The 144,179-nt window shown below is 40.2% G+C and overlaps 1 long non-coding RNA gene across 1 annotated transcript; it reads right to left on the minus strand.

The window, feature by feature from the left end:
• Nucleotides 1-20,151: 20,151 nt before the first annotated feature.
• Nucleotides 20,152-103,803, minus strand: LOC126083998 (uncharacterized). The gene is made up of 3 exons (XR_007518903.1): nucleotides 103,712-103,803; nucleotides 58,643-58,703; nucleotides 20,152-20,224 (listed from the first exon to the last, which is right to left on the minus strand). It is a non-coding gene; the product is annotated as an uncharacterized LOC126083998 (long non-coding RNA).
• Nucleotides 103,804-144,179: the final 40,376 nt, after the last annotated feature.

Genomic DNA, 144,179 nt, shown 5'->3' on the forward strand with positions numbered 1-144,179 from the left:
TAAAGCCATCCACTTGTAGTATTTCTGTTATAGCAGCACTAGATAACTAAGACAGCTCCATTGTGGTAATTGTCACCCTGGGTCACTTGTCACCACGAGGAATCAAGGGCCATCCTCCTGGGAAGCTGGAGTGCAGTCTCACCTCCAAAGAGGCCTAGCCCTGGACAGTTCAGGTGGGGATACCATGGGGACACTGACAATGGTGCCATCTAAGCTATCACACACTGCTGCTAAATGGAATGCTGAGCACAACACTGATACCTGAGAGCTTGAGGCCCTGAGTTAGGGGACTATACTCATTCCCCTCCTAGGAGGATTGCTGTCACAGTTCACCCTAAGCTACTTGAACTGAGTGAATTAAAAGGTAGCTTGCCAAACCCTCAAAATATATAGAGCTTTCCTGGAAAGGTAAACATGGATGAAATTGGGGAGAGAAGTAGGAGAGGGAAGGAGGTCTATGCAATGCTGTGGGACTATTTCCAACACCAGCTGCTATGCTTCTGTATATCATGCTACATATCCACAGGGGAGTGACCTTTACTTTGAATGTTTGTCTTGACTTGTTTTGGGGAGTTAGTTCCGGAGGGGACAGAAGAGTGAAACAGATATTAGAAATCATATTTGAAAGGGAGTTTTTGAGATTTGATTTTTACAGTCAATAAATTGAATAGAAGAAAAGGGAGGAAACCTTCATGTCAAAGTTGTGTCATGGTGGAATTGAGCAATGTTGTATTTCTGCAGTCTTAAGGGGTATAAATGAAACTGAGTCTCCCTAAGTATGGTAACAAAAGCTGCCTCTCCCCACACCTTTTTCAGTTGCCTCATAATATTCACAGACATCCCTCTTCTCCTCCATCAAACAATTGTGCAACGACCTTTTCACACTCCAGAGTCATGCTGGTCATTTTGCAATTACAAACTTCATAGATAACATCTGCATCCTGGCAGGCTTTGAGCCTTCCTGTTTGGGTGAACTTGTGGTCACAGAGCCAATCTTGTCAACTAGCAATATTCAAAGTTAGCAATTAGGCAGCTAAAATGATTTTCACCTTAATTACATTCAAAGACTGTTTTTGCTTTTTTGTTTTCTTTTTTTAAAGAATCAAGTTAAAAAAAAAAAAAAAAGGACGTTTTTTCACCCTTACCTCATTCTAAATCACTTCAGACTTTCCAGTGAGATCTGCTCTTGGGCACAGAGCAAACTTGAGAAAGTTGAGCTCAAAGGGAAAAAGAGGCTTGTGAAAGTTAGGAGGAGCAAGTAGAGGGGTGGGTTTATTTTTAATTAGGTGCTTATTTGGAATGGAAATCTGTGTGTAATCTGAACCACTGTGAGCACTTGTAGACATTAAATGAGGGAACAATGAGAATCTCTGTTGGAACTTTAACTGAACGGCAAACCTGTTTTCCATACCTCAGTTGTCCAGATAACGGTATTGTTCAGCACAGTGACTTCACCGTTAGGCAGGGAAACTGTATACAACCTCGATGACGGGGAAGCGGGGAGACAGAATGAGTCGCTGCTGCAAACTGAAATGTCTTTTGTCCCCCTGTATTAAATGTTTGTTTCCAAATCTGGAGTAAGTTCCTCAAATTCTCCTTTCTCTGCCTTCTGCCAGCATGGGTATGTGTTGTCCCTGTTCTTTCGCATAATTCCTAGTCATCTTACGGCTTCTGGGAGGTCCCAGTCGAATGGTGAGACTGAAATATTTCCTTTTCTCCCTCCACAGAAACAAGCTGCACACGGTAGCCATGTCATAACCAGTGTTAAAAACATTTTCTTTTCCTTCTTGAAAGTTCACATAACTTTCTTGACCTACTTTGTATATAGTAAGACTGGAGCCAAAAATGTACTTTGCCTCATCAGATAGGGGCTCTGCCTGCCAGGTCCTGACTCTTTTCTGTCTACCAGGATCTCTTGGCAGAGGCACTTCCATTACAAACTGCTGTCCTAAGGCCGAAGATAAAACCACCCAACACTTAGCAATGTGGGTGAGCTAGGTCTAACAGAGAAAATAACGCACTGATTCAGCGGTTTAGGTGGAGATGATGGGCGTATAGCCTTTGTAGTTGAGTTTTGTTAAGTCTAATCCTTTTGCTTACTCTTCTCTCCTTTTGAAATAAATGAGTTCTCTCTAAGTCATTTGGGATGTGGGAAGAAAGTATGATAAGACATCATTGAGAGAAATTCATCATTATGCAGATAAACCTTGAGGATTAAAAAAGTACAATTTCAGGATTGTTGTTTTAAGTTTATTAAACAGTTCTCTTCTAAGGAGCTTTGGGTAACATTTTTAAGTGAATTTGATCTAGTTCTTTATTGAAGATCTAAGAAGAAATTCAGTCTTGGGAAATAAGGGTTGCCTTTCTCTTGGGAAAGGACGTAAATAAGAAGGAAGCCTTTGATGAAGTATGAGAATGGTATCAGTGAGATGGGGAGGAGAAAGGGAGAGGGGAGGAATTTTCAAAGAGAAAAACCAAGACTCGATATGCTTTAAAAAAATTACTTACTAATGTTTTTTAAAGCACTTTTATTTTATAGCTTATTTTTGGTGGACTGGGGCCAACTAACATATGACAGGCAAAACTATGTATATAAAAAAAAGAGCTAGAGGAAAAAAAAGTGATATTTGGGAAAGAGGGGATGACTGAGAACACATTGGTACATTAATGAATTATTTCTGCTTATCAAATTAAAAAAGCTTCTCATGTTATTACTTTCTTTGCACAACTCAAACACAAGTATTGGTTCTTGTGGTATGTAGAAAGGTGAGTCGGAAAAAGGTATTACAGATGTGAAATTCAGATTGTGTTGGCAGGTAATCCACCCAAAGGCATTTATTCCCTCTGGTTTTCCAAGCCACACTTCTGGAAGAACACACCTGAGAGTAGGTAGATTCAAAGCATGAGGTAAGAGGAATAGGAAACCCCAGGCTGGTTTTTTTGGAAGAAAGAACAATTTCTTTCAGATTCCTTTTTGGGCATCTATAATGTGCATCAAAGAAGAATTCCAGAAAGATGGGAATGACAAGTGAATGCTGGGTATTTTTACATGGGAATACACTCCTAGGGTCAAAGCAGACTTATCTTGTTGGATTTGGGGTTATATACTCAAATATCAAACACAATTTCATGGAGGAATGTCTTCATTTTGATGTATTAACAAGATAATGAAACATTTTAATAGTAAAGGTTAATATTTTCACATATCGATCCATCAGTCCACAACGTTTATTTACATAGCAATGTTTGGAGGCTGGGAAGCTTATGGGTTAGGGGATTACTTTAACTTCACTTTTGAATATCATTTTTTGCTTTTTTATAATCTCATGAAGTCTTTCAAGACTTCTATAAGTGATTCTTTCACAACCTGGACACTTTATGTCCTCTGCTCCTTGTACCTATTATGATTGCTAACAGCTGTTCACTTTAATGAGACCTCGTGAGAACCTTAGAGAGAAAAAAAGAATGAAACCAAAGAAGAAATCTTTATTTGTAGGTCAAACTCAGGTCAGCACCTGGGAGTCTTGCAAGTGGCTTCCAACAAATGGAACCAAATTTGGAAGTGGAGCCTAAAGCATATTTACTATGTGGTGGGTGCTATGCTAAGTGTATTGCATATACTATCTCTTTTAATCTTCAAAGCAGCCCCATAAGATAGGAAGTGTTGTCCTTACCATTTTGCATATGGGGAAACTGAGTGAAGGGCTTTAGCAACTTGCATAATGTCACATGGGCAGGCAAGTTGCAGAGCTGGGTTTAGAACCTTGATCTGCCCCACGGTAGCATGTGAACTGAACTCCAAAGCATAAAATTACTTCTAATTTTGTCACGGCTGATGCAGAAGACACTATTTGCCCAAATATCCACTTCACATATATTCTTTAAGCTGAGGATTTAGTTATGTGCTAAGGTTCAGTAACTCAGATCACAGAGTGTTCAGTACTTACGTGGAACCCTGGTAGTGCAATGGCTAAGCACTCAGCTGCTAACTGAAAGGTCAGTGGTTCAAAGCCATCAGCAGCTCCACAGGAGAAAAGACCTGGCAATCCGCTCCCGTGAAGACTACAGCCTAGGAAAGCTTATGGGGTATTTCCACTCTGTCCTGTAGGGTTGCTATGAGTCATAACTGACTTGATGGCACACAACAATTCTTCCTTGCTCTTAAAGAAAGCCGAAAGACAAACAAGCACCAAATGGAATGTTTGTGAGCAGAATTAGCTCCAGCTGACTGCCTTCTTTTCCTCCTTTGAGACTATGTCTTGGTTTAATTTACTTCTACAGATATTAATTTTTTTAAGAGTAAGTGTAGAGTCCTGTACTATGATAAGTACTGTGGTAAGTGCTGTCAGTTAGAGCAAATTGGTAAAAACAAAATGCACCTGGAACAGTTAGGTAACTGTGTTGTTGGACGTCATAGAGTTGGCTCTAGGTACATATGGAAGACCATGTTTGTGTCAAAATAAATGATATAACTCAGTCCTCTGCTGCCCAAACAATTCTTGTGTTAAAATTGCCCCACCAAAGGAATGATTTCTGGGTGACCTAATAAAGGGGGTGCTTTTCCAAAAATCTGGCTTGATATTCCCTTTTGCCACCACTGGGCCCATAACCATAGCCCTATAACCATGAAACTAGCAGTATCATTCATTCAACCTCGTACTTAATTGGCGCTCAGTAAATATGAGCCCAGTAAAGAATATCTCATAAGTCAATTTAAGAGCATTACTAAATATCTCCACTAAATCAGATAAATTAGAAATAAATAGCTAAGGAATTTGGCGGCGTAGTGGTTAAGAGTTCAGCTGCTAACCAAAAGGCTAAGAGTTCAAATCCACCAGCCGCTCCTTGGAAACCCTATGGGGTCATTCTGCTCTGTCCTACAGGGTCACTAAGAGTCGACACCTAACAACAACAAGACAGAAAATGTAAGTAATGACAATTTACAGGGGGTATGTTTATTTGTATCTGCTGCTTATACTAAAATAAAATTTAATTGCTAAGACTTTTACGACTTAGACTCATTCTTGATTTTTTAAAAATATGGCACCGATAAACTAAGCTCTGATCTAATGAAGTGACTCTGGCAATATTTCTGGATTTTCCTTTAGGTTTATCTGCCCGCTCAAATATATAACCTCTGAAACTCTTCAACTGAGTTTTTTCAGAAATAGAATCCACATTTGGTTTTGGAATTCATGTCAGTCCATAGGGGTGTTATGAAGGAATTTGCAAAGAGCTTGCTTTGGCTTTTGTTTTTATCTCAGCTTCTGTTGTTATGAGGCCTCATTTGGACGGCCAACGCTGTATGCCAAGTAGAACTGGAATCTGAATTCTCACCTTATAGAGTAGCTCTTGGCAAGCAGGCTTGTGCGGATAGAGCTATAATAAATTCGAGGTGGGTGTAGGAACAATTGGAGTCCTGGTGGCATAGCGGTTAAGGGCTCGGCCGCTAACCAAAAAATCCGCAGTTTGAATCCACCAGCTGCTTCTTTGAAACCCTATTGGACAGTTCTACTCTGTCCTATTGGGTTGCTATAAGTTGGAATCGACTAGACAGCAACGCGTTTCGGTTTTTGGTTTTGGTAGTAACAATTATTTGAGGATGGACCTGGGTTGAAACAAGGTGACTCTTTATGTCTCGGCCATGAAAACGTTAAGGAAGGTGCATACTGAGGAGGAACGTTCAGACTTGACTTGCTAAGTGGATTTTCAGTTTTGGGCTGCTGCCTTGTCATATCCAAATCATCATGACTGAGTAAAGGGAGTCTAGAACCTTCTTTGTTTAATAAGCTGGTTTGGAATGAGGTTTCAGCACTATAAGTAACATCATCTCCTAAGTAGCCAGTGTTTTCACAGTTTTGGGTTTTTTTTTTTTAATTGAAAGTCAATGAGAGTTTGCTCTTGCCTTTTAAGGAGAGCCATTCCTCAGCTCAACCTCTGATTGTCATTTCCTGAGAAAAACCTGTCAGTTGTCGTAAACCTCCAACTGACAATAACTGGTGGCCATTGAGTCAATTCCAACCCATGGCGACCCAAAGTAAGAGCAGAACTGCGCTCTACAGGGTTTTCAGTGGCTGATTTTTCACAAGTAGATTACCAGGTCTTTCTTCCAAGGTGCTTCTAGGCAGGTCAGACCTCCAGGCTTTCGGCTAGTAGCCGTGTGCTAAACTGTTTGCACCACTCAGTGACTTCTATTAAATCTCATTGACTGATCAATAGTCCAGGGACACTCAGCTCTCTGAGGCCACTTCTACTCTCCACCCTCTGTTTCCCTTGAGTGCTTGGTCAGGCAGCTCTGCCTCTAGGAGCTAGAGAGAACCTGGGGCCACGAGTGGCTTCCCTGTGATATTTCTCGAGAGAGATACTTGGTTTAAAATGTCAGCTTGTGAAACAATAGCTTCTAGACTTAATAACTGTAATAAAAATAAAATTGCTCTAATTTATTCAGCTCTTCCTAAATTCTCTGTACTTTATATACATTTTCTTTTAATTTTATGCAATTCCTGCAAGGTAGTTGCAATGGTATTATTGCCATTTTATGCATAAGGAGGCAAAAACTTAGAAAAGTCATAACTTTCTTAAGGCCACAAAGTTAGCCTGCCTCCAAAACTCTTTCCTATTCTAAAGCCACTCATTACAAGAAAAATTCTGCTGGTTGTCGCTAATGGTCACACACACACACACACACACACACACATCCTCGCTCTCTTTCCTTCTCCCCATCTGCTAAAGGGGTTGCAATCCCTTCTCCCTCTACCCTTTCTTTTGGGTTTAACAGCTATGTTCAACTCCACATGTAACTGTGGTACTTGTCGTGGATCCCACGCTCTATGCCGAATGGTACCACCAGAATTTGGATTGAGGGGTACTGCTGTATTTGTAGCAGTGGTAGAATTCAGAAAAACCCCTGCTCGGAACAAAGAGGGGGAGCCCCCTGAATTGGAAAGGAAAAGAATGCACAGTCTTTTGTCTGCTCCTAGCTTTAAAACAGCTGATAGAGCTTATTCTGCAAAAGCAGGGAACATCAACTGGCACACTGATGGAAAACACTCTTCTTTCGTCTCTGGAATGGTTAACTCCTGAGTACACTTGGGTTGCACACGTACATCACTGTGTTGTGTGAGAGTGCATGTGAGGTGTGATCAAAATCAAGCCCCTCAAAGCCACAAAGATCCATTCCCTGCTCTGCGTAGAGGCAGTTTGGGGGAGCTGCTTTGATTCATAAGAAGAGTCATATAGGATACAAACAAACCTGCAGTTTGTCTGGGACTAGAAGGTGGGTGATGCTGGTGTTTCTTTATTTGCTCTTCATTTAGGCAGGGTTTTCTCTCTACAAATCACATCTGGCTGCAACAACTTTTTTGTAATTTCAGTAGTTCACCTTTCTAAATTTCTTAGATGACTGCATTTTTCTACTTCCAGTTGCCTCTTCACATATAGCCCAAGACTCCTTAAATTGGCTCTTCGATCAATAACTCAGTTGACATTTAGATAAATATCTTCCTCCCATGGCAAGGGCAAGAACCATCCTGGTATCTTCTAGAAGACTAGACAAGAGGATATCTGGGTGTAGATGGTAGTGAGAGACACAACAGCCAGCTGGACTTGTGCTTTCCCCATGGAAGGGCTTGAGGTTGAAGCTGCACAGTTATCAGGCATAGCCTTCAGTTCTGCCGTGCAGGGGGCTCCATGATGCCGTGGGAAATCCCAAGAGTTATTTTTGAGATGAATGAGTCAGTGGGAGTCCTGTTTCCGGTGATGAGGAATCTGACTTGGCAGGAAATCTGTCAGCGTGCAGACACATTTTGAAGCATCCGTCTATGACTGAGCCCTCATTGGGCCCTGCTCTAAGTCCTTGTCACACGAGCCAAAAATAAGCTGAGGAGCCCTGTCACAAACTATGTGAAAAATGCTCCAGAGGAAGCATTTCTAGCTTAGAAGCTCAAATGAAGTTAAGTCTTTGAAACCCAGCTGAATTCCTATGCTTTGGGGTTAGGGTATCTCTGACACGATTATTAGAGGTTATTCCAGCAGTGGAGGGTGGGGAGTCTACATTGCTTTACAATTTGTAGTCTGCCAAAGAAGAGAAAAAAATTATCTATATTTTGGGTTTAACATCTGTTCTTAGAGATCTGACATAATGTGTCAACTTATAAACTTCAAATCTGAGCATCACAAATTCATTACTAGTTTTGACTTTTCATAATGACATATTCAACTCAGTTATGTCAAAAGGGGCAAGGAGAAGAACGAAAATCCATCAAATGTGTGCGTCTTCCATATTTTGCTTGTCTTGTGAAATGTATTTTAATGATATCTGTACTTAAGGATGGTAAAGAGGAGGAGAAGGATGAGAAAAAGGAGTTATTTCCATTAATCACAACAAAAATAACCGAGAACAAACGACATAAAAATTCAAGGTTTTAATAACGGAGAACGTATTCAGTGAACCCTTTTCAAGAACTCTAACATTCAACTCGATTTTAGTATGAATGTCTCTAGTGATGCACCCTGGCTCAGAGAATATGCTCCTACATCTTCTGTTTAAGAACTTCATAGACTTTGTGTTATTAATACCCCATTGCCGTCGAGTCGATTTGAGTTCCTGGTGGTTTTGAACTGCCGGCCTTTTGGTTAGCAGCTGTAGCTCTTAACCACTACCCACCAGGGTTTCCTTTGTTATTAATAGACTGTGTTTTTTTAGTTTATTCTTTTCTGTGTACGACATTCCCGTCTCAACTTGCGGAAAACACTTACGGGAGGATTTATAGTAGTAAATATACTCCATGATTCTCACATGATGAATAAGTTAATATCCTATTGTGAATAGTTGGGATTGTGAGTTTGGCCAAGGTTTTTGGCAAAAGTTCGTCTTCCCTTCCTACCTTCTTTGACTTCAAAACAGCCATACATGTTAAATCAAGAATACAAACTTCTCAGGTTGTCAATGAGTGAGAAGTTTTGGTTCAATGTATGAGGCCAGGCTTTGTTTGTCTACATTTTATTGCTTTCGGCTATTTTATATTCCACCTTTGCTTCAGTTCTAATCTATCCTATAGGGTCGCTATGAGTCGGAATCAACTCGACGACACTGGGTACTGGGTTTGCTTCAGTTGTCTTCCAACCAATGGACTCAGGAAGAACATGTTACATTACCCAGTGGTATGTACTCCAGGAAAGAAGTTTGGTATTATTGTAGCAGATACCACAAAAGACTCTCCGAGGCAAGATTTATGGATTGGAAGTCTGATTATGAAAAATACAGTCTTAAAAAATTAGACAATTTATTGAGGATGAATGAATGAATGACTGAATGGACTTCCATTTAGGAAACTGGCCTAAGAGGGGGTCAGCTGCCTTAGGGAAATGGGTATTTCTCAGGAAGCTCTTCTGATTACTAGTCTGGTGTTCTGTGCGTTATACCACGTTGCCAAGGAATCTTTGTTTCTATATGCAAACAAAAAATCATATTCAGAATCATGAGTGATGGTGCCAGTTATAGTAGTTCATTATATTTACCTTTTTCTTTGTATTTTTCAAAGCACTTTCATATTTATAATTCCCTTTTGAGCCAGTTTGGGGATATGGAAAGAGCATTGAACTAAAAGCCAAACAATCTGTTAAAACCAGCTAGCATGTCTCTCCCTGGAGAATCTTGAGATGCCAATGAGCCAACATAAGTGATAGTCCTTGTAGTTTTTATCAAGCTAAGGACTTTGCACAGATCACTTGAACTCTCTGAGCCTGGTTATCTTCATTGATAAAATGAAGGGATTAGGTAGCAAATGAACCAACTCTACCCTTCTTACTCTAATATGCTATTGTTTTTACAAACTTTGGGAGGAATGTAGAGTCAGATGGTTTAAAATAGTCCCTTTTCACTAAAGGGGAACTGGAGCAAAGAGGTAAAGTGGGTCACCTGACTGAGGATGTGAACCTGCACACCCAGTGCTTTCCCCACCCCCTGTGTTTCCTTTGCACATGATAGAGGCTGTTGGAGCCAGTTGTGTCCCATGAGAAACTTCGTGTGGTCCTCAAACTTGGACATCCTTTCACTGAATGCTAAGGACTTTAGGATAAAGAATAGTAAATTCACACCCTGGCTACACCCCCAAAGAAGCTCTGCTCTCAAAGAAAGGCTATGGAAGATGCTTTCTGGCTGAAAGGAAATGCTGGGAGGTCTGAGCTGCTTGCATCTGCATGAACCGTGGGCAAGAAGGAACTATATTCACAGAAGGCAGGACTTGTCAGTCATCAGTAAATTGAGTATGGAGAAGTTGGAGCTTGGTAGTTTTGAATTAGCCTGATTTTCCTTTAAAACAAGTGGTTCTTGCCATCTTGAACCATGGGCTGCTTTGAGATTTGATGATGGCTAATGCAATCACTTTACATAAATGCACTCTGAACCATCACCTAGAATTTTTACAAATAATTTTAGTTGGTAAAAAAATCCCCTAAAGACTATACATACATGGATCTCTTAGGTCATTGGTTCTAGAAATAGTTTGTATAAGTCTATGGTTCTAATCTCAGAGATTGTGACTCATTAGATATTAAGGAATGGATCCTGGGATTCTGATTTTTTAGCTAGCACCCAAGGTAATTCTGATTCAAGTGAGCTGGACTAAACTCCAAGAAGCATTGTCATAGGGGTCGCTGGCTCCTAGCTTAGAGACCCTACCTCAGACTGCTTTAGAATTCCCGTGTCCCAGAACACATTCCAAAATTATCATCTTTCTCAGTTTCAATCTTAAAAGACAACCTAAGTCTCTGGTCAAATGAATTAGCTAAAAGCCAAACAAAGAGTAAAGAAGATTTTGTTCTGACCAAGCCAGTCTGGCTTCCTTCTTAGTCTGGCATCCCCAATTGAGTATTTCGTTTTCCAAGTCACTGGGCAACAGGATGCCAGGCTTCATACGCATATGGGCATTCATCGGCTGCTGTATAGTGGAAGAAATGTCACGGAAGAATGAGCTAGACTCAGTAAGACCATTCCTGGTTTGCTCTGAATCAGCATAATTAAAAAGTAATTGCAAATTAGAGCCAGAGAAATTCTATTGAGCGACAGATGTGCACATGAAGGATGCTGTGAACTGAGGTCAGCTGAGGGGCCAGGAGAATGGTGCTCAGTTGGGCGATGAGTTTTGAGTTTGATGGAGGCAAACTGTTCAAGATGGAGGCTGTGAACAAGATATGGGTGTTGGTGTTATCAGATACTGGCCAGTTCAAACACACCGAACTTGACTGGACACAAAATATCTCGAGAAATAAAACCCTAAAGAATGGTAAAATTCATTACTCCATCTGACTTCAAATGACCACTTTTCGACTACGAATTTACACAAAAGTAATTGTTAAACTCTTCTTTGTAGTTTTCATTAGTAACCCTCTTTATTAAGATATCGTTTAAATCAGGAGTCAGCAAGCTAAAGTGCCAAATAGTAGGTATTTAAGGCTTTGTGAGCTACAACACTATCTCTGTTGTATATCCATTATTTTTTTTATGATTCTTCAATAATAAAAAAAACTGTTTCTAGCTCACTATAGAAACAAGGCACAGACTGGATTTGGCCCTCTGGCTCTAGTTAGATGATCTCTGGTAGAGATTATCTCAACAGTAATAGTAAAACTATTATGTTTACATTGGATTTGATATTTTCTGGTAGAAAATATAATTCAGTAGAGAAGAAAAATCACAGTTATTTAGGTTTCCCATTGATGAGCTATTCTTCCCTTATGCCCTAATTTAAACACAACAATGACAACACAAAAACTCATTCTTATAGTGTCAATTCTGACTCATGGTGACCCTATATGTTACAGGAGAACTGCTCCATGGGGTTTTATTGGCTGTAACCTTTAGAAAGCTATTCACCGGGCTTTTCTTCTGTGGTGCTGCTGGGTGGGTTTGAACTGCTAACCTTTAGGTTAGCAACAAATCATAAACCACTTGCACCACCCAGGGGCCTTTATGCCTTAATAACACCGCCCCCCCCCCAAAAAAAAAGACCTGTTGCTATTGAGTCAATTTTGATTCATAGTGACTCGATAGGACAGAGTAGAACTGTCCCATAGTTTCCAAGGAGCGCTTGGTGAATTCGAAACGCTGACCTTTTGATTAGCAGACATAGCTTTTAACTCTATGCCACCAGGGTTTCCAGCGACCCTATAGGAGGGTCTAAAGTCATGAGAGGAGGCCTGGTGGTGTAATGATTAAGTACTCAGCTGTTAACTGAAATGTTGGTGGCTCAAATCTACCCAGTGGCTCTTCAGGAGAAAGACGTGGTGATCTGTTTCCATGACGATTACAGCCTAGCTAAGCCTGTGGGGGCAGCTCTATTCTGTCCCATGAGGCTGCTGTGAGATGGAATGGATGACAGCACCTAACAGCCACAATGTAAGTGCTGAGTGTGAGCAGCAGTGTTTTCCGAACTTGAATGCCCCGCAACCACCTATTATTAAAACTTGAAAGAGTTGAATTTCAGCTTGGTTTCATTTGACATAAAAATTCAGCTGTGATGACATTTAAGCTGCAGTTTCTTCTCCACCAGGTGATGGACATGTTGAGAGAGCTCAGTGGAATCCCATTTTATGCCCTCAGAGCTGTAGATAAAGTTACAATCCCTTGAAGGCAGTTTAAGAGCAGGAGGGTATTTATGGTGCTTGAGAGCTCAGTTGCTAACCAAAAGGTCGACAGTTTGAATCCACCAGCTGCTCCTTGGGAACCCATATGGGAACCCTCTGTCCCACAGGGTCTCTATGAGTCAAGATTGACTTAATGGCAACAGGTTTGGGTTTTTTGTATACTTTTCAAAATGAGTTGGTGATTGACATGTGCCCCCCAGAGATATGCTGAAATTCTAAAGCCTGGTACCAGTGAAAGTTACCGTGTTTGTAAATAGGGCCTTTGTAGATGTAATCAAATTAAGATTAAGATAAAAAATCAAACCTGTTGCTGTAGAGTCAATTCCAACTCATAGCAACCCTACAGAACTGCCCCATACAGTTTTCAAGGAGTGCCTGGTGGACTTGAACTGCTGACCATTTTTTTGTTTGTTTGTTTTGGTTAATAGCCATAGCTCTTAACCACTATGCCACCAGGGTTTTCATCAAATTAAGATTAAAACCAAAAAAACCAAACCCAGTGCCATCGAGTAGATTCCGACTCATAGCAACCCTATAGGACAGAGTAGAACTGCCCCATAGAGTTTCCAAGGAGCGCCTGGTGGATTCAAGCTGCTGACCCGTGGTTAGCAACTGTAGCACTTAACCACTACGCCACCAGGGTTTCCAAATTAAGATTAAAAAAAAAAGGTCATACTAAATTAGGGTGGGCCTTAATCCAATATGACTAGTGTTTCTATAAGAAGAGGTACACAGACACAGGGAAAGGGTCATGTGAAGACGGAGGCAGAGATTGGGGTGACCCATTTACAAGCCAAGGAATGCCAAGGATTGCCAGTAACCACAAGAAGCCAGGAAGAGACAAAGGAGAACTCTCTGCTAGAGCCTTCAGAGAGAGCATGGCCCTGTCAACATTTTGATTTAGGACTTCTAGCCTCCAGAACTGTAATAGAATAAATTGCTGTTATTTTATGTCATCCAGTTTGTGGTACTCTGTTAGAGCATCCTTAGGAAACTAATACAAGGTGATTCTACAGGTGATAAGAAAGCACACCTTATGCGTTTCCGATGAATAAAGCACTTTCGCCTGTACTAGCATTTCTCAAACTTGGGTCTATAGTCCCCTGGCTTCTTCAGATATATTCTCAGTAGTCCATGAATTTCTATGAAATTCTATGAAAGCATTTAAATTTGTGTTTTTTGTTCTACTGCTATTTACAAATAATAATCACATTTCTGATTACCCAAATAATAATTATTTCCTGAGTACTACCATGACATTTGTTTAAGTCCAAGCGGGCATTTTAACGGATGATCTTTTTGATTCCCAGATAATAAGACAGGTCTTTTTCTTTGGGGGAGGGGGGTGTTATTAAGGCATAAAGTCCCCTGGGTGGTGCAAGTGGTTTATGATTTGTTGCTAACCTGAAGGTTAGCAGTTCAAACCCACCCAGCAGCACCACAGAAGAAAAGCCTGGCAAATAGCTTTCTAAAGATTAAAGAAAATACAGCCAATAAAACCCTATGGAGCAATTCTACTGTAACATATAGGGTCACCATGAGTCAGAATTGACACTATAAGAATGAGTTTTTGTGTTGTCATTGTTGTGTTTAAATTAGGGCATAAGGGAAGAATAGCTCATCAATGGGAAACCTAAATAACTGTGATTTTTCTTCTCCACTGAATTATCTGTTGCCAGATAATAAGACTAAAACAAAGGTAAATTTAAAAAAGGGCAAGTGATGTCACAATTTGAAGTACTTTAACAGATAGAAAAATGGTTGGACTATGGAATCATCACATAACACAAGACAGGCATGATACCAAACTTGAAAGATCCAGCAGCATAGATGTCAGCCCCCACCCTTTAGTAGAGCAGGGATGTTTCGGTCTCAGCAAAACAACATTTTGTCACATTCAGCTAATGTGTTTAATTTGAATTTTGATGATACCGTATTTAATGTGTAAATTTGCATATAATTTGCCCTGTTATGAATATATGTGTATGTGTACATATATACATGAAGGAAGCTTTGGAGCATATTTATAACCCAGGACACCATAGTAATGGGAGGCATTGAAGAGTGTGCTTTCTTAGCACGACTGGGTTAGTGTGGACCAGAGGAAAAGTAGAAATTTTCTAGAATTCCTAAAGTCTCTGGAGGAACACAAATTCAAAGAAGGACATATTAAAAAAAATTGAGGGTGGCAGCCGGCTTCTACCTACCAACTGTAAGCAATTTGGCAAAAGAAGGGTATGATTCTAATGACTAAACAAATCTTTTGAATGAGCTGCATGTGAAATTTCCTCATGGCACCTAGTTTGCGAGAGGAATGGAGCAAACCCCACGTAGGCTTAAAACATGGAGACTCTGGGTGATGCAAAGAGTTAACATGCTCCACTGCTAATCAAAAAGTTGGGGGTTCGAATCCACCAAAGTACACTTTGGAAGAAAGACTTGGTGATCTACTTTTAAAAAACCAGCCTCTGGAAACCCTGTGGAGCACAGTTTTACTCTGACACACACAGGGTCAGCATGAGTAGGAATCGACTCGAGAGCAACCGGTTAGCTTAAATTACATTCATTTTAAAACATTTTCTGATTTATTGAATCCTTCAGAAGGACCACTACAATTAGTAGTAACTTTTGAAAAGCTGTGGTGTAGTCAAGAAAACAAAAGCTCAGAAAATGTTAAAGAGGGAAACAATGGCAACAATGGAAATGGACAGAACACCCACTACAAAGTAGAAACATGAAACTTGACCATTTCCTCTCTTCTCTCTCTCTCTCTCTCTCCTTGTGTGTGTGTGTGTGTGTGTGTGTTTATTTGGGGGTGTCATAGGCATGAATCCACAGTGCCCTCTAATGCCTCACAGTGGGTCTGTGGCAACAGGGCAGCCTTGTCTATTGTCACCCAAATGGAGCACCTCCTTTAATGCAACTTCTTTCTGGGTGGACTTGGAGCTGTGGCTCTGGGGAGCAAGAGTCATGATCGAGTGAAAGTGCAAAGCAGTACTTCAGAAGGCTCAGAGAATTGTGGGAGACCAAATAGGCTTTCAGTCAAGTTCCCCTTCTATTCATTTCTCAACAGAAGCAGATACAGATATTTACTTTGTGATCACTAAGTGCTGGATACTTGTACCTTGCAGAGTTGAGATGGAATGAAAAGCAATAGTCCTCATTCTTTGAAAGCTTGTGCCTGACTGGGGAGGCAGAACACACATACAGCATGCTGAGAACGTGGAAAGATGTGAATACAGGCAATTTAGTTTATCACAAAGCAGACCGGTACACATGCACACGTGTGTGTGTGTGTGTGTGTATTCTATAGATATTGACTTGTAAAGACATCTTAAAAAAACAAAAACAAACTGGTTGTCGTCAAATCTATTCGGACTCATGGTAATCCCGCGTGTGTCAGAACAGAACTGCGCTTCTTAGGGTTTTCAATGGCTGATTTTTTTTTTTTTCCAGAAGTAAAACGCTAAGCCTGTCCTCTGAGGCACCTCTGGGTGGACCCCAACCTCCAACCTCTCATTTAGCAGCTGAGCATGTTAACAGGTTGCACAACCCAAGGACTCCAAAGGGGCCTTAGAGTAGAATAAATTAGGTCCATATTTTTGCATATAGAGAGGAAAGGAAAGGAAATTCTGAGGTAAGAATGAGCAAGTGGAATTCAAACTAGCAAGAAGAAAAGTTAGCAATATTACCCACCTGGCAAAATGCCACTTTTCTTTTACTGAATGTGTCTATACCAGGGGTCCTGAAGCACCAAAGGTGAGGAGGTGTACTGCCTCATGGGGTGTGGGGTTCTTAGTGTTAATTCAGGCTTTTGCTTGAAGCCTAATTACTCTAATACCCACTGCCACTCATAGCGACCCTATAGGACAGAGTAGAACTTCCCCACAGAGTTTCCAAGGAGTGCCTGGTGGATTTGAACTGCCAACCTCTTGGTTAGCAGCCGTAGCACTTAACCACTACGCCACCAGGGTTTCCATAATTACTCTAATACTTGGTCTAATTTTTCTTCTGTTGGGTCCATAGGCTTAGACAAAGCCGAGCAGCTGGTGTGTATTTTTGTCCTCCAGTGAAACTGAGTGTTTTAGCTATTATCCTTTGAAGCCCGAAAACACATGGCTCTCAATCAATGTCCTGGAGCTCTAAATCAAAGTAATGTTTTGTGTGATTGTATTATTAAGAGAGAGCTCTGGTGGCGCAGAGGATAAGAGCTATGGCTGCTAACCAAAATGATGGCAGTTTGAATCCACTAGCTGCTCCTTGGAAACACTGTGGGGCAGTTCTACTCTGTCCTGTAGGGTCGCTATGAGTCAGAATCAACTCATCGGTTTTTTTTTTTTAAATTATGAAGAGATTTGAGGATAGTTTGCATGGTGTCCTTTCCCTATAATCACAGATATTAAATGTAGTCCTAGAACAAGGTATAAAACATCCCTGGAGACAGTTCAGTGATGAAATGCCAGGCCTTTCTGACATTAGTAGGCTTGAGCACAATTAGCTTAGTAATAGTTATATAATGTGTGATTTGTGGCAATGAAGATGCTAAAAGGGCTAATTATTGCATCATAATGGACACACCTTTAACATAATGATGTGCTTGTCCCTTTGTGGTGTTCATAGGTATTTAAATGAAGGGTACTAGTCATCACTGAACTGGCAAGACTGGCTGTCAGGGATCAGGTTGCAGCTCAGCTTAGTCACTAAGGACACAGAGTAGCATTGTTTGAGTGAGCGTGTGGGACATGGGATCAGGCTGCCTGTTTTCATCTTGGCTTCACCACTTGCTGTAGAACTTTGGGCAACTGACTTAACTATCCTCTGAGCCTCTGTTTCTTCATCTATAAAAAGGGGGTAATACTAGTATGTATCTGTTATGATAGAAATTAATGGAGATAATATGTGTAAGCTGTGTGCAACAGCGCTAAGCATAAAGTAAGGGCTTAACGAACATTAGTTTCATTATCGTTGTTGGACTTGTTACCCTCTAGCATTCCTTTTACCTGGAAATTAAAATAGAGATAATGCTTCCCAGGAATATTTTAAGACTTGTAGAGCTGAGTTCTTCCTGGAAGACAAAGTAAAAGGACACTGTTACAGAAGAGTTGATGTGTCTTGGTCAGGAACCCAGTACCTAAACTGGCCACTGCCTGTCTCTATTTCTGCTGTCCAGTACATTCCCAGGTGTGTCCAAGTTTTCTTGCTCCACCCCCAGCAATAGGTACATTGAGGGGCCCTTGGATTGAACTGCCTTCACCTTCTTGCCAGGCCACCACCCTAACCCCAAACTCACTAGTTCCAAGGGCCTCAAATTATTCCAGTAGGAGAGAATCTGAGAGGTTTCTTCTGTGGGGTCCAGGTGGGGACAGGAACATGTGTCTAAGGCCTCCTGTACTGAATGCAGGCCAAATATAAAAAATATATATATATATAAGGTACTTGTTAATGCAGGCCAGGCTGTCTCAAGTGAGGATTATTCTGAATAATCCAGGCCATAGGATCATATCCCACGTCCTTGACCTTTGGAACTCAGCATGCCTCTGCATCTATCTATCTGGGCAGAGTTTCATTCACACTGTATGAGGGCCACCTCTTCTGCCTACCCATGAGCTGACTTTGACCCCTCCCTTGCTGGTTCTGAACGTTTGAGAAGCTAAACATTAGCCTTTTGCAGCCTGTTTGTGCTGGGCATCCCCTCCTACTTTCTCAATCTCTCCTCTTTTGACTCCCCAGCATCCAAACCTTCTCTAGATCATTCCTTCACACCAAAGAAACCAATGGTATCTTTGACCCCAAACAGGTCAGACTGGCCAGTGTGTTCGGTTGAGGGTTTCAGTAACTGGGAACCCTGATGCTCTGCTTTCCTCTGGGTCCCCAGCCTTGAACATGTAAGTCTTCCACTATGCCATCTTCAGCTGCCACTCACAGATCTGGTTATCGCCGGAGATTTCAAGGCCATTAAAATCAACTCTTACCTTCAAATCTTTAAGGATCCCCAGAGATTGATCAGGTACATTAATTTCATTCTCCCTTTAATTCTTGTAAAAACTTCTGTTGGAGTAACTTGTGTCTTTTTTTTTTTTTTTTTTTTTCGGTAAATGAAGAACCTAAGATTCAGGATACAAAAACTGTCAAGATTCACGTAGATAGAAAATGGCAGAAATGCAGCTTGAACCCAGGTTTTCTGATACCAATTCCCATTATCTCTTCTAGTAGATATTTACATTTTGGTTTGACTTTAAATCATGGGTTTCCTTTTCCTGGGAGCTCACATTTCAAGACTGAAAAATTATAGAAATAAGATAATTTGTTCCACTTTTATGAACTCAAATATCAGGAGGAATCAGGTGGGTAACATCCCCATCCTTTCTGAGAATGAAGCTAAATCTAAACATGACCACCTCCAACACTCAGCCCTTCTGAGTGGCTCTGACTATTTTGTGGAAAGTGGAATGGGACAAGGAAGATGTGAGCAGAGAGAGGCCTCAGGAATCTTCAAGTGAACTACTCCCCTGAACACAGTTAGCTGGCCTCCCCTGAAGACATCTGAGAAGGTCGAAATGTATTGACCATGTACTGACCATGTATTGACCACGGCCACTCAATGTTGAAGGCAATGCCCATAAAAAAATTATTTATTTATTTATTTATTTATTTATTTTTAAATGCCCATAGGCAGCTGGTAATTGTGGGACTAATGAGCTCAAAGATTCTTGAAGAAACAAGACCTATGTATATTGTCTGATTTTATTTTTGTTTTGCTGTAAGCAATCACTTGTATGCAAACTGTATCAAGGTCACCTCAGTATCTACAGACTCTGTTTAGCTTAAGATGATCCCAAGTATCTTTACTTGAGTGAGAATATGTGCACAAATTAAAGTACTAGAATTCATGCACTAGTATCAATTGGTTCTTTTGCAGCTCAATGATTAATGCTGTGACAATAAAAAAAAAAAAATAGAGCCTTCAAATAAGAATGTGCCTGTGGCTTTGGTATAGTGCGAATAGGACTTCTATAATAGGGTAATGAAGATCTTCATCTGTTTATAGGCCCAGATGGTTAGGTAGACTGAGAAATGCTGTAGAGATTAGTTACTTAAGGATAAGACAAGGATGAGAGGGAGACCGATTTGACCGATTCATTGCTCTCCATTGCTTTTGTTCAGTATACCAAAAACTAAACCTGTTGCCATCAACCCAATTCCGACTCATAGGGACCCCATAGGACCAAGGAGAACTGCCCCATAGGGTTTCCAAGGAGCTACTGGTGGATTCAAACTGCCAAACTTTTGGTTAGCAGCCAAGCTTTTTACCACAGCACCACCAGGGCTTCAACAGAGAGATTTCTAATTATTTTTTTTCCTCATTGAAAAAAAGCTACAGCAATGTCAAAGAAGTGTTATGGTGCAAAACTGCTGGAGAAAACAACCTGAAGGTAATTGAAACATACATGAGTATGGCATTCTTCTCACAGATATTGAATTCACACTTACCTACCAGATCAGATGTCTTCTTTCTGCATTTCCTTTGCTTTTCTCCAAGCCACAAAAAGACAGCTGTCATCACCAACTTCATCAAGACCTGAACAAAGACACACTAAAATATTTGGCACCATGGACATAAATGATAACTTTTAGGACATTCAAGACTCAAAAGAGTCTCTTAAACTCTCTAAACACTTAGTTTTATTTTGGGACATAATGGAATTCTAGAACTAAAAAGGCTAACAAATGAAGAGTTTATTAAAAACCAAGCTTAATTAAAACAACTCAAGTCACAGACCATTTCTAAGTTTTACAGGGCTGTTTTGAACTGTTTAGAAGTAGAAACTTATGCTGAGTTAAAATGCCCCGTCCATGCAGAGCCCTCCCTACAAGTGTCCAAGGCCACCACAAAAATGCTGAAGAGAGTCCACATCCTTGAATTCAGAGCATCTATGACTGTGCCCACTGTTTGTGAATGTGGTTTGGAAACTAGCGCTTAAGACTCAAAGGAATGAAACCTGCCTAATAAAGAAAGTACCGCAAGTATCTTCTGGAATGGTGGTGACCCAAATGAGTTCTGAAGGATTGAAAAGTTCACAGATATAAAGTATAAAGTTCAAGAATCAAGGATTAAGTAGCTTATTTGTTAGTGCTTGATGTGTTCTTGTAAGGTGGGTGGGGTGGGATATAAAGGCATCAGTTGAAGTGGAGCCAGGAATTCTTCCACGATCCTGCCATTAAGTAGCTGCACATGGTCTTGGCTCTCTGTGAATCTCTCAGTGGTAAAATGTGGGGAGAGTGATTGTTGCTGCCTCTCTGAGGATTAATGAGGCGGTATTCACAAAAAGCATTGTACTTTTAGGAAGGAATGCTTTGTGGCAAGACATTATAGGGCAATAACATTAAGCATGTTTAAAACATGTGCCTGTTGTTACCAAATGGACGCTATGGCTGAATGGTCTTGTATCTCAAATATAAACCAGTCCATATGGAACTGCTTCAGGGTAACAGATGACGGGATGAATACACGAGGTAGTTGATTATTATACAGAAGGTAATTCATGCTTAAAAAGTGCTTTATGCCTGCCATTTCATCCTCAATACACTGAAGACATACTTGAGCAAACCCATTTAGATAATCACTGGCCATTGATGGCAGAAATTAGAAACGGAGAAAAGGAATGGGTCATTGAGTCTGTTTCCCAGGAGATGACATGGAAGAAGCTATTGAAGCAGCAGTGCCTGGACACTCCTGCTGTGCGTTAACGCAGCGTCACCAGCTTACTTCTGTAACTGTGGCTGTGCTAAACGCCAGACCGAGCTCAGGATCGACTACCTCTGGACTCAGTTTTCGTAGTTGTCTAGAAACTTTGGACTAAGAATTACAACTAAACCTGCAGGATCCAGGCGTGACTCGCAAGGCTCTGCATTCAGAGCAGCACCTGTGAACGTCCCACTTTGCTTCTTTAAGCTATACAGATGTGATATTTCCGTTCATCAGGCAGAAAATATGCCAGCTGCTTCCTAAGGAGTATTTTTTCCTGTGTTTGGGGATTCCAGAATTTATTTCTTGATCCACTTGCAGATAACTTCACTCCCTTAACTAAAATCCTCCAAGGATTTCCATTTCTGTTAGGAAAAACATCCCATCTTTTTACCGTAGTCTACGAGGCCCAAGAGCCCTGGTGGTGCAGTGGTTAAGTGGTTGGCAGCTCGGACTCACCAGCCACTTTATGAAAGAAAGATGTGGCAATCTTCTGTAAAGATTACAGTCTTGGAAACCCTACGGGGCAGTTCTACTCTGTCCTATAGGGTCGTTATGGGTTGGCAATGGGTTCGGTTTTGGGGATTATAAGGCCCTACCTGGCTGGCGTCTGACCTTCTCTAGGATCTAAGCTCCCCTTGTTCACCCTGTACTGGGTGTACCGTCAGGTTCATTCCCACCCTATACCTCTGCCCTTGTGGTTCCTTCTGGTTAAAGTGCTCTGTCCAGGTCTCCTCAACATGCTTAAATCCAGCTCAAATGCCACCTTCTCAAAGAGGCCTTCCCTGATCTCCTGAGGGAAAGTCCTGTACTAACCCCTGGCATGCTTTTTATCTTATCACCTCATTTTCTTGTTTTTAAAGTGCTTACACTACACTAACTGTAATTGTCTTGTTTATTTGTTTCCGTCACGATGGTCTAGAATGTAGACCTCATGCAAGTGGACAGCTTGACAGTCTTCATCACTCCTGTAGCCCTTGTGCCCAGAAAAGCACTTTGGACATAGTATGTTCTCACTAAATATTACTACAGTGGATGAATTAATAAACAACATTTGCATGGATTTCCAAATTCTTATTGGATTTTTAATAGTAGTTAAAAAAAAAAAAAAAAAAGAGTTGCCATTGAGTCAGTTCTGATTTGTGATGACCCTGTGTGTGTAAGAGGAGAACTGTGCTCTGTAGGGTTTTCAGTGGCTGATTTTTCAAAATCAGATCACCAGGACTTTTTCTGAGGCACCTCTGGGTAAACTCAATCCATCACCCTTTTGGTCAGCAGCAGAGCGGATTAACTGTCTGCACCACCCAGGTATTCCTTTATACCAGCAGCTCTGATTAATTCCACCTGGTGGGATGTTTTCTTTGAGGAAGTCCTTTGTCCGATATGTAGTTAGCGTAGTCTAGGAATCATTCTTTTCAATATAGTTCAGCTTTAAAGGCAAGAGATAATGTGTGGAGAATGAGATGTAGAAAGACAACTATTTTTGGAGCCACTAAATATGAAAAGTTTTAGTTTTCTAGGTAGAGAGTGGCACAAGAGACCAGAGCTCAAACCTCAGTTCTCACCCTTATCAGCAGAATGTTGAAAAGCAACTCCATCTCTCTGACTCTATCTTCTCATATATTGTCTGCCTAATCAATATCTGGAGCCCTGGTGGTGCAGTGGTTAAGGGCTACGGCTGCTAACCAAAAGGTTGGCAGTTCGAATCCACCAGCTGCTCCTTGGAAACTCTATGGGGCAGGTCTACTCTGTCCTATAGCGTTGCTATGAGTCGGAATTGACTCCATGGCAATGGGTTTGGTATGGGTTTGGAATCTATATCTAAAGAATGTTATGAGGATCAAGGAGAAAAATGTGGCCAAAAACCCTCCGAAACCTTTAGGATGCTATTTGGTTGTAGGATACCGCAGTTTACATATGAACACCTTGAGTGATGTACCTGTTTACTCCTCTGACTTTCTCACTAGATAACACTTTTTACTTTCTTCTGTATCCATAGTGCTCAGGGTGGTAGGTATTAAATATACTGTTGAATAAATGAATGAGTAAATGCTATTACTATTCTTACCTTTTCTTTGCCAACTCCTTATCTCCTTCTTGTAAGTATTGTTGATTTTGTATTTATTTTTTCCCCTCTCTCTTTGGTAAATTATTGGCCATTCAATGGAAATTTTGTGGGGACAACTCTCGTTTAATTGAATTGCAGGATGATTTTCTGTTATTATTGTCATGGCATATGTTTGGACATAGACTTGCAGCATCCCAGGTCACCATAAGGGACACAGGGGTCTATCCAATAAAGACAGTGAAGGACATGAATCATGCTGGCCCTGGCAGATGTCCTGGGACATGGGTCTAGAACATTTGAGACTTTTTTTCAAATCCTAACCCCAGCCCACCCTCATCTACGTGTTGTGATTGTTGATGAAATTCTGAAGTCAAAACCTTAGTGAATCATGTCCTAGTCTGTTGGGCAATTCCTTTATTTTGGGATTTGGGTTATTTGTAGATTACCCTTTTTTGGTATAAATGAGCAGCAATGTTTATTTCCATTTTGCAATAAAAAGCTACTGCTATTTAGCCAGAAAGCAAATATTTTCGCTCTGAATTGCTTTCTGGACATTTTTCCAGCAGAGTTTGATTTGAAACTGCAAAACACATTATTCCCCTTCCCTCCTCCCAGTCCCCCCAGTCATTTCCTTTTAGGTGGATCAAAACCAATGCTTCAAAAAATAAAGCCAGTAGTCTTTGATTGCTTCTTTACCATATGAAAGGATCAGAGAGGCTGAAATAAATGCCTGTTGGGCCCCAAAATGCTGCCATCAAGGAAAGTCTGCCAGCCAACCAGGTGTTCCTGAATATCTTGCCTTAGGGCCGGCCTGCCCAAGGACTGGCATTGAAATATGTCTGGGCTTTGGTATTCTCTGTGTTGCTTAAAATGGTATCTTTGGGCACATTTATTGGTCTACATAAGAAATATTGTATAATTTCCTTAGTGATGAAGTTATGATGTATGTCTTAGAAAGTTCCCAAGCCATAGAATATTCCTTTTATAGACCTCTGGATACCGTAGGTTGTTTTTAAATTTAATTTTCTGCTTTTCCATCTAAATGTACTATATACTCTCCATTTATTTTGCTAACAATTTCCAGCTTGTTTCTTTATCCATTGAAAACCTTACCTCTTTGCCTATGCCCTTTACACAATAACACACACACCCAAGAATAAAAAAGCAAAAACTTCAAGACTTTGATTTCATTTCAAGCTGTAATTTACTATCAGTAGCCTGGCTGTCCTTTATTTTAGTCATTTCCAGGCCTGCCTGGTTAAACTCAGGGCTCTCAATTCCTGATTGACTCATAGTCTAGGTATTTAGTAGGAGATTTGTATCTTTCCTTTTCGTTTTGGTGACCTTGCTTAGGTATGCCCTACCATTCTTGACACAGCTGATAATGGGAAACTGTCAAAAAACTTGTTTTTCTTACTTTTTAATAACAGCAAGTGACGGCAGTTCAATAAAAAGAACAAAAGGAAAAGAAAAAAATAATTCCAAAAAGAGTCAGCTTGAAGAAAACAGCAATGAATTGCAAATTTTCAGAAATAACTTGGATGTAAGTACTTCAAATTCCTCAAAAGCAAGTGAAATATTTTCTTCTTATTTTCCATAGTGCCCTTTAAGTAGGAGAAGAGAAAGGATGCATTGCAGAGGTGGCTAAAATGCATAGCCTCATATTTAAGAGAGGACTGGCTCAAAACTTCCAGATGTTTTCAGTGGTAGGGAAAAAAAACTAAACACAAAACAATTCTATTTTATTAGTTTTAAAAATATTTTCTGAACTCCATGAAAGACCCAACTGGACTAAACCTGCTTTTTCACTCCTGAACTCATAGTCTACCCACCGACCCATAGTGCATACTGGAAATTTAGAGGCTTTGAGACGTTCCGTATGAAGGAACCCTGTTTAACTTGGTATTCCCCCCATTTATTAGACCAGGAGATTCTCTTTTCCCAGAATAAGAAATAAGATGTCATAGAAAATGTCCACAGAACACAGTTTAAGAAGGGTTCTGATCAATCTAAAAGCAGAGGTCTGCATTCCTGGGACATAATCTCCACAGGGTGACGGGCAGGAGGAGACAGCAGTAGAGCAGAGCTCCATGAACCTGGGGACAGAAGCACAAGATGTGCTCTCGAGCCCTTGGCCCCTACCCATGGAAAGGGTAAGACAGACGAAGAGAAAAGGAGCCGAATGTACTGTGTGACCCTGAGTAAGCATGCAGTAAGACTCATCTTTCTGTTAAGCCAGACTTTTCCAACTTAGTTGGATATTTATATCCAATAACTGTTCTCTCCTGCCTTGAAGACAATTGACTGAGTTTCTATTTCCCAATATGTATGGATAATATCAATGCCCATGGAAGCAGCAGTCAGGAAGTCAAGTGACATATTGCATTGGGCCAATCTGCTGCAAAAGATCTCCTTAAAGTGTTAAAAAAGTCACCTTGAGGGCTAAGGTGCTCCTGACCCAAGCCATGAATTATATTTTCCATTGCCTCATATGCATGCCAAAGCTGGACAATGAATAAGGAAGACTGAAGTAGAATTGATGCCTTTGAATTATAGTGTTGGTGAGGAATATTGAATATACCATGGACTGCCAGAAGAGCAAACAAGTCTGTCTTGGAAGAAATACAGCCAGAGTGCTCCTTGGAAGTGAGGATGGTGAGACTTTGTCTCACATACTTTGGACATGTTATCAGGAGGGATCAGTCCCTGGAGAAGGTCATCATGCTTGGTAAAATAGAGAGTTGGTGAAAAAGAGAAAGAACCTTGGTGAGATGGATTGACACACTGGCTGCAACAATGGGCTCAAACATGACAATTGTGAGGATGGCACAGGACTGGGCAGTGCTTCGTTCTGTTGTACATAGGGTCACTATGAGTAGGAACCAATTCTATGTCACCTAACAACAGCAACAATATATATGGAGAAAAACAAGATTCCTGATGCATTAATTCAGTATTACTCAGCGTACTGTTTTGAACAGATTCAAATTATTTGTCATTGTTTTCAACTTAAGCTACATCGATTAGATTTCCTACAAATCACACACGTATGCACTCACCCCACTCACACCCACATATCTGTTTCTCAGTGGTAACAAGTAATGAAAGGTTATGGTGAACCTGTGTACCTAAGACAACTGGCCTGCAGATGTTCCAGAATTATATAAAATGCTATACACATTGATGTTGGTTTACAGTAACCTGAAGTTCTCACCCCCAGCTCCAAGCACTGTAACTCCCCATTCCCGTTGAATTTATTTTCAAACTGAATGATTAAGGGACAATATGGAAACCACATGTAAACCATTCAGTGAGTTTTTTTTCTTTTCTTCCTCCCTCCCTCCCTCCCTCCCTCCCTCCCTCCCTCCCTCCCTCCCTCCCTCCCTCCCTCCCTCCCTCCCTTCCTTCCTTCCTTCCTTCCTTCCTTCCTTCCTTCCTTCCTTCCTTCCTTCCTTCCTTCCTTCCTTCCTTCCTTCCTTCCTTCCTTCCTTCCTTCCTTCCTTCCTTCCTTCCTTCCTTCCTTCCTTCCTTCCCTTCTTCCTTCTTTCCCTCCTTCCTCCCTTCCTTCCCTCCTCCCTCCCTCCTTCCCTCCTTCCTTGCTTCGTTTCTCTCCCTCCCTCCCTTCCTTTCCTTTTCTTTCTCTCTTTTTCCTATAAATAAAAACAGTGGGAGAAAGCTGGTGTAGAGATACTGGGGCCAGCAGTGGTTTATTCTGAGGCTTAACAGGGACTCTAGGGAAATTTGCCAGTACGTGAAGCAAACTTGGAAGAGTCAGATCAAAGATAGAAATGTAGAGTGTCAGAGCCTGGCACTTCCCAAGCCTGGATGTTCAACCTGTAGTGTCTAAAGCAATTTTCATTCCTTGTCCATGCGTTTTGTGTCACTGTATTCTCTTCCAAAAAGTCCTTGAAACTGCAAGACATATGCACTACGTGAATTAAGATTTAAACTATTATCACATTTAAAAAATGGAAGCTTCAAGTAGTTTTGGATTTAAATACAATTTGGAGATTCATTAATATCTGGAAAGATTTAAATCCCTGGATCCCTGACAGGAAATATTTAATGGGCTTCACCCTTTTTAAGGCTATCCTCTAATTTCATTTCATTTTAAATTAAAAATTTCCATGGTTCCCAAGGAATAATTGTCTGTAACTCTACCCTTGTTGGGGGCAATGGGGGAAAAGTCAAAAGGGACTCACTGGTGGGTCTGGGTATGAAAAAATGGACTAATACACAAGTGGCCTAGACTTTGTAGCCGCTAAGGTTGCACTCTTCTCAGAGTGATACAGGGATCTGTGGAAAGCCTGTGATTGTCTCAAGTTCCAAATGCAGGCAGGAAATACTCTTGATGGCAACATTTCATGGAGGTATGATTGAACTTGTGCTCCGAACTCCACATTTAGCAAGGAATTTGAGACTGATTGGACAGTCTGTGTCTTGATCATCTATGAATTTCTGATCTTTGCTCAGACCCAGATCCAAGATTTTGCCTTCCACTGCCATATCTTCCTCTATTTCTACTTTCCAATGATTCAGATTATTGGGTAAAGCTTCTGAGTCTTTTAAAAAGAGTAGATGGTACATGTACGCTTCTGTCTTTGATTCTCATAGTAATACTCCTCAGGTTTCCCAATAGGCCAGCACCTTGAAATAGTATGTCAATTGGCTTAGTGTTTGTTTTTTGATTATTTTAAATGGTGGAGGCAGCTTTGCTTGGTTGTGTTTGTGCATTTAACATTCAGTTTGAAAACAATGCCGTGATCCTTTTCCACTTCATTTTCTAGAGGAAGATTTAGTATTAGGCAGCCATGTCTGTGGAGCTGGAGTGGCTTTCAAAAAAGAAACATATAGCCAAGGTTTTATTTCAACTTCAGGGCAAAGCTCCGGCCTCACACAAATGAGTTGTGACAAGTCCATTTCTGGATCTGTATTTGGATCCCAGAATATTATTTCCCCTTGTATTTCATGATTTTGCCACTTTACTGTTGGAGTCACTCATTCTATCACCATCTTAGATTTCAGTTTCCATAAAGGACTCATCTGAATTCCAGCATTAATTTTCTTTTCCCTGGGAAGAAAACACAAAACCATTTTTTTGACTGCTTGAGTTGAGAGTTGGTCAATAAACCAGTCTCTGTGCTTTGGGACACTTGGACAAATTGTTTTGCCACTGACCACAGAGTTGGATGGAGTGATCCCTTTCTGCTGAGCGCACAGGTGATGATTCAAGCCAGGACATATGGGGAATGGTTTCTCTCGCCATCTGTATTTTTGCATAGGATCATGTAACCACCAGACCAGCAGGCTCTCTCATTCATCCTGTCAGCCACAAATAGAGCAGATTTCAGAAAAAAAAAAAGTAGTGAAATCTAAACAAAGCAAATGCTGTATGTTTTCTTTTGTCTTCATATCCTTGGATCTTAGGCATTGAATTTTTTCTTTACTTTTTTTTTTTTTTTGGTCAACTCCCCTCCCCTCCACTAAGATCTTTTCACTTTGTGATTAACAGAAAGTTAAAGATAAGTCTGGGGCCAATGTACATCCATCCTTCACTGGATTATAAGCAGGATTTGTGCTTTGCTATTCCTGAATCCTGCAGGGTGCTTCACAATGAAATAACAGTAATACTGGTAGTATCAGCATCTAACATTTACTGAGTGTTCACTATAAATTAAGAAATATACTAAGCACTTTATATATTACCTTATTTAATCTTGATTATTATTATTATTAATTTCCTCACCCACTGCTGTTAAGTCGATTCCAATTCATAGCGACCCTAAAGGACAGAGTAGAACTGTCCCGTAGGGTTCCCAAGGAGCGCCTGGTAGATTTAACTGCTGACACTTTGGTTAGCAGCCGTAGCTCTTAACTATTATGCCACCAGGGTTTCCATTTTCAATTTAGGGGTAAGAAAATTGAGGATTAAAGGTTATATAGCTTGTCCAATGTCACATTGCTGGCATAATGGGTTGAATAAAAAACCAAACTAGTCGCCACTGAGTCAGTTCTGACTCATGGCAACCCAATGTGTTGCAGAATAGAACTGTCCTCCATAGGCTGTGACTTCGTAGAAGCAGACCACCAGGCCTTTATTCTGAGGTGCCTCTGGGTAGGTTCAAACCAACTTTTGATTAGTAGCCCAACACTTAATCTTTTGTACCATCCATGTTGTTGTTGGTAGGTGCCGTCAGGTCGATTTTTGACTCATAGCCATCCCATGTGACATAGTAGAACTAAACCATAGGGTTTCCTAAGCTGTAATCTTTACAGGAGCAGTTCACCACCCATAGTGGCCTCAAAAGATATGTCTAAGCCCTAATTCCTGGTACCTATGAATGTAACCCTATTTGGAAATAGGCTCTTTGCAGATGTAATTAAATTAAGAATCTCAAGATGAGATCATCATGGATATAGGGTGGACCTTAAGTCTAATGACTGGTCTGTTTATAATAGAAAAGAGAGGGATATTGAGACACATAGAGAAGAAGACCATGTAAAGACGGAGGTAGAGATTGGGGTGATGTGTCTACAAGCCAAGAAACACCAAGGATTTATGATTATTGCCCGAAGCCAGGAGAGAGGCATGGAACAGATTCTCCCTTAGAGCCTGCAGAGGGAACCAGTCTTGCCAACACCTTGATTTCAGACTTCTGGTTTCCAGAACTATAAGAGAACAAATTTCCTTTGTCTTATGCCACCGATTTTGGTAATTTGTTACAATAACCCTAGGAAAGTAATATAGCTGGCAAGTGATGGAACAAGAATTCAAACATAGGCAATGTGATACCAAAGCCCATGTTTTGAGCACTATTCCTTTTATGCTTCCAGTATGGACGAAGCCAATGCTGTGTGCATGGTAAATATTTAACAAATATTATTGGATTTAAATTTATTTGAAAGAAGACAAGCGGATGAATTTTGATTCTTCTCAGTTCTTTGGAAGAATGTTATTGAAAGAATGCCTATGGAATACGACTGACTGTAGTTTTTGGTGATGGCCATCTGGAACAACTGTGGGCACGTTCCCATAAAATTCTTCCTTAGTTCACATAAATACAAAAAATTTATAGACAGTTATAATCCCGAAGTCTTACTGTCTTAGAGTCATTCATCAGACATTTACATAAATCTCTTAGAGTGATAAAGTCATGCATTTGATGAATGTATCTTGAAGTCTCCTATCCTCAGTTAGCCAACTGGTTCAGCCCAAGGACCAAGAAGTTCCCCAAACATCTCCTCTAGTGGCATCCCTCCACATTTTGGCAGACATGATCGTCTTGGCTTAAAAGCCCCTCATTCTACCTGGGCCTGCAGTTTGCTGAGAAGTGAAAGGACGGAGTAAGTTAACAGTGAAGTGAGCATGGAGAGGAAAGAGGGCAGGATCTCCGGCATCACCCACAACTAGAGGGCACATGGGGGAGGAGACGGAATTGCCAGGAAAATGACTGAAGAAGAAATACTACATTTGCTTGAGGTGCATATTTGAATAAAATAGCTGACTTGAACTTTTTCTGTCATCAATCATTACTCTGAAAGTGTGGATTTTTTAAAAATGACATTTTAACTGTTATTCTTTCTTAAGAACGAGTATTGAAAGGACTTGAGAGAGCAGAGGCATGGATCACCTGCCTCCTCAATTTACATTAGATTTTGGTTTTGGTACGATGCATTCTTTTCCTGTGCCCTTTATCAACACCATCCAGTGACACCGGCTGCAAATGTCAAGCAGGAAGGCCACCCCAAAACTCTCTAACCCTTGGAGGGTGCTGATGTCACCTCATCGGAATGAAGACTCTGAAATCTAATCCTGCTTAAAAAAAAAAAAAAAAAAAAGGCTTTTTCAGACTTACATTATTGAAATGTTGGGACATTTTTTCTCCCCTTAAAGCCATTTTGTGTTATTTTCATAAAATTAATTCCTCATGGTAACTCTGTAAGGCTGGCATTGTTATCCCTAATTTTTTGGATGAGGAATGAGACATGGTGAAATTTAGTGGCCTGCCTCATGTCACATATCTCTCAAAGATCACCAGGATCTCTGGGGATATTTCCTGATCCTTCTCTAACTGCACAAGTGGTTGAGACTGGAGAGCCCCTACTTCACCATCCATAGGCCATTCCAGGCTAATCTAAGGCTGATGCCATTGCTGACAACTGGCTGTAGAAATGTTTTAAGGGTCAGATGCTACAGTAGACTAAAAGCACTGTGAAGGAAAATGGATTAAATATTCATTTCATTCCAGGAGAGTTATATGTGTCTAGTTATAGAAAATGCCCTGAAGCTGCCAAGGGTTTGGTTTTTATTTCTCATCTCCTCAGGGGAGGATAAACTCAAGATTTTTTTTTTTTAAATGCTGTTGACATTGTTAAATTCTAAACCTCCCTCTGCTCATACCAGCAACTTTCCAATAGCTAAATATGAGCAATTTAGGCATAGATTCATAAGAAAAAGTGGATCCAATAATATACAGTTGTCCATTTTCCCAGCTGTTAAAGTGCAGATTTCCAGGAACTAAATTAAAATTGAAGATCGCCAGCAGCTATTTTCAACCAACTGTGTCTTGGTGCTTGGACTTAAGGAGGATGTGGTTAAAGAACTGTAAGAATTTTCTTATCCTTGCAGAGAAATGCCTCTTTAGGGACATAGATAAAATACTTCATCTCTGTGTCTTTACTGTTTCAATAACATCTTCTTCAAATTAAAAAAAAAAATCATCATGAATCTATGCAAAAGTCTGGTTTTTATAAACACATAGAAGTCTAAAGAAGAAAATAAAAATTGCTCAATCCCACCATTTGAATAGCATTTTTTAGGTATATTCTTGTAGTTGTGGTGTGTGTGGGGGTGTGTGTGTGTGTGTGTATGTGCGCGTATGTGTGGTTTTATAAAATCAAGGCCTTAATATTTAATATATACTTTTTTTTACCCAGCCATATATCATGAACATTTTTTTCCACATCATTTTTATTCTATGGCATCATTTTAAGTGACTTTATAATATTTACTTAATCCTTACTATTGTCTTTTATTTTTGAAATAGAAATAGCGTGTGATTATCATCTACATAGCTACATTTTAAGAAAATATCTCTGATTAAATTTTGGAGGTTTTTATAATTGAAAGAGTATGCACATTTTTAAAGCTTTGAATATATATTGTCATTCTACCCTTCTAGAGATAGGGAGCATTTTCACTTTTTACCAGTAGTTGATAAAAGCCGCATTTCCCTACACTCCAACTAGCAACCTTTGTGTTACTCCAATAGTTAAAAATGAGCAATTTAGGCATATTTGCCAGTTTGGTAGATAAAATACAGCATTTCATTATCTACATTTATATTCTTTATGTCCAGTAAGGGTAAGATTTTATCTTTTATTCAGTTATTTCTTTTGGGAATTGTCTGCTTATTATGTTGAACATATTTTTAGGGTCTTGCCCAATAAAGGGGATGTTCAGAACATCACTTGCGTGCCCTCTACTGCCCCTAAGTCATTCAGTCCTGATGGTTTTGTGAGATAATAGGCATGCCTCTTATTTTATACCTGTCTTTTTAAAGAGGAGAGGACCTTTATACTTCTGTCAACTGCAAATACTTCTAATAAAACAAACAGGTTACAAAAAGTAAAATATAATTTTTACCTACTCTCTAGGTCTTCAGAAACAAACACAGAAATTTAGTATAGTTTATAAGTGTCTTAGTCATCTAGTGCTGCTATAACAGAAATACCACGAGTGGATGGGTTTAACAAAGAGAAATTTATTCTCTCATGGTCTAGTAGGCTACAGGTCCAAACTCAGGGTGTCAATTCCAGGTGAGGGTCTTCTCTCTCTGTCGGCTCTGAAGGAAGGCCCTTGTCATCAATCTTCCCTTGGTCTGGGAGCATGTCAGAGCAGGAACCTCAGGACCAAAGGATGTGCTCTACTCCTGGCACTACTTTCTTGGTGGTATGAGGTCCCCGTCTCTGTTCACTCCTCTCTTCTCTCTTTAATGTCTCAAAAGAGTTTGGCTTAACACACTACCAAATCTTGTAGATATCATCAATATAACTGCCACTAATCGTTTTTTTTTTTTTACTCGGTGCTATTACATCATAAACCCCAAAAAAACCCAGTGCTGTCGACTCAATTCCGCCTCACAGTGACCCTAGAGGACAGGGTACAACTGCCCCATAGAGTTTCCAATAGAGATAGGATTAACAACACATAGGGAAATCACATCCGATGATAAAATGGTAGGCAATCATATACTCACACAAGGGAATCATGACCTAGCCAAGTTGACAAATATTTTGGGGGGACACAGTTCAATCCATGACCATAAGATAATAGATTTCTCCTTGAATAAGAAGCTGTTGAAAGCAGTACTACATTCTCATTTCTCCCTAGCAATCTCTTGACAGATGATTAAGACTATAAAGGAGGGAGACAATGGAAGGGAAGCAATGCAAAGGAAAGCAATCTTTGTAATTTATATTCCCTGTTCCCCAATCACCTTTAACAGTGATACAACTGTCTCCACGATAGCTGGATACTTAAAGAAGCTTTGTCTAGTGAGTGTTGGACCTGGACAGAGTAGGACCAGCGCTAACTGGCTACATGCCTTGTCCTGCTCAGAAGACAGCCTGGGCTGGCAGATAACAAAGTATCCTCTGCTTCTTGTGCCTTTTCCATGGGTCCTTGCCTAGGATTACCTGCTACAGGTACTTGAGTAATTCTACGCAATGTATGATACCAAGCTCTTCCCTGAATTGTCTTAAGAGTTGACTCATTCTTTCCTTTTCTCTCTTTGATCACCCTAGAAAATTGGTATGAGTGGGAATTGGAAAATAAAGGCCTGGTTTTTCTACCTAGAATAAGTAATAAAATGGCCTTAAAAAAAAAAGTTACCATCAATTCTGACTCATGGCAACCCCATGTGTGTCAGAGTAAAACTGTGCTCCATGGGGTTTACTTTTTTTTTCTCTTTGTTTTTTAAACTTTTTTTTTTCTTTTTATTGTGCTTTAAGTAAAAGTTTACAAATCAAGTCAGTCTCTCATACAAAAATTTATATACACTTTGCTGTATACTCCTAATTTCTCTCCTCCTAATGAGACAGCACACTCCTTCCCTTCACTCTCTCTTTTAGCGTCCATTCGGCCAGCTTCTGACCCCCTCTGCCCTCTCAACTCCTCTCCAGAGAGGAGATGCCAACATAGTCTCATGTGTCTACTTGATCCAAGAAGCTCATTCTTCACCAGTATCATTTTCTATCCCATTGTCCAGTCCAATCCCTGTCTGAAGAGTTGCCTTTTGGAATGGTTCCTGTCTTGGGCTAACAGAAGGTCTGGGGACCATGGCCACCGGGGTGCTTCTAGTTTCAGTCAGGCCATTAAATCTAGTCTTTTTATGAGAATTTGGGGTCTGTACCCCATTACTCTCCTGCTCCCTCAGGGGGTTCTCTGTTGTGTTCCCTGTCAGGGCAGCCATCAGTTGTAGACAGGCACCATCTGGTTCTTCTGCTCTCAGGCTGATGTAGCCTCTGATTTATGTGGACCTTTCTGTCTCTTGGGCTCATAATTACCTTGTGTCCTTGGTGTTCTTCATTCTCCTTTGCTCCAGGTGGGTTAAGCCCAATTGATGCATCTTAGATGGCCGCTTGCTAGCGTTTAAGACCCCAGATGCCACTCTCCAAAGTGGGATGCAGAGTGTTTTCTTAATAGATTTTATTATGCCAGTTGACTTAGATATCCCCTGAAACCATGGTCCCCAAATCCCTGCCTCTGCTACACTGGCCTTTGAAGCGTTCAGTTTATTATTTTTTTTCTTTGCTCTTGGTTTAGTCCAGTTGTGCTGACCTCTCCTGTGCTGTGTGTTGTCTTTCCCTTCACCTAAAATAGTTCTTATCGACATATAATTGGTGAATACCCCTCTCCCTCCCTCCCTTCCTCCCCCCCCCATAACCATCAAAGAATATTTTCTTCTCTGTTTAAACTATTTCTTGAGTTCTTATAATAGTGGTCTTATACAATATTTGTCCTTTTGCATCTGACTAATTTCACTCAGCATAATGCCATCCAGATTCCTCCATGTTATGAAATGTTTCACGGATTCATCACTGTTCTTTATGGATGTGTAGTATTCCATTGTGTGAATATACCATAATTTATTTATCCATTCATCCATTGATGGGCACCTTGGTTGCTTCCATCTTCTTGCTATTGTAAACAGTGCTGCAATGAACATGGGTGTGCATATATCTGTTCATGTAAAGGCTCTTATTTCTCTAGGATATATTCCAAGCAGTGGGATTGCTGGATCTTATGGTAGTTCTATTTCTAGCTTTTTAAGGAAGCACCAAATCAATTTCCAAAGTGGCTGTACCATTTTACATTCCCACCAGCAGTGTATAAGTGTTGCGGTCTCTCCACAACCTCTCCAACATTTATTATTTTGTGTTTTTTGGATTAATGCCAGCCTTGCTGGAGTGAGATGTTGGAGTGAGTTTTGATTTGCATTTCTTTAATGGCGAATGATTATGAACATTTCCTCATGTATCTGTTAGCTACCTGAAAGTCTTTAGTGAAGTGTCTGTTCATATCTTTTGCTCATGTTTTAATTGGGTTATTTGTCATTTTATAGTTGAGTTTTTGCAGTATCATGTAGGTTTTAGAGATCAGGCACTGATCGGAAATGTCATAGCTGAAAACTTTTTCCTGATCCGTAGGTAATCTTTTTACTCTTTTGGTGTAGTCTTTGGATGAGACTAGGTGTTTGATTTGTAGGAGCTCCCAGTTATCTAGTTCTAAAATCAGGTAGAGTGAGGCCTCCCGTTTTGTTCTCTTTCAGCAATGCTTTGCTTCTCCAGGTCCTCTTTCTCTTCCATATGAAGTTGGTGCCTGAGGGTTTCTTTTGTTGCTCTCTGTTTGTTTGAGTTGTAGGAATAATTCTTTGATTTTGGCCCTTTCTTCTTTTTGGATGTGTGCATTTATTGATATAAATTGACCTCTTCGCACTGCTTTTTCCATGCCCCAAAGGTTCTGATAGGAAGTGTTCTCATTCGCACTGGATTCTATGAATTTCTTTATTCCATCCTTAATGTCTTCAATAACCCAGCCTCTTTTTAAGCAGGGTATTGTTCAGTTCCTAAGCACTTGATTTCTTTTCCCTGCTTTTTCTGTTATTGATTTCTACTTTTATGGCCTTATGGTCAGAGAAGACGCTTTGTAATATTTCAATGTTTTGGAGGCTGCTAAGGCTTCCTTTATGACCTAATATGTGGTCTATTCTAGAGAATGTTCCATGTGCACTAGAAAAGAAAGTATACTTGGCTGCTGTTGGGTAGAGTGTTCTGTATATGTCTATGAGGTCAAGTTGGTTATTTGTAGCATTTAGATCTTCCGTGTCTTTACTGAGCTTCTTTCTGGATGTCCTGTCCTTCACGGAAAGTGGCGTGTTGAAGTCTCCTAGTATAGTTGTGGAGCTGTCTATCACATGTTTCAATGGTGTTAGAGTTTGTTTTATGTATCTTGCAGCCCTGTCATTGGGTGTGTAACTATTTAATATGGTTATATCTTCTTGGTATAAAAAAAAAATTTTTTTTTTAAATTTTTTATTGTCAGTTTAATCAATATACAGTGTCTTTCCTTATCCTTTGTGGTAGGTTTAACTTAAAATCTGTTATGTCAGAAATTAATATTACCACTATTGCTCTTTTTTGATTGGTGTTTCCTAGATATATTTTTTTCCGTCCTTTGAATTTTAGTTTGTTTTGTGTCTCTAAGTCTAAGGTGCATCTCTTGCAGGCAGCACATAGTTGGATTTTTTTTTTTTTTAATCTATTCTGCCACTCTCTGTCTCTTTACTAGTGGATTTGGTCTATTTACATTCAGCGTAATTATGGATAGGTATGAATTTAGTGCCATCATTTCGATGTCTTTTTTTGTGTTGCTGACAGTTTCTTTTTTGCAGTTAATTTTTCATGCTGAGTAGTTTATCTTTACATATTCTTTTCCTTTCCTTTGTTGTTGTTGATTTTGTTTCTGCTGAGTCTCTATTTTTTTCTTGTATTTTGTTTTGATGTGTAGAATAGTTTGTCTCCTTTGTGGTTACCTTAATATTTACCCCTACATTTCTAAATTTAAACCTAACTTTTGTTTCTTAATATCTATTGTCTTGTCTTCCTCTCCATGTGAAAAATCTATGACTATGTTTCTTAGTCCCTCTTTATTGTTTTACTGCTGCCTTCTTTTACATAATAACATCATTCTTTCCCTGTTTCGAGTGTTTTTTTAAATCTTGATTTATTTTTGTGAATTCCCTATTTGGGTTGATATCTGATTGCTCTGTCCACTGTTCTAGTCTTGGGTTGATACCTGATATTATTGATTTTCTAATCAAAGAACGCCCTTTAGTGTTTCTTGTAGGTTTGGTTTGGTTTTTACGAATTCCCTGAACTTCTGTTTATCTGGCAGTATCCTAATTTGACCCTTATATTTAAGAGACAGTTTTGCTGGATATATGATTCTTGGCTGGTAATTTTTTCCTTCAGTTTTTTTTAAACAAGTCATCCCATTGCCTTCTTGCCTGCATGGTTTTTGCTGAGTAGTCCGAGTTTATTCTTATTGACTCTCCTTTTTAGGTGACTTTTTGTTTATCCCTAGCTGCTCTTAAAATTCTCTCTTTATCTTTGGTTTTGGCAAGTTCGATTATAATATGTCTTGGTGGCTTTCTTTTTAAAATATACCTTATGTGGAGTTCAATGAGCATCTTGAATAGATACCCTCTCATCTTTCATGATATCAGGAAAGTTTTCTGCCAACAAATCTTCAACAATTCTCTCTTTATTTTCTGTTATTCCTCCTGTTCTGGTACTGCAATCACTCGTAGGTTATTTCCTTTGGTAGAGTCCCACATGATCCTTAAGGTTTCTTCATTTTTTACAAATTCTTTTATCCATTTTTTCTTCAGATATATTGGTGCCAAGTGCTTTATCTTCAAGCTCAGAAATTCTGGCTTCTACTTGCTCAATTCTGCTCCTCTGACTTTCTGTTGAATTGTCTAATTCTGTAATTTTATTGTTAATCTTCTGAATTTCTGATTGCTGTCTGTCTATGGATTTTTCCAGCTTATTAAATTTTTCATTATGTTCCTGAATAACCTTTTTAAATTTCTTCAGCTGCTTTATCTGTGTGTTCCTTGGCTTGTTCTGCATGTTGCCTCATTTCCTTTCTGATGTCTTGAAGGGTTCTGTATATTAATCTTTTGTATTCTGCATCCGGTACTTCCAGGAATGCACTTTCATCGAGAAAATCCCTTGATTCTTGGTTTTGAGAGCTCGCTGAGGCAATCATGGTCTGTTTCTTTCTGTGATTTGATATTGACTGTTGTCTTCAAGCCATCTATAAGTTATTGTATTAGTTTATTTTATGTTTGCTTACTGTATCCTAGCTTCTTGCTTTGTTTTGTTTTGATATACCCAAATGGGTTTCTTGAGAGAGCTACCTTGATTGTTTTCACCTTTGAAGGCCTGACATCCCATCACCAGATGGCTAGAGCTGTTATCAGGTATATCAGTCTAAGAGTGCATTCACTTTTTTTGTATGGATTCAGCTCAGGTGTCCATGTAGCTGCACATCAAGTGTGTGGTACAGGCTCTGTCCTACAGTCTTAGAGGGGCAGGGGTGATTGGTGTAGGTACCAGTGTCTGGTTGCAGCAGGGGGTCACATTCAGAACAAGACAGGGGGCTGAGAATCTTCCCCCAAGTGTCTCTGAGAAGAGCGCATCCCTCTCTCCTAAAGTTTGCAGTCAGGTGGGTTCTGCAGCCAGACCACGGGCACCTAAAGTTTTTGGTTGTAAGGACTGGGAGGTACCAGTTATCCTTGGACCCCTGTTGTGGGTGGCTGGGTGACCTGAGTGGAGCCACCAGCCCTTAGGTCCCTGGTGTGGGTAGGTGAGGACCCTGTTTAATAGGCAAAGTGGTGTCAAACATCATACACCCACCTTTCCACCGCACAGCTGAAACAGTTGTAGTCTGCCAACAAGGGCCTATTTTCCTGAAATAGAACCACACAGGCCCATGCAGGGGGGAAAGGTACTCAAGGTCTGTGGGCTGTTTATGCCTGGACAGGAGCTGCTTCTGTCCTGAGCTCCCCCATTAGTGGAGCTGGCAAATTATCTTTCCCCCTAACTGTGAATTTATTCCTTCTCCAAGGCAGAAAGGATGGCTCTAGGCACTCAACATGGCCTGTCTCAGGCCCAGGGAAATCAACACCCTCTGAAGCCAGCACGGTGGCAGGGGGCATGGTAAAATACACACAAGTACTTAGCTTTTGCCAAAAGTGCTGTTCTTCTCTGGTTCCGGAGATGTGAGTAGGCTATGTGGCTGGCTGCTTCTCCCTGAGGAAACTGTGGCTGAACTTTAGTACCAGCCTGCTGCAGCCACTCCTGGGAATGGTGCCTGAGGGCTCCTGGTGATTCAGGTATGGTAGCTCTTCTCCACTCCTGAACCATCTCTTCCTCCCCCTGCTGCTCAGTTCATTTTCTAACTTTGCCTCTGATGTTCAGGGCTCCTAGCTTGTCATAAATATATTCTTTTCACTTGTTTTTTAGGGTCTTTGTTGTAAGAGGGCTCACCAGAAGCGTCTGTCTATTCTGCCATCTTGGCTCTGCCTCCTCCACAGGGTTTTCAATGACTGATTCTTTGGAAGTAGATCCTCAGGGCTTTCTTCCCAGGCACCTCTGGGCAGACTCAAGCTTCCAACCTTTTGGTTAGCAGCTGAGCATGTAAATAGCTTTTACCCCCCAGGAACTCCAAATTTTTTATTGCTACTGAATTGGCCATATGGTCACTTTTACCTTGAAGACATGATCATTGAAATTTAAGAGTTGACCAAAAACTGTGTAAAGGTTGTTGATTTTTCTTTCCATGTTGCTAAAAATATTTTAAGAAAAACAATGCATTTGGTCTCTAGGGAAATTCAAGTGAATGTCTGCACCTCAGATTTGGTATTCTCCCCTGGTATTATATACTAGGCTTACCTCCACCCTTAGTAAGAGAATTCTAGGGCCAGCAACCACAGATAAGAAGAATTTATCTTCTGTTTATTTGTGGAAAGCTCCAGAAAAAGCAAATAATTATCAGGACATGAGTGGAGAGTGAGGTAGTGACAGGTTGGTCTTTTGATCTTGTTCCACTCTTGGTTTTGCATATTTTTTATATTTTTTGATGGTCATGATAGGACATATCAATCAAATATTGTCCACTGTGTGCTTTTCCTCTGGGTGTTGTTTATGCTAATTGGATATGAATCTGCTTTTGTGGAGAGTTGCTTTTTGGGCAGGATTCTATAGGGTGAGCTTGTAGGGTGAGCTCATTGTGAGGGATGTAGGGTTTAGGATAGTTCTTTCTGTCACAGCCACGGGATTTGAATAAAACAATTATCCCTATATTGCTCTCTTTCTAGGTTAGTGTCTTGCCTTTGACTTTTTGAGGTGTATAGAGTGATTCCTGTTTGAGTTCCTGAGCTACTCTCAAAAATAGGGCTTTATATTTTTGGTCTCTGACATGCCCCATTACAGCATGAGAACAAAATAAGGTCAGGATACATGAAAACAATTGCTTCCCTGGAACATTCTGAATGTGAAGTCAGGAGACAAGTGCTAGACCTGAAGTTTTCTATGCTTCTTTACAAAATAAAACTGCGCTATCAAAGCCAAAGTAATATTGTTCAAACCAAGTCCTATTTATCTGGAAAACTCAGAAGCAATTATGAATTTCTCCTGGAGAAAAGGACACAGCATGAAATTAACTAACTTAAAAAAAAAGAAGGGCAGATAGCTGGGAAATAGAGGGACAAATAATATGTTGTAGTGTGTGACGAAGCAAGAGCAATTGATTATAATTGTAAGTGCTTGGCTGCTAACCCAAAGGTTGGTGGTTCGAACCCACCCAGTGGCTTCACAGGGGAAAAGACCTGGCAATCTTCTCCCATAAAGATTAAACTCTTTGCCGTTTAAAAAAGCTGTAATCTTTATGGAAGTAGACTGCCACATCTTTCTCCCGTTCATTAAGATTACACTGTAGGAAACCCTATGGGGCAGTTCTACTCTGCCCTGTAGGATCCCTATGAGTTGAAATGGACTGTGTGTCACGCAACAACTAGAGAGGAGGTGCTATGTCAGCTGAGGTTTAAACTTTTCCAATAGGTTGAGAATTGGGGGAGTGAGAGTATTTCAAACTGAGGTAATGGCTTAGGCACCAGCATAGAAGCATGAAAAGGCTTGCTGCTTCAGAATGCTTATTTCCCCTAAGAAGTTAAATAGAAGTGGAATAACCCCAAAAGCCCTCATCAGACCTCACTGAACAGCAAAATATGCTGATTTGCATCAAGTCAGCTTCTTGAGTACAAAATCAGATGCCGATCCCTGTGTCAGGGTGACACCTCGGTGTCCAATGACATCACATGCCATAGGCACTGACCACAAGTGAGCAGAATCCTGGGAGGGAAGAAAAGCTCCAGTCAGTCTTTATGCCAGTCTAGAAAAGGATTTTTCCAGGTTGCTTGGAGTCTTAGGAGCATTATTTTCTTTTTATTCTAAGAATAAAATGAAAACGAATCTGAGAATAATTCACCAGGCTTGAAATTCAAAGAAATAAAATGTCTTCAAATCCAGCCCATATGGAAAGAAGTACCCTTTTGTGATGAATAGTGAGTGCGATTTATCACTACTCTGAGTTTTCAGCACTGGGAATCCCAAACGTCTGTGCTTGTTAACATTCTGCTTAAAATGCAGGTGAAGCATAGACATAGACCAGATAGAGTTGCTCTGGAGTATGGGTAGGATTTAACAGCAGTCTTCGCTTCCTGCTTCTGTAAAGGAGATACTGGGAGACATTTTACCAGCAAGTGAGAAGTCTGCTTAATGGCATCCAGATGTCATTCTTGTTTTATTGGATCCGTGTGACTAGGACACTTGCCTGGTTTTAGCATATTCATCATCTGGCTGTTATCTCTGTGAAGGCACAATCTTCTGCTTAAAAATCTCCCCCAAATAGCAAATGAATCAAGGAAAAAGGAGGAGAATTGAGAAGATTTCTGGATTAACCACCTAACTATGTCAACACGTGTACTTCAGGCGGGATTTGGGAGAAATATTGACTGCAGAAGCAAAGAAACGTGATGGAAGAATATGGGGAGTATATGGCCATAGATCTGTGAATGCAAAGTAGTGACTACTACCTGCCACAGGTGACGGTCAAAATCTGAGGGGAAAAGTCCAGCTGAAGGGAAAATGAAAATAGGCATCTGTCTACCTGTTTGGGTTCTTTTCTTCTTGGATCAGAGGCTGCAGTAAAATTCTAGCTATCTCTTATAGTAAGGAATGGGATCTTTGGGTTAACTGAAGCTCCTGTATCCACTGATGACTGGTTCTGAAAGAGCTGAAATAAACAAAGTACACTTGTCACAGAAACAAAGCTATGTACCTAATTAATCTTTCCTCACTGAGCCAAAAGCAGTTTAAAAAACCAAACAAAACTTGTTGTCGTCAAGGTGATTCTGACTTACAGCGACCCTATAGGACAGGGTAAAACTGCGCCATAGGGTTTCCAAGGCTGTAAATCCTTATGGAAGTGGACTGCCACATCTCTCGCCCATGGAGTGGCTGGTAGGTTCCAACCACTGACCTTCCAGTAAGCAGCTGAGTGGTTAACCACTGCACTACCAGGGCTCCTGCTTTATAGCTATAATAATAGCTATAAAAAAAAAAAATAGCTATACAAACCCCAAAACCAAATACGTTGCCATCAGGTTGATTCCGATTCACAATGACTCCATAGGACACAGTAGAACTGCCACATAGGGTTTCCAAGGAGCAGCTGGTGGATTCCAACTGCTGACCTTTTGGTTAGCAGCCGAGCTCTCAACCGCTGTGCCACCAGGGCTCCAAAAGCAGTTTAGGCAGATGATAATAGTATCTTGAATAGTCATCATTAAAATAGGAACATTAAAATGGTTATACTTTTAAAAACAGATATGTGCTAAGTTTGATAGAGGTTTCCAAGGGAAGTTTAGTTTTACTGACAAAAGATTTAAGGACAGCTTGAATTTGGTTAATGCCTGATTTTTTTTTTTCCTTTAATTTGAAGTTTACCAGCTCTTTCTCAATCTGCTTAAGTGAACGCCCATCACTGCTTAGTGCCTAAGGGAGAAAATGCTATCTCACCAACTCAGAAATTCAAAATATTTTTCCATGTGGTAGGCCACAAAGCTAAGAAGGAAGAGAGAAGTATCTGAGTCCCTTACTTATTGATGCAGAGAACTAACCACAAAACAATCCCCCTAGCTTTAACAAAATCTGGTATTAAACTCATGTAGCACCTGTAGCTTAAACAACACTGTCATTCGTATTAATTTACTGATTTTTATGTTAACTCTCTGCACTCCATTTCCTAGATAAGGAAACCACAGCTTGAGATTAATGATGGAACCAACACTAAACAGCTATTAAGTGGCCTTGATGTGACCTGAGCAAAATATTCTGACTCCAGACATTATACTTTTTCTGGTAAACCAGACACTTTAACTTGGAGTCTTTAATTTCTTGAAATTTTTTCAGTAGAGTATTTGCCAATTTTCAGAAGTTTTCCAATAGAAAAGATCTTGGGGGAATTTCATGGACTCCTAAGGCAACCATCCTCTATTTCCATGTTTGGCTGTGGTTTTGGTTGTAAACCTTCTTCATCTCTGCCTCCTCTTCTTCCTCTTCCACTTCTGTCATCATCATCATCATATCATTATCATCATCTTATCATCAAACTCAGCTTGCACATTGGGCAAATGTTGTGGTGACAAGGACATAATCATTTTATGTCAACCCCCTCTTTCTTCGTTTATCTAGTTATTATTGACAAAAGAGGGAACATACAACTCTTTTTTTCCTTTTTTTTGTGTTTCTTTCTTTCTCTCTCTTGGAATAATCCTAATCCTCTTTTTTTTTTTTTCTTTCCTTTATCCTTTATCTTTTCTCTACTTTATCAGCTTTCCCCCAAATATCTAACAACAGAAATTCCAAAGAGACTGTTTTCTGGAACAAAACAACCATCTGCCTCCTTCCTTGGGCACCACCCTCACACACCAAAGATGGACAGGCTGTTCTGAGCAATCTTTGCATCACAATCCAGTTGACCACCTTCATAGGCTTTGTTCCATAGGTCACACATTGGTCTATGGCCTCAGTAATTCATAGTGAGCAGTGTCTTAGTTATCTAGTGCTGCTATAAGAGAAATACCACAAGCAGATAGCCGTAACAAACAGAAATTTATTCTTCCACAGTCTGGGAGGCTAGAAGTCCAAATTCAGGGTGCCAGCTCCAGGAGAACTCTTTCTTTCTCTTTCTGCTTGGGGAAAGGTCCTCATCATCAATCTTCCCCTGGTCTAGGGGCTTCTCAGAGTGGGGACTCCAGGTCCAAAGAACACATTCTGCTCCAGGCTCTGCTTTCTTGGTAGCAGGAGGTCCCCTCACCCCTATGCTCACTTCTCTCTTTCATAGCTCAAAAGAGCTTGAGTCAAGATACAACCTAATTTTATAGATTGAGTCCTGTCTCATTAACATAACTGCCTATAATCCTGCCTCATTAACATCATAGAGTTAGAATTTACAACACAAAGCAAAATCACATCAGATGACAAAATGGTAGGCAGTTACACAATACTGGGAATCATGACCTAGCCAAGTTGACACACATTTTGGGGGGACACAATTCAATCCATAGCAAGCAGAAACCAGTATATTTTGTGCATGATGACAGTAAATCCAACCTCAGCTGTATCAACAAACAGAGCTTTAATTTAAAATCCAAGCTCTGAGATCATAGTTTCTCAACATCAGGAAGTCTTCTCCTAGACCAGGCAATTTCGAGCCAGAAGGAGCAGCATGAGGATTCTCTCTGGATATGGAAATGACTTGCACCTCAGATATGCGATTGCCCTCTTGCTCCATTCTAAATAGCACCAAGACTCCATATAAAAAGATAGACATAGTTTAGTTCGTTGTGCACCATCGAGTTGATTTTTGACTCATACTGATCCCATATGACAGAGTAGAACTGCCTCACGGCATTTTCTCAGCTGTAATCTTTATGGGAGCAGATCATCATGTCTTTCTCTTGCAGAGCACTGGGTAGGTTTGTGCTGCCAACCTTTCAGTTATCAGCCAAGCATTTAACTATTATGTCACCAGGCCCCCGTTTAGGGAGTGGAAAAAGAAAATTAAATTTAAAGAGAGTCACAGTTGAGTTAAAAACAGCCACAAGAACAGCAACAAAAGATGTTTTTGTTTAATCTTGGTGTTTATGTAAATTGACAACTGTGCCAATATAGTCAATTTATAATCATCAGCCTTGGGGATACAGAATCTCTGAGTCTGTGGAGGGATGGTATGGTGCCCTACTTAGATCTCCCTTCAGAACTAAGGTGCTCATTCCTCCAGCTGCTGCAAGTGTGGCAGCTGACAGTTCTTAGTTGATTCTTCTCCAAGAATTGCCTCAGCCATTAGTGCTGCCTCGCCTATTCTCTGGCTGGTCCATGTGGGGTATAAATGTCTGGTCCCTTTGTTTCAAGTCAGGACAATCGTGGAGTGCCATCCCAACCTCACAGCCCCCTGGAGCAGAACTTTGTTGTGCCTGCACTGCAGTCCAAGTTCTGTCTTGGCCCAGTCCTCCCAGTGGTGACCCTGAAAACAATGCCCAAGAAAGCTCCTGCACACAGTCTGAGTTGTTCTCTGGAGAAGCTGATATACCACAGATTCTTCCAAAACAGTTAAAATATTTCAAGACTTGCTGGAGTAAAAATTCCCTGGCCATCTGCCATAGCTATTCTCCCATATTCCACAGAATAAAACAAAACCTTCTTATCAAGAATCCTTAGAATACCCCTTGCTGTAAAAGAAACTAACTTTACCTCCAGTCCACTCAAAGAGTCCCGCCACGTACACTAGAAGTATGTGTCATTTCTCTGTGGTCACCATCAGTTCCTTTAAATGGGGATATTTTAGCTCAACGGGATTTTTTTTAAGGGGTCAGTGAATATGCCCTTATTAAAATCTATAGAATAGTGATTCTCAAATATAAAAAGGATATGTTTAGTTTTACAGTATAGACTGGGAACCATTAAGCTAGATGTTTGACTATTGTATAAACACAATATATAAAGCACAATCAGTTAAGAAAATTCTTAGAGAGAAAAACTGAACATTGATATAGTTTTAGCACTAACTTATTCTTTTTTGTTCCTGAGAATCAGAAAAGGATGTTATAATAACAGCTACCATTAACTGAAAAGTTATAATCTGCAAGTAGCTATGCATATATAAACTTACATATATAATCAGATTTAATGTTTGCAAGATCCTTGTGACATTGTTATTGCCATTTCCATTTTGAAAACCAGGGAATGAAAGCACAGAGACTGCTACTAAAAAATAGAGCAAAACTGTAAAGATAAAACCTCAACAGAGGGTATATAACAGAAAGCTAGTAATACATATATTTGACAAAGGATGTCTATGCAGACTCTACAAACACCACCTAAAATTAAGTCATTTTTAAAAAGACAGTTAACCCAATAAAATGGGCAAAAGACTTGGACAGACGTTCCACACACACACAAAAATGTAAAGATGCTCAACATCATTAGTCATCAGGGAAATACAAATTAAAACCATGATCTGGGGTCTTAAAAGCTCTCAAGTGGCTATCTGAGATACAACTATTTGTTTCTATGCATCTGGAACAAAAGAGAGAGAAGGAAACCAAAGACTCAAAGAAGAAACTAATCTACAGGACTAATAGTCTACACAAACCATGACCTCACCTACCTTGAAATCAGAAAAACTAAGTGGTGCCTGGCTACCACTACCAACCGTTCCGATCAGAATCATAACAGGCGATGCCAGATAATACAGGAGAAAAATGTAGAACAAAACTGAAATTCCTAAAAAAAGGCCAGACTTCCTGAATCAGTAGAGACTAGAGGAACCCCTGAGACTATTGCCCTGAAATACCCTTTAAACTTGGAACTCAAACCACTCCCAGTGGTCACCCATCGGCCAAAAAACAGAATAGCTTATAAAACAAATAATATCACCCATGAGTACTGTGCTTCTCTAAACAATCATCTAAATGAGAGACCTAAGGGTCAATATTTACCCCAGACCAAAGAAGAGAAGGTGAGGGGGAACAAGGAAGCTAGATTAATGGAAACAGAGCAGTCAGAATGGAAATAATGAGAATGCTGACAGGTCATGAAAAATGTAACCAATGTCACTGAATAATATGTATAGAAATTGTTAAACGAGAGCAAATTTACTATGTAAATTTCCTTCAAAAACACAATAAAATATTAAAAAAAAATTAAAACCACAATGAGATACCACTGTATACCCATTAGAATGGTTAAAATTAAAAAGCCCAAGTTACTTCTTACCCTGCAATTTCTCTTCTTGTTCACAGAAAAGAAATGAAAACATATGTCCGCAAAGTAGCTTGTATAAGAATTTCCATTGCAGCTTTATTCATAATAGCTAAAAACTGAAAACAGCCTGATGTCCATGAGCAGGAAAATGGATAAACAAAGTGTGGTATATTTACACAATGGAATATGACTAAACAATACAAAGGCATGAACTACTGATGCATGAAGGAACAGGGATGAGCCTCATACAGAAAGTTAGGACATAAAAAAGTACATATGATCTGATACTATTTATTTAGAACAGGTAACCAGTAAAAGCTAATCTATGGAAATACCGAGGTTGATTTTTTTTTTTTAGGGATGGGGGATAAACTGGGAAGAGGCATGGGGAATTTTCTAGGGTGATGGAAATGTTCTATACCTTAATTCAGATGTATAAACTTGACAAAATTTAAGATGTATGCGTGTTGCTGTAATTTATATTTTTTGTCATTGTTAGGTGCCCTTCGGTCGGTTCCAACTCATAGCAACCCCATGTGCAACAGAACAAAACACTGCCTGGTCCTGAGCCACCCTCGTGACAGTTGTTATGCTTGAGCCCACTGTCGCAGCCTCTGTGTCAATCTATCTTACTGAGGGCCTTCCTCTTTTTCTCTGACCTTCTACTTTACCAAGCATGCTGTCCTTCTCCAGGGACTGGTCCCTTCTGGTAACAAATCCAAAGTGTGTGGGACAAAGTCTTGCCATCCTTGTTTCCAAGGAGCATTCTGGCTGTACTTTTTCCAAAACAGATTTGTTCATTCTTCTGACAGTCCATGGTGTATTCAATATTCTTCACCAACACCAGAATTCAAAGGTATCAATTCTTCTTCAGTCTTCCTTATTCATTGCCTAGCTTTCCAATGCTTATGAGGCGATTGAAAATATCATGGCTTGGGTCAAGCGCACCTTAGTCATCAAAGTGACATAAGGTCTTTTGCAGCAGATTCGCCCGATGCAGTGCATCGCTTAATTTCTTGACTGCTGCATGCGTGGGCTTTGACTGTGGATCCAAGTAAAGTGAAATCCTTGGCAACCTCAATATTTTCTCTGTTTATCATGATGCTGCTTATTGGCCCAGTTGTGAGGATTTTTGTTTCCTTTATGTTGAGGTACAATCCATAGTGAAGGCCGCAGTATTTGAACTTCATCAGTAAGTACTTCAAATCCTCTTTGCTTTCAGCGAAGCAAGGTTATGTCATCTGCATATTGCAGGTTGTTAATGAGTCTTCCTCCAATTCTGTTGCCCCATTCTGCTTCATATAGTCCAGCTTCTCGAATTATTTGCTCAGCATACAGATTGGGTTGGTATGCCAAAAGGATACAAGCCTGATGCACACCTTTCCTGACTTTAAGCCACGTGGTATCCCCTTGTTCTGTTCGAGTGACTGTCTCTTGTCTATGTACAGCTTCCACATGAGCACAATTAAGTGTTTTGGAATTCCCATTCTTTGAAATTCTATCCGTAATTTCTTATGATCCACAGAGTCAAATGCTTTTGCATAGTCAATAAAACACAGGTAAACATCTTTCTGTTATTCTCTGCTTTCAGCTAACATTCATCTAACATCGGCAATGATATCCTTCATTCCATGTCCTCTTCTAAATCCAGCTTGAATGTCTGGCAGTTCCCTGTCAACATGCTGCTGCAACTGCAATTTGTATTTAAGTGATGTAATTACATACAGCTCAATAAAAATACAAAAAATACATTTTTTATTTTTCTTTGCTTTTCTGTGTGAATTCCCTTCAAAGCCACAGAAGAAGGAAAGGTACAGATATAGTACAAGTTCTGCTCTGGTCCCACTCCTGGACATGCTTTTCAGCTCTAGATCATGGCAACCTCTAAAGTCCCCAAATAAGAGGACTTTCCAACTAGAAAGTAATGACTGAATTATTATGATTAGTCTACCGTAAATTATTATATTGGCAAATGTCTATCTGGAACTAAAGGACAAAATAAGCATCAATATTCTGCTAATCTACCTGCTTATTTGATAACCTGATGACCTTAGTATATGACATAGTACTTTGAATCCATGAGTCTAAACCCCTCAAATTGCAAATGAATATATCGACCACTTATCTGAGGGATAAGAACCATGTTTATAAGTAGAACCCACAGAGTTTGGGAGATGAGGTTTTGCCAACCAAGTTTCATTTATATGAAAATGCTTTTCCTTCATCCTCGTTTTGAAGGATATTATTACTGGATTTATAGGATCTAGGTTGACTATCTGTTTACCTGTCTATCTATCCATCTTTCTATCAATTTATTTATTGAGGCAGTTTAAATATGCTGTTTCATTTTTTCCTGCTTTGCATTGGTTTGCTTGAAAAGTCAGCTGTCATTTTTATTGTTGCACTCCCATATGTTGTTCTTCTAGCTACTTTTAGGATTTTCTTTTTATCTTTGTTTTTCAGGATTTGTTATTATACATCCATAACGTTTGTCAATTATTTCTTCAAGTATTTCCTTCTGCCCCATTCTCTCCCTTTTCTCCTTCCGAGACTCTGAATACATGGATACTTGACTGCTTGATATTACCCATCAGTGTTTTATTTTTTTCTTTTGCTTCATTTTCAACATTTTTTTTTTTTTTTATAAATATCAGGCCCCACTCTGAGACAGTTTCTGTTGACTTTCATTTTTCCTAAATATGATTCATACTTTCTTATTTCTTTTTATGTCTCATAATTTTTGTTAAAAACTGGTCATTTTGGGTAATATATTGTAGTGACTTTGAATTCTATTTTTTTTTTTCCCCCTGAGGGAGGTCATTGTTGTATTCATTTTGTTGTTATTGTTGCTGCTGTTGTTGTTTTAGTAACTTGCCCAGACTTAATCTGCAAAATACGTCTTCCCATGATATGCAGCCTTTGATGGCTCAGGTCAGGTTTTATTTATTTTATTTCTTATTTTTATTTTATTAGCCTGGCTTCCTAGGGCTTGCCCCTGTGTCTGCATGGTCTAGTGGTCAATCAGAGATGATGTCACAATCAGAGATTGTGTCACAAACTTCAAGCCAGGAAGGCTTCCACCCTGCATCTATTGATCTGTGCATTGAGGAGCACATTCAAATTTCAGGCTATTTTTAAGTCTTCCCTGGATTTTAGTTCCCACAGTAAAAGCTGTTTTCCCCCTTGATTCTTGATTCTCTCATCATTCTCCCCTGTGTGGGTATGCAGTCTTCCAGTAAGCTGCTCTACAGCTCTCTCATTTCCAAGATTTTCCTATCAAATTTCTCCCAGTGTTCTGCTCATCCTGACTATGGCTGCACCCTTAGGTTTCCTCATTTACTTCCTACCAAGTCTGTACTTTTATTGACAGGTCCATAGGGCATGAGTGAGCCCCACTAGCTGCTGTTGCTTTTCATGGCCAGCCCTTCTCTAACAGACCTATCAAGTCACCAGAGCTGGAGGAATGATGGAAGCAGTGCTAGGCAAGAATGCCACATATTCCTACTGTTCTTACCTGAAGTTTATCAGTTTATTAACGAGTATTGTGTTTTATGCAAATAATGCACATATTATATGTTTTTTGTAAACTGCACTATACATACCATGTGTTATTTTCATAAGCTTCAGTTTGTTCCTCATCTTCTGGGCTCCTGTAGTGTTTTCTTTCTTTTTTTTTAGCTTCAAGGATTATACTAATCAAGCCATACCTTCTTTATTGTTATTTGTGTATTTTGTCTTTACCACCAGATTTTGGGGGTGCTGAGGTAGGGTGGGGTGATGATAGCATTTCTTCTTCAGCTATTTGTTCTTCTACACCCCCGCTTGTCCATTTCTCCACATTTCTCTGCCAGCTTCTAACACCTAGCACAAGTTCATCAGGTCAATTTGAACTGTGTTCCAAAGAAAATACAAAATAGTCTGGTAATTCTCTAATGTAGTGGTTCTCAATCTTAGCTGTTCTTTAGGATCACTGAGGAAGTTTAAAAATTATGATACCGAAGCTGTACTCTAGATTAATGAAATTAGATTTTCTCATGGTAGGACCCAGGTGGCCAGTGTTGAAAAACAATACTGTAATGTGGAGCAATACCTTTATGAAGCACATTAATATTTGTCTTTACTTTTTTTATCTTAAGCCAACATTTACTACGTCCTTGAAGGAGACGTTGGAATATTGATTGGCAATGCAGAAATTGAATTATACGATGGCCTACACTGCAGTATGTAAATACTTCTGAAGTTATGTTGGCTGAATGCTCCTCAGTGCCCTTGAACTCAGAAGCCTCTTTGGTGGCTGGCAGCCTAAGAGAGACTTGTCTCATGACAGTAAATAAGAAAATAAAAGGAAATAAAACAGAACACTCTAGTATGAAAGTTGTCTGATTTCAAAGACTGCTAGCCTATTACATAAAATGAAATGACACATTAGTATCAATATTGACCTTCACCGCTTTTTCCTCTGGAGTCTTTGTTCTCATTGAAACAGTGATTGGCCACTGGCTTATTTTCAAAGGGAAAGGAAGGAGGCAAATCTTTCACTACCTTTTTAATAAAAACCTTTTTTTTTTTTTGTGAGACTAAGATTTCCTATTCTTGCTTTTGGAGATGACACCACTGCCTCCATTTCAAGCTCCTGGTTCATTCCTCCAACCTTAAAGACAGGTGCAGCTTCCTTTAGGCCATGCATAGAAAGTTGGTGAAAAGTCAGTAACCCTACATAGACCAACTTCTGGGTTTTCTCTTCATAATAAGAAGAGAGAGGAGGAAGAGTGGAGGAGTGAGAGTGAGTTTTAAGGACCTAGAAGAATGTTCTTAAAACTGTGACCTCTGGTGCCAGCAAGATGCTGGCAGAAGGTATAAATTGCATGGATGCTTGTTGAGCTTGACGGAGACCACTATTTTTTATTGAGGATGGTATGGGGGGCTGGTGATCTGAAAGTACATTCTGGTTTGGGGGGATGAGAGGAGAGAATGTGTCATTCAGTGCAACCTCAGCAATTCATTCTTAGGATTTCTGCGCCCCCATCTCCCTTCCCCGCCCCCCGCCCCCCGCTTGTTTGTGTTTTAAAGAAAAGCCTCAACGTCATTTCAGGATGTGTGAAATCCTATTCTTCTCAAGACAAGAATTTAATAACTCCTGAGGGTCCCTATCAGGCCTGTGATTCTACAAGGTAGAAAATATTCAGTTTTCTTTATTTCAAATTGTGCAAATTTGTCAGGCATGTTTCCATACTCATTAGAAACAGTAAATGACACTTTGTGGTAGAAGACTCAGGGCCATCTCGTACTCCATACAGATTGTGTGTTACACAATGCAATGGACTCCATTCCCGAGGCTTCAGTGTGAATAGAATTCCCTGGAAGTGTGAACTTCAGTGGTCTTGTGAAAGACACTGGACCTTCTTCATGACAGTGACAGAAGTGCAGAATCACAGTTGGTACTCTCCGCCCCTGCCTACAATTTTCAGTTGACTATATATTTAAAGGAGCCCTTGTGGTGCATGGATTAAGAACTATGGCAGCTAACCAAGAGGTTGGCAGTTCAGATCCACCAACCGCTCTTTGGAAACCCTATGGGGAAAATTCTACTCTGTCCTATAGGGTTGCTATGAGTTGAAATCAACTCAATGGCAATGGACTTTTTTAGTATTTTTTATTTAAGGTTATTCAGTGATTTTATTTTTAAATCTGGTCTGTATTTTGCCAAACCACCTGTCTGTCAGTCTTGTTGAACTGCGGTGGCTTGTGTGCTGTTATGATGCTGGAAGCAATGCCACTGGTATTTCCAATACCAGCAGGGTCACCCATGGTGGACAGTTTTCAGTGGAGCTTCCAAACTAGGAAAGACTAGAAAGAAGGGCCTAGCAATTCACTTAAAAAAAATCAGCCAATGAAAACCTTATGCATTGAAACAGAATATTGTTCCATATAGTGCTGGGAGATGAGACCCTTAGGTTAGAAGGCACCCGAAAGGCACAGTGGCCACAACAATGGACTCAGACCTACCAAAGATCATGAAGATGGCACAGGACAAGGTAATATTTCATTCTTTTCTACTTAAGGTCACAATGTGTTGCAGCTGACTTGATGGCAACTAACAACAATAACAACATATATAGCTAATTTAGCCTACCTTTGGGTATATAACATAGGTGTAGAAGGGAAATCCACTGACCTAGATAAAACACTGCTCTGATGGCATAGATATCATTTCTCTAGAGACTGATGTCATTCCTAGGAGGAAAGGTCAGTCTATGCATTCAGTCATATTCTCAAATGGTCCTCTCCCAGTGGATAGCACTACAGCCAGGCTGACTATGAAGTATAGTTATTTCCAGTCAAGCTCAGAGCTATGATTTGTGTTACAGACCAATCTCAGCTCAAGATTATTATCATTAATGTTATTTTCTTCCAGTTCTTTCTGTTATGTCCATTCGGAAATAACAGCTCAGTGTTCCTCAGAAGTCACAGAAAAATGAGGGAATTGCTTGGCCTGGTCCTCTGGAGTGAATATCAGTTGGCATTCTGAGACTGAGGGTCCTCCCTTAGCCCAATCACCTGGACTCCACATGGTTCTAAGATCAGGGTGCCCCTTGTACTCTCTCCAAAGTACTTCTAGAGGGAAGATATGGTCCATCTGGTCCACAGCCAAGCTGGGATAGTGTAGGTATGAAAGGTGCTAGGATTTTAGGAAGTGAAAGGAAGATCTCCAGGCTAATGGACTAGTACTGCTGAGTCCCATCTAAATGGGTATTTGCTGGATGGTTACACCAGTTCAAACTGAGAATTTGAGGACTTTTATTCATGTTTAATGATTTATATGTATCTACAATATTCAGGGAAGGAGTTAGGTACAGATCATAATGTCTCCATGAAATTGTTAAACAGCAGTGTATTGGAGGATCTTCCCACTGTGGTTTGGAGTGATCAGAGAGATGCTGTGGAGGAAGCAGGACCTGAGTTGGGCCTGGAAACTTGCACATAGTATCCCTAGGTGGTGGGGAGGGAAGAACAGGAAGAACATACTCTGGGTAGTAGCGGACTGCACTAACTTGGACCAAACGTGAGGTTCACAATTCTGCACTAGGAAACTAGAACTCTTATAATTACTGCCACCCCCTTGAGAAGAGATACATTTGCCCAGGAAGTTAGCTGCTGTTTGTGGTCTGAGGTCTAGCAAGCTCTTGGACTTTCACTAGAACATGTCCCTGACACAGGTAGATGCCTTCCAGCGTATTAGACCAGCAATGTGTTGAAGGCAGGATGCTCTGGAACATAAGTGGTAACAGACAGAATGACAGCAGGACCTGAGGAGCTGTTTTCCCAACCATTACTAACAGCATCCTATTTCCATTTGGCCTGGCCTAATTTCTTCCAGGAGGCCCTGGGTGGTGCAAATGATTAATGCTTTGGCTGCTAACTAAGAGTTTGGAGGTTTGAGTCCACCCAGAGGCACTGCACAAAGTCCTGGCATCTACTGCCAAAAAATTAGCCAGTGAAAACCCTATGGGGCCCAGTTCTACTCTGACACAAACGGGGTCGCCATGAGTCTCAGTCGACTCAAAGGCAACTGGCTTAATTTCTTTCAAGTTATGTGCTTATCTGTGGTTTAGAGATAATTTGTGCTGTCGCTGCTTGGTTGACCTTCTCCTCATCCTGAGAAAGAAATCATAATTTAAAACTCAAGACAGCTTTGACTAGAGCTACAGATAATTCTGCAGCTTTAGCTCAGAGACTGGGCTGTTTCAGCAAGGAAGATAACCAACAAGATCCTCTTTAGAGCAGAGTTTCTCAGTCTCTAATGCACATATGACTCACCTGGCTGTCTTGTTAAAACAGCTCTGATCCAGTAAGTCTGAGATGGGTCCAATGTTCTGCATTTTTAACAAGCCCTCAGGTGATGCTGATGTTGCTGGTCTGAGAACCACACATAGTAGCAAGACTCAGGGCACAGTATGGATGCTTATGGTAACAAGGCAGCCAAGGAGGTTGAGTGTGGGAAGGAGGAGGATGGAATGGAAATACTTTTCATATGAGATTATAGTCGCCCAGGATCCTACATAGGCTTGACTTGACAATGAGTCATGGTGTTCTCCACCCAGACCCTTGCTTCCCATTACAAGGTGCTCCCTCAGGACATGCCCACGCTGAAGCCTCGGGAATACCATGCCTTTCCCATCAGAAGCCCATTGCAGAGGCTTACGCATTTCCAGCAACAAAAGAGCCAGTGGCGAGCTGAAGGCTTGGTTGGTTTTTGCCTTTTCTCTTCATCAACCAGATGGCAAATGTGAATCTTTGGGGTTCATTCCACACTATTAGCAGGTGTTTATTGCAAGTCTACTCTGGGCCTATCACTGTGCTAAGCATGTAGATCTCTGGTGAAGGGTAAAAAGAGGTAACCTGCTGTCCAGGGACTTACTGTATTATTGGGAAGAAAAAAATCCAAACACTTGCATGCAGTGAAAGAAAAACATGAGAGCAGGGATAAAATTATGTGCTAAATTGAACATAATCAAGTGCCAAACCTATGACACACTCAGTAAATGCTTTGAATAGTCAGGGGGGGTTTGTATGTTGGCTTAGCTTCCTGAATAGTTTCTAAATTGAGGGCTCCACTGCTGGACTTGGGTTGGGATTTTGGAGATTTCGTGGATACAGAATTTGGAGCTATTGGGTGGGAAAAGGAAAGGGAGAGCACAGCACAGCACAGAAGCACAATTCACTCATTTCAGCAGCTGAGAGCTCTTCAACGAATGCAGATCATACTCCCCTCCCCAGGCCTTCCCATCCCTCCTGTGAATGAAGCATTTCTTTAAATGAAACCACCTCTAGATAATGAGATCATTGCTACGCTGTGCTGAGTCTGACTGGACACTCCCACAGCTTGTAGGGGATTCAGACCTAAAGTGAGTTCTTTCCACAGAAGATGAACAATAATGGGGTTTAATTGGCGAGACCATCTTGGGATCTCAGGGCAGATACATTATAGTTTGTAGACAGGGCAGGCAAAGGCAGAAGGGGGTGGGAAAGGCCCTTGAAGGCAGAGATGGAGACCATATCTTTTATCTTGTCTGTGAAAGCTCTGTGGAAGAACAATACCATTCAGTACTTATACAGCACTGGTAAAGACACATGACATCCCTGGAGAGCAAATGCAGTAGGAGGAGAAGTAGGTCTCCTCCTACTTCTGAGAGTGGATTATGGGCACGGAGCCTCTACGTGCCAGCAGAAAGCACTCATGCATGGAATAGCCAGGCAAACTGGGAGCACAGACCAGGTCCATTGTGGTCAGGTCTACCAGATGGCTTGGCTTTCTCATGCATAAAGCAAGCCTCAGATCACTATACTTCTCTTTGTGATGAAATATATCAAGCTTTCTGAGTTGTCCTATGGAAGACCCCCCTCCTAACTAGGACTGAGGGTAAAAAGGTAGCATCTTCCCTCCTCTCTGCATATGGGGTTAGGGGAATCACTTCCAGCTCTCTTCAGAAAGATCCTCTTCAGATGTTCTTTCTCTTCTGCCCATTTTTATATCCTTTTCTGTTTAAGTAGCTCAAGAGTTACATGGCCTTCTTGTTGAACATTTCCTGTGTGAATTCTCCATATGAGGTCTGTTTCATGTTCACTTTGGATGGATCAGAGAAATATCACAGTGGTGCCTTAGGCTAAACTGAGGCAGGGAGAGGGTTCACATAAACTTTGGAGCACACCAGCAGCTGTTCTCCATCTATGGAAAAAGGTTGACAGGGAACTGCCAAAATTTACCTACAGGCTAAACTTGAAAGAATCCCCTTTCATTTGCTGGTCTTATCTTCTCGATCAAGAGCCTTTGGAGCCCCAAGAGTTTCCAGTTGGTGGCCCACAGGCCATATCTGGCCCACAGATGCATCTCCTTTGGCTAGTATTGCGGTTTGTACAAATCTGAACTACTTTCCAACACTTTTAAATGAGCATATTTCTACATACAAATTTGGAATTCTCGCTTCTATTGATAAACTGGGAGGCTCTGGAAATCCTGAGCTCACGCTCCTGATGGGAAGCACTGATCTTAAGCTGAGGAGCAGCCCATCCAGACCCTGTGTGCTCTCTGCTTTGTCGCTGCCTCCTAGAGCCCACTGTACTCATTTCCTTTACTGGCCTAGCCTCTGTATTTGAGAGTTTGGCCTTCATGAGTCAAAAATACAGTCTGCATTTACTTCATCGTGGTTCTATAGGTGGTGTGTCTAAGGTCGGAAATACTCGTGGCAGAGTGGTTAAATCTTACAGCGGCTAACCAAGGGCTCGGCAGTTGGAATCTACCAAGCGCTCCTTGGAAACTCTATGGGGCAGTTCTACTCTGTCCCGTAGGGTCGCTACGTGTCAAAATCCATTGCAACGGTTTTGGTTTTCTGGTTTATGCCTAAGGTGGAGCCCTGGTGGCACAGTGGTTAAGAGTTCGGCCTATGGTAGGGAGCCAGAGGTAGTTCAGTGGTAGGATCGTCACCTTCCATATAGAAAACTCGAGTTCAATTCCCAGCCAATGAGCCTCATGCACAGACACCATCCGTCTGTCAGTGGAGGCTTGTGTGTTGCTATGATGGCGAACAGCTTTCAGCACAGTTTCCAGACTAAGACGGACTAGGAAGAAAAGCCTGGATATCTACTACAGGAAATCAGCCAATGATTTTCTGTAGAAAGCCCTATTGATCACAATAGTTTGATATTATTGTGCAGGGGGTGCTCACCAAGAGTCAGGGGTGGGGGCTGTTCCGACAGCAGCTGACAACAACGACAACCACGACATCCCTAAGGAAAGACAAGAAAGAGGTCAAGAAGGTAGGGTTGGATAGGGGTAGTCCAGGAAACACTGAAATTTATTTTGGAATACCTTAGAAATGGTCCAAACTAGAGGCAGAGAAATAATCTACACCAATACTTCTCAGACCATCTGTGGAGGACCAGATTCTTTTTTAATTTCCAATCCATTGCAGACCTGCACTTTTGTAAAATACTATATACATGTATTTCTAGGAAGATAAAAGCAATATAAAAAAAACTATACAAAACACAAGGACAAATTTTATTACTAGATTCTACAGACATAAAATTAATTTTGATAAAGATAACATAGGAAAAAAGATAATTAAAAAACTCATGTATATTTTTTATGGATCCATGCACCAAGGCTAAAACAACTGAGAATCACTGTTACAGCTTTTTGTTTCTCTGCAATTATAAACTAATTAAAAGCTATGAGTGAAATAGTAATCTTTCATTTTAAGTGCCTGTGTGCACACTTTCAATGAACACCATATACAGTAGAAAACAAAGCTCTAATGCAATAAATGTGTTGCTTGCTTATTAATTTATTTAATTTTGTTGGATTGACAACTACACTACTCATGGTGAAATGTGTATTTGACTTGTTTCTGTATTTTGTTTTTAGAGAGCGCTAGTGGCACAATGGTTGTTCACTGGAAACTTGGCAGTTAGGACCTACCCAGCGGCTCTGCAGGACAAAGACCTGGCAGTCTGCTCCTGTAAAGATTACAGCCTAGAGAACCATATGGGGCAGTTCTACTCTGTCACCTGGGGTGGCTATGAGTTAGAATCTGCTTCACAGCACCTAACAAGGAATCTAGTCTCGCAGAAACATCTTGACAAGAACGGGATAACAAATTTTAAATAACATCAGCAAACTTAAGGTATTGATTTTTAACTTTTCTCCCAAGTGAAGCAAGTGATACAAATTTTCAAGATTCACCTCTACTCCTTCATTAGTAGCAAATTTCAACAATGTTATCTCATAGAGTTAAAATTAAAATTAAAATTAAATTGTCTTTCATAAGAAATGGATTCTGGATCCATGAATTTTCTATTTGTAAATCTTTGGGTGAAAAATAAAATGGAAAGTGTTTTTACAAAATTTCTAAGTAATGGTTTGCAATTGTGTTATTTCAAGATTATCATCTACTTCATTTTGAATTATTTTCAATTATTAGACATATGAAAACACTCTGTAGAAACTCTGTTCACCTAAGCTTCTAACTTTTTTTGGCCTTTAATCTTATCTAACACTGAAAACCTTATGAATAGCAGCGGAACATTGTCTGATATAGTGCTGGAAGAAAAGCCACCCCCCCAGGTTGGAAGGCACTCAAAAGACGACTGGAGAAGAGCTGCCTCCCCAAAGTAGAGTCAACTTTAATGATGTGGATGGAGTAAAGCTTTCAGGACCTTCATTTGCTGATGTGGCACAACTCAAAAGGAGAAGAAACAGCTGCAAACATTCATTAATAATCAGAACCTGAAAAATATGAAGTACGAATCTAGGAACATTAGAAATCCTCAAAAATGAAATGGAATGCATAAACATTGATACCCTAGGCATCAGTGAGCTGAAATAGACTAGTATTGGCCATTTTGAATCAGATAATTATAAAGTCTACTATGCTGGGAATGACAACTTGAAGAGGAATGGTGTTGCATTCATCATCAAAAAGAACGTTTCAAGATCTATGGTGAAGTACAGTGCTGTCAGTGATAGGATAATATCCATAAGCCTACAAGGAAGACCGGTTAACACTATTATTCAAATTTACTCACGAACCACTAAGTCCAAAGATGAAGAAATAGAAGATTTTTATCAGCTGCTGCAGTCTGAAATTGATTGAACATGCAATCAGGATGCACTGATAATTACTGGTGATTGGAATGTGTAAGTTGGAAACAAAGAAGAAAGATTGGTAGTTAGAAAATATAGCCTTGGTGATAGAAACAATGCCAGAGATCAAATGGTAGAATTTTGCAAGACCAACGACTTCTTCATTGCAAATACCTTCTTTCACCAACATAAACGGCGACTACACACATGGACCTCACCAGATAGAGCACAAAGGAATCAAATTGACTACATCTGTGGAAAGAGACAATGGAAAAGCTCAATAGTACCAGTCAGAACAAGGGCAGGGGCCGACTGTGGAACAGACCATCAATTGCTCATATGCAAGTTCAAGCTAAAACTGAAGAAAATCAGAGCAAGTCTATGAGAGCCAAAATATGACACCTGAATTTAGAGACCATCTCAAGAATAGATTTGATGCATTGAACACCAGAGACAGAGGACCAGATGAGTTGTGGAAGGATATCATCCATGAAGAAAGCAAGAGGTCATTGAAAAGACAGGAAAGGAAGAAAAGGCAAGGATGGATGTCAGGGGAGACGCTGAAGCTTGCTCATGAACATTGAGCAGCTAAAGCAAAAGGAAGAAATGATGAAGTAAGAGAACTGAAGATTTCAAAAGGTGGCTCAAGAAGACAAAGTAAAGTATTATAATATCATGTGCAAAGAGCTGGAGATAGAAAACCAAAAGGGAGGAACATGCTCAATGTTTCTCAAGCTGAAAGAACTGAAGAAAAAAATTAAGCCTCGAGTTGCAGTACTGAAGGATTCTATGGGGAAAATATTAAACGACACAGGAAGCATCAAAAGAAGATGGAAGGAATACACAGAGTCATTATACCAAAAGGAATTAGTTGATGTTCAACCATTTCAAGAGGTAGCATATGATCAGGAACCGATGGTACTGAAGGAAGAAGTCTGAGCTGCTCTGAAGGCACTGGTGAAAAACAAGGCTCCAGGAATTTACGGAATATCAGTTGAGATGTTTCCACAAACAGATGCAGCGCTGGAGGTGCTCACTCATCTAAGCCAAGCAATATGGAAGACAGCTTCCTGGCCAACTGCCTGGAAGAGATCCATATTTATGCCTATTCCCAAGAAAGGTGATCCAATTGAATGCGGAAATTATAGAATGAATCACATGCAAGCAAAATTTTGCTGAAGATCATTCAAAAACGGCTGCAGCAGTATATTGACAGGGAACTGCCAGAAATTCAGGCTGGTTTCAGAAGAAGATGTGGAACCAGGGATATCATTGCTGCTGTCAGATGGATCCTGGCTGAAAGCAGAGAATACCTGAAGGATGTTTACATGTGTTTTATTGACTATGCAAAGGCATTTGACAATGTGGATCATAGCAAATTATGGATAACATTACGAAGAATGAGAATTCCAGAACACTTAATTGTGCTCATGAGGAACCTCTACATAGATCAAGAGGCAGTCATTTAGACAGAACAAGGGGATACTGATTGGTTTAAAGTCAGGAAAAGTGTGCACCAGGATTGTATCATTTCACCATAACTATTCAGTCTATATGCTGAGGAAATAATCCAAGAAGCTGGACTATATGAAGAAGAACAGGGCATCAGGATTGGAGGAAGACTCATGAACAACCTGCGCTATACAGATGACACAACTGTGCTTGCTGAAAGGGAAGAGGACTTGAAGCACTTACTAATGAAGATCAAAGACCACAGCCTTCAGTATGGATTGCACCTTAACATAAAGAAAACAAAAATCCTCACAACCGGACCAATGAGCAACATCATGATAAACAGAGAAAAGATTGAAGGTGTCAAGGATTTCATTTTACTTGGATCCACAATCAACAACCGTGGAAGCAGCAATCAAGAAATCAAAAGACACATTGCATTGGGTAAATCTGCTGCAAAGGACCTCTTTAAGGTGTTGAAGAGCAAAGATGTCACCTTGAAAACTAAGGTGCACCTGACCCAAGCTATAGTATTTTCAATCGTATCATACGCATGTGAAAGCTGGACAATGAATAAGGAAGACTGAAGAAGAGTTGACACCTCTGAATTGTGATATTGGTGAAGAATATTGAATATACTGTGGACTGGCAAAAGAACAAACAAATCTGTCTTGGAAGAAGTACAACCAGAATGCTCCTTAAAAGCAAGGATGGCGAGACTGTGTCTTACATACTTCGGACATGTTGTCAGGAGGGATCAATCCCTGGAGAAGGACATCATGGTTCGCAAAATACAGGGCCAGCGGAAAAGAGGAAGACCCTAAACGAGGTGGATTGACACAGTGGTTGCAACAATGAGCTCAAGCATGACAACGATTGTAAGGGTGGCGCAGGACCGGGCAGTGTTTCGTTCTGTTGTGCATAGGGTCACTATGAGTCGGAACTGACTCGACGGCACCTAACAACAACAACATTAAACTCTTTAAATATATCAAAGATACTAAACAAATAAGCATAACTAGCTGTTAAATTCACTATTTAAAATGATGGGGCCTGTTCTTATCTTGCAGAAACACAATAGGTTTGTTTAGTAGTTCAAATATTCACAATAGAAATTTTCTTTTCAATAAGCATCATCTGACCAGCTGTGTATAATCAGCTTCCATATTGTTACAAACAAAAAAGAATAATCTCAAATTTAGTGCATTAACTGTTATGTAATTTGTAATTTATGGCAAGTACAGTATTAGCTCAGTTAACGTTTTTGTTTTGTTTTGTAACAACACTTTCTTGATGAAGGAAGCACTGCACTGATCTACATCCTGGTGCAACTATTCCAGAAGCTTTCCTGTTACTGTAGCTATGCCATCACGACATACTCCTAAAATCTAGATTCCAAATCACATTTTTTTTAATTACTCCATCATGGTTTTACATAGTTTAGAGAAGCCTGTGTTGTTGAAAATGAAATTCAGCAAACAAATTCTTCCTTCATGCCACCATCATGTTTAAATTGCACATGCACTAAAGGAATTATTATTTTAGCAATGTTTATGCATTTTTTCCAGTTGCAATGAAACTTGTGGTACTAACTTTGTTTTATGAGTCCATCTGACATAACATTGAACTACAGTGTCATTGGAAAATAGCACATGAGCTACCTTGTTTGATGAGATTTTCTCAACATTTTCCAAGCAAATATTTTTAATGCAGTCTTTCTTACTTATCTAGTGCTACTGTAACAGAAATACCACAAGTAGCTGGCTTTAACACACAGAAACTTATTTTCTCACAGTTTAAGAGGCTAGAAGTCTGAATTCAGTGTGCCTACTCAAAAAAAATTTTTTTTTTTTTTTTTTTTTTACTCTAGGGGGGAAGGTTTTCTCCCTGTAGGCTTTGGAAGAAATTCCTTTTCTCTTCTGAGCTTCTGCTCCTGGGTGACCTTCATGTGGCTTGGCATCCCTCTTTCCCCATCTCTGCTTGCTAGGTTGTGTTTAATCTCTTTTAGATCTCAGAAGAGATTGACTCAAGATATATATTATTGTTATAAAAATATAACAAGATACACCCTACACTAATCCTGTCTCATTAATTTAACAAAGACAGCCCATTCCCAGATGGGATTATAAGCACAGGCATAGAGATTAGGGTTTACAACACATGTTTTTGGGAACACAATTCATTCCATAACACAGTCTCTTATTAATATTTCAGCAAATGTATGTGGCTCTTTAGACTTAGGAACTCAAAGTGTTGTTTATAACAAGTTCACAAAACACATTTGTTTCTTATGACTTCTGAATTCAGTACATTTTTAAAATAACTATTTTGGTGTTGAATTTACTTTTTCTGATTAGGATGTGAATGCTGCTTATATTTGTTGATTCATTAGCCAAGACATCTCTGCAAACACACTGCTATTTTAGCACTTAAAAACTGTTGTTATTGAGCCGATTCCGACACGTAGCAACCCTATAGGACAGAATAGAACTGCCCCATAGGGTTTCCAAGCAGTGACTGGTGGATTCAAACTGCTAACCTTTTGGTTAGTAGCCAACCTTCTAACCACTGCACCACCAGGCCCCATTTTAGCACTTATGTATCAGTTATGGCTACAAAACCGAACTCAACATTTGAGGTATCAGACCTCTAAGGAAAACTAGTATTATTCTTTTTTGCCTTCATTTTTTTGGAATCACACCCATTGTCATCCTTCGGTTAACCCTACAGTTGCAACCGGGAAAGGTGGGTATTTTCCTGACAAAAGTGTTCAGTGAAGTTTATTTCCCTCTGGAAATTGGAGTTAAAAATTATTTAAATTTCAGTTTACTAATATAGCTAATTTAACAATGTTCAAAATAGACTTAAAACGAGCTTGATTAAAAGTTAAAACTATTGTAAAATAAAATCTGATAAATGTAAATAAATGCTTATGCTTCTCAGATTTTAAAAACTTTTGGGTGACAGTTGACAAAGTAATCATAAAAGTCACATGTCCTGAAGGCCTGTTGTACAGTTATAGGTACCTTGTACAACACACAGCTCGCCAGAAAAGGGCCACAAGACCCAAGCTGGTTCGACAAGATGAGTTGTAGCAATGTCAAATTGCTATAAAAGTTTCCAAATGCTTACTCTCAATTTCTGTAATTATCTTGTTTCTAACCCGTAACAAATGGCTTTTGGATTGTCACTGGCCTGTGGATTACATTTTGAGTAACACTGAAATAGATGCCTCCCCAAAGACTTTTTCAGTCCTGTGAATGATAACAAATTTTCTAATATTTGTGGAGATATGCTGGACTGATAAACTACTCAGCCAGAGGATAAGATTAGGGATTATATTTGGCTATGAGTAAGAAAATAATGCGAATTACACAAGATAGTAGATAATTACTCATATCAAAGGAGTCGGGGGTAGGGAAGGGGAGAGTGTAGTCAGTAATCCTTTATGTAAGGGATCTAGGCTTCTTCTTATCGTTTCACTGGACATGCTTTCTTTTCTAGAGTCACCTCATCGTCCAAGATGGGTACTAAAAAACCAAGAAACCAAACCTGTTGCCATCCAGTTGATTCCAACTCATAGCTACCCTATAGGACAGAGTAGAACTGACCCATAGAGTTTCTAAGGAGCACCTGGTGGATTCCAGCTGCTGTCCTTTTGATTAGAAGCAGTAGCTCTTAACCACTACGCCACCAGGGTTTCCAAGACAGGTACTAGACACCAGTCATTACATCCATGTTCAACCAGCTGAAAGGAGGGGAAGATAAGAAGAGTAGTTCCTTTTTAAAGACACTTATAGCTAAGTAAATGATTATGATACAATGGTACCATAGCACATTAGTACTTCCTTAGTAAAGAAGTAGATGCAAAGTGCTTTGGAAGCCTTGGACAGAAAGAGATCATTAACTTCATTAGAACTCTGAGCATGTGACACAGCCTTTGGCTCAATTCATGTCTAGTGCATAAATAAAAGTATAAATGACTGAGTGAATCAAGGGTACTGCATTAAACACCCAGTCATGCCTCTTAAAGTCGTCCTTGAGACACTACTATGCCTGTGTGAGGTACAGAAGATAAAACGGAGGTAGAAACTTACCAAGACTTTTGAAAGAAAAGTAGGAGACATAAAATAAAGTAAAAAATAATATAGAATCGAATGTGATTTGTGTGGGGAAAAAATAATATGACTGGAGAAAGTAATGTAAGATTAGAGAAATCAAAGGGGTCACAGGCTAAAAAGGTGTCTCGAAGGACTTAGGAACTGAAATAAGCTTGGAAGGATACTGTTGATCCTTGAAAGCAAAATAAAAGACTTCAGATTGGAGTCAAAATGGGTCCTATCTTGCGAAAATAGTATGTCGCTGCAGTTCAGTTTAGTGAACAACATGTTTGAGGACAGCTCTGCCATTTGATGTGTTAACACAGAAATGCCAGTTTGTTTCCTCCAAATGCAGCTCATCAAGTCGAGATGTAAAAATCAAACTCATTGCTGTCAAGTCAATTCCCACTCAATGGCAACACTATTAAAACAAACAAACAACTAACCCATTGTGGTTGAGTAGATTCCAACTCATGGTCACCCTATAGGACAGAGTAAAACTGCCCCGAAGAGCAGCTGGTGGTTCAGACTGCTGATCTTTTGGTTAGCAGCCAAGGTCAAGTCGAGACAGGCACACCCCTTATTGGAGAGGTCTCGGGTCCTAGAAGTCCTAGAAAGGAGCCTCCCTATACTACAACAGTGTCAACAAGAGCTGATCTCTTTCTACATAATGGAAAATGAACTATGAAAAGGAATTAAAAAAAATCAGAAGTTATTCACACCCACCCACACACACACAAGGTTGGCATTTGTCATTTTGAATTCACAGAGTGGCCTGTAAGTTTGCTTTTATAATCAGAGAAATTGCCCTAATTTCAAACCTTTGATAGACAGGAGACATCAAAGAGCATAGATATGCTTTCCAGAAGCCTATTCTTTTAGACGATATGTATCATCCTAGTTTACTATTTCCTTTTTCATGTATTTTATTATTTCCTTCTTCATGTATTTTTTGAAGCTTGATTCTATAACTCTTTGCTCAGTTGTTTGTCACTGGAGTAGTGACCATAGCACTTGTCCCAACAGGGAAGGAGAAGGGGATATTTTAACCAACATTCATTCATTTATTCATTCATTTGCACAGTTCTGGGAGCTGGGAGTACAAGAGTGAAAAGACACTATGTTCCCCCTTTTGAGTTTACAGTCTAGTGGTGGAGGAGGCAGGTGATATAAAAAATACACGTGAACAAATCAGAGCTTCCAATTGGTTCCTTCCGGTTGGAACTCCTGCTAAGAATTTGCATTTCTAACAAGTTCCCTGGAAGTTATGCGTAAAAATCACCTGGGAATCTTGTTAAAATGTAGGTTCTGATTCAGTAAATCTGGGGTGGAAATGCAAAGTCTCAGCAGGGAACTTGTTGGAAATGCAAATTCTCAGCAGGGGTTTGAACTGGAGCAAACCAGTTTGAAGCCCTGGAACAAACAAATAAACACGATAGTTTCTAAATTGTGAGAAATTCTGCAGAAACTCTAAGACCAATAGCCTACCCTGCCCCGATACACAGAAACAGGCAGGAGCGACCATGGTAGGAATTGTGAATCCTGTTGGGACTCAATAGTCTAATGAGCTACCCTTGAGTTCTTGTTTGTGGCTGACACATAATATTTCAATTTTAACATTTTGTACTTTGGTTAAAATACATATCTCATTTGATTAAGTGACAGGTGTCTGGGATGCCACTTTCAAAAAGCACATAGAGGTGAAAAGATTTAGAAGAGAGATCTTAAATAAGTCCTACTTTGTTGAGAAAGGAGGTATGTGCTTTTGAACAAAAACTTTCCTGGGCATCTAGATAGATACAATTACACACATGATTCTCACTTTAAGAGATTATTTAAAAATCATATTTGCTATATCTGTGAAAGGTGAGATTCTAGGGTCATGTGGGTATAAAAAAAACCAAAACCAAACCCACTGCCGTCAAGTTGATTCCGACTCCTAGTGACCCTCTAGGACAGAGTAGAACTACCCCACAGAGTTTCCAAGGAGCACCTGGTGGATTCGAACAGCCGACCTGTTGGTTAGCAGCAGTAGCACTTAACCACTACGCCACCAGCTTTTCCCATATGAACAGCTAATTCACCAGCAGAATGTAAGTATAGCCTATAATTGGAAACAAAATTTTAAGATAGTATTTTTGCATGTTAAGGTATATATTCCTCCCTCTCTTTGTTGTTCTTTCTGAAACATGGTAAAAATTTAAACTGCTTTTGGTAGACTGTGTCTCTCTGAATGCAATTCCATGCTGAAATTGAATTACATGGAGTCTACCTTTTATTAGGGTTATACGACCATGCGTTACTTTGTCAAAAGGGGCCTGGAGATTTGTGAGCATTTTTAATTCACAGTTTGTGGAAAGTTATATTCGTATGCATGATGATTAAAAGACAAAGGTCTCTGAATTTTCTAATTATCCACGGATTACTTATATATCAAAAATGCAAGCTATACGCCTTAAACTTTTCTAGTACTGTTCCCTGGATTCATGAAAAAATTAGATCTTAAGAATTCTTGGTAGAAGGCATGGGGCGATAGGTTTAGGACTTAATCTTTAAGACTGTGAATCTAGTAGTTAGGTCTGAACTCCAAGAATATGTTAATTGACACCATATTTCTTTACCTTCCAGGTCTCAGCCTATTTATCTTCATTCAGAGAGAATAATGTCCATTATTGTGTCCTGATTCTCTTACTCAGGAACCATGCAAGGGGTAAAAGATTCAAGGATCGTAAAGGTTTAAGAAACGTTCCGGGCACTTGGTAATTTCCCTTACTTTTTGTTTTAGTTATCTAGTGCTGCTGTAACAGACATTCCACAAGTGGATGGCTTTAACAAACAGAAATTTACTTTCTCACAGTTTAGGAGGCTAGAAGTCTGAATTCAGGGTGCCAGCTCTAGGGGAAGGCTTTCTTTCTCTGCAACTCTGGAGGAAGGTCTTTGTCTTTTCTGAGCTTCTGCTCCTGGGTGATCTTCATGTGGCTTGGCATCTCTCTTCCCCTATCCCTGCTTTGCTTACTCGTTTAATCTCTTTTATATCTCAAAAGAGATTGACTCAAGATACACCCTACACTAATCCTGCCTCATTAATATAACAAAGATAACCCATTCCCAAATGGGATTATAACCAGAGGCACAGAAGTTAGGATTTACAACACAAATTTTTGTGGGACATAATTCAACCCATAACACTTACCTAATTCCTGTCATACATACATTCAAGCACCCTAGAAACAACCAAGTAGTACCCTGTTTTTTTGTTTTTTTTTTTTTACCTGAATTGAATTATCTCAGCAGTTACCTGATATCTCTATTTGCTTCGCCCCACAAAAAAGGTAACTTAATAAGAAACTGCTGTGTGATGTTTCTGGGAAAACCACATAAGGGAAGTAAGCATACCTGTTATGGAAACATCTGTGGCTATTCCCAAGAAAAGGTTTGAGCGGGATTAGCACTAATGTGTCAGTAACAGATGTTGCTCCATCCCCTAGCCATATGCCCATTTGTCCAGTATAGGGCTATTGAACCCTCTGAATTCACTCACTCTTTTTTTTTTTTTTTTATTCCTTGATCCTGTAGGCCATGGCATTTCCATGAAAAAAGTGTACTGCACACCACAGTGGTTGGAGCTATGTACTGGGATTTAGCAAGTAAATCCCTGGAATAACCAGCTTTACTCACCATATGTCCAAATGACCTCTTTTAATCTCAAATGTTGTTCTGGTAAAACGGTCCTGCTTTCCTGGAGGGATATGTAGATTGTATGGCATGTGAGGATTAAATGACATCAAGGTCAAAGGTGAATGCCTATTCAAAAAAAATTGTTTCTAAGTTTTATCAGCAAAATGGAGACATTGATAACTACTTTTTAATGTGTCTATGGAGTTTAAATGACTCATTATACTTGCTTAACACAGTCTTACACATAGTAAGATGCTATAGATGTATCTCTTTTCCCTCCCCTCACCCTTACCTTTCCTATTCTAATGAAGATATGCTACAAATTGATCATTTGTGAATTTCAATTTGTAGATTCCCTTTGTGGCTTTTGCTGATGGTAATAAACCAGGAAGTACTAAGCCATTGCACGTACAGTGTTACCAAGCATAAGAACATGGGAAGTCCAATTTCAATAATCCTCAAATTTTCCCCCTTTAGTTGAAGATGAGCTGAAGTATTACATTTGGGCAAGAAGTAGTAAATTAACCCTGATTACAACAGTAGACAGCTATTAAGAGATTAATGGAACACTGGATAAAAGTTTCTAGGGGCTCTGCCTCAAGGTTTTGTCTTCAGCCTTGTCTTATTTAACATTCATATCCAAGACCTGGATTAAGGAAGAAATTGCTGAGTTTTGCGTTCAACCAAGAGAGACAGGGCTGTGCTAGCTAGAGATTGAGCAATGGATGGAATTCAACAAGATGCAAGTTCTGAAGTTGGCCCATTAGAAGCAACACATGTGAAGAAGACTTGGGGACTACACGCTGTGTTATTAAGAATGTATATGCTTATTCCCCCATCCTTCATGACTAAGCTCAGCCAAGATTTCCTCTGCAAGTTCTTGTATGAACTCACTGTTTGAGTGGTCCAGTAATTCTAACATGTACCCAAACCCAAACCCAGACTGTTGCCATCGAGTCGATTCCAACTCATAGCGACCCTCTAGGACAGAATAGAACTGCCCCATAGGGTTTCCAAGGAGTGGCTGGTGGATTTGTACTGTTTAACTTTTGATTAGCAGCTAAACTCTTAAACACTGAGTCACGTATAATAAAATTTTTCATATGTTGAAGGAGCCCTGGTGGGGCAACAGCCAAGTACTTGGCTGCTAATCGAAATAGTAGCCATTTAAAACCCACTCAGCCACTCTAAGGAAAGAAAGATCTGGCACTCTGCCTCCATAAAGATTACAGCCAAGAAAACCCTATAGAGCAGTTCTACTCTGTCACACGGGGTTGTTATGAATCCGAATTGACTCGACGGCACACAATAATAACAACAACATGATGTTGAAGATTCCTTGAAGGCAGGGATAGTGCCTTGTTGATTTCTGTACTCCCAATGCCTGGAGCATTTTTCAATATATTCTAGGCTGTTTCTATGATGAAATAAAATCAGAAGTTGGATTAGTGATTTGATTTTTTTAAATTGAATTAGTAATTTGATTTTTTTTGTCCATATGCCTGCTCACATGGACAATAAAAACAATAACAGCAATAATATCCTACAGATACTGATCCAACTGAATGTGGAAATTATCAAATGATATCATTAATATCATCTGCAAGTAAAATTTTGCTGAAGCTCATTCAAAAGGGGTTGCAGCAGTATGTCGACAGGGAACCGCCAGAAACTCAAGCCGAATTCAGAGGATTTGGTCTACGTTCAACCATTTCAGGAGGTACTGTATGAGAAGGAACCAACGGTACTGAAGGAAGAACTCCAAGCTGCACTGAAGGCGTTGGCGAAAAAAAAAAGGCTCCAGGAATTAACGGAATGCCAACTGAGATGTTTCAACAAATGGATGCAGCACTGGAAGTACTTACTTGTCTATGCCAAGAAATTTGGGAGACATCTACCTGGCCAACAGACTGGAAGAGATCTATATTTATGCCTATTCCTAAGAAAGATGATCCCACCGAAAGCAGAAATTATTGAACAATATCATTAATATCACACACAAGTAAAATTTTGCTGAAGGGCATTCAAAAGTGGCTGCAGCAGTATATCGACAGGGACCTGCCAAAAATTCAAGATGGATTCAGAAGAGGATGCAGAACCAGGGATATCATTGCTGATGTCAGATGGATCCTGGCTGAAAGCAAAGAATGCCAGAAAGTTATTTACCTGTGTTTTACTGACTATGCAAAAACCTGTGGATCATAACAAATTATGGATAACATTGCAAATATTGGGAATTCCAGAATACTTAATCATGCTCATTGGGAACCTGTACGTAGGCCAAGAGGCAGTCGTTCGAACAGAACAAGGGGATACTGCGTGGCTTAAAGTCAGGAAAGGTGTGCGTCAGGGTTGTATCCTTTTACCATAACGATCCAATCTGTATGTTGAGCAAATAATTCGAGAAGCTGGACTATATGAAGAAGAATGGGGCATCAGGATTGGAGGAAGACTCATTAACAACCTACGGTATGAAGATGACACAACCTTGCTTGCTGAAAGTGAAGAGGTCTTGAAGAAGTTACTGATGAAGATCAAAGACCACAGCCTTCAGTATGGACTACACTTCAACATAACAAAAACAAAAATCCTCACAAATGGACCAATAAGTAACATCATGATAAACGGGGAAAAGATTGAAGTTGTCACGGATTTCATTTTACTTGGATCCGCAATCAACACCCATGGAAGCAGTAGTCAAGAAATCAAAAGACACGTGGCATTAGGCAAATCTGCCATGAAAGACCTCCTTAAAGTGTTGAAAAGCAAAGATGTCACCTTGAAGACTAAGGTGCGCCTGACCAAGCCATAGTGTTTCGAATCACCTCCTATGCATGTGAAAGCTGGATGATGAATAAAGAAGACTGAAGAAGAATTGGTGCCTTTGAATTGTGGTTCTGGAGAAGAATATTGAATATACCATGGACTGCCAAAAGAATGAACAAATCTGTCTTGAAAGAAGTACAATCAAAATGCTCCTTAGAAGCAAGGATGACGAGACTATACCTCACATACTTTGGACACGTTGTCGGGAGGGATCAGTCCCTGGAGAAGGATAGCATGCTTGGTAGAGGGTCATCAAAAAAAAGGAAAACCCTCAGTGAGATGGATTGATACAGTGGCTGCAACAATGGGCTTAAGCATAACAGCTATTGTGAGAATGCCAAAGGACCAGGCAGTGTTTCGTTCTGTTCCAAATGGGGTTGCTATGAGTTGGAACTGACTCGATGGCACCTAACAGCAACAAAAATGCTGAGGAAATAATCCTAGAAGTTGGACTATATGAAGAAGAACATAGAATCAGGACTGGGAGAAGACTCGTTAACAACCTGTGTTATGCAGATGACACAACCCTGCTTGCTGAAAGTGAAGAGGACTTGAAGCACTTACTGATGAAGAAGCAAGACTACAGCCTTCAGTATGGATTACACCACAACATAAAAAAAAATCCTCACAACTGGACCAATAAGCAGTATCATGATAAATGGAGAAAAGATTGAAGTTGTCAAGGATTTCATTTTACTTGGATCCAAAATCAATACCCATGAAAGCAGCAGTCAAGAAATCAAAGAATGCATTACACTGGGCAAATTTGCTGCAAAAGACCTCTTTAAAGTGTGAAAAACCAAAGATGTCATTTTAAAGGGCTTAGGTGCATCTGACCCAAGCCATGGTGTTTTCAATTGTCTCATATGCAGGTGAAAGCTGGGCAATGAATAAGGAAGCCCAAAGAAGAATTGAGGCCTTTGAATTACAGCATTGGCAAAGAATATTGACTATACCATGGACCGCCTAAAGAATGAACAAACTATCTTGAAAGGAGTACAGCCAGAACGCTTCTTAGAAGCAAGGATGGTGAGAATTTGTCTCACATACTTTGGACATGTTATCAGGAAGAATCAGATCCTGGAGAAGAACATCATGCTTGGTAAAGTAGAGGATCAGTGAAAAAGAGGAATACCCTCAATGAGACGGACTGACACAGTGGCTGCAATAATGGGCTCAAGCGTAACGAGGATCATGAGGATGGTGGAGGACCAGGCAGTGTTTTGTTCTGTTGTACGTAGGGTCACTGAGTCAGAAGTGACTCCATGGCACCTAACAACACCACTACCAATAACTTGGACATTTTACATGGTACCATTTTTTTTATTGAGTGCCTTATAAATATTATCGTAGTGAGCATATTAGGTTCATCCCCATGTGTTTATTTTTATATTCTAATGTAAGCCAAAAAAGCTAAATTTATTAATTCACTTCATCCTATTGTAGCTCTTTCATATTCAGAACCATTAGAGGGAAGCACGTCAAATAATTCAACTATAACTTCCTCGTTTCCATCTTTATGTATCTCCTGGGTTTTGTTTTGTTCACCCAATCACCTGCAAAACTCATTCAACATTCAAATTAATCGTCTGTGACTCGGGAACCCTGGACCTGTTAGTGGCCTGGAATGAGCACAGCTCTTATTTAACACTTGGAGCCCGGTTGGATATTAGTTTTCCTGCGGTACAATTCTCTGATCCCAGGGAAGAGGGAAATCAGAAACAGAGGCCAGTAACAATTCTGGCCCACCCCCGCTCCAATATACAATGAGAGTTACTCACAGACATGGGGCTAAATGCTAGGTTTCGCTTTCCTAAAGCCTTTTACCCCAGCTCTGAAATTTGTTGCTTCTTGGAGCTATGAAATTGAAGAACACTTCATTGAGATAATGAAGAGTTTGGACTCCCAAATGTTCTCTTGAGTCTCCTGTCAGGCAGAGTGAGCCACAAATGGGCCAAGAGTCAGTTTGCTTACACTCACATTCTGTACAACCCACGACACACCCAAGAGACTGAGTGTTCTGTGAAAAGAGCTATGCAAAGCCATTGAATATCCTTGGGTTGCATGTTTCCTCGTTTATGACTTCTCCATATTGTTGGTTCTGCTCCAACTCATTTGAAAGGGACAGCTGTGGGATGACTTGATGTGATGTGCATGTCCCCTGAAAGTCTGCTCTGACAGGTCGATGTAAAGGAGCCTGGGAGGGAGAGCTCAGCCACATGCTGAGTGGCTCCTAAGTACAGGAACAGATTTGAAGGATTAGCCAGGACAATGACTTCAAGATCAAACTAGGCCAGGGACTTTAGCCACGAGGCTCAGCAAATTCTTTGCAGCGCAGTCCTCTGGGGTCTCCTGTCACCATTCTGGCCAATAATAAATTTCACTCCCCTGTGGGATCTTTCAGGTCTTCTTGACACACTCTGAAGCCATATGTGTTCCAGTCGATTCAGACATCAGTCTGCTCTTTAACTTGAAGAATGATCTCAATAAGTCAGTGAGGTCTGCCATGGCATCAAACTTCTAAACCTACATCTCCTGAATAATAACTGTGACTCTGAATAGCTGACACATAACTATTTCCTGCTAAAGAACAATGGGGGTAGTCTGAGGGAATTAAATCCACATGAATAATTCCCAAACTTTATTTCATTCCATTTTGGAATACTCTCTAATTACAAATGTTTCTACCAGATTGGTAACACAGAACAAAATCAGCTAATATGATTCTTTAGTATGGTACTAACTGTACAGAATGCACCAAAAGTACGTGGAAAGAGAAAAAATCAAAGATCTAAACCCACTTTTGTTGATTCTGCTAAGCCTGTTTTGAGGCTAGAAGCACTGTTTCTCAGAAAGACGAAGCCCAACTCAGTCAGAGGTAAAGTTGGAAGTGTCAGTAATTGTATGATACACTATAAGCCCATGTGAGTAGATGGTGAAGTTATAAACAGTTGGCCATGAATGTCTTCTTTAAAATGGCCCTACAGCTCTTTGCATAATTCCAAGAGCCATTCCCCTGGAAAGCCTGTGTAGAAGCAACCCCATGGCTTAAGAGTGAGATGGTGACTTGTATAGTATAGTTTTATTCTCTAATATTATGGAAGAATGTAAAAATATTATGTGACCCGGCGCTTTCTGAAGTATAAAGGAAGCCAGAGATGGTGTTTCTTCCCAAGAAGAGCGGTACCGCAGCCTTCCTGAGCATTGAGAGCTCCCTAAGTACATGCCTGCCAAACAACCCAAATGACATCATATGAATGGTTAGATTCTGGGGCGGGGCGGGGGGAGTCAATTTTGGAATATGGTTTACCACTAGCACTATTTTCATTTATTAAGCATCTGCTCAGCTCCAGAATCTCTATTAGATACTTTTCAGATAATCTTTCATTTAGTTCTCACCAGAAAACTCTAAAAGATTTTCCACATTGTACAGATGAGAAAAATGAAACAGAGGTTAAGCAAGTAGCCCAAACTAATCCATTTAGTTGAGTTCAGGTCTGAATGTAAGGTCCCTGAACCAAGGGGAAAAAAAAAAAAACACTGCTGTCGAATCAATTCTGACTCATGGGGACCCCACGTATTACAGAGTTGAACTGTTCCATAGGGTTTTCTTGGCTGTAACTTTTTATGGAAGTAGATCACCAGGCCTTTCTCCCAAGGCAGCTTTGGGTGGGTTCAAACGGCCAATCTTTCAGTTAGTAGACAAGGACAAACACCTGGAGCCAAAGTTCCCGGAGGCCAGAACTTTGTCTCTGTTTTGTTTACTGAAGTATCCTCTAGTGCCTAGGAGAGTGACTGGCAAATTGTGGATAACGAATGATGCCAGGGCACAAAAGCACTCTTAACTATCAGTCTGGACTGCCTCACCTCCTTCCCATCACCCCAGTCTTTCTCCCACCCTTTTTCAGACGGAAGTAGAAGCCAGGGCTGCAGCAGCCTGCTCTGGTAAGTTAGGTCTCTGTGCACATACTGATGAAGGAATCAATTGTCAGGGAGTTGTCTCTGTGGGTCTGATTCCCTCCCACCCTTCTTTCCTGCCTCTCTCCCTCCCACAAAAGATTTTTGGAGTCTTTGCTATGTGTGCTGAGCTCTGAAGATTCACTAGTGAAGGCCGCAGACATAGACCCTACCCTCATGCAAATTATTAATGAAATTATACATATGATGAGTGTCTTAACAGAAAAGTACAAAGAGTGTTATAAAAGCTATAGCAAGAAGGCCCCATCTATTTTTCTGAAGTCAGGAAAGATCTCCTTGTAAATTGAACTTTAAGATGAGACATAAAGAATGAATACCAAAAACCAAACAAAACCCATGGCCGTTGAGTCGATTCCAACTCATAGCAACCCTACAGGACAGAGTAGAACTGCCCTATAGAGTTTCCAAGGAGTGCCTGGTGGATTCAAACTGCCAACATTTTGGTTAGCAACTGTAGCTCTTAACCACTACACCACCAGGGTTTCCAAAGAATGAATAGGAGTGCTCAAAGTGTAGTTGGGGATCCCTGATGTTCCTGCCTGAGACGCTTTTGGGGAGTTCAGAGGTCAGCACTATTTTCCTAATAATACTGAGAAGTTATTGACCTTCTTCATTCTTGTTCTCTCAAAAGTACACAGTAGAGCTTTCTAGAGGCTACATGACATGATATCACAATAGATTGAATGCAGAATGCACGCAAGAACTCATCTGGCTTCTATTAAGCTAGATATTAAAGAAATTTGCAAAAATGCAGAACAATGCCACTCTTCTCGTTTCAAAAAATGTAGTTTTTTTTTTTTTTACAAAGTATGTTATGTTAAAGTATCATCAGTTATTTTTTAAAAATTTTTTTAAAAATTAGGTTTAATATTAAAAACCCGTTGCCATCAAGTCCATCCCAACTCATAGCCACCCTATAGGACAGAGTAGAACTACCCCATAAGGTTTCCAAGGAGCGCCTGGTGGATTCAAACTATCGACCTTTAGGGTTAGCAGTCGTAGATCTTAAACACTATGCCACCAGGGTTTCCAGTTTTAATATATAATAGATGTAATCCACATAAGGAAAAGCTCTTTGGGGTCCTCAGTAAGTTTTAAGAGTGTAAAGGGGTGCTGAGACTGAAGCACTCGGGAATCACTGGACTAAGCAAAGAGGAGGATGCCAGTTCCAGTCTGAGGAAGCAGGGTGTAGAAAAGCCCTGACCTGGGATATGAATTTGTAGTTGGGAGGAAATTAAAGAAGTCCGATGTGGTTGGAGCATAGATAGTGATGGGGAGAGGGTGTGAGATGAAGGTCAAGGGGTAAGCAGTGCCAGATTTGGGGGCAAGGAATTCATCTTAGTTTGGCAGGAAGTTGTTGAAGGGTTTTCAGCAGGCTAGAGATGTTCAGATTTATGGTAAATAGAAGAAGGAAATCACTTGGGAGGAAAGTCAGGGCACAGACCTTAAAATGAGCGTAAACAAAAACTGGTAGTCCTTCTGGAATCTCATGGGACTGTGGCCTGAGCTACCCCCGGTTGTTTCTAGTATCTGTTGAAAGGCCATTCTCAAATGCATTCCTGTGAGAGCTCAGGGTGGTATTCCACTGGGTCTGAAGGGAACGGAGACACTGAGCTAGAGGGTCAGAGGACCATGACAAGGCTTTGCATTCTGTCAGGTGCCCCTTATAACAGAAACAGAGAGCCCGGGAGGTGAACAGAGGAGGGCATGGACCTGGCAACCTGCCCAAGGACAACGAGCTTTGTCTGCAAACAGGTTCCCAGCTCACAGACCGTCCGCATTGAATAGAGCCCATTGTTTACCACTTGGGCGGAAAACGGAGGAAACTTGTTTTAAAGGAGTTTTTCTAAGGATTTCAGAGAAATCTAAGCAAAAACAGGAGTTTAAGGGAAGGTGAAGGAAAGGGCGAGTTGATTCTAATGATGCTCTTAGGTTTTCCTGAGAAAGACCTAAGGCTGTGGATCCCAACTGATAGGGAAGCCAATTCTGGGAAAAGGTTTCCACTCTGGGGCAGAATTCTGACTAAGATCTAATCTGAAGTAATTTGTGGTTTTTAATCTTCCTCCTTTCTCTGTTTAGATTCCCTGGGTGGAGAAAATGGTTAAGTGCATGGCTACTAATCGAAAGGTTGGCAGTTCAAACCCACCTGAAGGCACCCCGGAAGAAAGGCCTGGTGATCCGCTTCTGAAAGGTCACAGCCATGGAAACTCTATGGAGCAGTTCCACTCTGCAACATACAGAGCCACCATGAGTTGAAATCTATGGCAACTGTTTTTTTTTTTTTTTTTTCTTCCTCTCTATTTAAAGGATATTTACTGAAAGGGCCTTCCTCTTCATAGAGGCTGATGACCAGAGAGAGGGGATTACAGTGCGTATAATATTTTGAAGATCAGCAAATGACATAAGACTCGCATACTGGCCCTGTTCCATGACCTGATTTCCTGATTTGCGGATGCCCCAAATGGCATTCCACTTTCCTATAGCTCAGTGTTTGGTACAGGAATGGTTCTTTCCATTGTGTCATCTCAGCTGGGAAAAATGCTCCGCAGTACAATGAATGCCACTGAAAGCAAGGAAATGACGTGGTGTCTCTGGCAAAAACCCAGCTGTGTGCTACTGAAAGCCCCAGGTTGCAATTCAGACTTGATTCATTTTCTTTATTTTCAGTAACACGTGTTTATTCAAATTTGGTCACAAAGGAACACAATTCAAAAAACAAAGAAAAATTTCGTGGAAGAAAATAAAAACAACCTGTAATCTGATGCCCAGAGATAACCAACATAGCATCCCAACATAGTATTTGTATTTCTTTTTCTTAACATAGTATTTTTTTACCTGATTTTTTTATTATTAAAATATTTATATGTATAACTAAGGGACTTTTGTGTATACTGCTCAGTAACCTACATTTTTATTTACAAATTGCATCACATTTTAACATCACTTTACACTATATTTTTCCTCAACATAATTTTAAGGGCCTCATGACCTTCTTAAATAGTTCTCTATTTTTGAACATTAAGCTTAATCTCAATTTTTCACTAGTAAAATGCTTTTTAATTAACTTTCTAATAAACACTCGTTCACTCGTTATCCAACAAATGTTTTTTGTGCACCTGCCATGATCAAGTCACAGAAGTAGGCATTGAATCAGGCATTGCTTGTAGAAGACAAAAAGATAAATTAAGAAACAAATAGTCTCTCCATTCAAGGGACTTACCGAAAAAGGACTTAAAAAGCAAAAACAAAAGCCAGAGAAACAACCAAACCAGTTGCCACTGAATTGATTCTGGCTTATGGTGGCCTCAGGTGTGTCAGGGCAGAACTGTACTACATAAGGTTTTCAGTGGCTGGCTTTTCGGAAGTAGACTGCCAGGCCTTTCTTCTGAGGTACCTCTCGGTGGATTTGAACCTCCAACCTTTGCATTAGTGTCTGAGGTCAACTGCAAGCAGTTAAGGAACTTGGCCTCTAATGCAAAGGTTGGAGGTTCAAGTCTAGCTGGGGACTCCTGAAAAGGGATCAATCTGTCCCAAATGGTAGTAACTTTTTAAGAAGTGCTTTTTTTCTTTTTCTTCTATAGATTTCATGTCCCCTTGTATTCTCTATTAGTCCATTTCCTAAAAGCAATTCTTGGGGCTGATTTGAAGTCCTGGTGGTGCAGTGGTTACGAGCTTGGCTTCTAACCAAAATGTCGACAGTTCAAATCCACCAGCCTCTCCTTGGAAAGCATATGGGGCAGTCCTTCTATGTGCTATAGGGTTGCTAGGAGTCAGAATCAACTTGACAGCACCGGGTTTGGTTTTTTTGGTTGGGGCTGATTTAGTCCTTCTTCTTTCTTCCGGACAGAATGGCGCAAGAGCCCAATAACATATGGGGTTGATTTGTTGGAGATTTTTCCTTCTTCTTAACTCATAGACTAAATATTTAAGCTAGAAAACATAATAATGTTGTTACAATGATTATGGTTGGTATAGTTTTGTAACAATAAATAGAATGCTGTACAGATAAATAGCTGAAATTTAACTCCATTATAATAATCAGGGAAGCAGCTTAGTCATATTTAGCTCAGAAACTCTAGGTTGCCCAGTGTAACAGAAATTGCGGCTTCACAGCAGGATAGCGAATCTCCCACTTTAGTGGTGGCCACAATCTTGCTTTTGTGGGGTCAGCGAACTATTTTAATGGAATCATTGGCATTTCATTCTGTCTCTGAAATCAAGGCTGCCTTTATTAATACTTTCCCGGAGTGGATAACACACACTTCTTCAGAAATCAAGACCATGTGATTAATTCCATTTTTGAGTCAGTTATTCTCTGACTGCTTCAGGATTGCAGTCTGCATTTCACAATTCTAAACATCCCTCATAGAAGATCATATCTTTGTTAAAGACAAAAAGATGAAAAAAATGTGGTTACATTTTATTAAAAGTATCACACTCATGGTTGTGGTAGGCAGAGTTTATGATGGCTCCTATGACTTCTACCCCTTGGTGTTACTCCCATAATTATGTTACTTTATATGGTAAAAGGGATATTGTCTAGTTGGGCCTAGCTAATCTCATGAGCACTTTAACAGCAAAGAGTTTTCTTTGGCTGGGAGAAGAGGAAGTCAGAGATTTGAAGCATGAGACGAGCTTGACCCACCATTGCCGGCTTGAATATGGAAGGGGCCATATGGAAAGCATAAAAATGAAATAAATTCTTCCAACAACCAGTGAGCTTGGAAGAGGACCTTGAGCCCCACCCAGACAATAATCGCAGCTGGCTAATACCTTGCGTGTGAGACCCTGAGCAGAAAGCTGAGCTGAACGGAGCCCACTTGGACCTCTGACGTATAGTACTGTGAAATAATAAATGGATGTCGTTTCAAGCTTCTAAGTTTGTTACTCAGGAATAGAAAACTATTTTGGTGGTCATGACAGCTCAAATTTTATGCCTTCCTGGTAGCAGGTTAAGGACACCTTTATCACCAACCAGGTGTACAACATTAAAAAAGAAAAAAAATCTAAATAAGGTAAGGATAAATTTTATTAAACTCTTTTAGGCTGTTGAAACTAAACCCCCAAGTAATAGAAGAACATGGCATCATCAAAGGAATGAAGCCCATAGTACACGTATTTTTTCTTTACATTAATGAAAAACTTTTTTATATTTTAAGACAAACTAATATAAAAAAATTTTTTTTTTTTTTTTTAATATACGAGAGTTCAAAATGATTTAATAGTAGTATATTCAGGCTGGTGTTAGGGTACAGAGGAGAATTGAGTAACTCTACTGTAGGAAGTTCATCCTAGAGGACGGATGTGGTGATCATCATGAGAATGCAAGAAATAACTTACTTTACATTTATGGGCTAAGGGAAAATCAATCTTCCTGGTGCTGTGCATGAAAACTATCTTAGGAGGTATAAGATAATTGCTATGAGTCAGGGGGAACAGAATGGTAGACAGAGAAAGCAGCATGGTTTTTCATTTCCTCTCCCACTCCAAGCCATTCCTAACCTCACAGAGGAATGCTATTGGCTATTGTCAAAACCTTCTTCTGAAAGCTTCTCCTGGCGAGTGGAAGGACCCTCAATCATAAGGCTGGGTTCCCTGGAGAAACAAAACCAGTAGAGCATATATATAAATGTGTGTGTGTGTGTGTACACGGAGAGAGAGAGAGATTTATTTCAAGGAAATAGCTCAGGTAGTTATAGAGACTGGCAAGACCTAAGACCATGGGTCAGGTGTTAGGATGGAGGCTTCTCTTGATTCATGTAGCTGCAGGGGCTGATGAACCCAAGATAAGCAGGTAAGACGGCAGGATGCTGGCCTAAGTCGCAAGAACTGGAGGTCAGATGATGAGCCGGGTACAGGATCCAGAGTGAACAAAAGCCAGCAAACTTTTCCAGAATATCCATATATATTGGATGCAGGCCACAGCCCTGAGGAAACTCCCCTTACAACTGACTGGCTGATCTCATCAGATCACATCATGGAGGTGATTGCATTATATCACAAAAGGGAGGATAACTACAGCATTATATAACTGCCAGACTACATCATTACATAACTGCCAAATCACAGAGAAACATGGTCCAACAACCTTAACCATCACAGGTAGCTTTTTATTACCAGTCTTAAGTCTGAAAGGCTTTTGATGTGAGCTAAGCTTAATGGAAGGTACCTCTAACTCAGAGAGTCTAAAGCATAGGCATCTGAGGAAATCTTAGGTTAGGGTGAATGCAAATAATTACTGTACCCAGAATTCACAACCCGGAAAGGGCTAAAAGTTGCTATAGTCATTAGCACTGCTGTTTCTTGAATTCCTTGTTTATAAAATTAGGACAGTAGTCATTCCAGTCCATCTTACTAAACCAATATGGTAACAAACAAAAAGTTCTAAGTTTTATTATCATCACCTCTGCTTTCCTTGAACTGTGTTCACCAAATATGTCCTAATATGGTTTCTCATATCAGTTGAAAATTAATAAGGAGGCATATAACAAAGCTGTCCTACCTTGTTCGGACACAAGAAGAGCGATCAAGGTCACCAGATGAATTGGTTCACCTCAGTAGCTCACATGGGAGAGAAAACATAGTTCTTCAGAACTTTGACACTTTATGCCAATATGGCCATAGAAAATTGCTAGAGTTTAGCAAGTTTCTTAGAGGTTGGGAATACTCAGTTGAGTTAATGGGTGAAATGATCAAAATAAATATCAGCATACATTTATAATTCTTTGTAACCCTTGTGTACTTTGAGGAAAAAAGGTATCCAGTAATTTTCTAAGGGAACATTGTATGAAAATACAGAAGTTGAATAATTTCTTCTTAAGGTGTCTGTGGCCTGGGAAATGCTACAGAACTGTCTACATCCTTAGTCTTTTGTGCTTGCAGTAAACACATTTGTTGGAACATGAGGTATTGAAGGTGATTGTGAAGAAAGCTAAGGCACTTTTTGGAGAGGGCCAACTTAATTGACTCACGATTGACTCCCAGGAGTTATGGTGGAAAAAGAGGATTTGGACTAATGCCAAACAACAATAAAAATCTATGGATCTTGGTAGGAACAAAGAGAGACAGAGCATGCTAAAATATAACTGAGCTCCATATCACGTACTCTCATCATATCATTCTACTGTCCTTTCCATCAGGAATTATATTAATGGCTAGTGCCAACCCAAATGTTTGTCTTTATCTTATGCCATTATTGACTATTTTGCTGAAATAAGGATGTGTTTCTCCAGTCTGAGATATCCTGTTGAGCAGGTTTCAGTATGATCAAGGAAATACCCTTACCCTCACTCTCACTGTTCCAGATGCCTTGGCAACACTCCTGGTACATGCTGAGTGAGGTCATATATTTAGTAGGGTGATGTCTTACCTAAGAGAACTGAGACAAATAGAGGCATTTCCACATCTGCCACTCAGAAACAAAAGCTACCCGGAAAAGGTATTAAGAGGGATTTAGAAGGAGACAGACCTGGGCTTACTGACTATATGATCTTAAAAAAGTTACTTCTCCTCTCTGAATTGTTATCTACTCTGATTTACGTGAATTGTCATCTCCTCTGATTGCTTGGGATAATGCATGAAAACCACCCAGCCAAGGTGCCTGTCACTGAGTATCAGCTCATAAATGTCAATGCTTTTCCCTTCCTCCTTGACCAGTATGGTACAATGGATCACTTTTATATGGCCTTTCTCATCATGGTCTTGTAACTCCCACCAAATGATTGGGTGGGACTATGCAAATACAGTGTTTCTGGCCCACCAGAGAGATTGGACAGCTTGCTAATAATACAAATAAGGTGTATGGCACCCTTGTGGTTGTGGTGCCATGCAAATAAGGTGTCTGGAACCCTAACGAGGGAATTGGTTAGTTTTGCCATCCCAGTAGGCTTAAAATGAGCCATCCCAGAAGCAGAAAGGGGGGACCTAACTTCCACCAAGAAGAAGAGATGAAAGCAGAGCACATCCTTCGGACCCAGGGTACCTGTGCTGAGAACCTCCGAGACCCAGAAGACAGAGAGAGCTGTTAACACCAGAGAAGGAGCAAGATGGAGAGAAATGATGGTACAGAAATGGTGGCAGCAGAATCATGAGACAGTGTGTAGTGGGCAGGGGGCTTCCCAGCCAGTGGAGCAATATGGTTACTGTGGGTGTGCCAACCTACAGAGTGAAAGAGCTGAGTGTCTTCTGGCAGAAGGCTTCCTGGTGGAATGGGGTGCCTCTGGGCACTTGTTGGGGAAGTAGGCTTGATGTCCCACAGAGCAAGACAGCTGAGCACTTTTAGGCAGAGGCTTACTGGTGGAGTGGGGTACCTCTGGGCACTTATTGGCAGAGCTGAAGAGCTTTTTAACACTTTCCCGAGCAGGGCAAAGGCCAGGTGGAGGGACCGAGGGGCTAAGGGCCAGAGAGAGGCCTCCCTGTAGGCACAGCAGAGAAGAGGCTATCCTGATTGAAGAATGGTGTCTTGAATTGTAACCTCTCACTTCCCTAATAAACCCATAACTGTAAGTATGGTTCGTGAGTTCTGTGTGGCCACTGCAATGAATTATTGAATCCAGCAGAGAAGTAGAGAATGCCACGGGAGGGATGGCTGGTGTCAGAATTGGTAAAAACGTTGGAGGGTGGAGGTATGTCTGACCTCTGCCTCATAGGAATCAGCCTCCAGCTGTTGCTGCTGCTGATTCCCCCCTCCCTACCCACTGAGAAGTCAGAGGAAGTCAGACACAGCCTTCCCGTCAATTTTACAACCAGTCCATTTAGGGGAAATTTGATATGTGGTATATAGGAGCTCAGACGAATCCCAAATGCCTGTGTCCAGTGGAGCAAGAAACATTGGGCAATTATTTTACCCTTACTTACCCTATTTTCTTACCCTTCCTGTCCAAGGCAGGCAATCACAGGAATGCCAGCTGGCAAAGGAAAGTAAGCCCAAGGTACTTAAGTGGATAGATTGAAAAGCACATCACAATGGACACTTCAGATTATTCATTTGGTAAATCTGTACATTGTCTGAAACTAAGTGACAATTGTTTAAATCATTTTTGGAATTCTTTACTTGAATAGATCTACACGAACATTTAGAAAGCTCTTTTGTGGGCAGGAAAGATATCTGTGATACACCCTCAAACCTCTCTCTGATAAGTCCATCAAGACATTCAGATAAATATAGCTACAATTTCAAATAGTACTTCATCTCACTGCTTGCTGCAAAAGGCTGTAGGAAAGGCTATTAGTTTTCAGAATCCAAGTACAAATCAAGTTGACTCATCTAGATTTATTTTCAAGAAGAAAAACCCATGTCTATGTGTGTGAAAGCTTCGGCTGAGCTTTGGAGTATTTTCCCTCAGGAAGGCTTATAAACATGTTCTCTGTCTCCTCTGTTTCATATGGTTTCTATGACGGAGCCAAGAGAGTCCCTCTTTGGTTGCTTGAAACAATGTGATATGGACTGACTTTGGTCCCTTTGGACTTGAAGATCACAAGGAAGACTGGAGAACATCATGGTGTTCTCCCTATTAGTCTTTTCTGCCCAGTACAAAATTTTTTCAGAGAAAGAGAAGGGCCTTTTCTAAGTCAAATCTCAATCCTGGCCGTGTCCAGATAGGTGTTTCAGGTACTTGGAATTACCAACTGGGTTGTGGCTGGAGAAAGAGAGTTCTTATAATGAATGTACTCAATCACATCATGATTCAAAGATTGAGGCAGATACACACAATCTGCTTTATTCTTGCCCAGTTTTTCCTTTTCTATACCTGACTCTACCCAGGAACACGAAAATATGCATTTTACCTCTTTAGTTTTTTCAGGCAGTTTATTTCTTAAAAACTTACAAGTGTATAATGGAAGCTTTATGAGACTAACTTTGTTCATGCTCCTAACAGTCTTACCATTTTGGGAAATTTTTAGATTCAAAGGTCTATCTATTTATGTTGTGCTGAAAATGCACAGCTTGACTTTAAAAAGTTATTAATCTTTTATTTAAGTTTTTAAATGTATAAAGGCCTATTCAGATTATCTATTTCTCTTTGGATGAGTTTTGGTAGATTATGTCTTAAAAGTAATTTGTCATTTTCATCTAAGTTAACAAATTCATGAGCATAGAGTTGTTCATTAAAAAAACACAAACCTGTTGCCATCGAGTGGATTCTGACTCATAGCAACCCTATAGGACAGAGTAGAACTGCCCCATAGGGTTTCCAAGGAGTGGCTGGTGGATTCGAACGGCTGACTTTCTGGTTAGCAGTCAAACGCTTAACCACTGAACCACCAGAGCCCTAGAGTTGTCCATAGTATTCCTTTGTTATTCTTTGAATGTCCATGGGATCACTTGTGACGTCCCCTTTTTCATTCTAATATTAGTAATATGTGTTTTCTCTTTTTTCTTTCTTGTTAAGCCTCTTCGGAGTTTTATCAGTTTTACTGATTTTTTCCCAAAGAACCGGCTTTTGGTTTCACCGATTTTCTCATTTGTTTTGTTTTCAATTTTATTGATTTCTGCTCTAATTTTTATTATTTCTTGTCTTCTGCTTACTTTGGATTTAATTTTTTTTTTTTACAAGTTCCCTTGGGTGGAAACTTAGATTATTAATTTTAGGTCTTCCTTATATTTTAATATGCACTCAATGCCATAAATTTTTTCTTTGAACACTGCTTTTGCTGCATTTCACAAATTTTGTTAAGTTGTATTTTCGTTTTCATTTAGTTCAAAATATTTTTTAATTTCTTTTGTGACTACTTTTTTGACCTATGTGTTATTTAGGAGTGTGTTCTTTAACCTTGAAATGTTTTGGTATTTTCTAGATATCTTTCTGTTAGTGATTTCTAGTTTAATTCCTTTATGGTCTGAGAGCATACTTCATATAATTTCTTATTTTCTTCTACATTTTGTTAAGGTGTGTTCCATGTGGGCTTGGGAAGACTGGATTCTGGTGTTGTTGGATGAAATATTCTATATGTGCCAATTAGATCCAGTTGCTTGATGTTTTTATTGGCCTACAATTCACTTCCTATCATCTCACTTCCCTCCCTTTTACCTGGGTATCTGACAGTTTACACATGGTTAATGGAAAACAGAATGGTCTGAATTGCTTTCTCTACCAGAGATTTTAGCAATTCTACTTTTTTTTTTTTAATGTTTCCATTCCTTATCTATAAAATATTCAATTAAAGGGAATTCTTGAACTGGGACAAGAGTGAAATTGAAATGTATTGAATTTATCAGTAGCCTAATTTTTTGCCAAGGCCCTAAAATAAGCCAAGGGTTCTATTATGCTGTGGTTCTCCCACCAGATCACAGCAAACATTTTCCTAAATTAACAGGGAAATTTGGAACACAGGGCCGCTGTACATATTCTGCTTCTAGTTGGTATAATTAAAAAAAAAAAAAACTGTAATAAATTATGCACACTTTTTCAATTCTACTTTTAATATGTACTTATTCATTTTGAGAGGGAGAGATGAATTTGGAAAATTTAATATTCAGAAGTAGCTAATGTTATGTATATACTTAGATAAAATATTTAGTTCTTTGGAAGACTGAAAATAGTTACAATGTCATTTTGCTCGGCCAGCGATTGCAATCTGCATTTGTATGAATGTGCTTTACCTAGAGACATGTGAAAAAATTGTCCCAGGTGATTTCAGCTCATCAGAACTTGCATCTATAGTGGCTTCATTAACCATGAAAAACTGATGACTAATGTATGAGTTGGAATGGACTGGATGGCAACGGGCTTAATGTAATCATAGTAGATGTGGCTTTGTAAGGAATGTAAATTAATTGAAAAAAGTGGATTTCCCACGTGTATACAACAAATAAGTAGATAACCACATGAAACCTGTTGTAAAGATGTCAGTAAGGGTAAGTATCTAGGGTTAAAAAAATTAGATTAGATTAAAAGTAAAAATAAAAAAGACAAAGAGCCAACTGTAGAAGACTGGCAATTTGCATCATGATGACTACTCCACCCAGATACCTCTTGGCATAGGAATGGGTCTGTTAGGTTCTCAACTCTGCTTTGATTGAGACATCTTCAACCACTCCAACAATATATCTAGAGGTATGGCTTTTTCTTTCACAACTTCCGCAAAGACCTGCATCCTAGTTCCATTTATCAGAGTTATTTTCTGCTCTAAGCCTGGACAGGATGACCTTCACTCCATGTTGAATTTAATACAGTTAGCAAACAATCCAACCACCATCAAAATACAATATTTTATCATTTGAAAAAAAAAATGCTAAACACCAGAAAAAGGTCTCTTACTCTAGAATCCCTAATAGGCTCAGCTTAATGGTGTGAAGTCCATTGACTGGGATGCAAGCTTCCTCTAATGAGAGAGCATTCACATCCTGATCTAACTGAACACTGACTTTACTCCACCATCGTACCTGGGGGGTTTATGATCTAAATCCTTCAAGGTTGGCTGTCATTGTTCATTGCTCATCTTGGGCATCAGCGGTAGAGCTCATGTAGACATCATCTTCAGCTTTTGTTTGATTCACATGGGGTATATTCTCCCCAAGAAATTGTCTTCTTAATTGCATTTCCATCAGCTAAATAGTAAAATGGTACTCATTCTCTCACTATACCCTTTGAGGGTATGACTCAGTCCACAGAATCAGCTGAGTGAAAAATAACACTTGTATTCTAAAAATCAATTTAATTTTAAATCTGAATCTTTTCATCTGGCCAGGTTGGGAGAATAATTCAATTCACCTCAATCATTCTTGGGATTCTTGTCGTAAGACCCATTTGTGGCTTACATAGTTTGTTGTCTCAGTATCCATTAATTCCTCCTAGTTGCACTTCCACCCAGTTTCTGACATGGTTGCTCTTATTTTATCACGTAGCCTCTCAACAGTTGTGGTCTCTACCTGGCTCTCCTGGCCATGGCCCATATGGTTTCCTGTGATGAAGGCTTCTCCCTCTCCCTGTGCCAATACACTAGAAACTTTAAAATTGACCAGTAAGACTTCAGCACATGAGACCCCAAGGCCCCACCCTACTTGCCATACATAAGCCCTCTACTACAATTCCAGCTTGAAACCCCGTGTGGCCCTGCAATGAGGGGTTCTGTCATCATCAAGGCATGCTATGCTTTCCTCTCTAGGACCTGTGAGTACTAAATTCTATTTTTTTTCTTGCTGTTCTGCATGAGTCTCACTTCCTCAAGATGCACCTGACAGATCATTCAAGACACTCACAGACCTCCTTTGTGTCAAAATTAATGCAGTCCTATAGTGGATTGAATTATGTTCCCAGAAAGATGTGATAAAGTCCTATCCCCTGGTACCCATGAATCTGATCTATTTGGAATTAGATCTTTGAGATGTAATCAAGTTAAGACATAGTCGTGCTGGCTTAGGGTGGGTCATACATCAAATGACTGGCATCCTTCTAAGAAAAGGAAGATTTGGAGACATAGAGACAGACAGACACACACGAAAAAGGCCATGTGAAGACAGAAGCAGAGACTGAAGTGATGTATCTATAAGCCATGATATACCAAGGATTGCTGGTAACCACCACAAGTTAGGAGACAGGCATGGAACAGTCCTCCCTCGGAGCCTCCAGAAGGAGCCAACCCTGCTAACACCTTGACTTCAGACTTCCAGATTCCCGAATTGTGAGAGTGAGAGAATAAAGTTCTGTTTTTGAAGGCATTCAGTTTGTAATATTTTGTTATGAAGCCCTAGGAAATGAATATAGGTTCCACTGGGGTGTTATCAATGTTCCAGAATTATCAATGCCAAAGATGAGGCATCAAGGCATCGGGGTCTTGGGAGGGTTCACCTGTACTCGTTGTTTTACTGCTGATTTGTTTATTGTCCCTACCAACATGACCCCTGAGGCCCAGAGCCTTGTTGTTGCTTCATGCCACTCTCAGCACATAGGAATGTTCTTCAAGGCAGGAAATCCCATTGGCCATTTGACTCATCCATCCCCCTATAGACAATTGGAAGTCATTTCTGGAATGTTTCCATGAAGTAGATCCTGAGTTCTGTAGACTTGCCCTGGCAGGGGAATTTCTCTCTCTCCCACCTGCTTTTGTCAAGACCCTTTGCTTTTTTCCTTCAAATTCTGTTCCTCCTCAGTAAGCTTGGGCTTTTGAAGGTATAATTCAGGAAGTTTGTCTGCTTTTAGTTCTGTCAGTCACGTATCTCCCCTGAGGCATTAAAACACTCAGCCTACCCCTGGACTGAATAGGGGAAAGGGGAAAATTCAGAAAGAGAAAAACAAGGATTAGTATCTCAGAATATTTTCCAGTCGCACACATCATTTGGCATGGAGAAGATGAATCTAGGTTTACAAGTTCACCCGTTGGACATGATAAAGTGCAAGAGGGATGCAGTTTTGTTGACAATTCATTTAAGTGGAAGTAATGGAACCCACACTGGACTGGGTCAGAAAATTGGTATTCTGATTTCTCTCTTGCCCAATGTCACCTGACAGCCAGCTCCTCATTTGTGAAACAAGGAGGTTGATAGATGGATGGATGAAAAATATCTTCTGGCAATCATATTTTTAACTTACAATAACAAGTAATCTTTATGTTACTAGATATATAAATAGCATGTAAATTATCTGGCCCATTAGCACCTGAACAATGCTGCTCACTGATTTTTATATATCTAGAGAGGAATCTATTGATACCCAAACATATGGTCACTTCAATCAATTCAGAAATATTCAGTGAGATGAGTCACTAATGCCAAAGATTACCCACCTCTGATTGAATTTTTAGTTTTTACTGCATAGTAAAAATATCCTATTCTATAAATTGGGCATCACCTTGCCTTTGGCAAAATCATGGACATTTGCCCTCTTAGCTGCCTACTTTCTCCTGGAACCACTTTCCAGGATGACAATAATTTTCCTCCTTTTGAAAGTCTGATTTTTTTAAAAAGAAGATAGAACCACAATGTCTGTTAATACAATTACCCAGTTTTTCTTTCAAAAACTAGGTCTGTCTGAACAGCTGGAAAAAATTACAATCAATAGAGTGTCCATTTTAAAAGGAAATATATTGATGCCCATTTGGTAGGTGAAATGACTGAGGCAAGAAGATGGGCTTTGAAACACCTACCTGAATACATGCCTAAATGTTTCCCCTCACTACGGTTCCTTCCTTCCTTCATCTTATGTAAAACAGATTTCATTCCTTTTAGGTTTTTTTCCCCTTACCCTCTTGGCACTTGGTTGTACAGCTTTTCTGAAACTATTTATAACGTGGAAGACCAATGTTTTTCGTGGGTGGATTCTTGCTTTTCTGCCCCCTGAGTTGCAGATGAATATTTGCTTCTGATATAATGTGTTATAAGCAAATGGCTGTCTGAGTCTTGTGCTGACGTCTTTGCCTTCCTCACCCCCCCGGCTTGCTCACCAATGCAGAAATGTGTGTTTTTTGAAGTATGTCTTACCCAAGGCCAGATGCACTTTGGCCGAACTTCAGGACACATCCTGATTCTGTTTACAGGTAAGGAAGGATCAAAGTCTAGTGCCCAGAGAGAATGGGGGGCGTGAGAGTTAATCATCATAGACACATGGCAGACTAAAGTAAGCAAGCAATTAGTCGGCTTCCTCTGGAGTTCTGTGTCTTAATCAGACTTGTTGTTTCCTGGTTTTGGCAGACACTGAAGCCAGGACGACTCTAGATTATGTTTATTTACATCCTCTGAATTACAATTACCTCTTGTGAAAAAACGAAACAAAACAATGAATACTCAAGAGCTCGAAAGTGTTCCTGGCCATAAGTCCTTTGTAGTCTCTGCATTCTAAATTGCAAACACCCATTGTTCTCAAAGGCAACATACAAGCCTCCACTGACAGACAAGTGATGGCTGCTCTTGAGGGACACTGGCTGGGAATTGGACCCAGGTCTCCCCATGGAAGGCAAGAATTCTACCACTGAGCTACCACTATCCTCTCACCAGCATATTAATAGCCCCAAACTTTAGAAGTCAAATGGGATTGAGAAATCAGCCAGCTAATAGGTAGCATGCACAGAAAAACAAACAAAGTACCCTCTAGGAGAAATAACAAGCCTTTTTGGAAGGTTAAAAATGCTGTCTCAATAAGTAGACTAAGATAACGCTGAATCAAACCCCCAGTGTTTGGCAGGGCCCAGCTGGATCTCCCTTGCTAAGGACACACTTCCTTAGAGACTCCATCTAGTTTCTAGAAGCTAAGCCACAGAGGCAAGGGGAGGTTATTTGAGACAGAGCCATTGTGATGTACCTGAAAAGATCCTCTCTTCTCTAGCAGATAGCCTATCTCCCAGGCAGTGTCAGGACTGCTGAGTCACCTGCTGGGGGATCCGCTCAAAGACAGGCTTGTATTGATACAGCTGCTCAGGATAAAGCCATTCTAGTGCCTCAAGGATTTAAGATACTTGTGAGCTGCATTCTTTACATTCAGCTCATAAACTAGGCCTGTGCCAGTCTCCTTGCTGCACTTAACACTTCAGATTTCTGGTCAAGGACACACACTACCTTCTGTATTCTTTCCCCTTGAGTAGCTCCTTTTACCTGGGGGGAGTTTAAGCATGTCCTAGTCTAGTTCGTAGCATTACCTGTATGCAGCCAAAAGTCTTGTTCTTCATATTTACAAAGTGGTACTATTTCATCTTGAACAGTTGGCCTTTTCTTTCAGTGGTGGGACTTCCCAGAGCAAAGGAAGAAGAGGCCGAAAGGAAAAGGACTTCATGGAATCCATGTTGTGTATTGGACCTTCTTTTGTTCATCTCTATCCCTCATCTCGTAGGTTGGTTGTCCTTTTGAACCAAAATGTCACCATGGTATAGAATGTTTCAGCCAGACACTTCTTGCCTAAGGACAGTTCTAGATACCGATGCTGGCTTAAGTCTTATTTCAAAGCTGAGTGGGTCAGGCTCATCTCACTTATCTCTAGAAGTCATTCTCTCATATTCCATTAATGAATATTCTGGATGGAAAGCAAAATTCAGTATCTAGAACAAAGTGTAATATAGAGTGGGCACCAATTAAGTACTGATTCATTTGAGTTTAGATTTAATTAGGTTATCAGCTCTGAAAGGAACCCTGATGGCTCAGTGGTTAAGTGCTCGGCTGCCAACCAAAAGGTCCCTGGTTGGAACCCACCAGCCGCTTGGTGGGAGAAAGATGTGGCAGTCAGCCTCTGTAAAGATCTACAGCCTTGGAGGCCTTATGGAGCAGTTCTACTCTGTCCTATAGGGTTGCTATGAGTCGGAATCGACTTGATGGCAACGGGTTTGGTTTTATTTAATCAGTTCTGAAGGAGCCGTGGTAGTGCTTGGTTGCTAATGGAAAGGTTGGTGGTGAAACCCATCAGTGGCTCCTCAGGAGGAAATACCTGGTGACCCTTCAAGATTATAGACTAGGAAACCCTATGGGACAGTTCTAATGTGTCATATAGGGTCACTGTAAGTAAAAATAAACTCAACAGTACCCAACACCACAAATTCTGACATAAAATTTTTCACTAATATGGAAAGTACTGTTATTTATAAGTTCTTTTCACTGTAACATCTATTTCTAGCCCCACAGGGCTTAGAGAACCTTGAATACAGTTGGCATTTACTAAGTACCTATTATAAATGAATGAATGGGTGAATGAATGATGATTGTGAGTTCTTACACTTGGATCTGAATAAAAAACCAAAAAAAACCAAACCCAGTGCCATTGAGTCAATTCCGACTCATAGCGACCCTACAGGACAGAGTAGAACTGCCCCACAGAGCTTCCAAGGAGCGCCTGGCGGATTTGAACTGCTGACCCTTTGATTAGCAGCCATAGCATTTAACCACTACGCCACCAGGGTTTCTTGGATCTGAATATGCTTATCAAAAAAAAAAAAAAAGTTGCACTGGAGTCAATTCCAACTCATAGCAGCCCTATAGGATTGAGTAGAACTGCCCCCATAGTGTTTCCAAGACTGTAACTCTAGGGAAGCAGACTGACACATCTTTCTCCAGCAGAGCAGCGCTGACTAGCAACTGAGAGCTTTAACCACTGCACCATCAAACCAAACCAAATTTCATTGCTGTTGAGTCCCTTCTGACTCATAGCAACCCTAGGGCCCCTTGAATAAGCTTATAGACATAGGATAAATAAGAAATGTCTTGATAGTGGAATTCATTAAAATACAGATGGATTGGAGCCCTGGTAGCGTATTAGGTCACCAAAAATCTTTAGTGCATTCTTAAAATACATAAAACATTATAATAAGTATTGTGGGGTCTCAAACATGAATCAGACACTGAAATTAACTATAAAGGAACTTAGCTACAAATAACAGATTAAAAGGAAGGTGGTAAGTACTTTATGGGATCTGCAAAGCCATCACCTGCAAGAATTGGACATTTCCTCTGAACTTCCAAAGCTTTTGGAATTCTTGTCCCCATCACAGGCAATAGCATCAGGGTAGTTTATTATTCTTCCCTCCACTCACAGAAGCCTATATTGTTACATGGGCTATTATTCTTCTCAAAAACATTGTTCCTACTATGAGCCTGAAAGAACTCTGGCCTCTAACACACTGCCTTGCCATCTTTCTGAAGAATCGCTCTTATTATTTCATTAAATGATACCCCTTTTTCTGAGTAAAGTTATTTTTCTCCTCAAGTGATAGATTCCAGCTTCTTTAGGCTCTTAGTCTAAGATAATAGATTTATTTTGTACTTTCAGTTTCAATTCAAACGTAAGCAAATTAATTAGTCCCTGGGTGGTGCAAGTGGTTAAGAGCTTGGCTGCTAAACACAAGGTTGGTGGTTTGAGGCCACCCAGAAGCACCTTGGAAGAAAGGACTGAAGACCTACTTCTGAAAAAATCAGCCACTGAAAACCCTATAGAGCACAGCTCTACTCTGACACACATGGGGTTGCCATGCGTTGGAATTGACTTGATGGCAACTGATCTTATATGTCCCACAAGATAATGCTGTATAAAGCAGAGCTTTTTTAATGCCTTCTCTTCTTACCACATCCCATGCTTTCTAGCTCACAATTGATGTTTTTGAGAACCCACACCAGATTAGTGTGAATACAGGTGTTTCTTTTGAGGTGATGCCAATGGATTGATGGCTAAACATTGTTAAATATCCCTAGGAAAACATTACCTCATATGAGGAACAAAGTTATAGCCACTGACATTTAACACATGAATTCCTTAAGAGGCCAATCCTTGTTCTTCCTGATAAATTTCAACTAATTTCATCTTAAACAAATGCTGTGTATCAATGTAGGGTTACCACTTTGGTTCACCGCCTTCAGGATACTGGACATATTCTGAACATGTATTCAGAAAAACAGATTGTGTATATTCATACTATCTACTCTCTCTGGACCGGGCTTCTACAGATTTGGTATCATCGAGACTAAAACATCATGGATTGTAGACCTGGTTGCTCAGTGGAGCATGGATAAGCACATATATTAACTGTTCCTGGCACAATTATTAATGGAGTATATAATTTTATACTCTGGAAAATGGTATATATCACTTGATCCCTGAAATTTTTTTTTTTAATGACAAGAAGAACAAAGAACAAGAATATAAATACACTGGCTTTTTGCTTGCTAGAACAGCTTTCATTGTTATAGAGAGCTTCCATCCAAAGTCTGTTCTGCTTTTTTATTCCCTTTCTATGATCCCTCTCCCTCTTTCTAATTTGGGTTTCTGATATCAGAAATTTTTAGCAACGAAGTACATCAGAATTTTTTTTAGATTTCTTATGACCCTTGGGCTATGTTTTGAAAAATACATGATTATTTTTTAATCTCAAATATATCAAAGGTTTTTCATGTATTTGAAGAGATCTTTCAACTTTCTGTCAGTTTTTTTTTTCACTTTCAGCTTTTCTCTTCTATTGCTATCATATTAAGAAATGAAAGGATCAAATAATTCCCTCTGTAAGAAGTTATTCACATAGTTTTCAAATTTTATGCGGTTTTTCAGTTTACATAGTTTTCCATTGCTTGGGAGTGGGAAGAGTAGACCCTAAAACCTATTTCTTTGGTTTAAAATGACCATAGAAGAAGGGCCAATGATTTGTGGTGTGGGCTTGTGTGTGGAGTGGTGATAAGACTGGAGATGGGATAAGAGAAGTTGAAGTATCATACGCGGGAATTGAAAGACTAGAAAAATGAGAGGTGCTGGAGGGGGAGTGGTGAACTTCATTTTTATAATTGGGTGGAACTGTCGTGTGCTGAATGAAATAATGCTGCTACAACTCAGGATTAGCGTTCACTGAGAAACTTTTAAGAAAATGGAGGGTCCTCCATCATCAACTGAACCGCAGAATTCTAGATCAAGGAGCATAAATGGTAGCCCAAGGTCTACTCAAGTGAACATTAGCACTCAACACAAAGAGCATTTTTAGAGTTATAGCTCTGTCTCAGAGTGTAATTCTGACCTTTACAACTTTTAACTTTTTAAAAAAGCGTATAAGAAATATTTGAGTACAGGGACAAGTAGCCAGGGGGGTTTTCTCATCAACACTTTCTTAAAAGGCTCAACAAATTATTAAACCCTTAAATATGACTAAGTTGCCACAATTATAGGAGAAATACTATAACCATGACTCGGTGACTTGAGATCTGTGGACAGCAAAGTACTTTGTGTGATTGAGATTCATATCTTTGTTGTGATAAGTCACTGAGATTTGATGGCTTATTGTTGATGAAGCATTATCTAGCCTATTGGACTAATTCAGTAAGTATTCGATAACTTGAATAAGAGAATAAGTGACATCATTACCTGCAACATTAGAACTGGCCTCACTATGATAATGAACATGGTACCCGTTTCTGCTCCATGTCCAATTGGTTAGAGTTGGGTGGCCTTACAAAAACAAGCATGGTCAAGCCCTAGAGCAATAAGCACAGTGTCTAGGAGTATGATGGTTTTCTTGTTCAGTCCTCTGCCCTGCGTAATTGCAAAACATGCAAATTATTTCATTTCCCTGTTAAATTATAAGAAGGATAAAAAGCAAACAAAACAAAAACTCTTGGGAGTATTGTATGAGTTACACATTAATACTGGCATACTAGTTGCAAAGAGTTGGAACAAAAAAAAAAAAAAAAAAAAAACTGCCTATAAGTTGAGCCAGTCTGCAAAATGGATGTTTGGCACAGTCACACGTTGGTTTGTGCCAACCCTCAACAGCAGAAAGACAGTCATTTGTTCAACAAATATTTAGTGAGCACCTACTTAGGACTATTAAGACAGTCCCAGCAAGAAAGAATATTTGGAATATTTGTTCATTCTCAGATCTATTTTCCTTGGAGTCATACAAAAACTAAACCCATTGCCATCGTGTTGATTCCGACTCCTAGCGACTGTTATGGATTAAACTGTGTTCCCCCAAAACGTGTGTCAACTTGGCAAGGCCATGATTCCCGGTATTGTATGATTGTCCATAATTTTGTCATCTGATGTGATTTCCTCTATGATGTTAATGAGGCACGATTAGAGGCAGTTATGTTAATGAGGCAGGACTCAATCTACAAGATTAGATTGTGTCTTAAGTCCATCTCTTTTGAGATATAAAAGAGACTCAAGCAGAGAGACGTGGGGACTCATACCACCAAGAAACAAGAGCCAGAAGAATAGCTTGTCTTTTAGACCCCAGGTCCCTGTACTGAATAGCTCCTCGACTGGGGAATATTGATGACAAGGACCTTCCCCCAGAGCTGACAGAAAGAGAAAGGCTTCTCCTGGAGCTGACACCCTGATTTGGACTTCTAGCCTCCTACATTGTGAGACAATAAAATTCTGATTGTTGAAGCCATACACTTGTGGTATTTCTGTTATAGCAGCATTAGGTAACTAAGCCATTGACCCTATAGGACAGAATAGAACTGCCTCGTAGGGTTTCTAAGGAGCAGCTGGTGAATTCAAACTGCCAACCTTTTGGGTAGCAGCCATACCTCTTAACCACAATTTTAATTCAAAGAAACACACCTTACGGAGCTTACAATTTATACGCAAGGGATAACTGTTATTGCAGACTTCACGTAATTGTGATGTTTCTCTTTCTTCTGTTTATATTAATGGCTGTGGTTTGAAGGTGGCTTGGAATCTTAGTTTTCTTATCAGAGATCTGATTTGTTTGGGCAATTGGACGTCAGTTTTTATAAAAGGCTCAATGGCATAGCTTGTTTTTCAGGCATTAAGCAGAATCACCCTGGGGTCCTCCCATCAACCCTCTGTGTAGATGAAGTATGTTGTTTGGTGCATAATTCATTCTGATGGAATAAATTAGTTGCAACTTGTCTGATGCTTTTTCTTAAGCAATAATGGATTTAAGTACTCCGTCAGTGTTTTTTGATGGGGTCTTCATGTTTCTTGGCTGTAACTACTGCTATTTACAAACAAGCTCATAAAGTGTGGAGAGGAACACTTGTCTGTTTCTGCCATTTCCACTTGAGTTTAGCATGTTGGGACCTGGTGCTCCTGACAGAATCATAGCACATGATCCAGTGGAGACTGCTGCTTGGGACCAGAAGCTGTGGCAGGAGCCAATGTCTATGCTCAGAGATTCCTATTAAAGAGCCTTGGCAGTTAGGAAAACAAGGAAGAGGTACATTGCCTGTGTTTGGTAATCAGATGCCTTGGGGTGAAGTGAGCAAGTGCCAGACAACCTTTCTGTAAGTTCTTTTGGATGAGAGCTGGCAGTATCTAGAACCGGCAGCTTTCCATCATGGAATATCCATTAACCTTGTTTATCTCTGGAAAAACACTGCCCAGTTTCCACAGTCTGCTGCTTGTCAAAGAATGGTGCAAGAGATCATCTTTGAGTTCAAGGGGAGGGTGACCTTTTCAGCTAATACCTTATTGTGAAAATACCGCCTTGGGGTGCTGATCCTTCCTTTTTGTCCTGAGATGGTCAGTGACCTGAAACAGAATATGATCAGAATACAGATAACTGATTCAGAGAGGTCCCCCTTCCAAAAACCAAACCCAGTGCCGTCGAGTTAATTCCGACTCATAGCGACCCTGTAGGACAGAGAAGAACTGCCCTATAGAGTTTCCAAGGAGCTCCTGGCGGATTCGAACTGCCGACCCTTTGGTTAGCAGCCATAGCACTTAACCACTACGCCACCAAAATCTTTTATGATGAGCGCCTCTCCTCCCCCATTCCCCAGCTCCTTCTGGAGTTTATAGGTGATATTTACATCTTGGGATCCCTGGGTGTCACTCAGCTGCTAACTAAAAAGTTGGTGGTTCAAGTCTATCCAGAGAAACCTCAGAAGAAAGGCCTGGTGATCTACTTCCAAAAAATCAGCCACTGTCAACTCTATGGGCCACCTTTCTACCGTGACACACACAAGGTTGCCATGAGTTGAAATCTACTTGAGGGCAACTGGTTTGGTTTTTATTCAGACCTCAGATGCTAAGATTAAACATAAGATTCAAATTCTTACCTTTATTCCCAGTTTTCCCTTGAGACCATGTCCCAGTACAAATGTTATTGGCTTGTGCTACTACTCTAGTTCTTTCTCTGTTATTGTCTTGGTTATCCAGTGCTGCTATAACATAAATACCACAAGTGGATGGCCTTAAGAAAGAGAAATTTTATTCTCTCGCAGTCTAGGAGGCTAAAAGTCCGGATTCAGGGTGTCAGCTCCAAGGGAAGACTTTCTCTCTCTCGGCTCTGGGGGAAGGTCCTCATCATTAACTTTCCCTGATCAAGAAGCTTCTCAGTGCAGGGACCCCAGGTCCAAAAGATGCACTATTCTCCTGGCTCTTGTTTCTTGGAGTATGTGGTCCCCATGTCTCTGTGCTCGCTTGTCTCTTTTATATCTCAAAAGAGGTTAACTTAAAACACATTAACAAAAGTACTCATAATCCCACTTCATTAACATCATAGAGGAAGGATTTATGACACATAGGAAAATCACATCAGATGACAGAATGGTGGACAATCCCACAATACTGGAAATCATAGCCTACCCAAATGACACACATTTTTGGGGGGAGGATACAATTCAATCCATAACAGTTATCCACGTGTGGCATTTCAACGTGTTCAAAGCTACAAGGAACTTTCATTTTCTGTCTTCAGAATGAACAAATACGTGTTTCATTTAATTATTTATTAATGAAACAATCTATATTAGAGTCTGAATGTCCCTGAGTGGTGCTAACGGTTAATGTGTTTGGTTGTTAACCAAAAGGTTGGAGGTTTAAGTCCATTTAGAGGCACCTGGGAAGAAAGGCCTGGCAATTTCTTCCAAAAAAGCAGCCATTGAAAATCCTGTAGAGCACAGTTCTACTCTGACATACACGAGGTCTCCATGAGTGCTTGATTAGACTTGTGAAACATGTTATTCACAGTCACAGTTATTAAACATGAAAGCAGGCTACACTATGAGGTTTTACAGTCACCATATGTAGAAATCTTCAAGTATGATAGAAAATCGCTTTCTTGGATGATTTAACTGCTATCTTATCTCGAGACAATTGTGGAGGCGGGTGGATGCTGAGGATGTTGCAGGCTGTTCTACCTGATGTCGAAATTCTTAATTCTCAACTTAAAATGTAATTCATTCCTAAATATGTCCTTTTGGAAATTAACATTAAAAATTGGAGCTTAATTTTAAAATATTTTTAAATGAATCACAGACTATGACAAGTATTCATTGAATAAACAATGGGCTAGTTATTTAGTTTGCCCCCAAGTCACTAATTATCACTGACTGAGTCATCTTTAAATAGTAATTGTTCAGAAACAAAATATTCAAGGAAGAAGATGCCACAGAGCTCTGTGGTATACTGTTTAACAATCACGATATGGAGACATTCTTCCTCATACCTAAACTCAAACTTAATATTCTGTATTATAAATAACATTTTTCTCCATTAAATACAGTCAGAAAAGTATATTTACATGTAATTTCATTAAGCACAGCACAAATATTGAGTTATGTGTATAGCCATAGACTCGACTGCATTAAAACGCATTATTAGCAGAATATCATTTATCACAGTAATATGGTTTGCTTGTTTGATCACATTTGATGAACAAATGATATTAAGATCTTAAAAATAAGCTTAGGCTCTTATGCTACTGACTGCCCTGTTAAATGCCCATGGAAGGCAAATTTAAGAATATACAAATCTAGCCTTGAATATTTATGCAACAGTTCCAATGGATCAATCATTTTGCTGGTTGGTTTCACATGTTATGTCATTAATTCCTATAACAACCCTGCAATATAGGAATTGCCAAACCCATTTTTCAGATATATCCCATTCAGAGCTAGACGTCCACAGTAAAGTTAGCTGAAGGATATTATACCTAGAAACAAAAACATCAAAGCAAAAAGTCTTGGATTGATCAAACTCTTGTGTGACTTCGCCTGACAATTCTGTGTACAGATTGATTCATTTAAACACAAAACATCCAAATAAACAAAAAATTCTTCGTATATGAGAGAGCACCGGATTGGAAACAGAGTCAGAGGATACAATAGCCCTGAAATTGTCCCCAACTCTGTGACCTTAGGCACAGTTGTATTGAAGCCCCAGTTTTTTCCTGATCTGTAAATTCAACACAACGGTCAAAATTAACTTTTTAAGCCTTTGATCATGATTTCATAGTAAGAAATACATTTTACATTGCAATTCAAACATAGGTACACACACACATACACACACACACTAAAAGTTTCACCAAACACCACTTATCTTACTATGTGCAGTACATTTTGACCTTTTCTACTTTTTTCTATTTCATTTTTAAAAAAGAGTGTTTGTGACCCACTAAAATGATTTCACAACCCACTGATGGATCTCAACCTGTAGTTTGGAAAACACTTTCTGCTTTTAAAAACAAATTGTGATATATTAATGTTATATCTTACCGCCACTCAAAAAACACGTCCCCCCCATGCCAATCTCACATAAAAACAATTGCTCTATCTCTACATATTTTTTAAAAATCAAGATAAAATTTTACTCATGTTTTTTATGTTGGGAAAATGAGCCATTTATTTCAGGAAAAATAGCGAAGTCATGAGCTATTGTATAACATGAAGGAAACAAAGGTTACCATGATTCACTGAGAAAATATGCACATTAAAGCAACTGGAACATCATAACAGGAGGTAGCTACGAAGACCCAGTCTGGAACAATTCCCAAAATAGAGGACTTACGTTTGTCTCCATTAAAGGAGACAAGGTAATTGATACACACTTTCACTCTTTTCTTTCCTAAGTAAAAAAAATAAGGTAATTGTTCATTTCCTGTGTACTTATGCAGCATTTACACAGAAAAACCTTTATGTTTTCTAAAAATAAGGAAATAGATGTTCCAAGGATGAAAACCAATTTCATCAAGAATGGGCTCCTGTTGCCCAAATAACTTTAATCTCTTTAATATATATTTGCTTCACTGGGAAACCTGAATTTATCATTGAATACTGGTTTATTTATCTATTGCACAAATATTTGTTGAGCTCCTTCTATATGCCCCAAATTGGGGATCCAAAAATAAATAAGGCAGATGCAGTTTCTGCTCTTCCAGAGCCACATTTCTATAAAACCGCGGTGGGTCTTCACATCTTTTTAATTAGACGACGTGCTATGACATTTTCACACACATGTAGACCAAACAATATAAAACAAAACAAAACAAAATGTAAAATTGAACGCATAGTGCATAATAAGCCTCAGGACTTGGCACCTCGCTTTAGATGAAGGAATTGCATGTGTGCAAATCTGAATATTTTGGGTGCTAGTTTTTAAGATTTATGAAGGGAACATGTTGCCATAGACAGAAGCACCACGCCCTTTCCCTCCACAGCAAAGACCTGAAAAACTAAGTAAAATAGAGACAAATGTCATTCCTAGAACCTGAAGTGCCAGATGAAGAGATAGAGAACTCAGCCAAGCACTGAACAGAATAAGAAACCGACAGAGGATGGAGAGTGATGAGAGAGTCGCGTGGAGGGCCCCACCGGCTAATGCAGCACGGAGCCGCCATGTTGGCCTCCAGCCGGGGATTGGCAGACAGGAGCACGGGGAGGCAGCTTCATGGACTCCCGGCAGGAGACGGAGCACCTGGTAACCAGCGATACACGCTTTCCCACCCCCATTCTCTCCCTGTTGCTCTACCTCTGAGCTTCCTGGCTGACTGCGGTGGCTCGGCTGGTCAGGAGGTGCAGCGTCTGTGCCACTTGGATTCGCCACACCCACATCGGAGATTGGCGGCCTGGGAGTACAGGAAGGCAGCTTCGTGAAGTTCCCAGCAGGAGACAGAGCACTGGGTAACAAGTGATATATGCTTTCCTAGCACCCCCGTCCCCCCACATTCTCCTCCCCATCGGCCTCCTCTGCTTCCCGCCAGCCACAGTTTCGTGGTTGGGAGGCAACTGCTTTGGCCTCAGGCTGCGTGGATTTGCCCTGCCCACACTGATCTGGCCCCTGAGCTGGTGTTGGTTCTTTCCCTCTCTTTTGGTTTCTTCTGTGCCTCCTGCAACCTCCCCCTCCTTTCTCTGGAAAACCAGGTTCTGTGTGCCATCTTCGCTTCTTCTTGAAAGGCTGTGAAGCCACGCTCAACTGGGGAACCACTTCCCCAGCCTGTGACACCAGGCTGGTGGGATCCCTGGGGCTTTTTTTTTTTTTTCTCCCCCTTGTTTTGCTTTGTTCTGTTTTTTTTGTTTGTTTTCTTTTTCTTTTCACAGCTTGGGAGCCCCTTCTGGGCAGGTTGCACTGCATGGCTTAGGATCCACTCTCCCAATCTGCACAGCTGCATAGGTGGGATCTCTGGGGCATTTTTTTTTTTTCTTTTTCTCTTCTCTCTCCCTTTTTCCCTTTCCTCATTTCTCAGTTCTCATCTCTTTATACTTATGTTCTTTTCCTGTTTCTTGAATACCTGGTGCTGTGTGACATCTATACCCCCTCTAGCCAGACTGTGCTACGCAGCCTGGGAGCCACTTCCCAGTCTTGGCGGCCCCACTGGTGGGACTCCAGGACTCCTGGAGGTGTTTCTTTTCCAAATTTTTATATTTTTTCTTTCTTTTTCTCTTTTCCTTTTTTACTTTTCTCTATTTCTTGGTTTCTCATCTCTCCACTCTAACGACAAGCTCCCTTAGCACTCTTTTTTTTTTCTCTTTCTTTGTTTGCTTGTTTGTTGTAGGCTCCTGTTTTTCTCTCCCTTTTCCCATACCCCTATCAGCTCCACACATCACAACCTCTCCCCTCCGTCCTGTCTGCCTGCACCCTGCACTGAACATCACACCCCCCACCCCGAGCAGCACAGGCATGGCCTACTAGAACCTGCCCAGCACTGATTACTGGCCCGCTCTGTCAGCCCTGGTACGTGCCACAAACAACCCATCCCAGCCCCTACCCTTCAGCTGGACCTGTCCTGCTGCACTGTAGCGAATGACTGGCCCTGCCCATTGGTAAAACAGGTGAAAATATCGTGAATACAGATGAGCAAACAACAAAGAGCACACAGCCTGCCTGTTCAGACATAACCAAATAAAACAAAAAAGCAGGATGAAACAAACAAATCTACAATCAAGAAATGAAGAAAGTAGCTACTGAATGTCCTGAAGATAGCAGACAATATCAAAACATATAAAAAAACAGGACAGGATGGGTCCAGTGGGTGTCAAAAACAAAACACCAGATGACTTTCCAATAGAAGAAAAGGCACTAGAACTACCTGACAGGGAATTCAAATCTCTAATATTCAGAACAATCCAAGAATTGAAGCAAAAAGCAGGTAAAAATGAGGAAAAAATAGAAAATTTATGGAAGAGGCGGACAAATTCATGGAAAATACAGACAAAAAATGGGACAATTCAGGAAAGTAATATGGGAAGAAAATGTGAAAAGAAGTTCACAACTAGAAATCATACAAAAACAATTAGAAATCCAAAATATAAACAACAAGATTTCAGAAATGGACAGTGTCGTGGAAGGGCTGAGGAGTAGGTTTGAAACGATGGAAGACAGAATCAGCGAAATTGAAGACAAACACTTGGATACAACTTCATTTGAGGAAAAATCAGAAAAAAGTGAAGAAACCCTGAGAATTATGTGGGATAAAATAAAAAGCAAAAATTTGCGAGTGATCGGAGTTCCAGAACAGGGAGAGAAGACGGAAAAAGCAGAGAGGATCGTTGAAGAATTGCTGACAGAAAACTTCCCCAATATCATGAATGATAAAAAGCTGATCATCCAAGCAGCTCAATGAACCCCATATAGGATAGACCCCAAAAGAAAAACGCCAAGTCATATCATAATCATACTTGCTAAAACCAAAGACAAAGAAAAAATCCTGCAAGCAGCTCGAGGAAAACAAAGTCACATACAGAGGAGAAACAATAAGATTAAGCTCTGATTATTCAGCAGAAACCATACAGGCAAGGAGGCAATGGGATGACATACATAAAACCTTGAAAGAAAAAAATTGCCAACCAAGAGTAATATATCCTGCAAAACTTTCTTTCAAATATAATGGTGAAATTAGGACATTTCAAGATAAACAGAAATTAAGGGAATATGTAAAAACCAAACCAAACTTATAAGAATTATTAAAGGGAGTTCTTCAGTCTGAGAACAATCAACATCAGACCACAGCCTAAATCTAGGACACAAGATTGTACCAGCCAGATACTAACCTAGGAAATGAACTCTCAAGGACTATCCAAAACCAAAACAATGCAACAGGAACCGGAGAGGTTAACCTATAAATGACAACAATAAAAGAGGGAATAAATAGTGTAGGTATAGAACTTTCTAATGGAGAGGTAGGCAAGGCGATACCAAGTAATGACAGACTGATTCAAACCTAGGAAGATAAGGGTAAATTTCAAGGTAACCACAAAGAAAGTTAACAGACCTACTCATCAAAATAAAGAAGAAAAACATAAAGTCTCAATAAAAACAAGATCTACAAAAACGAAATGAAAAAGAAATCCACAAACAAAAGGAACTCAGCACAGGAGAGTAAGAGGAACAAAGAAAACGTTAGCCATGAGTGCATCTGGAGGACATTATGCTGAGTGAGATAAGTCAATCACAAAAGGACAAATATTGTATGAGACCTCTATTGTAAAAACTCAGGAAAAGGTTTACATACAAAAAGAAACAATATTTGATAGTTATGAGGGAGGGGAGGGGTGGGGATGGAAAATCACTTAATAGACAATAGATGAGTCGTAACTTTGGTGAAGGGTTAAGACAGTACACGATACTGGGAAGGCTAGCACAACCTGTACAAGGCAAGGCCATGGTAGCTCCATAGACACATCCAAACTCCCTGAGGGACTGAATTGCTGGGCTGAGGGCTGTGGGGACCATGGTCTCAGGGAACATCTAGCTCAACTGGCATAACAGAGTTTATAAAGAAAATGTTCTACATTCTACTTTGGTCAGTAATACCTGCGGTCTTAAAGCCTGTGAGTGGCCATCTAGAATACTCCACTGGTCTCACCCCTTCAGGAGCAAGTAAAAATGAAAACTAAAGACACAAGGGAAAGATTAGTCCAAAGGACTAATGGACCACATCTACTACGGGCTGCACCAGCCTGAGCCCAGTATAACTAGATGGTGCCTGGCTATCACCACTGACTGCTCTGACAGGGATCACAATAGAGGGTCCCAGACAGAGCTGGAGAAAAATGTAGAGCAAAATTCTAACTCAAAAAGAGAGACCAGACTTGCTGGCCTGACAGAGACCGGAGAAACTCTGAGAGTATTGCCCCCGGATACCCTTTTAGCTCAGTAATAAAGTCACTCCTGAGGTTCACCCTTCAGCCAAAAATTGAACAGGCTCATGGAACGAAACAAGACTAAAGGGGTGCACCAGCCCTGGGGGAGGGACTGGAAGGCAGGAGGGAACAGGAAACCTGGGAATAAGGAACCCAGGGTTGAGAAGGGAGAGTGTTGAGATGTCGTGGGGTTGTTAACCAGTATCATAGAACAATGTGTGTACTGTTTGATGAGAAACTAGCTTGTTCTGTAAACCTTCATCTAAAATTCAATTAAAAAAAAAGATTTATGAAGACTTGCTTTGGATAAAAGTGGATCTAGATTGAGGAGTGATGCAGGATGGAACTAGTGAAGTGTGAAGGACTAGGGCAAGATCTGATAGAAGGCCTTAAAGGGAAAGTAGAATAACTTGGATTTTTATATGGCAGATAAGTAATAGGTAGCCACTCTAAGCCAGAGGTTTATAATTTGGTTTTCCATGTAGACAGTCCATGAACTCTGGAAAGGAAAAAATCATGTATTTATTGTCTTAGTTATCTAGTGATGCTATAACAGAAATACTACAAGTAGATGGCTTTAACAAAGAGAAGTTTATTTCCTCACAGTAAAGTAGGCTGAAAGTCCAAATTCAGGGCATCAGCTCCAGGGGAAGCCTTTCTCTCTCTGTCGCCTTCTCATCAATCTTACCCTGGACCAGGAGCTTCTCTGCACAAGGACCCCGGGTCCAAAGGATTCGCTGTGCTTCCCATACTGCTTTCTTGGTGGTATGAGGTCCCCAACTCTCTGCTTGTTTCCCTTTCCTTTTATCTCTTGTAAGATAACAGGTGGTGCAGGCCACACCCCAGGGAAACTCCCTTTACATTGGATCAGGGCTGTGACCTTAGGAAGAGTGTGACAATCCCACCCAAACCTCCTTAACATAAAATTACAATTACAAAATGGAGGACAACCACACAATACTGATATACATGTTTTTGGGGGGACATTTGTCTTCACTCACCTCTAAGAGAAACTTGGTATTTTCTTCCTTTATAAATGTGTGCAACACATCAGAGCAGTATTATCAGTACCTATGTCTTTGCCATGAGACATCGGTGGTTCAGTGGTAGAATCCTTGCCTTCCATGCAGGGGACCTGGGTTTGAGTACTAGACAAAGTCCCTCGTGCAGCCACCACTCGTATGTCAGTGGAAGCTTGTGTGCTGCTGTGATGCTTAACGGGTTTCAGTAACCTTCCAGACAAAGACACACTAGGAAGAAAGTCCTGGCAATCTACTTCCAAAAATCAGCCAATGAAAAGCTGATGGATCACAATGGTCCAGTCCACAACTGATTGTGGGGATGATACAGGACCAGGCAGTGTTTTGTTCTGTTGAGCATGGGATCACCAGGAATTGGGGGCTGACCTGACAGCAGCAAACAACAACATGACTTCACCATCAATAGACATCATAGCTATTTCCATATTCTGTTACAGTGGAGGAAACCCTGGTGGCGTACTGGTTAAGTGCTACAGCTGCTAACCAAAAGGTCGGCAGTTCGAATCCACCAGGTGCTCCATGGAAACTCTATGGGGCCGTTCCTCTCTGTTCTGTAGGGTTGCTGTGAGTCAGAATCGACTCTATGGCAACAAGCATTACAGTGGACATATCTTAAAATATTGTTTGTGCTTATCAATACATTAAAAGTATGTACTTATTAGACCCATTACTAGAGGTCATTATTTAATATACTGATAAAAATTAACATACGTTATAATAGCTCAAATGTGCTTTTCAGTATTTTTCAGAACTGTGTTTCATTAGGCTTGGTTTACTCTGTAATCCAGTGTATTTTGTTTTTTGCACTTGAAGACGTTATTCTGAGAGGGATCCATAGGTTTCCAGACTTACCAAAGGGGTCTGGGGCACAAAAACACTTCAGAGCACCTGCTCTTAGCAAAGTATTACAAACTAAAATGCCTGCAGAACAGACAGGTAGCATCAAGGATTGACGGGAAGAGATCGGTTAGGAGACCTGTTTTCCACTCAAATTTGGATCCAATTGAAAAACAAGACCAAGGAATAGGTCGGATGGAACCCAAAGCATAACCTTCTTAACTGACAAACCTGGCTTAAGACATTACCTCTATGTCATGGCTGTTACCAACAAAACAAAACAAAACCTGTTCCTATTGTGTCGATTTTGACTTATAGAGACCCTACAGGACAGGGTAGAACCGCCCTATAGGGTTTCCAAGGAGCGCCTGGCAGATTTGAGCTGCCAACTTTTTTGATTAGCAGACATAGCTCTTGACCACTACACCACTAGGGTTTCCTGGCTGTTACAACTCTCCCCCTGCAACACACACTTAGTGACAGGACCTTTCAGAAGCAGATTGCCAGGCTTTTCTTCCAAGTCCAAGGTGTCTCTGGGTGGGTTGGGACCACCAACCTTCAATTAGTTGCTGTAGTGTAGATTCCAATTTATAGCATTCCCATGTCTGCAGAGTAGCACTTAATCGTTTGTACCACCAAAACCAATACAAACCTGTTGCTAGTGAGTCGATTCCAACTCACAGTGACCTTGTAGCACAGAGTAGAACTGTCCCATAGGGTTTCCCAGGAGTGGCTGGTGGATTTAAACTGCTGACCTTTTGATCAGCAGCTGAGCTCTTAATGACTGTGTCACCGGGGCTACCCATTTGAGTGGACTGTGAAGTGAAGAAGTCCCCTAGAGTCCTGGCGCATATGACCTGCACAACAATAGCATGCTGCAGAGCCTGCTTTTCCTCCAGGAGGAAGTGGGTCACCTGGTACTGAACCCTGCATTTAAACCAGTATACCCAGCAGGGCAGGTCTGGGCAGGCTCCTCCTGCAGGGAGGAGATTTTGCCCCTAGTGGTGGTAAAATGGGTCAGAACAATGCAGTATTCAAATTAACTCCAAAGCCAAAAATTTTTCACCCAATTCTCTTTTGCTTCCTAAATTCTGTCTTTCTACAATTGTCCAAATGTCCTATCAGGGATTCTGCGATAAAAGTAAATGAAAATGCAGACAGAAATTCCATTAATAAAATGCTAAAAATGTGAATAAAAAAACAAACTCATTGCTGTCAAGTCGATTTCTACTCATAGCGACCCTATAGGACAAAGTAGACCTGCCTCATAGGGTTTCCAAGGAGTCCCTGGTGGATTCCAACTGCCAACTTTTGAGTTAGCAGCTATAGCTCTTAACCTCTAAGCCACCAGGGTTTCCAAACCAAACCCATTGCTGTTCAGTGGATTCCGACTCATTCAAATATAATTCCTTCCATTTTGAAATTCCCTCAAGTTTAAAATTCAAACACTAATCCCTTTACAAGTCTAAAGACAAAAAAACCGAAAGGAATTGTGAATTAAAAGCCCAAAGTACTTGAAGTCCTCCCAAGTTCATACTGTTGGGTTGAGAAGCTTGCACAGCCGTGATAGAGTGAGAGGTTCTGATACTTGAAGCTGAGGCTGTCTACAATTGTCCAAGTCCTGTGAAAGACAGGGACTGGTGTGGTTCCTGCCGGGCCTCAGAAAAGATATTGCTCAATTACAGTTTTCATATGAACTTCACTCTTTAAAAAATTGCAGCAAGTTAGTATGTTCACTGATTGGCTACACCATGTAGAAACAAAGTCAAGTTTCACCCCCTAAAGCAATTATCCCAGGAAAAAATCCCATTCTCAGAATGCGAGGCTTAATGTGTTGTCAAAGACCATAGCTCAAAATGCTATGTCCAAGTGAAGGGCAGGCTGTATATGTGCTGGTATGGTAGAAAAAACAGTGCCCCCCAAAGGTGTCCACGTCAAAATGTCTGGAACCTGTGAATGTTACCTTACATGGCAAAAGGGATTTTGCAGATGTTACTAAGTAAAGAATTTTATGATGGGTAGATTATCCTGGATTATCAAGGTGGGCCAACTGTAATCACAAGCGTCTTTACAAGAGCCAGGCAGGAAGGTCAGAGAGAGATTTGAAGAGAAGCTGGAAAAGGCAAGGAAACAGATTCTCCCCTAAAGCCTCCAAAATGAATGCAGCCCTTCCCATGCCTTGATTTTAGCAAAGGAGAGCCCATGGTTAAAGTTGCAAAGAATGGGAGTTCTAGAACACTTAATCGTGCTCATGCAGAACATGTACATAAATCAAGAGGCAGTTGTTTGAACAAAACAAGGGGGTACTACGTGGCTTAAAATTAGAAAATGTTATGGAACCCTAGAAGGTGGGTCCTTGTCTGGCATGCTCAGACTTGCCAATTATCTGGACGTTGGTCTTTGAGAAAGAGAAAGTAACTTTATTGCAATATGCAGAGCAAGGAGCCGGGAGGAAGTTCCTCAGATTTGACCCCCTGAGCTAAGGGGAAGCAGGGCTTATATGGTGGCCACAAAGCTGTTCTGGGAAGGGAAAACTCTATAAGGCAGCCAAGAAACAGGAGGGGACATGGTTCTTGTAGGACCTTTCGCTTCGGAATAGGGTCTCAGTGATGATTTTCTTTCTGATTTGTTCTCCTGTTGCTGCATCCTCTGTTAAGGTCAATTAGCGCTCACAACTGACCCTTCTGTGCATGGCGGGGGTGGTGGGGGGGGGGGATAAATCTGGCTTGGGCTAATTTAAGGACTAATGGAAATTTACTGGCATTCATACGGTCAGTTTACAAAAAGATGTGTGGCAGGGTTGTATTCTTTTACCTTACTTATTCAATCTATATGTTGAACAAATAATCCAAGAATCTGGGCTATATGAAGATGAATACGACAACACTGTTGGCGGAAGACTCATTAACAACCTGAGATACACAGATAACACAACCTTGCTTGCCAAAAGTGAAGATGACTTGAAGCACTTACTGATGAAGATAAAAGACTACAGCTTTCAGTATGAATTACATCTGAACGTAGAGAAAATGAAAATCCTTACAACTGGATTAATAAATAACATAATGATAAATGGCAAAGAAATTGAATTTGTCAAGGATTTCATTCTTCTTGGATCAACAATCCATGCCCATGGAAGTAGGAATCAAGACATCAAATGAAATAGTGCCTTGGGCAAATCCATGTCAACATATCTCTTCAAGGTGTTAAAAAGCAAAGCTGTTACTCTGATAACTAAGGTGTGCCTGACCCCAGCCGTGGTCTTTTCCATCACCTCATGTGCATGTAAAAGCTGGACAATTAAAAAAGAAGAATTGATGCATTTGAATTGTGGTGTTAGCAAAGAATATTGAATATACATACCATGGACTGCCAGAAGAACGAACAAAAGTGTCATGAAGAAGTACAGCCAGAGTGCTCCTTATAAGCAAGGATGGGGAGGCTTTGTCTTGCTTGCTTTGTACATGTCATCAGGAACAACCAGTCCTTGGAGAATGACATCATACTTGGCAAAGTAGAGGGTCAGCAGAAAAGAGGGAGACCCACAATGAGATGGAGTGACACAGTGGCTGCAACAATAGGCCCAAACATAGCAACAGTTGTGAGGACGGCACAGAACTGGGCAGCATTTTGTTCTGTTATACATAAGGTTGCTATAAATTGGAGCTGCCTCAAAGGCAACCAACAATGACAGGACACATTTAAGGATACTAGGTGGCACAAATGGTTTGTACTTGACTGACCTAAAGGTTGGTGGTTCCAATACAACCTGTGGAATAAAGGGCTTGGCGACTTGATTCTATTAAGATAACAGCCAAAAAAAAAAAAAACCTATGGAGCAGTTCTACTCTGTAACACAAGGGGTTGCTTTGAGTCAGAGTCGACAGCAAATACCAACAACAAACAACAACAACAACAACAGGACCTATTTTGGACTTCTGACCTCCAAAACTGTAAGATAATAAATTTTTGTTGTCTTCAAACCAAACCAAACCTGTGGCCATCGAGTCAATTCTGACTCATAGTGACCCTGTAGGATAGAGCAGAGCTGCCCCATAGGGTTCCCAAGGAGTGACTGACTGGTGGATTTGAACTGCTGACCTTTTGGTTAACCACTATTAATCACTAACCAGCTCTTAACCACTATGCCACCAGGTTTGTTGTCTTAGGCTACTTAAAAAAAAAAAAAATCAAACCCATTGCTGTCCAGTCAATTCCAACTCATAGTGACTTTATTTGTGATAATTTACTACAGTGGCAATAGGAGATCAAAACAGGTGGCTAAGAGCTCAGACATTGGAGCAAAATCAGTCTGCCTTCAGATCCCAGCTCAGCCACTTACTAAACGTATGACTTTGCAACCTACTAGCATATGCTGAAGTCCCAGAGGCATCCAGTCCGTGTGTGCTAAGACCAGTCCTTGTATTATTTAAGGCCAAGACTTAATGAGATTGTGTGCAACCACTAAAGCCCAGGACTTGACCAGCCCCATGTAGTTGAAACATGCTGAGGCCATTCCCACAGCATGTGCATTGGCTGATGCCTAGGTTTTCTGAGGCCTTCAGCCACTACTCTGTTGAGGCTCAATTGTCCCATATTTTACCTAAGACTTGTGCCTTTACTGAGGGCCACACAGCTTTGCTTTAGGCTGAAGCAGACTATATAAGAAATAAACAAGAAGAGCCACACATATAAAAAGCACCGTGTATAAGCAATCACCGGACAAGATGCAGTCGTCTGCCACAGTAAAATATCATGTAGCAAGCTTAAGGCCCTTTTTCCAAACTACAGATTTAAAAGCGAAGTGCAGAATTATAAAAAGCAGCCTCATGAGCCAACAAAAGCCTCTACAACCCACTAAGGTCAAATATCTCCCCCATATAAAAAAACTCAAACCCATTGTGTTGGCAACTCTTGTCTGGAGGGGGGATGGGAGGATAGAGAGAGAGGGAAGCCGGCAAAATTGTCAAGAAAGGAGAGACTGAAAGGGCTGACTCAAGACGGGGAGAGTAAGTGGGAGTAGGGAGTGAGATGTATGTAAACTTATATGTGACAGACTGATTGGATTTGTAAACGTTCACTTGAAGCTTAATAAAAGTTATTATAAAAAAAAAAAAAAAAAAACTCAAACCCTACAAAATTTTTAACTTGTCTATTTTACTCCCCCAAATTCCACCCTACTGTTTTGTTTCTCAGTGCTCCCAACCAATACACCAAATATTGGGGAAAACCCTTTCTTCCTGCCCCAACTCAAAAGTAGTTGAGAAATAAAACAAAGGAGTAAGGAAAATGTAGGCCAAAACGTCATCTTTATTACTGGCAATGCTAATACTGAAGGGGTCATTTACAAGGTAAGAGTGAGTGGAGAATGGAGAAAGGACAAAAATGCTATAATAATTAATGTTCTTCCATACAGAGCAACAGTTGCTAACCAAAAGATCGGCATTTTGAATCCAGCAGGCACTCCTTGGAAACCATATGGGCCAGTTCTACTCTATCCTATAGGGTCACTGTGAGTTGGAATTCACTCAATGGCAGTGGGTTTTCCACATAGAAGGAAACAGTAGCAGCTACAAGAGCCTCCCCCAAGACCTGGGTAAAGGCTTAAATTGATATGTTAAAGAAGATTCAATTCAGGGTGGATACAGATGGTAGGTAAATACAAGATAGATGGTAGTTACAAGATGAATAGTGGAAATAAGATGGAGGGTGGAGACAGGATGGAAGGTGGATACAAGAGGAAGGGTGTAAGCAAGATGGAGGGTGGAGACAAGATGTAGGATGAGGGGGGATACAAGATGGTGGATGGGCACAAGATGGAGGAAGGAGACAAGATGGAGGACAGATACAACATGGAGAATGAAGAGGGGATACAAGATGGAGGTTGGATACAAGATGGAGGGTGCATACAAGACAAAGGGTGCATATAAGATGGAAGGTGTAGGCAAGATAAAGGTGGACAAAAGATGAGAATGGAGTGTGGGTATTAGATGATGGGTGGAGACAAGATGGAGGATGGAGAGTGGATAGAAAATGGAGGGGGAGACAAGTTAGAGAGTAAATACAAGATGGTCAGTAAAGACAAGATGGAAGATGGGTATAAAGTGGAGGATGGGTGTAGATTTAGGGTGAGTACAATATGGAGGATAGAGGGTAATACAAGATGGTAGATGGACACAAGATTGTGGGTTGAGACAAGATGGAGGATGGAGGGTAGATACTAGATGATGGGTGGACACAACATGGAGGATGTACATAGAGTGGAGGGTGGACAAGATGGAAGTTGGAGACAAGGTGGAGGACAGATACAACATGGAGAATGAAGGGTGGATACAAGATGGAGGTTTATACAAGACGGAGGTGGAGACAAGATGGAGGGAGGAGACAAGATGGTGGTGGACAAAAGATGGACAATGGAGAGTGGATACAAGATGGTGAGTGGAGATAAGATGGAGGATGGAGGATGGATACAAGATGGTGGGTAGAGACAAGATGGAGGGTGGAGACAAGATAGAGGGTGGAGACAAGATAGTGGATGAGGACAAGATGGAGGGTGGGTACAAGATGGTGGGTGGATATACAATGGTGAATGGACACAGTAGGTGGAGACAAGATGGAGGGTGAAGACAAAGAAGAGGGGGGATGTAAGAGGGAAGGTGGATACACGAAGGAGGGTGCATATAAGATGCAGGGTGGAGACAAGGTGGAGGGTGGAGACAAGTTGGTGGATGGAGCCAAGATGGAGAATGGAGGGTGGATACAAGATGGAGAGTGGAGTCAAGATGGGTACAGGATGGAGAGTGGGCACAGGATGGTGCATGGTTTCAGTATGGAGGATGGATGGTGTAACATATAATAAACAATGTACAATGTCATGTATATAAAAAAAATACACTCAGCTCAGGCAATAAGCTGCATGTACTGTTTGGTTTAACTGGGTATAATGGCTATGATAACACAGGCCACTTCAAATGGCACAGGCCAACTCTGCAGACTTGTAGTTCCTCTGACCCACTTGTTATCTCAAATCAAAAATTTTTCAGTGTGGTGAAAAGACAGCTTTGTGATCCCGGTCAAATAATGGTTATTTTTACTATGATGTGAATAAACTATTCCTGCAAGAAGCAGAAATTTAGGTGTTGTTACATAATGAACACCAAAAATAGGGACAAAATGACAACGAACTACAAGAACTTGTTAGAGGTTGCAATAGGTTCCTAGGGCTGCCATAACTAAGCACTAATGTAGGTGGCTTTAAAGAACAGAAATTTTATTTTCTTATAGTTCCAGAGGGTAAAAGTCCAAAATCAGGGTATCGGTTTTGTCGATTCCTTCTGAGGTTCAGAGAGAGGAACTGTTCCAGACTTCTCTCCTAGCTTTTAGTGTCTGCTAGCCATTCTTGGTGTTCTTTTGCTGCTTGTGGTTGTATCTTTACATGGCACTTTCCCCCTGTGTGACACGGTTGCCTTATCTCTCCTTCTCTTTCATAAGAAGTCACTCAGAAAGGATTAGAATTAGGACTCACCCCACTCCAGTGTGACTTTCTTAACTGATAACACCTATGAAGAAAAATCCCATTTCCCCAAACAAGGTCACATTCCTAGGTGCAGGGGTTAGGACTTAGAACCTATCTTTTTGGAGGACAAGAGTCAATCCATAACAGAGGTGATAATGAATCAAACAGAGCCTTTGTATAATCCTCATAAACCATAAAGATAAAATAGAGTAAAACGCCCTCCAGAAACTTATTTATAAGACCAACTTTTGTTTTTTGTTCTTAGTGTATCATGTGAACATAATCAGGGTGAGGCTGGCCTATTTTTATACAGAATTTAATTTCCTAGCCTACGTTCATTGAATTATGCACTGACGGCATTATTCGCTGAAACAGGGAGATCAATGTTTGTGGAGCTGCCTTGGCTCAGAAATTTGTAGCAAGTGATGCAGGTGATGGCTTCCCCAATTCCCAAACAGTCCCGGACGGGTTAAAATGGAGCTGCGGAGAGAAGGTGTTTACAGTCGACCTGCTTCCTTTGGTAAATCTGCATCTTGCCCACTACAAAGCACCAGGGCTCTACTTTATTCCTTGTGCATCTCAAGACTTCCGGCGTTTATTTTCATTGTCAGCTACAACTTGAAGGTTTACTCATGATTGCGGATTCGCTGCCCTGGCCCATTTGCAGTCTCTGGTGATATCCGGGAGTGATTTATGTTGTTTTGGTTAGTTAATCTCTTACTCTTTGGTGCGCATGAGCTCTGCTCTGGTCGGAGTACAGAAGGAACTAAAACTCCAGAAAGCTGTTTTCTCATCAACATAAATCAAGGATGTTGATGTGAAAAGGTTTGCAGAGAAATCCATCACCACCGCTAAAAAAGCTACACGACATATGCGTTCCACTGATGTTCAGCTGGGGGGTTTATCTCTCGATCCAGGAGAATTAAAAAAGGAGGAATTGTCCTATTTAAAAATTATATTTTAAAAATGTGCATACACTGTTTAGATTTGTAGAACTTCTTAAATGGTTGTAATATTTTAGGCTTTATCTCTGTATTCTTCAAAATGGTTGCAATATTTTATGTCTTATCTCTGTGTTCGCTTCCATGTCCCACTGCCCCCCCCCTCCCTTTCAGGCAGAATTTATGGCAATGCAGATTCTCTGTGAAAATTATCTTAGATTTTACTGTGCTAGAGAATGCTGAGTTTTGGTGATCATTTCCCATGCCTGAGGCAATTTTTGTTTCTTGTGAATCTTCCATGCAGAGTAGCCTCAGAACCTGATAGAACTAGCATCTTAAATAAAATAGCAATGCAAACTCATTTTTTAAAAAAAGGATCAGAAACCAGTAAGGTTGAAATTCTAGAGCCTTCAAGCCCCATCACTGATGCCTTGATTTTATGGCAAAGTGGTCATGGTTCTTGCAGTAACATACCACTCTCAGCCCTGGTTTGGTGTTCCGTGACCTGCAACTGCTTCCATCAAGTCCCTGTCTCTGCCACCCCATCTAGGTGTAGTTTCGTGTACTGAAAACCTGCACTCCTCTCTTGAATGTGTAGATGTCTGCGGACTGAATCATCTCTACCAGAGACTTTCCATCTGCTGCTTTGTCTGGCTGGGACAAGGCCAAGAGACTGATAAAGTTATCTGAGAAACTGTTTTCTCTGCCTTGGCTAGGAGGCATGGGTGTGTGTGTACACTGTGCCTGGGGGCAGGCTGACATCCTTGTAGGGCATGTGGCTGCCCCTTCTGGGGAAATAGTTACGGGTTTGACCTCCACATGCAGGGCTGGGGGATGGCTAGTCATACAACACTTTTGAAATAATTACTAAAGAGAACAGACAATACTGTAGCCCCGATACTTTTGGTGGCTTGTAAGCAATTACCATTCTTATTCTAGAATGGTGTTCTGGACTGAATCATTGCGGTTCTAAAGCTTAAGTTGTCTGCATTGTGCGGTGTCACCATCTGCATAGTGCTCAGTGTTGCTCCATTTAGAAATGATCCTCTTAAAGCATCCTGGGGAAGCCAGCTCCGTCTCAAGTCATTCTGGAACCTCGGTGACATGGATTTAGAGGGGAAAGAGCCAGCTCCATCTCAAGTCATTCTGGAGCCTCAGTGACATGGATCTGGGAGGAAAAGAAGTAAGACTTACATTGAGTTGCATGGCCCAGTTGCAGGGATGGCCCCTGAGAAGGGCAGCCAGCAGTCCAGAATTTAACATCCAAAGGGACTGTGAACCAGGCTGACTTCACTGTTCCTGGCGATGATCTGGTAACCGATAATAGGTAGTAGGGGCTCTCATAGCAGAAATACTAAAAAATAAATTGATGATGATTTTGTAAGCTGTGTGAATAGGGCCTTAATTGGAGATCCAGGTGAGGGGCCTTAAAGAAGTCAGGCTGTGAGACCAGACTCACGCAGACAGGGTCAGGCAAATTCCAGACCCAGCAGGGAAGAACCCACCTGAGCCTGAGCAGAAGCATGGGACAGAAATCAAACTGACAGGGGGAACACAATTGGGGGCTAAGAGGATGCTTGACCCAATGGGCATGTGGATTCCCATGGCTCACCCCAGGACTAGGCCTACGACAGAGTTTCTGAACATTCTCACTATTGATTTTTGGGCAGGATAATTCTTTGTTGTGGGGGATTGCCCTGTTCATTGTAGGATATTTAGCAGTATACCACCACCCCTGCCCACTAGATGACAGTAGTATACCCCTAGTTGTGACAACCATAAATGTCTTCAGACATTAAAAAATATCCCTTGGTGGGAAAAATCATCCCTGATTGAGAACCACCCAAACCAAACCATCAAGTCATAGCGACCCTGTAGGCTTTCCAAGGCTGTAAATCTCTACAGAAGCAGACTGGAACATCTTTCTCCTATAAGAACCACCAGTCAACAGCAAAAGGCTAAATCCTGCCTCCACTGGCCTCCATTGTCTTGCTCAAAATTGGTTCAGGAATGGGGCACAACTGAATGTGCCAACTGGGCCTTCAGATGAGTAGGGTTAGGACTTGATAATACCTATCCAGAAGTCTCCAGTACAAAATTTTTCATAACGAGACCACGGAGTGCTACAGGTGGAAAAGCTGAAGGTTGAAATTAAGTCTAAAAGTCTCAGCCAAGTTGAGAGTATATAAATTAGAGACTATGCCAGCTCGTGTAGGCATGTCTGGAGCTAGACATGTTTTGAACCCCCAGGCCTTGTTATCTTGTGCACTTCGGGATTAAAATCCTACATTTTAATTTAGTGTTGCAAAGGCTCAAACTGAAAAACCAAACCCATTGCTGTCAAGTCAATTCCGACTCATAGTGACCCTATGGGACAGAGTGGGACTGCCCCATAGAGTTTCCAAGAAGCAGCTGGTGGATTCAAACTGCTGACTTTTTGGTTAGGAGCTGAGCTCTTAACCACTACGCCACCAGGGCTCCACAAAGGCTCAAGTGGACATTTAAAGATGAAGTCCATGCTTATCACTCTACACTGACGACTCACTGGTTTCTTTGTGAGCAGCATTGCAGGGTGCTCACTTCAGTCTACACATAACTTTCCAGCAATAGAAGCACTTAGAAGGATCCTGTGAACTCCACTTAGAGAAGAACATCAACAGCCAGGATGCTTTTCATGCTGAATCTTGTCTAAGTTTCCCTTTTCTTGGAAGAGATGTTATTAGTCAACTCTGGAGCTGAGTTTTGAGTTGAGGCCAGTGAGATCTGTCTTTCAGCTTAATTCCCTTTAATGATGGTTGACAATGGCTTTATTCATGCCTTTTTATCTGCTGTGAGTTCTCACAGATGGTCTCCTGCAGGCTGCCTCAATAGAGCTTCCAACACCGGGAATTTGGTCATTTTTAAATTCAGGACTCTTGCTGCTTCATGTGGTCATTTTGGTTGTCCACACACTCCTTTCAGAGAAGAAGTTAAATGTCACATAGTCTGAGCAAAAAAAGCCACGTCCAGAGCGGTAAGCAGCCCTGATTGAGGAAAAGAAATAGGTGCTTTCCAGGGATGCAACAAAAGGGCAAGCAAGTGGTATGAATGGAGAGATTTTTGCTTTTTTATTGGTGTAAACTCAATAGAAACAAAGTAGTGAGAGATTTGTTGTCTATTGAGAGAATGATGGCAATCTTTTGGTGGAGGGGAGAAAAAAACATTTTATTGTTGCTATGCTTGTTTGCTTGTTTTGGTTTATGATCTAGAGATACTTTATTGTTGCTAAGACCAAAAAATAGCATAGAAAATGTAAGTAAACCCCCCAAAATCCAAAAACGTAAGTGGTGACAACTATTTTAAGAAGGAGTTAGGTGGTGGTGTGGACTGAATGGTGGCTCCCAAAAGGATATGTCTAGGTCCTAATCCCTAGAATCTGTGAATGTGGCCTTACATAGAAAAGGGTCTTTGCAGATAATAATTAAGTTAAAACTCTTGGAATGAGGAGATCATCCTTGATTGTTCAGGTGGGCCTACAACAGTATCTGGTGCACAGTAGATGCTCAATTAATATGCGTTGACTGGATGAATCCTTAAAGACTTTCTGAGGTTACATTCTATTGCCATTTTACAGGTGAAGAAAAGGAGGCTTAAGAAAACTAATTTGCCCAAGCTTACAGTTGGTAGAACAATAACATGTTACAATAAGAAATTCTGTGGCCTTCAACTCTGGAAAAAAAAAAAAAAATTTTTTTTTTTCCAACTCTTGTGCTAAATTATATAACATCATTAAAGACTTTGGATTCTTAAATTTAATTGTCCTTGAAGAACATGACAACCTTGATGCTTTCCTTCCTGTTCCTTCTCCGTAAGAATGCACCAATCATCTTGGCTGTTGTCACCGTCTTCTCATTTAACTTTCTTAGTCGTATTTCCCTCCAGCTACTTTCCAAAGAACTTGCCCTTTGTATCATGATTTTCTCTCTTCCTGTGCTGGGATTTTCTGTGCAGTGGAGTTGGTTCCTGGGGAACACTCCATCCTGCCTAGACTAGGTGGCGTGATGAGTAGAGAGAGGTTTAGGCCAAAGGCTCTCCAGGGTCACTCATCATGATGCTGCCAGGCAACAGCTGCTCATGTGTCCCCATGACATCAAAAATGCAGGCAGGCACATGGGCAACAGCACATGCATGATCACCCTTCACATGTCCTTAGGGATAGTCATGGTTGGGGCTGGGAGGCAATATAGTCTCTGACTTAAGTGCCCAGCATCAAATGATTCAGAGGCTTAAAAATGAGCCTTTTCATCCCCTTATATTTCTGACCAAGATTTATTTTTTATAGCTGTGCTGATAAGGGAATCCCTGGTGGCACGGTGGTTAAGTGTTACAGCTGCTAACCAAAAGGTCAGTAGTTCGAATCCACCAGGTGCTCCTTGGAAACTCTATGGGGCAGTTCTACTCAGTTCTGTAGGGTCGCTGTGAGTCGAAATTGACTTGATGGCAATGGGTTTGTTTGTTTTTTTGTGCTGATAAGACTCAGAAAGGTAAACCTATTTGGGGCTGTTGTTGATAACTATTGGCATTTAAACAAGACCCACAGCCACTAAGGAAATAAGTCATCCAGATTCTTTCATTTGTAGAAAAAATAAAAGTCCAGGACTTGGTAATGTGTTTTAGTAGCAGAGTGGTCTCATATCAGGACAGATTATATAGCAAGCTGGCTCTTTATAAAAAAAAAAAAAACCTCACTTGCCATTGAGTCAATTCCAAACTGTATACCATAGAGTTTGCAATGGCTGTGACCTTTTGTAAATAGATCACCAGGACTGTCTTCCCAGATACCTCTTGGTAGCTGCAAATTGCCAACCTTTCAGTTAGTAGCCCAGTGTTTTAACCATTTCCCCTGGTGGCACAGTGGTTAAGAACTCAGCTGCTAACAAAAAGGTCAGCAGTTTGCATCCACTCCTTGGAAACCCCATGGAGCAGTTCTGCTTTGTCCGATAGGGTTGCTATGAGTCAGATTCGACTCAATGGCAAATGATTTTGGTTTTTGGGACTCTAAACTATTTATCAGGAGGCTTAAAAACCCTAATCGTGGAGCTTTGCTTTGAGAGAAGAAAATGGGCATGTACCATGGATAGCCATACTGGAATTTGCAGTTATGGAGGCTGGCATAGAGGGCCTGCCCAGGTACTACCTAGTAAGTAGTCTGGACCATATACTTCTATAAACATACACGGGCAGTTCCTAGAGCTCAGGCAAAGGCTGCTCTCTCAGAGTGTGCTGGACGCTCCAGTGAAGACCAATGTGAAGTCCTGAATTCAGCGGACAGAGCTGCTCCTCCTGCTGCCCTCTCAGTGACAGTGAGTGTAGTGTCTGAGCACAGGGCTTGGGACATAGCAGGAGCTCAATATGTTATTTCATTGTTAAATGAAAATAAAATAATGTTCTTTATAAAACTTCAGGACATTGGGAACTTTAAAACCAAAAACCAAACGCAGTGCCGTCGAGTCGATTCGGACTCATAGCGACCCTATAGGACAGAGTAGAACTGCCCCACAGAGTTTCCAAGGAGTGCCTGGTGGTTTCAAACTGCCAACTCTTTGGTTAGCAGCCGTAGCACTTAACCACTATGCCACCAGGGTTTATTGGGAACTTTAGGTAAGTGCATATGAATATCAGGGGTCTTTAAAAAAAAAAAAAAAAACTAAACCCATTGCCCTCTAGTCCATTCTGACTCATAATGACTGTATAGGACAGAGTAGAAACTGCCCCATAGGGTTTCTAAGGAGCGGCTGGTGGATTCGAACTGCCGACCTTTTGGTTACCACTGAGCCATTTAGAGAGGGTTCATTTCCTTTCTACCTTCTGAGAAAATCTGAAACAGCTCAGGTTGACTGTTTTCAACGGAGAGAGCAAGAAATGATTAATTAACAAACAGGGTGTTAGCATTTTGGCCTTCTTTCCTTTTCGTTTGCTCATTTGTTTGATTCCTGGGGTTCAATATTATTTAGTTAGAGGAAAAACATTCTTTTATAAGATTTCTGGTCCATTAGGCACTTTCTTCTTCCTGACTGACACTTGGACTTGCACACAGATTATAAATTGGCTTAATTCTGTGCATTCCTTATTTTTAGTATTAACAGAATTTCTTTCACTGAGGATATATTTTAGGTTTTTTGTATAATTTAAATTTTTTCTTTTTTTTAGTAATTTTTTAAGTTGATTTGTGTGTGAGAGAGAGAAAGAGAAAGAGAGAACAAGTTAGCTGCTTTCAAGTGCCTCAAAAGGCTTAACTTTGTTATTCAGGAATGATCTCAATTTTGTTTTGCACATATTTTTCGCTGAATTTTATCCAGAAACATAAGGCTGGATTAACTCTTCTGTGGTTAAAAACTGTTTTAATTCTAGCAACCTCAGTCTGGGTACGCTTTAATAGAAGTCTAGTATAATTGGTCCCCAAAATTTAGGGCCTAATTTCTTGTTCTGTTCTCATACGTTTCAAATATTTCTATTGCATTGGCTTTGTGGCCTTTGAAGTGTCCAAGAGGACTTTGAAATGAGGACCAGTAGAAGTTCTGTCTTTCCTGTTTACTGAGCTTCCTTTCCAGGACTCCTTCCTGACTCTATACCTCAGTCCTTGGAACTTGCCAATAAACACTCAAACTAAAACAATGTTCCCACTCATTTAGGTTTCTGGCCTTCTCTCTGCTTACTGTTTAGCTGTGTCACAGAATATGACGAACAGAATACTAAAGTATGTGAGTCTGGGTAGTTCTTAGACCTGCTTCTTACCAGCTCTGAGACTTTGGACAATGGGAGAGATTTAAAATCCATACTTGGACTCAACAAAAGTTTGAAGACTCAGAAATGATGATGGCTTGTTTAATATTCCTATTTTCACCAGAGACTAAAGGAATTGAGTTGAATTTACAACCTGTTGAGTTCAAGGTCATACTAAAAGAAATATTGACTTTAAGGGACTTTATAAAACGAGCTGCTGTCAAGCCCACTCTGCCTCTAGTTACTCCATGTGTGTCAGGGCAGAACTGTGCTCTACAGGATTTTTAATGGTTGATTTTTCAGAAGTAGGTTGCCTGGCCTTTCTTCCAAGGTGCCTCTGGGTGGACTCCAACTGCCAACCTTTTGGTTAGTAGCCAAGCACGTTAACTGTGCAGCACCTAGGGACTTACAGGGGCTTATACAAGAGCTCAGTTAATAGAGACGAACCATTTTAATCATATATGAAACACTGAAAGCTGACTTAGAACTTCAAGATGATACAAATAGGATACTGGAAGGTGCAATTTCTTCTGTGTTCTTGGGGTTCCTTCCTCCTCCTTCAAACAGGAGATCTCAGTCATCTCAACCAGATGGGTATGGAAAAGCTCTTGGGAACACTCCTTTAGAGACCCATCATGATGTCCCCACTTTCCCGCTTGGTCCCGCTTCTCTATTTGGTCCCTCTCATCTGATCTTCTTCTCAGTCCTTGGGAGGTAAAATGTATTTCCTCTTGTTCAAACATAAACAGAGATGCAAGAAAGGTCTGTATCCTCTGTTGGAAAAAACATTTCCTTCATGAAATGATGTTGTTCTGTTTTACCATAGGGTGTTCTATTTAAAATTTTGTGAAAAATAAGTAGCAATTTACCCTTAATGCTAAAACACCCTTTTAAAAAAGTTAGTATATGAAGCCTAATTGACAGAGGGGATTCTTATAGTTAATTAAAAGCAAAACAAATTCTATTTAGCTGGCAGCCTGTGGATGCCTTTTAAACAAGAGAAAAAAGGGAAGTAATAGAAGGTATTCTTGGCGATATTACTTTTCAAAATTGTATTTGTTTAATTCAGTAAATAAGTAAACTGAATCCTTTTGGGAATAACTCCATCAGGGGAATATGAAGGCCGTGAGCCTCTTGAGATAAAAGAAAGTGTCTTATTCACTTTTGTGTCCAACTTCTCCTTCTCATCTTATGTTTAACTTGGTTTCTGGAACATAGCAAGCCTGTACAGTTCCTGATTGAATTAATGAGGACAAATCACACCAATGATTCTTTAATATCTGTAGCTGACAGCTTGTGGGTATACAGTGTCAGAAATATGAAACCTAGATAGGGGTTTCTAGTGAATTAGAAAGAGGCGTCCCAATCAGGTCTAGAAATAAGGCCAGAGACAGATGAAACTGTTGTTCCTATTAGTGGAAGAGCTACCTTAGATTTTGCCCTAAAAGTTTTCAAGAGAAGAACTTTTAAAGACACTTAGCAATACCATTTGGGTTTAGTTATTTTAATAAAGTAGTTTCATGTGTTGCTTAAGTAGAGTAGTAAGTGGAAAATACACTCTCCCAAGGCGTTAGCTGCATCATTGATCTGCCTAGTGGAAAATACGTAATTATGGTCAATTCTGCTATAATAAGATCTACGTGTTCCTATATTTTGTGATAAAAATGACAGGGCTTATGGGGAAAATGCTATTAAGGGCACAACACTCAAAAACATTGTCATTGACACATGAAAAATAAGGAATTTAATAAAAATGGTAGTAAAATAAATGAAGCATTGGTGGTTCTCTCCTTCCGTGCAGGAGACCTGGGTTCGATTCCAGCCAATGAACTGGATGTATAGCCACCACTCAGCTGTTCAAGTGGAGGCTTGTGTGCTGTTATCATGCTGAACAGGCTTTGGTGGATCTTTTAGACTAAGATAGACTAGGAGGAAAGGCCTGGTGATCTACTTCTGAAAATCAGCTAACGAAAACCCTGACAATCCCGTCAGCAACTGATTATGGGGATGGCACAGGGCCGGGCAGGGCTTCCTTCTCCTGTGCACGGGGTAGCTCTGAGCCTAGGTCTGACTTGATGACAGCTGATGATAAAAAGGCTACAGTGCGTCTGACCCGAGCCATTGGTATTTTCATTCACCTCATAGGCATGTGAAAGCTGGACAATGAGTAAGGAAGACCAAAGTGGAACCAATGCCTTTGAATTACGGTGTTTGTCATGGATGGAACTATGTCCCCCAGAAGTGTGTGTATCAACTTGGTTAGGCCATGATTCCCAGTATTGTGTGGTTGTCTGTCATTTTGTGATTGTAATTTTATGTTGAGAGGATTAAGGTGGGATTGTAACACCACCCGTACTCAGGTCACCTCCCTGATCCAATGTAAAGGAAGTTGCCCTAGGGTGTGGCCTGTGCTACCTTTTACCTCTTAAGAGATAAAAAGAATGGGAAGCAAGCAGAGTTGGGGACCTCATATTATCAAAAAAGCAGCCCCAGGAGCAGAGCACATCCTTTGGACACAGGGTCCCTGCACCCGAGAAGCATCTTGACCAGGAGAAGATTGAGGACAAGGACCTTCCTCCAGAGCCGAGATAGAAAACCTTCCCCTGGAGCCGACGCCCTGAATTTGGACTTGTAACCTACTAGACTGCAAGAAAATAAATTTCTCTTTGTTGAAGTCATCCACTTGTGGTATTTCTGTTGTGGCAGCACTGGATGACTAAGACAGTGTTGGTGAAGAATAATGAATATAACGTGAACTGCCAGGAGAACAAACAAATCTGTCTTGGAAGAAGTATAGCCAGAAGCCTCGTTAGAAGTGAGGATGGCGAGACTACGTCTCACATACTTTGGGCATGTTATCATCAGGAGGGATCAGTCCCTGGAGAAGGACATCATGCTTGATAAAGTAGAGGGTCAATGAAAAAGAAGACCCTCAACGAGATGGATTGAAACAATGGACTCAAGCATAACAACAATTGTGAGGATAGCACAGGACCAGGCAGCAGTTCCCTCTGTTGTGCATAGGGTCGCTATGAGTGGGAACTGACTCAATGGCACCTAACAACAACAACAATAACAAAAACACAATAAATATATCATGAAAAAGATCTAAGTTTGCTTGTGGAAGTGGGCATCCAAAGGGTTGCAGTTTGTGAATTACTGTGAACTGGTAGAAGGAGGTTATCCGAAATCAGAATGAAAGTCGTAACAACAAGTGTGGATGGTGTAGCTTATCACACATGTGGTGATTTGGGCCAGCTAGTGGATGTTCGAGGGGTGTGTGTGTGTCTGCATTTAGTGCATTCCTATGTGGCTCAGTTCTCTGGGTACAGTTTCCTGGGTTCACCTAGTGTTTCTTGCAGATGAAATGATGCATAGAAAACTCCAAATTTGTGTTACACTCAGATTGCTCCCTGGTACATCGATTGTGTTGGAACAAATTCACGTTTTCAAAACCAGTATTGTAGTAGCATTGAGTATAGAAGCAAAGTAGATAGCAATGATTATAAAACAAAACAAAAACAAACATAAAACTGTTTTTGTCCAGGCCAACTCATGGTGACCTCATGTGTTGGAGTAAAAACGCTCCATAGGGTTTTCTTTGCTGTAATCTTTTTTTTTTTAATAATATTTTATTGTGTTTTTGGTGAAAGTTTACACAGCAAATTAGATTCCTATTTGACAGTTTCTACACAAGTTGTTCAGTGATACTAGTTATATTTTTCATAATGTTCCAAAATTCTCATTAATTGCATTCTGATTGTTCTGTTTCCATTCCTAGTTTCCCTGCGCCCCGCCACCCCTCCGCCATCTTTTCATCTTTGCGTCAGAGCCATTGTTGACCTTTTGTTCTCCTATAGATAGTATTTTAAATAAAGGATATTACCCGTACTCACTGGTAATATCCTTTATTTTGTGTGCCAGCCTGTTATTTTATCAAAAGGTGGCCTTGGGATAATTTTGGTTTAAGGTTTAAAGAGTATCTCAAGGCAAATAGTCTCAGGGAGGCCTCCAATCTCAACTGGTCCAGTAAGTCTGGACTTTTTAAGAATTCGGAGCCCTTGTGCTGCAGTAGCTAAGAGCTACCACTGCTAACCAAAATGTTGGTAGTTCGAATCCACCAGCAGCTCCTTGAAGCCCTGTGGGGCAGTTCTACTCTGTTCTATAGGGTTGCCTATGAGTTGGAATCAACTCTACAGCAATGGATTTGGTTTTGGGTTTTTTTGGAGTTCTGTTCTATGTTTTCCTCCCATTCTGTCTGGACCCATTTTTTGTGGCCCTGATCAGAATTGTTGGTAGTGGTAGCTAGGCACCATCTAGTCCTTCTGGTCTCAGGGTAGATGAGGCTCTGCTCGTATAGGCTATCAACCCTATAGACTAGTTTCTTCTCTAAGACTTTTTTTTCGTTCTTTCTCTTTTGCTCCTGTTGAGTAGAGACCAATAGTTGTATCTTAGATGGCCACTTGTAAGCTTTCAAGACCCAGATGCTACTCATCTCACTGTTGTTCTTGTCGTTAGGTGCCATCAAGCCAGTTCCAACTCAGAGAAACCCTATGTACAGCAGAACGAAACACTCCCTAGGCCTGTGCCATGCCGACAATTGTTATGCTTGAGCCCATTGTTGCAGCCACTGTGTCAATCCATCTCATTGAGGGTCTTCCTCTTTTTCATTGACCATGGACTTTACCAAGCATGATGTCCTTCTCCAGGGACTGATCTCTTCTGACAACATATTCCAAGTATGTAAGAAGTAGTCTCACCATCCTTACTTCTAAGGAGCATTCTGGTTGTGCTTCTTCCAAGACAGATTTGTTTGTTCTTTTGGCGGTCCACAGTATACTCAATATTCTTCACCAGTATCACTGTTCAGAGGTGTCAACTCTTCTTCTGTCTTTCTTATTCATTGTTCACCTTTTGCATGCATATCATACGATTGAAAATACCATGGCTTGCGTCAGGTACTCCTTAGTCTTCAAGGTGACATCTTTGCTTTTCAACACTTTAAAGTGGTCTTTTGCAGCAGATTTGCCCAACGCATTTGATTTCTTGACTTCTGCTTCCACGGGCATTGATTGTGGGTCCAAGTAAAATGAAATCCTTGACAACTTCAATCTTTTCTTCATTTATTATGATGTTGCTCATTGGTCCAGTTGTGAGGATTTTTGTTTTCTTTATGTTGAGGTGTAATCCATACTGAAGGCTGTACTCTTTGATCTTCATCAGTAAGTGCTTCAAGTCCTCTTCACTTTCAGCAAGCAAGGTTGTGTCATCTGCATAATGCAGATTGTTAATGAATATTCCACCAGTCCTGATGCTCCGTTCTTTTTCATATAGTCCAGCTTCTCAGATTATTTGCTCAGCATACAGATTGAATAGGTATGGTGAAAGGATACAACCTTGACTTGAAACCATGCAGAATCCCCTTGTTCTGTCCAAACAACTACCTCTTGATCTATGTAGAGTTTCCTCATGAGCACAATTAAGTGTTCTGGAATTCCCATTCGTCTCAATGTTATCCATAATTTGTTATGATCCACACAGTCGAATGCCTTTGCATAGTCAATAAAACACAGGTAACATCTTACTGTTATTCTCTGCTTTCAGCCAAGATCCATCTGACATCAACAATGATACCCCTGGTTCCATGTCCTCTTCTGAATCTGGCCTGAATTTCTGGCAGTTCCCTGTCGGTATACTACTGCAGCCACTTTTGAATGATCTTCAGCAAAATTTTACTTGTGTGTGATATTAATGGTATTGTTTGATAATTTTTGCATTCGGTTGGATCACCTTTCTTGGGAATAGGCATAAATATGGATCTCTTCCAGTCGATTGGCCAGGTAGCTGTCTTCCAAATTTCTTGGCATAGACCAGTGAGCAGCACTTCTAGTGCTTCATCCGTCTGTTGAAACATCTCAATTGATATTTTGTCAGTCCCTGGAGCCTTGTTTTTCACCAATGCCCTCAGTGCAGCTTGGACTTCTTCCTGCAGTACCATCGGCTCCTGATCATATGCTGCTTCATCTCACTAGGATGCAGAATGTGAACTTTGTGGTGCCAATTGATTGACTTGTCCTGTGAAACTAAGAATCTAAGCCTTCTAACCTAGAAAACCATTCTCACAAGGCATTTGGTTCTGTCTGAGAAGTATCTGTAACTGTGTCCTCTATGAATACATGTGTCTGCATGCACATATCTGTACATATGCATACATATAGGTACTTCTATCTGTGCACATGTATGTACTCACCTGTACCTACCCATACATATATATGCCTACACACCTACGATGTGACCATACACTCATTGTTACCAAATTATGTATGTCATATTCTTTTTTTTTTTTTTTATTCTTTAGTTCAAACATCCTTTTCTCTTGTGACCTTCTTAAAGACACCATCTAATTGGTCAAGCTGTGCTCATTACACTCACATTCTCCCCATCACCAAAAATAACAAGTATCTACAATCTAGAGTAACTGTTCCCCTCCCCCCGCCCACTGGCAATCACCAGTGGACATTGGTCTATTTATATAAATCTGGTCTTATCTTCTTAATAGAAGTCAGATCATAACAATATTTGTCCTTATGTGATTGATTTGTTTCACTTAGCATATGTCCTCCAGATCCATCCATGTTATAATATGTTTTTCAGACTCATCATTGTTCTTTATGGTTGCATAGTATTCCACTATTATGTATGTACCACATTTTGCTTATCCATTCATCCAGTGAAGGGTGCTTGGGCTGTTTCCATTTTATTGCTATTGTGAATAATGCTGCAATGAACATAGATGTGCATTTGTCTGTTCATGTTACCGTTATTATATCTTTAGGGTATATACCTAGGAGTGGGATTGCTGGATCATAAGTTAGTTTTATGAAGAAGTGTCATTCCATTTTCCATGTGTCTTTACCACTTTACAATCCCACAAGCAATGGATAAGGATTCCAATTTCTGCACATCCCTCACCAGCATTTATTGTTGTCTGTTTTTTGTTTTGTTTTTTAATCAATGACATTTTAGCTGAAGTGAGATGGTGTCTTGTTTATCTAGTGCTGATATAACAGAAATACAAGTGGATGGCTTTAACAAATGGAAATTAATTCTCTCACAATCTAGGAGGCTAGAAGTCCAAATTCAGGGTGCTAGCTTCAGGGGAAGGCTTTCTCTCTCTGTTGGCTCTGGGGGAAGGTCCCTGTCATCAATCTTTCCCTGGCCTAGGAGCTTCTCAGTCTAGAGACCCCAGGTCCAAGGGATGCACTCCCCCTCCTGGTTCTTCATTTTTGGTGGTAGGAGGTCCCTCTCCTCTCTGCTTACTTCTCTCTTTTATATATCGAAAGACATTTACTCAAGATACAACCTAACCCTATAGATTGAGTCCTGCCTCATTAACATAACTGCCTCTAATCCTGCTTCATTAACATCATAGAGGTTAGGATTTACAACACAGAGGATAATCATGTCAGATCACGAAATGGTGAACAACCACTCAATATGGGGAATCAGGCCTAGCCAAGTCAACACATATTTTTGGGGGACACAAGTCAATCCATAACAAATGGTACCTCATCATAGTTTTGATTTGCATCTTTCTGATGGTTTAATGATCTTGAGCATCTTTTCATGTTTTTGTTGGCTGCTAGAATTTCGTCTTTAGTGAAGTGTCCGTTCATGTCTTTTGCCCACTTTTAAATTGGACTGTTCATCTGTTGTTGAGTAGTTGAAGTTTTTTGTGTATTTTAGGGAGTAGATGCTTATTATATATGTCATTTCTGAAATTTTTTCGCGTTTCGTAGGTCATCTTTTTACTCTTTTGTTAAAGTCTTTTGATGAGCATAAGTGTTTAATTTTTATGAAGTCCCAATTATCAAATTTGTCTTCTGTTAATCGTGCATTTTTAGTTATGTTAGTTAGCCTATTATTACAAAAAATTAAGGCCCATAGTTTTCTCTCTCTGTTTTCTCCCAGGAACTTTATAGTTTAGGTTTAACATATATGTCTTCGATCCATTTTTAGTTATTTTTTGTGTATGGTGTAAGGTATAGGTACTGTTTAATTTTTCTGCAAGTGGGTATCCAGTTTTGCCAGCACCATTTATTAAAGAAACTATTTCTCCCTACATTGAATGGATTTTGATCCCTTGTTGAAAGTCATTTGTCCATAAATGGGTGGATTTATTTCTGGTTTTTAAATTATATTCCACTGGTCTATATGTCCATCATTGAACCAATACCAGGCTTTTTTGATTACAGCTATATAGTATGCTTTGATATTGGGGAGTGTGAGGCTTCCTACTTTGTTCTTCTTCTTCAGTAGTGCTTTGGCTATTCAGGACCTCTTTCCTTTCCATATAAAGTTAGTCATTAGTTTTTCTTTTTCCGTAAAGAATGGTACTGGGATTTTATCAGAATTGCTTTGTATCTATAGACCACCTTAGGTAGATTGACATTTTCACTATATTAAGTCTATGAATCCATGAGCGTGGAATGTCCTTCCATTGATCTAGTCCTCTTTTAGTCTCTTGTAGTAGTGCTATGTAATTTTCATTGCATAAGTCCTTTATGTCACCAGTTAGATTAATTCCTAGGTATTTTTATTGTTTTTATGGCTATTGTAAATGATACTGTTTTCTTGATTTCCTTTTTAGAATGCTCCTTTTTAGTGTAAAGGAACTCAACTGATTTTTTGTGTGATCTTGTACCTCCAAAGTTGCTGAATTCTTCTGTTACATCCAGCTGTTTTCTTGTGGAAGTCCATGTCATTTGTGAACAGAGATAGTTTCACTTTTTCCATTCTGATTTGGATACTTTTTATTTCTATTTCTTGCCTTATTGCTCGGGCTAGGACTTTCAGTGTCATACTCAATAAGAATGGTGATAATGGGCACTCTTGTCATGTTTCTGTTCTCAACAGGAAGGCACTCAGTCGTTCTCCATTGAGAATAATGTTCGCTGTTGGTTTTGCATATATACCCCTAATTATGTTCAGAAATTTCCCTTCTATTCCTATTTTGCTGAGGATTTTTATTAGGAAAGGGTGTTCGATTTTTTCAAATGCCTTTTCTGCATAAATTCACATGATCATGTGATTCTTTTCCTTTGTTTTATGTATGTGGTGAATTGATTGATTTTCTAATGTCGAACCACCTTGCATTCCTGGTATGAATCCCACTTAATCATGGTGTATGTTTTTTTTAATGTGTTGTTGCACTCTGTTAGCTAGAATTTTGTTGAAAAATTTTGCATTTATATTCATGAAGTCATGAGGGATCTTGGTCTGCAATTTTCTTTTTTTGTGATATCATTGCCTGGTTTTCGTATCAGGATGATGCTGACTTCATAGAATGAGTTAGGGAGTATTCCTTCCTCTTCTATGTTTTTGAACATTTTTGAGTAGAATTGGTGTCAGCTCTTCTCTGAATGTTTGGTAAAATTCCTCAGTGAAGCCATCTGGTTCTGGGCTTTTTTTTGTTGCTGTGGTTGGCAGTTTTTTGATGATATCTTCAATGGGTCTGTTTAGTTTTATACCCCTATTAGAGTTAATTTAGGTAGTAATTCAGGAATTTTCTCATTTCACCTAGGTTTTCAAATTTTTGGAGTACAGTTTTTCATAGTATTTTGTTATGATTGCCTCAGTTGAGTCTGTTGTAATGTCTCCAGTTTCATTTCTTACTTTGGTTATTTGCCTCTTTTTTTTTTTTTTTTTTTACTTCTGTCTAGCTAGTGGTTTGTCTATTTTATTATCCTCTCAAAGTTCTGTTGATCCTCAAACAAACTTCTGGTTTTGTTGATTCTTTCGATTGTTTTTCTGTTTTCTATTTTATTATTTCCTTTCTTCTGTAGCTTTGGGCTTCTTTTGCTCTGCCTTTTCTATTTGTTCAAGTTGTCAGCTTAAGTTATTAATGTTGGATCTTTCTTTTTTAATGTAGACATTTATTGTATGAATTTCCCTCTGAGAATTGCTTTTGCTGTGACCCAAAGGTTTTGATACGTTGTGTTTTCATTTTTGTTTGATTCTACATATTTTTAAATTTCACTTTTCATTTCTTCTGTGACCCAGTAATTTTTTAGTAGTGTGTAATTTAATTTCCATGTAATTTTCCCCCCTTATTCCTCCTTGTTGATTTCTAGCTTCATACCATTATGGTCAGAAAAGATGATTTGTATGATTTCAGTCTTTCTAAATTTGTTGAGACTTGTTTTGTAGCATAGCATATGGTCTATTCTGGAAAATGGACTGTGTGCACTGGAGAAAAATGTATATCTTTCTGCTGATGAGTGGAGTTTTGTACATATGTCCATTTAGGTCAAATTGGCTTATGATGTTTTTATAGTCTCAATGTCCTTACTGATACTCTTTTAAGATGTTCTATCTAGAGTTGAAAGTTGTGTGTTGAAGTCCACTACTATTATTTTGGAGTTATCTATTTCTCCTTTCATATTGGTCTGCATTTGTTTTACGTATTTTGGAGTACTTATGTTAGGTGCATATATGTTTATAATTTTTATGTCTTCTTGATGGATTGGCCATTTATTATTAGGTAATATCCTTCTTAATCTCTTGTAACGGATTTTGATTTAAAGCCTACTTTATCTTATATCAGTATGGCCGCCTCTATTCTTTTTTTGTTTAACAGTTGTAGGGAATCTTTTTATTTCTTCTTCCCATCCTTTTGTTTTCAGTTTGTTTATGTCCTTATATCTAAATGTGTTTACTGTAGACAGCAAAAGGATGGATTTTTTTTTTTTTTTTTTTTTTTTTTTTTTTTTATCCACTCTGTCACTCTCTGCCTTTTGCCTGAGGAGTTTAGACCATTTACATTTAAGGCTATTACTAAAAATGAAGAATCTGCTCCATTCATTTTGCTTATTGTTTTTTCAGTGTCTTATAGTCAAAGATGTTAATTTGAAGACTAAGATGCTCCTGATCCAAGCCACGATATTTTTAATCAGCTTGTATGCATGTGAAAGCTGGACAATGAATAATGAAGACCAAAGAGGAATTGATGCCTTTGAATTATGGTATTGGTGAAGAATATTGACTGTACCATGGACTTTGAAGAATAAACAAGCCTGTCTTGGAAGAATTACAGACAGAATGCTCCTTAGAAGTGAGGATGGCGAGAATTCATCTCACACACTTTGCACATGTTATCAGGAAGGACCAGTCCCTGGAGAAGGATATCCTGTTTGGTAAAAGTAGAGGGTCAGCAAAAAAGAGGAAGACCCTTGACAAGGTGGATTGTCAGAATGGCTGCAACAATGGGCTCAAATATAGCAATGATTGTGAGGATGGTGCAGGACTAGGCAGTGTTTCATTCTGTTATATGTGGGGTTGCTATGAGTTAGAACTGAACTGATGGCATCTAATAACAACAACATATATTTTTTTGACTTTTTATTCTCATTTTTCTGTTATTTTTTGCATTTAGCTTTTTTTGTGATGAGTCTTTTTGATTTCTTCCATTTTTTCATCTGTGTATATTTTTCTAGGTGTTTTCTTGGTGGTTACCACAAATATTGCATTACACAACTTTCTTGGCTGTACTCTTGAAGTAAACAGACCTTTCTTCCACAGAGCCACAAGGTGGATTTGAACTACCAAACTTCAGGTTAGCAGATGGTCACAAACTGCTGTGCCACAAAACCTGTTACTGTTGAGCCAATTCTGACTCATAGTGACATTATAGGACAGAGTACAAGTGTTTCCAAGGCTGTAATCCTTATGGAAGCGGACTGCCACATCTACTACATGAGGCTGCTGGATTGGAACCACTGACCTTTGAGTTAGAAGTTGAGCTGTTAACCATTGCACCATCAGGGCTCCTTCTAGGGACCTTAGTATCTGACAATTATTATAGCTAACACATATTGAGCCTTTATCATGAGCAAGGCACATTTCTAAGCTTTTACTTGCCCAATTTCACAGAACTAAGTGGGCAAGATCCCAATTTCTCTTCTCTTAACCACTCAGCTCTTCTTTCCCTGCTAAAAGGAAAGTGACTGCCTCTGAGTGCTAAACTGCAACTTTACAGAGCAGGAAAAACTGTCAGGCTTTCCTGGCATATCATTTGCTACCTGATATAAATAGCAAGATGCATTCACTCCTTCAAACCAGTAGGACACTTATTGAATATGACCTAAAGGGCCTCATGATCAAGGCTCTGCTTGGCTATGTCAGGAAAATCTAATTCTTAATCACTCTCCACTTTCTTCTCAACTTCTTAGGCAGAAGTTTCACAATGTGATCATGGAAAGCAGTGGGCAGAGGAAGGGTAAATAAATTACTACGCAAAGGTACATACCTGTACCTGACAAGGGGTGGATCTATATTTGGTGAGATTAAGCTCTATTTTCATGCATAACAGTCACAGAATCGAAGCTTGTATCTCAGGACAGGAATTTGCCTTGTACGTTCCAACATGTTTCCTGAACAAAGCTGTTGCATTGTTGTCATCTAATCCCTTTGCTTTTATATTTTCCCCCTTTAATATGGTACTGTCTCCTTTCTTCTGTGGTCATTCTATCTCATTGTAGTGGAGTTGTTTTGTGTTCTCATCCTACCCCTTTTTAAAATTCGTTTTGCTAGTTAACAGCAGTGGTGAAAGGAACTGATATGCAGATGGAGAGAAACACGAATACTCTAGGCATAAATAAGTGGTCCCTTTAATAAAAAAAATTTTTTTTCTCACTTAGTCTTACTTCTTAAATGGTATCTTTACTTGAAACTTTTATATTAGTCTAAAATTATTTAAAAATTAAAGACTACAAAAATAGCCTTTGAATTTTACAAACTAAATATTGCTTTCTTTAAAAAAACAAATTTGCACAGGCAACCAGTATTGATTACAACTGCCCTAGACCAGTGGTTCTCAACTCTGGTTGCATATTAGAATAAATACCTGGGGAGGATTTTTAAATTACTTGAAAATCCACTGCCACTAACACACACACACATACACACACACACAAAGAACAAGAAGCTATAATAAGTTGATGTTGACCAAGGCCCTCTTTATTTCCCTCTCTATTACTACAGTCGGCAGGACATACTGATAAATAAATGACTGGATGCACTGAGTATCTGATAAATAAATGACTGGATGCACTGAGTATCTACCAAGTGACAGGCATGGGGGAGGAATAATGTAGATATTAAAACATAGGATCTGGAGTTGGAAGATCTGGATTCTAATCCCAGCCCTACAATTGCCTAAATATTTAACCTTGGACAAGTTACATAACCTTGCTGGACCTCAGCTTTTCCCATCTGTAAGTGACAGTGCAGATATCTTTTAGTTTTGTGTTAAGATTATGGAGAGAATACCTGAAAAGCATTCAGCACAATGTCTGATGAATAGTGAGCGTTCTACTATTTTAGGCATTATGGATAAGGTGGTCAACAACACAAACATTTCCTGTACCCAAAAGAGTTTACAATAATCTATCAAAGAAGACAAACAAAAAATGATCACATGTATAACGATCTAATTACAAATATGAAGAGTGTGCTAAAGGATGCAGGGCACTTTCAAAGCCTGTAAGAGGGGAGTTCAATATGGTTCTAAAGGGTGGGCTGGGAAGGTTTCCTATAATAAATACAGTTTAATCTGAGAACTCAAGGGCAGGTAAGAATTAGCTGGGTGAAGGGAGGGACAGCGTGAGAGGATGTTGGGGGAATAGTAACCTGGGCAAAGGGAACCACATGTGTAAAGCCCTGATGGGAAGCAGAATGAGACTTCCAAAGAATTTTTCAGAAGCCCAGCTTGGCTGCAGGGTGGATGACTGACAGGGAGTGTTTTCAAGTGACCCTTCTATCTATCCTTTAGTCTGTACTCAATAGCAAGCTGGGTTATGGCCAAGCAGGATGTTCTACCATCCTCTTCCCCCAGCGCTTCTCTGCCAGCAGTCACTCTTATGTCCCTGACTTCACTCAGCTTTTCTCTCTTCTACTCTGTCCATATTAGGTTTCCTCTATGGTCACTTATTGTGCAACAGTACCCGTTCCTCAACTACTCAAGAAACCTTGGTCAGTTTCAGGCAGGGAAGAAGGGGATGAGGTTTAGGAAGGCTCTGGGATTTGGGTTTTGGTCTTGGCTCTGCTACTAGCTAACTAGCTTCAGCATCTCAAGCAACTCCTTTCTTTTTGTGGACCTCAATTTTCTCACCTATAAAATGAGAGAGTAGACCAAGGGATCACCAAGTCTCCTCTAAACTGAAAGTTTACATTCTAAAGGAACTCTTCAAGCCCTTAAGATACGAAGACTATTTATTCTTTTTTAAATAGCCATTGCTAATACATAATACCGATTAAGATGCATACATTTTAATGCATATAGATTCAGCCAAACTTGGGATGCACTATTTCTATGTAATAGTATAAATATGGATATTATATTCAAGTGATCCTAACTTCAGTTAACTGCCATAGATCCAGATGTTGCATATACCTAACTTGAATAATAAAAATTTCCTAATGCATACAGTATAGAAATATCATAATGTATAGAGATACAGCAAGCTCTGCTGTGAAAATATCTAGACATTTAAAATATTGGTATTCAAATTATATTAAGAAGTACTTTAACTAAAATGGAAAAAAAAAAAAAACTTTGAAAATACCAAACGTTGGTAGTTCTCAGGTACTACTGTTGGGAATGTAAATGGAAATTACCATTTTGGAAGGCCATTTGGCAGTATCTTCTAAAGCTGAATATACGTATATTCTATGACCCAGCAATTTTACTTCCAGCATATATACAGTGGAAATGGGTACACATGTTCATCAAAAGACATGTATTAGAATGTTTATTATTAGTAATAGACCCAAATTGGAAACTATCTAAATACCCACCAACAATGGAATGGATAGATAAAATGTTGCCCGTTTATACAGTGGAATACATACCCCAATGAGAATGAAGAACCTACAAAAACTCACAGCAACATGAATGAAATTCACAAACATAATGCTCAGCAAAAATGCCATAAATAAAAGAGTATATAGCACATGATTCAATTTACATACAATACAAAAACAGGCAAAAATAATCTATGCTGTTTGAAGTCAGAATGGTAGTTACCTTTGCAAGGAGGGGTGATGGTTAGTGGCCGTAAGGGAACATGATGAAGGTTTCTGAAGTAATGTTCACTTTCTTGATCAGTGCTGGTGTGTTAATTTGTGTGTTTAGTTTCTGAGTGTTACTTAATTAAACTTTCCTGTAGTTGTCATTCTTAACCGCTGTTGAGTCAGTTCCTGATGTATGGTGAGCCCATGCACAACAAAATGAAACTTTGGCTGGCCCTGCACCACCCACATGGTGGGTTGTGAGTTGGACCATTATGATCCATGGGGTTTTCATTGGTCAGTTTTTGGATTTTTAGGTTCCCAGGTCCCCCTAGTCCATCTTAGTCTGGAAGTTCTGCTGAAACCTGTTCAGCATCATACCAACATGCAAGTCTCCAATGACAAACAGGTGGTGGTTATACATGAGGTGCATTGGCCAAGAATCAAACATGGGTCTCTTGCATGAAAGGCAAGAATTCTACCACTGACCCCTGAAAGCCTCCTAGTAAGTGGAAAATATACTTATTTTGGTTTCAGCTAATCACATCATCAATCCACCTAGTAGCAAAACATGCTAATTATAGTCAATTCTTCTATAACATGACATATACAATCCTAAATTTTGCAATAAAAACCACTGGACTTAGGGAAAAAATGTGGTTAAGGGCACAGCACTTAAAAACTATTCACTTATGATTATGTGTTTTTCTTTATATACAAATTATATTTCAATAAAATTATTTTTAGAAAGTGTTTTGTCATTTATTAATTTACTGTTTAGCCACTTATTATTTAGCCCACAGAACAATTCTAGGAGATAAGAAGGGCAGGTAACTTTTCTCCAGTTTTATAGAGAGAAAATAGACTCAAAGTTTGTTTCAAGGTCTCAGGGCTGATTAGAGGTAGAGTTGAGTTAGGAATACAAACGTACTAGCCAGAGAGAGACAACCCCTGTGGAAGAACCCGCACTGTGCCTGACACATAGTAGGTGCTCACTGAGTATTATCTTAATCTGGATCATATAGACTAGTACCCTTCCAATCCTATAAGGCCACCATCTTGCTCTGGGAGTGACCATCTGCTCTGGTGGTCTGATGTCTGTGATGAAGCATATTTACTTTCTTCTCAGAAAGGAATAGAGATGAACCCTGAGTCAAATGTCCCAAGCAGCTGCCAAAATACCTGTGGAGAATTGCATAACATAGTCCCTCTAGGGCTTAGCAAAGATTGAGTCAGAGACTCAATTCTCAGACACAGTGCCCAAGAAAACAGGAAGAAGGTTCACGTAGGCAGAAATCCATGTATGTGACCTTGGATAAATCATTGAACCATTTTGAGGGTAAAAGTTTGAAAGACAAATTTGGAACTCCCTACTTAGGAACACTTTGTGATCCTTCTGTCATTAACTTGCTGAGACTCCTGAATTTTATGCCTTCCTTTACATATGATCAGATTTTCATCATTTTCAAGAGTATTTTGACTGGATTTCAAACTTGACAGTTCTCTTGATGTTATTTAAGATAAAATTTTGATTAATTTGATTGATAATTCAAATGTAGATACACCCAATTGTCTATAGGTCATCAGAGTTCAGAAGAAAGATGTACCAACCAAATTGCATAATGTAATCAGAGAACCAATTCAACTTGCTATATTTCTTCAAAAAAATGTGCAACAGAACTTTCTTTGTCATCATAAAATTCCAGCTATTTACAATGTGGCTAATGAGAAGATAAGAAGTCCCAGAAATAAAAACAGTTATTGCTTGGATTTAAAAAACAAAAAAACTCAGAAACATCTTGGGAAAAAAATGGAGAATGATAAATGCTTTGATTTAGTTTTGTTATCTAAGGCACTTTCAAGCTGAAGTCTTTGTTAAGGTGTTTCCCAAGAAGGCCAGCTACCATGGGACTCTTATTGTTTCATGATCTTTATTAAAATTCATGTAAGAGAAGCATGATGAGATGGAAAAAGGAGTAAAGTTGAAAAGTTCTTCCTTCTGATTGGTCAACATCTATGTTCTCAGAAGCAATTTTATTTTTACCTATAGTTGTTTCTAGTAGCAAGAAATAGTAAGAGTTGTCAAAGACCATAAATTGAAAAGGCTGAATAGCATAGCATAGGAAATAGATCACCAATAACTGAGCTAACAAAGAATGAAAGTAGAAAGCTTAGAGGTAGGATTCTTGGAGGTATGTGAATGCAAGGCAAGTCAAAAGGTTTAGCACAAATGGTTGAGAGGAGCTTTTGATCTGAAGCTGAGATTCAGGGGAGTTGAAAAAGAAAAAGATCAAAATTAATGAAAAGGTTTTTTTTTTTTTTTAATAACATCTGTGTTTAAATAACATCTATGAAATATAATTGCATACAATTCACCCAGTTAAAGTATACAATTTAATAGCTTTTACTATATTCTCACATATGTGCAACTATCAGCACAGTAAATTCTAGAGCATTTTCATTACCTCAAAAAGAAGCCCTGTATGTACCATTAAATGGAAACCCTGGTGGCGCAGTGGTTAAGTGCTATAACTGCTAACCAGAAGGTCAGCAGTTTGAATCCACCAGGTGCTCCCTGGAAACTCTATGGGGCGGTTCTACTCTGTTCTACTCTGTCCTAGAGGGTCGCTATGAGTTGGAATTGACTCAATGGCAATGGGTTTTTTTTGGACCCTTAAAATATCACCCCCTTTGTCCCTAGCCCGTACAACCCTAAGCAACCAATAATCTACTTTCTGTGTCTATAAATTTGTCTAGTATTTCATATAAATGAGATCATATAATACGTGGTCTTTTGTGATTGGCTTTTTTCACTTAGCAAAATATTTTCAAGGTTCATCTATATTGTAACTTCTGTCAATACTTGATTTCCTTTCATGGCCAAGTAACATTCCAGTACATGGACGTAACACATTTTATTTATCCATTCATCAGTTGATGAACATTTGGGTTGTTTCCACTTTTCGGCTATTATGAATAATACTGCTGTAAACATTTGTGCACAAGTTTTTGTGTGAGCATTGAGAAGGGCTGCAATTATAGTGCTGAATTTTTTTTTTTTTTTGACAATTCGCTCTAAAAATGATTACCTGCTTTAAAAATGCTCCTCATACAAATTATTTCTATCTGCGTGGATGTGTTTGAGGAGGTGGGAAAGCAGTGCCACAGCAGAGCAGTTGTGAGTCCCTGGAGGCCCAGGCATTGGTGGCAGTCAGCTCATGCCAGCTTGCAGGGTCAGACATGCATGGGTGGTTCAAGGAAAGTCCTTGTCTCTGTCTGGGAGGCCTGGGGGCCTAGCCACTTACAATGATAGGTCCTGACAGCCACAGAGAGGCAGGCTGCATCCCTAGCCAAAGGACAGACCACCCCTTGCTCACTGCGTCAAAGGCTGCAGGTCAGGTGACAACCTGGCAGACCTGGGCATGTAATTACCCATAACAAGTCCTCCATGGGAGGTATCATCTACAATGCAGGAATAACCCTGAGTCATTGTTAGCTTCTTTTGGGCTTCTTTGTACTAGAATCATCTTGGGGTATATTGTCAGTATCCTTCCCACCTTGAGGCAGGCAGAACCTGGGTGACCACTCTTCACTCTTCTCATAGCCTTCTTTAAATTTTACAAAAAAATTTAATTCAGTTAATAGACTAATAGCTGGCCCAGTTGTCAAAACTCTTCCAGCCCTAGTTAATGGGCATAGGGGGGGTCTAGTCAAGTGACCAGATTGCCTCTCGGTAATCCCTCTACCTGCTAAACCTGGCACATGTTTTCAGTGACAGCAAACGTTTGGAGAGGAGTTAAAGAAAGAGCTCTGTCTCTGTTCATCCAAAATACTGCCTCTACTGCCACCATCATGGCTTTCAGACATTCCTTCATGGCGCTCTGAATGGGCTTCCACAGCCCCAAAGGTGAGGCCTTGGGAATAAGGCCTCCCTTACATTTTTTTTTTTTACTATGGTTAGCAAAGTCATCTTGGGGAGTTCTGGGCCATGGTGGAGTTAGAGCTCCTTGAACCAAACCCGTTGCCGTCGAGTCAATGCCAACTCTTAGTGACCCTATAGGTCAGAGTAGAACTGCCCCATAGGGTTTCCAAGGAATGGTTGGTGAATTTGAACTGCCAAACTTTTGGTTAGCAGCACTTAAAAAAAAAGCACTTAGAAACCCTTAAATCCATATGTGGGGACCTCCCTAGCCCTTGTATGTTGAAAATAACCACTGAATGACAAAAACCTGTAAATATCCCACTGACTTCTCCTGGAAGACCCTGGATCAAATCATGTTAGGTTGAAGGAACATGCTCCGGGGTTGAAGCAGGCCCTGAACAGGAAGTACTACCACCATTCCTGAGGGTAGGATTCCAGGAACTTAACCTGAAACTGCCAGCAGGTGGAGGGCACCATGACTCTGCGACTTGTTTTTCTCAGTGGAATGAGCATAGGGTTTGGAGGTGGGCAGATCTGGGTTTGAAGCCCTCCGCTGCCATTTAAGACTAGTTGGGTTTTAGGCAAGATTCTTAATCTCTCTAAGCTTCAATTTTCCGTTTATAAAAATAAAAATAAAAGGAAATAACAATGCTTACCTCACAGGGTTGCTGAGGTGATTAAATGCTCGCTCGTACAGATTGAGTTGTCAAGGATTTCATTTCACTTGGATTCACGATCAAGGCCCATAGAAGCAGCAGTCAGGAAATCAG

The sequence above is a fragment of the Elephas maximus genome, chromosome 10 (assembly GCF_024166365.1).
Source record: "Elephas maximus indicus isolate mEleMax1 chromosome 10, mEleMax1 primary haplotype, whole genome shotgun sequence".
NCBI lineage: Eukaryota > Metazoa > Chordata > Mammalia > Proboscidea > Elephantidae > Elephas > Elephas maximus.